This window comes from Salvia splendens, chromosome 16 (assembly GCF_004379255.2).
Source record: "Salvia splendens isolate huo1 chromosome 16, SspV2, whole genome shotgun sequence".
Taxonomy (NCBI): domain Eukaryota; kingdom Viridiplantae; phylum Streptophyta; class Magnoliopsida; order Lamiales; family Lamiaceae; genus Salvia; species Salvia splendens.
Genome location: NC_056047.1, coordinates 13186204 through 13327243, shown reverse-complemented (window position 1 = coordinate 13327243; position 141040 = coordinate 13186204). Strand labels below are relative to the sequence as shown.

The 141040-nt window shown below is 39.2% G+C and overlaps 13 protein-coding genes and 1 long non-coding RNA gene across 25 annotated transcripts; 5 read left to right on the top strand and 9 right to left on the bottom strand.

Annotated features, from left to right (window-relative positions):
* Positions 1-2043: 2043 nt before the first annotated feature.
* LOC121769932 (transcription factor bHLH71-like) lies at positions 2044-4303 on the bottom strand. The gene is made up of 3 exons (XM_042166716.1): positions 3801-4303; positions 2764-3177; positions 2044-2251 (listed from the first exon to the last, which is right to left on the bottom strand). Exons 1-3 carry the CDS (start codon positions 4101-4103, stop codon positions 2147-2149), a joined length of 822 nt encoding a protein of 273 aa, XP_042022650.1. The 5' UTR covers positions 4104-4303; the 3' UTR covers positions 2044-2146.
* A 21908-nt stretch (positions 4304-26211) lies between these two features.
* On the bottom strand, positions 26212-26752 carry LOC121771122. Its single transcript, XR_006043938.1, has 2 exons — positions 26605-26752; positions 26212-26488 (listed from the first exon to the last, which is right to left on the bottom strand). It is a non-coding gene; the product is annotated as an uncharacterized LOC121771122 (long non-coding RNA).
* A 9731-nt stretch (positions 26753-36483) lies between these two features.
* Positions 36484-39857, top strand: LOC121771476 (uncharacterized membrane protein At4g09580-like). 2 transcript variants are annotated; one of them, XM_042168264.1, is made up of 5 exons: positions 36484-36700; positions 36772-37007; positions 38491-38761; positions 38837-39007; positions 39421-39857. In XM_042168264.1, exons 2-5 carry the CDS (start codon positions 36796-36798, stop codon positions 39544-39546), a joined length of 780 nt encoding a protein of 259 aa, XP_042024198.1. In that variant the 5' UTR covers positions 36484-36700; positions 36772-36795; the 3' UTR covers positions 39547-39857. The 2 variants fall into 2 exon arrangements, with proteins under 2 accessions (XP_042024198.1, XP_042024197.1); XM_042168263.1 differs by having other exon boundaries at positions 36485-36676.
* Positions 39858-40207: 350 nt separating this feature from the next.
* Positions 40208-43378, bottom strand: LOC121771475 (RNA-binding protein 34-like). Its single transcript, XM_042168262.1, has 6 exons — positions 42525-43378; positions 42373-42431; positions 41857-41926; positions 41620-41745; positions 41407-41535; positions 40208-40893 (listed from the first exon to the last, which is right to left on the bottom strand). Exons 1-6 carry the CDS (start codon positions 43272-43274, stop codon positions 40447-40449), a joined length of 1581 nt encoding a protein of 526 aa, XP_042024196.1. The 5' UTR covers positions 43275-43378; the 3' UTR covers positions 40208-40446.
* A 1368-nt stretch (positions 43379-44746) lies between these two features.
* Positions 44747-52698, bottom strand: LOC121771436 (alpha,alpha-trehalose-phosphate synthase [UDP-forming] 5-like). Of its 7 annotated transcripts, none has more exons than XM_042168219.1 (5): positions 52374-52697; positions 52038-52196; positions 49848-51906; positions 48684-48957; positions 44747-45284 (listed from the first exon to the last, which is right to left on the bottom strand). In XM_042168219.1, the coding sequence occupies exons 3-5, from the start codon at positions 51842-51844 to the stop codon at positions 44958-44960; spliced, it is 2598 nt and encodes an 865-aa protein (XP_042024153.1). In that variant the 5' UTR covers positions 51845-51906; positions 52038-52196; positions 52374-52697; the 3' UTR covers positions 44747-44957. The 7 variants fall into 7 exon arrangements, 6 of the variants coding, with proteins under 6 accessions (XP_042024153.1, XP_042024152.1, XP_042024151.1 ...); XM_042168218.1 differs by having other exon boundaries at positions 52038-52191; XR_006044041.1 differs by lacking the exons at positions 44747-45284; positions 52038-52196 and adding exons at positions 45594-45850; positions 48177-48562 and having other exon boundaries at positions 52374-52698.
* A 4741-nt stretch (positions 52699-57439) lies between these two features.
* Positions 57440-61933, top strand: LOC121771439 (heat shock factor protein HSF8-like). Of its 2 annotated transcripts, XM_042168224.1 has the most exons (3): positions 57440-57486; positions 57796-58079; positions 60456-61933. In XM_042168224.1, the coding sequence occupies exons 2-3, from the start codon at positions 57807-57809 to the stop codon at positions 61737-61739; spliced, it is 1557 nt and encodes a 518-aa protein (XP_042024158.1). In that variant the 5' UTR covers positions 57440-57486; positions 57796-57806; the 3' UTR covers positions 61740-61933. The 2 variants fall into 2 exon arrangements, with proteins under 2 accessions (XP_042024158.1, XP_042024157.1); XM_042168223.1 differs by lacking the exon at positions 57440-57486 and having other exon boundaries at positions 57737-58079.
* A 613-nt stretch (positions 61934-62546) lies between these two features.
* On the bottom strand, positions 62547-65099 carry LOC121769999. Its single transcript, XM_042166792.1, has 3 exons — positions 64831-65099; positions 63537-63647; positions 62547-62927 (listed from the first exon to the last, which is right to left on the bottom strand). Exons 1-3 carry the CDS (start codon positions 64970-64972, stop codon positions 62866-62868), a joined length of 315 nt encoding a protein of 104 aa, XP_042022726.1. The 5' UTR covers positions 64973-65099; the 3' UTR covers positions 62547-62865.
* A 456-nt stretch (positions 65100-65555) lies between these two features.
* LOC121770063 (syntaxin-22-like) lies at positions 65556-69654 on the bottom strand. Its single transcript, XM_042166859.1, has 7 exons — positions 69064-69654; positions 68230-68323; positions 67975-68114; positions 67386-67460; positions 66485-66642; positions 66309-66409; positions 65556-65891 (listed from the first exon to the last, which is right to left on the bottom strand). Exons 1-7 carry the CDS (start codon positions 69249-69251, stop codon positions 65826-65828), a joined length of 822 nt encoding a protein of 273 aa, XP_042022793.1. The 5' UTR covers positions 69252-69654; the 3' UTR covers positions 65556-65825.
* Positions 69655-78190: 8536 nt separating this feature from the next.
* Positions 78191-88849, top strand: LOC121772628 (binding partner of ACD11 1-like). Of its 2 annotated transcripts, XM_042169810.1 has the most exons (5): positions 78191-78355; positions 87434-87537; positions 87641-87716; positions 87894-87974; positions 88045-88849. In XM_042169810.1, the coding sequence occupies exons 1-5, from the start codon at positions 78350-78352 to the stop codon at positions 88621-88623; spliced, it is 846 nt and encodes a 281-aa protein (XP_042025744.1). In that variant the 5' UTR covers positions 78191-78349; the 3' UTR covers positions 88624-88849. The 2 variants fall into 2 exon arrangements, with proteins under 2 accessions (XP_042025744.1, XP_042025743.1); XM_042169809.1 differs by lacking the exon at positions 78191-78355 and having other exon boundaries at positions 87425-87537.
* A 3159-nt stretch (positions 88850-92008) lies between these two features.
* Positions 92009-92949, bottom strand: LOC121770875. The gene is made up of 3 exons (XM_042167659.1): positions 92581-92949; positions 92464-92499; positions 92009-92383 (listed from the first exon to the last, which is right to left on the bottom strand). Exons 1-3 carry the CDS (start codon positions 92810-92812, stop codon positions 92253-92255), a joined length of 399 nt encoding a protein of 132 aa, XP_042023593.1. The 5' UTR covers positions 92813-92949; the 3' UTR covers positions 92009-92252.
* A 3701-nt stretch (positions 92950-96650) lies between these two features.
* Positions 96651-98448, top strand: LOC121772747. Of its 2 annotated transcripts, XM_042169957.1 has the most exons (3): positions 96651-96756; positions 96921-97070; positions 97782-98448. In XM_042169957.1, the coding sequence occupies exons 2-3, from the start codon at positions 96940-96942 to the stop codon at positions 98215-98217; spliced, it is 567 nt and encodes a 188-aa protein (XP_042025891.1). In that variant the 5' UTR covers positions 96651-96756; positions 96921-96939; the 3' UTR covers positions 98218-98448. The 2 variants fall into 2 exon arrangements, with proteins under 2 accessions (XP_042025891.1, XP_042025890.1); XM_042169956.1 differs by having other exon boundaries at positions 96653-97070.
* Positions 98449-100030: 1582 nt separating this feature from the next.
* On the top strand, positions 100031-103236 carry LOC121772642 (probable methyltransferase PMT17). Of its 2 annotated transcripts, XM_042169828.1 has the most exons (7): positions 100031-100282; positions 100512-100563; positions 100680-101394; positions 101466-101676; positions 101754-102030; positions 102140-102610; positions 102720-103236. In XM_042169828.1, the coding sequence occupies exons 3-7, from the start codon at positions 100696-100698 to the stop codon at positions 102946-102948; spliced, it is 1887 nt and encodes a 628-aa protein (XP_042025762.1). In that variant the 5' UTR covers positions 100031-100282; positions 100512-100563; positions 100680-100695; the 3' UTR covers positions 102949-103236. The 2 variants fall into 2 exon arrangements, with proteins under 2 accessions (XP_042025762.1, XP_042025763.1); XM_042169829.1 differs by having other exon boundaries at positions 100512-101394.
* Positions 103237-103681: 445 nt separating this feature from the next.
* LOC121770015 (probable calcium-binding protein CML18) lies at positions 103682-105965 on the bottom strand. Its single transcript, XM_042166805.1, has 2 exons — positions 105117-105965; positions 103682-104013 (listed from the first exon to the last, which is right to left on the bottom strand). The coding sequence occupies exon 1, from the start codon at positions 105629-105631 to the stop codon at positions 105137-105139; it is 495 nt and encodes a 164-aa protein (XP_042022739.1). The 5' UTR covers positions 105632-105965; the 3' UTR covers positions 103682-104013; positions 105117-105136.
* Positions 105966-110320: 4355 nt separating this feature from the next.
* On the bottom strand, positions 110321-117695 carry LOC121772750 (lysine-specific demethylase JMJ706-like). The gene is made up of 11 exons (XM_042169960.1): positions 117447-117695; positions 115237-115615; positions 114793-114949; positions 114490-114709; positions 114066-114119; positions 113909-113988; positions 113551-113828; positions 112423-112821; positions 111982-112340; positions 111635-111877; positions 110321-111076 (listed from the first exon to the last, which is right to left on the bottom strand). The coding sequence occupies exons 1-11, from the start codon at positions 117447-117449 to the stop codon at positions 110789-110791; spliced, it is 2460 nt and encodes an 819-aa protein (XP_042025894.1). The 5' UTR covers positions 117450-117695; the 3' UTR covers positions 110321-110788.
* Between the last annotated feature and the right edge of the window lie 23345 nt (positions 117696-141040).

Sequence of the window (141040 nt, the reverse complement as noted above, 5' to 3'; positions counted from 1 at the left end):
TCTTATTCGTCCCATCATCTTATCAATAATTTTATTATTTTATTAATATTTATTACAATAAAAATTAATATAATAAAATATGATTAACATTTCTCACAAGAAAATAAAATCTAAAAATACTACATATATCACTCGATTGAGGAACCATTATATCGCCAAAAAAATCTTAGACTGAACACATGCCATTACATCCAAGCTCCTAGAAACACTATTTAAATGATTCCACATGTTTGTCTCTCTATCCCAGTGGAAAGGTAATTAAACCTAAGTTCCAAAAGACACCTTATTGATTCATTAGACACGTCGTATTATGGTAAAGTCTTGAATCTACGGGTTAATCCACATAACATGGTGGAGTTACTTGGGCCATCCGCAATGGGCGGACGATGGAACGCCCGATGGCGCGCATCGTTCGCGCCCGCCATCGTCCGCCCCATTGCGGGTGCATGACATAGGACGCGGACGATCGTCGCGCCCTATACTAAGGGCGCGGAGTATAGCGCGGACGATGTCCATCGTCCGAGCCATCGTCCGCCCCATTGCTGCCTACGCGGACGATGGCCGCGGACGATAGGCCATCGGCCGCCCCACTGTGGGCTACGCGGACAATGGTCGCGGACGATGGCACGCGTTTTTGATTTTCTATTTAAATCTTGTTTCTCATTCATTTGTACATACGAACATATCGACTATCTCTTTACATATTCTCTCTCAACATCCAACCAAAATGAATCTCGGCGACGACACCAATAGTTCTAATTCGTCTGAGTCCGGTAGTTCGACGTCAGAAGCATTAGATGCAGCCGTTGAAGAGGCCATGGCGGCATGCTATGCGGCAATGCAGCGCGAGGAGGAGGCGGCGGCAGCGGCGGCTGAGCAAGTCCATAGGCCTATTCGACATAGGACGTATGTCCGACGCGACCACCCGAAAGCTCACAGACGTCTGGTTGAAGACTATTTTGCCGATCAACCACGATGGAGCCCGACTGTTTTCCGCCGCCGGTTTAGAAGTGTGGGCTCGTAACCGCCGTCGCTGAGTTTGCTTTTTTTTTTATTCGCATTGTAATGTATTAATTTTTATTAAATGAAATGAAGTTTTTGAAATTCGTATTTTAATTTATTAGTTTTTTTAAATTCGTATGGATTTTGTAAATATTAAAAAAATGATGATGTGACGCGTCTTAGGGCGCTCCACTGCAGGTGGGGAGATAGGAGGATAAAACTGATGACGTGGCGCGCCATAGGGCGCCCCACTGCTGATGCCTTTAACACTTCCTAAAATCTCATGTCACTAAAAAAATGTGGTCATCTTAAGTGGGACAGATGGAGTAGTTAATTTCCCTTGCACTTTAAGCCTATTGTATTTCAAGTCAATACACATTCCACAAACATATCGAACAATATGCGATCATGCAACATTAAATCCAAATTCTTGATTGTCTATATGTATTGACTTGAAATCTCTTCAGGATTAACTCCTTTTCCTCTGCCAACATAAACTCTTTTTTTGCTTGAACAAGTTCAGACATTTCCTTTCCACCATTAAAAATAATTACTAAAACCAGTAGCCATTCACTACATACAATTTGATATGATCTTAAAGGGGAGTGATATGGTTTGCTGATGTTAAAGGGGAGTGATATGGTTTGCATTGTAAATTGATATGATCATTTGATTTTAATAATATCGCTTTTAATTTTCAGGCGTAAACAGACATCAATATTATGCTAATAATATCCTTTTAGAATAAAATAAAAGCAAACTTGAAAATACTTCAGCAACATCTAACATAAGCAAAATTCGTTAATTGAATGTTGATATCCAAATGATAATACAGATTCTTAGTTGTTATTTTAGATAAAATTCTCATTTAATCACATTCCTCTGTGTATATATACAATCATTCAAATTTAAAAGTTGTTTTTCTATTTATTAAAAAGTATAACAATATTGCAACATAATACCATGTACCATCAAATTGCAAATATGGAAAAGTTGGATGAAAATTGGTAAAATTAAAATAAAAGAATGAAATTGCTAAAATGAGCAAAAGGGGGTGATTATTTTGAAATGAAATCCTAAATTACACACAATCGATGTGACAAGGTTCAATAAGATTTACTGATATTTATATATATAGAGGAGACTAGTTGTGACAACCTAGGATGGCTTCCTCCTCAATTATTCTCAGCATGTGGTGCACTGCCCCGGCTATGTCGTCTGCTGAATTGAGTTGGCATCCCTCTTCCACCTATAAACAAACAACCAAAACAATAGTATTTCATTATCATTTTCATTTATTCACCCCAAATAAAGTTGCACTAAATTTTTAAGGATAAAGACAACAACAATGTACTCATATATAGAAAAACACCCATTAAAGTAATAAGGAAAAAATTCCGTTTTCTGCTATCACAGCACATGGACATTTCAAATCATCAATTCCCAAAACACCCTCATGGAAAAGCAGTAATTACAGGCAGTAGAATCTTTTGAACAGTGGTGCAGAAAAAAAGTAGATTCCTTTGCATGGTGAGGTCATTTTGGACAGTCCCAATTTTGTTAATGCAATGGCATAATAAGAACAAAAATGGTGAAATGTGAGGATAGGTTAGGGACCAAGTTAATTTTGAATAATTGGCGTGGTGTGTGAGGGCATGATGGCCTAATTAACGAATCGAGACAAGAACATTATTTTGTTGGATGGTAGAGACAAATAAAATGCATCCACACCACACATTATAATTATTATAGTTATTATACCTTAGCGCTGATGGAGTATAGCACGAGTGATTCGAGTGTGGTGATGTTGAGGTGGAGGATTGTGAGGAAGATTGATTGGAATGAGGCCACTAATTTGGAGAGCTGCCGGAGACGCCTCCGCGATAAAACTCGAATGCTGGCGTGTGTCTCGATTAAGGTTACTTCTATGTCCGCGATGGCGGCAGAGGTTTGAGATGTGTATTTGTTGCTTAGTTGGCTGAATTGTGGGTATGCAAAGAATTGTGTAAAAGGGCTATTGTTTTGGGTTTGGGTTTGGGTTTGGTTTTCATTTTCATCATTTGTGGCATTCTTCTTATCCAATAATGCATACTTCTTGGCTTCTAGTGACTGCACAATGTGCTCTAGCTCCTTCACAAATTCAATTGCACCACCAACAATTGAGGCTTGGTCACCCTGCATATACCAAAAAACAAAATTCAAATTAAATAGTAACTAAAATAGTACTACTACTAATTGTACTTGAATTATTAAAAGTTGAGGAGATGAGAATGGGATTTTAGTAGGACAGAGACAATAAGAGGACATGGGGCTGGGGGAGGTTGAGGGCGTTACGTCACTATATTCTGTTCTTTCAGAAACATCAGCAAGAAGAGCTAAATTAAATGCATCACATTACTAAATTATTTTCAAGAGATGCATTGCTACAACACAACACCTGCTGTAATAGAGCAGCATCTCATATAGGTGCCTAATTTTTCAATTATATATATATATATATAGGTGAAGAAATAATTTGTCACATCTGCTTGGCTTATACTCGGAGGAGAACAAAGACAGCAACATATGTCCAAAACAGACAGAGGTGAATTAATGAAGAAGATGAGTGCAAGAACTATTTTAGAATCAAATTGTAAAATCTTGTGAGTTTTTTTTTTTCCTTTTTCTTTTTGATAGAAAATTAAACAGTGGAAATCAAAATCACATCATTATCATGAAGTAATTAAAAAGGAATTTGGGCTCTTCTCTGAAATAATTAATTTTGAATTAAAAAGATAAGTGTAAAATAAAATTCTTACTCGTTGAACATAAGATTCGGGCATGAGAGAGCGCAAGACGGCGAGATGCTCATTCATTTGCTTTCGGCGGTTTCTTTCAACGGCAATGTGAGTCATTCTCTGATTTTCGGCTTCCTCTTTGTTCTTGCAAACCTTTGGCCTCCTCCGCCGCTTCTTGCGCCACTGCGCCGCCGTCTCCGGCGGCTGCGGCGGCGACATGGAGGAGCAGCTGCCGAGCTCGGGAGGGCTGGCTTCATTGAATGGGGTTGTGTCAAACATGATGAAGTTGAGAAGCTCATTTGAAGAGAGTGCTTCAAGAGCCATTCTCTCTCTCTCTCTCTCTCTCTCTCTCTCTCTCACACACACACACACACACACTCAATTTCTCTTAATTTGCTAGTAATATTTGAGGTGTTGCTTTCATCTTTATACCACAGATTTGAGAGCCCCAATACTATTGACTCTTGTTATATTATAAAGGCTTCAATCATTTTATTGTCTTCTTCAACTTTTGAGAAAGAGAGAGGGAGAAGGGGTTCTTTCCTTTTTCACCAACTTTTTGATGCAGAAAGGCACAACATCTATAGTGTCATCTCACGTGCATGATATCCTAAAGCTTATTCTAATTTTTTAATTAATGTTGGAGATAGAGATTTTAGTGCATTCCGAAATTCATAGGCCGATTTCAATAACCAACTAAATTTGGCGAAGGGTTAGAATTGAAAATTTATAGACCAATAAAATTATGCACCGATTAGTATGCAATTCGAGTATGCCAACTCGGAATCCAATAGCTAGTCCCATGTGCAACTATTGCATGGTGTTCTATCTTATTTTGTAACGGATTTATCAAAAATCATTCATGTAAATTGTCATATTCCCTCTAACACAAATAAATCGTAATATTTCTTTTGGACATACATAATTTAAAAATTAATTTTAGTAAATTATGTTGAGATATGGTAAGATAAGAAGATAATAAAGTAGACAAGTTAAGAGAAAATGATTATGTAAGAGAATAAAGTAATTGAGGTTAGAATAGTTGATTTTAGGGTAAAATATAAATGATTTATTTAACTTAGGATGTCTTAAAAAGATATATAAATCGGTTAATTTGAAACTGATGTGGTATCTTTTAAAAAAATACTATACTACTAATATTACTTGATTTTGTTTGGTTTATGTTTGTCTGAAAATATCTTTAGTTTTTTTATATGCTTTTATATTATATACAATAGGCTATTCATGAATAGAAAATACACAGACTATTTTAATTAATATTTAGGTTTTACTTAATAAAACTCGAATATTTAGGACTAAGGTTGAAAATCTATAATTTAATAAAATTCTTAATCAATTAACACGCATATGATTAATTGGTAACCTGAGTAGGATTACATGTAAAATGATTACATTTTTTAATAGCAAAAGCAGAATTATCCTTAGTAGGATTAAATATTAAAAAGCGACACTTGACCTAGATTTAAATTTTAACCTTATCTGAACATATAAAGATATAAAATAGAAAAGTTTGGTGTATCTTAATTGAACTATCCTTAGTAGGATTAAAAATTAACGGTATCATGTCAATTTTGCAGAGAGTTTTTAAGGAAAACATGTATTTATAAAGATAATTTCTATTATAAGGCTTTTCCATAAATAAATGTAAACATGATTTTTTAAATCATATTGGCGAAGTCTTATTTCAGTTAGAAAATCCCCCATTGATATGTGTTTCGGGCAAGATATATTGCACTAGTATACTATAGTACATATAGTATAAATGAAAATAATATGCATATTAATATACAGTAAATTTGTTGTATAGAGTTTTTTTGGATTACTATTGCTCCACATGACTGTACTCATAATTCACAGAAAGGGTTAATTGACTTATTTACCCCTATGTATCAATGTCTCTTCTTCCCATGCACCAAAACCAAAACCCCAAAAATCTCAATTTCCACAACAGTTGTAATGTTGTATAGTGCAATCCTCATAAACATAAAGAATAAGGGAGTACATCTTCTTTTTTTTATTATTATTTAAAGGACTTCGTATTTTGTAGTATAAACATAAATAGGTCTACACTTCTTTTTAAGGAATTCCAGACTAGTACTGTATCATTAGGATTCTGCAATTATATATTTACAAAAGAATAATTTCACTTGTATTCGAGCATAATTTCTATGTATATAGATTATCAACATAGTACTTGTTAATAATGAAAACTTGGAGTCCTTCTAGTCTTCATGATTCGAAGGAGGGTCAATTTGTGGTGTCCTAATTATATACTACTACTATCAATTATCATTATCCGAGTATACATTTTATTAGAAGACGAGAACTTTTTTGGATAGTGATATTGATACGAGCTTTTTTTCTATTAAGTATTAATTAGTTTAGATATATTAGAGATTTGCATATCCTTTCTTATATTTGTTTCTTGTTCCCTAAGCTAGTATTCTAGTATTATAAATAGGAGAGCTTGTTATCATATTTAGGCATCCAACAATGATTCAATGAAATACAATATTATTTTGGCCAAGTCCACGTGTGATTCTTTGAATCCCTAATTCCTTACGCTACCTGCTGCCCGACGGAAGGTCTCCGCGCACAGCCGGAACGTATATCTGATCTGTAGCCGTTGCCCGACGGGTTGGAACCCGCGCACAGCCGCCAAGATCTTTATCTCCGTCGACCCTCACGGGCGCCGGATTATCTTTATCTCGTTATTGTCCGTTTTATCGGATCGTTAGGGATTTAGGTCCTTAACAACTGGTGCTTTCATCGTGATCTCACCCTCCCACCATCTCGAACCGAAGCAACACAGCTGCCCGACGGAAACATTCCGCGCACAGCAACTGCTTTGGTTGTCGAGTCCCGCCTGTCCGCCGAGCTCTAGCCGCCGGACAACTCTACTTCTTCAACGCCCGACGGGAAGGATTCCCGCGTGCCGCGTCGAAGTCAGCCGATCATCATCCACCACAGCCACGCCTCAATCCGTCAACATGTCATACGAGTATCACCGTCGTCAATACAACCCTCCTCAGGTCGTTCAGCAGTTACATCCTTACCAGCCGATCCGACCACGACGTGCAACCTGCTGGGACCCTCCGGACAGCCGCGATCCACCGGGTATTCCGCCCTATGATCAGCGGCCACCCAAGTACATGCGTGAACCCTACGGTCCGCCGCAACCTCACCAAATGGGGTCTATTCAGACACGCCGCCCCACTTGTTGGGATCTTCCCGGTACCCGACCACTGCGGAGTTTCCAACCTTATGACCCACCGCAGTCAAGGCAGCCTTCGTGTTGGGAACCACCGCCCCTCCGTGCATCGCAAGGATACTCGGATTATGAACCCGTTTCCAGTAAACTAGATCGCGTTTTGGACAGATTGGACAAATTTGATGCTTGGAGAGACGCCACAGATCGTCGCTTCGAGATGCTTGAGAAGTATCCGAGGCGACACCAACATCTTCATAATGGCCGCGCCGAGCAGCCTACATACCAGTCACCGCAGTCCGACCGATTTTTTAGTCACGGCACAGCTCCATTGACTGCCGTTGCCCCGCCACGGTCCAGCTTCACGCATCGGCCACAACAGTCCAGCAAGTTTATTGATTCGGGGAAGCAGCGTGGTCTACCCAATACTCCCACGATAGTATTCGGTGATGATGTTCCCAATGACACTACCGATGTTCACAATGATGGCGCTTCTCTTGATGTTCCAAATAACGAGTCCCCTGAAGAGTTCGTCAGGAACGAAGGGATTGTCAAGAACGACAATGAGTCACCGCACGTGCTCACCGTGGCATATGATGATAAGATTGGTGATCTTGTTGTTTCATCACACAAGGAATTGGTGATAAAGGATGACGTTGGGATTTTGCTTCAGGAAACGTTGCTAGAAGATAAAGAGGAGAATGGTTCTATTGGTGAAGTGGAGAAGATAATCGCCTCACTCAATGTTGTTCAAGTGTCATCCAAAAATATTGTTGGAAATTGTTGGGGCAAGAAAGGAGATGGTGCTTACACCGATTTGCAAGTAATTGCTTGTGTCTATGTGGATTTGAATGTCGGTGATGTTCCAAGTATGAATCATCGATCAACATCGCTCGACAAAGATGCAAGGTTGATCCCTCCGAGTAATGACATGCCATGCTTGGGCATTCTGGGAGGCGTGGACAAGCTTTTCGATTTGGCAAGGAATTTTTCCGACAAAGTTGGGTCTCCTTTGTTGATTTTTTATGGAGGTGATAAAGGGAGACACTCAGCTGTTCGATATGTGTTTGATCCAGGAGGAGACGTCTAGCTAAAGCTTTTGCTTTCAACTCTCGTCCTTGGTTCGTGGTTCCCACCTTGAGGACAAGGTGGATTTTAACCGTGGGGGAGTTGATACGAGCCTTTTTTCTATTAAGTATTAATTAGTTTAGATATATTAGAGATTTGCATATCCTTTCTTATATTTGTTTCTTGTTCCCTAAGCTAGTATTCTAGTATTATAAATAGGAGAGCTTGTTATCATATTTAGGCATCCAACAATGATTCAATGAAATACAATATTATTTTGGCCAAGTCCACGTGTGATTCTTTGAATCCCTAATTCCTTACGCTACCTGCTGCCCGACGGAAGGTCTCCGCGCACAGCCGGAACGTATATCTGATCTGTAGCCGTTGCCCGACGGGTTGGAACCCGCGCACAGCGGCCAAGATCTTTATCTCCGCCGACCCTCACGGGCGCCGGATTATCTTTATCTCGTTATTGTCCGTTTTATCGGATCGTTAGGGATTTAGGTCCTTAACAGATATTCATCCTTATAAATATGGCAGCCGCCTATTTATGTTTTCACCTTGGATTTCACCAAACAATAAATTTAAGCACGGTTATTTATGAGAATTATAGTAGTATTGGGTAGAAAATGTGAAAGGGCCACATTTTCAGATCAAATCATAAAAATTAGGAGTTTTTCAAACTTTCAGAATGGAGACTCTTCTGATGAAAGGAGGCATATCCCGTCGACACCAACAATGATACCACAAACTGCTCGACACCCTGCAGTTGAATAGAACATGCTACATAGTCTCTGGCTCCAACATATCGATTATTCCCGATTCCACTCACACTGATTCTTGAAAGTCTGTCCGTTTTGTAGAACAAACCACAAAAGAAGTTATGCTAGGAGTGGTTTCTTCAGGCCATACATCATTTGATTGTGTTGGGCGTTCTCAATTCTCACTATATAATCCATGATTGACCTGAAAAACAAAATTTTGAGATAGAAAAAAATGTAAGATTTGTCAAGAGACCATTACATCTATCATATTTTCTCACAAAATAGTGTGATTCACAGCTAGTAGCAAATCTAGTATAGTTTCATTTATTGTTTTACTCTGTGCTAAAGTGACTTTTTAGATTTATAGTAATAATTCTACCATAAAACACAAAAGGAACTATATTTGTAGTTAAAAATGTAACCTCTCATTAAGAGGAGTGACCGGTTTATTTTTATTTTATTTTTTTGTACTTTTTTAGTATTTTTTAAGAACAAGACATATAATAAATAATGGCTGATAATATTTTTTATTCTCAATATTGCAACATATTCTAGAAAAAGATCCGGGATAATTAACCAGCTTATAACGAATTGAAGATAAAGATTAAAATTGTTTCAATTTACCAAATTATCTAAAATTGTGAATGCTTCATTTTGTGTTCAATGAAAGTTTTGCACAATAAAACTATCTTAGCATTTTGCGAGATAAATTAGCATTTTGTCGAGGGGAGAGTTAATGAAAAATAATGAAATTTTAATTATTTTAAAATTTTAATTAAAAGATGAAAGTGTTAGAGGATTTCTAGCTAGAATATGCTAAAATTTGACAACATTTTCTAGAATATTCTAAAAGTTCGCGATATAAAACACTATACTCTGAACGAGATGAATCAACTTTTATCACTGAAATTTGTATAGTGAGACATTTTATGGACACTAACTGTTATATTCCATTTACTCTAAATTGAATATAAAGGCATTCACTCTATAAATCAATAAACGTGTGACTTATTATTATAAATTAAAGCGAATGGATTAAATTCCCACTGTCATGACATGTGTGCCAGGTTGCAAAGGATTATTTCGCCTGTGAAGTATATTTAGGAAGTGAACGAATGAAATGTGTATTGTCATCTAATTTTGTCCAAATCTTTGTCCATAAAGTTATTGGGGTTACTGTCCTAATTTTTAATTATTTTAATCAATCACAAACCAGGTACATATTTTAGCTATTCATTTACATTATTGTCACGTGAAAGTGTCTAATTACATGACAATTGTTGCGGGTTGTTAAGATTTTGGTCTAGAATGATTGAATATTTGAATTATTAGGTCTTTTACTAATTTATGTCGTTTGATTTACCTTGCAATAATTAGTTCTTAATTAATATTTAAAAATAAATTCAGGAAAAATATAAATCACAATTGGATCAATGAACCCTAATCAATAATTTAATACTAGTATAAATGTTAGTACAATATAAGGAAAAAGAAAAAATAGTAATGAAATACCAGAGAGAATCTGCAGGGATGCATTACAAAGAAACAACACATTCCACTAGATGGGATATGCACGAACATAATATTCAATAGTCACTTTCTAAAATTCGATGAGAATAAACTATAATGAATGCTAAATTACATGAGATGTGAATAGAATTTGAACAATGATTAAAGAAAAGATGAACTTTTTCTAAAAACATAAAATATTGAAGGAATTTAAGTGTATGATTGGTCAAATATTCCACAACAGTCCCACGGATAGTAAAAGCCAGATGAGGAACGGATGAGTTCTTTTTCATGGTGATAATTATGAGTAAAAAAGAAAGGATTCTCGTGATATTATTATGTTTTAATCCCCACATATCTCATCATGCAATTTGATTTGAAATGTTGTTCTCTACTGAATTTGATTCCCTACACCCAACTTTAATCCATAATTTTTCCTTTCAAACAATAACATCCTTCCTTTCATGTCTGTCCATTGCATTTAGCAACCAAAATCTATTACTTCATTTTCCCACTGATACGATCCTATATCTCATTATTTAGTTATATCTTTTGATTCACCAAATCCTTCCATATATTTGTTATCTTGGTCAATAAGTTAGGGTATAGTATTTGAGTATTATAAATAGGGATAGATGGTTATTATTTGCATTCATTCAGTAAATCAATAAAATCGTTACGTGTCCAACAAATTGTTGAGAAATTCTCTTTTACTAAGATCTCGCGCTGCCCGACGGAGAGGAATTCCCGCGCACAGCCGGTTCTTGCTACCGCCGATCCTTCGTTAGGACGCCGGTAAAACGGGATACGACGTAGGGTCGTATCATCTGGTGCTTTCATCTTGTGTGCTCATGAGACGTGTTTACTACAACAGCAGAGCCGGCTGGGGCTCTTCACGCCCTGACTCATTCACGAGTGGGGGGCAGCGTCGTCAACAGCCCGTTGATCGTCGCAATTTTGGGGTCCCTCATCGACCGCAATTAGATGATGGGGATTTGGAAGTTCGTCAATCGGAAGAGATAAATCACGACGACTCGGTGAGTGGTAAGTTGGATCGCTTATTGGATCGTCTCGACAGATTTGATGCGTGGAGGGACGAGACCGAGCGACATTCCCAGTATCTGGAGCCGCCGGTGGCGCGCGAGGCAGAACCGCCCTCGTGTTTCGAGGCCGGAGAGGATTGGGGGGATGATGGTTTCAGGTATACACGGTATGGTGACAGAGGGTATAATTCACGGTACACTGACGGGGGGCTGCGAGACGGCCAGCAGCCGGGTCGGGGTCGCCGCGGAGGCAGGGGCCAACTAGGTTCATGCTGGGACCCGCCAGGGTATATGCAGGCCCGTACCCGTGCGGGAGGCTTCGACCAGTCGCAGGAAAGGCCATCAACGTGTTGGGATCCCCCACAACGTTTCCAGGCCAACATGTCGGGTTATGATCAACCCAAAAGGGTGCACATGGAGGCCCCACGTTTCGATGGGACAAATGCATCAATTTGGATCTCGTGGGTCCATTCTTACTTCAATCATTTGATGATTCCCGATGCCCAACGATTGCACTACGCGGTCATGTTATTTGATCAACCAGCGGCGGATTGGGTATTCAACTATTTGGCGACTAACGATTTCGTGACGTGGCAGAATTTCTTGGAGGATGTGCGTGGTTGTTTTGATCGTCAAGGCCCTAAACCAGTTATGAAGGCACGACTACAGTTGCACAGACCGCTGTCCTCAGCGGCTGCTATGGCACGCGTACTGGGGCTAACGGATACTCATGTAGATCGCACCCTCCAGCCACCGTCGTCGACGACTTCTCGTCGCCCCTGGCAGAACAGAGAGGGTAGGGGTCAGGTGGAGAGTACTCCGGCGCAGCAGTCATCGCAACCTTTACCGACGCCGTTTCAGACCCAGGGAGATCCGGGACGTGCGGTTGATCAGGCAAGGCCGCCGAGGGTCCGGGTTTCGCAGGCAGAAAAGGCCGAACGAGCTCGGTTGGGTCTGTGTTATTACTGCCCAGATAAATGGGTGGTGGGTCATGGGTGCAAACAACGTTTATTGTGTTACGCTGACGAGGATGATGAAGATGAATATGATGAGAATGATTTAGATGAAAATGGTGAGAATGATTTAGATGGATCAAATTTATCCTCGACTACTACTGACAGTACGTCCAGTGAGGAACACTTGATTGTTTTAGATGAATCGGATACATCGTCATCTACTGACAGTGCTTCCCGTGGGAAAAACATAAGCAATTCCTCCATGTGTAGTCAAAATTGTACTATTATTGATCACTTGGAGGAAATCATCGCCGATGCAATAAATAATAAGAAAACATTGTTCATGGAAATGGAGTCTGTCATCAACTTGAGGAAGCAAGTGGAGGTGAATGAGCATGCTGCAGAACAAGCCAAAACGGAAGCTGCAAGAGTGGAGATGGATAACGCAGAACTAGAGCATGCTACGTATGAGTGTATGTTTATGGCGCTGCTGTGTGAGGGAAGTTATAAAGGAAGACATTCAACTGTTCGATATGTGTTTGATCCCGGAGGATACGCATCGCCAAAGCTTTCAACTATCATCGTTGCTTCGTGGTTTCCACCTTGAGGACAAGGTGGATTTTAACCGGGGGGGAGTTGATACGATCCTATATCTCATTATTTAGTTATATCTTTTGATTCACCAAATCCTTCCATATATTTGTTATCTTGGTCAATAAGTTAGGGTATAGTATTTGAGTATTATAAATAGGGATAGATGGTTATTATTTGCATTCATTCAGTAAATCAATAAAATCGTTACGTGTCCAACAAATTGTTGAGAAATTCTCTTTTACTAAGATCTCGCGCTGCCCGACGGAGAGGAATTCCCGCGCACAGCCGGTTCTTGCTATCGCCGATCCTTCGTTAGGACGCCGGTAAAACGGGATACGACGTAGGGTCGTATCACCCACCCAAACATGTTTCGCTGTTATTAGCAACTTGTAGAAATTGTTTATGTATATTTATGGTAGGTTATTATCAATGTCGATTTTATTAAGAAGAGATTGATTTTTATGTATGATTCTCATATAAAATTTGAAAATACACACAAAGAATAGTATTATTGTAATATGCCTAATATTTTATCTATAATTGGTTAAATTTTGAATTAAAATAATATTTTTTTTGTTTTGTTAAAGAAAAGTGAAATTAGGAAGTCCACTCATGAGGGGACTTCACACGGGCCACAGCTCTGTGGTTGGGGAAGGATGGGTGTGCGCGTGGAGGGACGGTCCCTTCACCCCTCCGATCCTCGGCCAAGCAACAAGGAGGAGGAAGGGACACTTTCAAATGCGTCCCTCCCCCATCTCGTCCTTCCCCCAGGCCCCATGGTGCAGATGCCCGTTAGGTTGTTGGGCCGTTATACATGGCCACAAAACACCAAAAGTTTGTTTGGCATGGATGTTACTCTTTTCCTCCCACTTTAGTTAGCAGTCTCAGTTTATTATTTTTGGGTATCTCACTTTAGGAGTCCAGATTGAAATATTCCATAAATGTTAATAGGCTTCACATTTCACTAATATCTTTTCACTCACATTTTATTATAAAACTAATATAAAAAAGTAGGAATCATATTTCACTATCTTTTTTCATCAACTTTCCTTTATTTTTCTTAAACTCCATACCAAACTCAAATGAGACTCCTAGAGTGGGACAAATAGAGTATTATAATTCTAGACTCATTTTGTAACTGAACTTATGGGACTACAAGAGTGTGCCAATATTGTGCATAATTACTCTAGACTAACAAAGATAGTTCTACACATGTCAGAAACGGTGTATTCCAGACTCATCCACTAAAATATATTACTAATATTTATTAATGGTTGATTAGTTTTAGGAGTATTATTTTATGATGGTTGTCAATTTGATAAAGGGCAGCCAGGAAAATGGATCGATATGGGCTGATCGTACCCAGGCCTAAGTTGGATTAGTACTAGGCTATCATTTGGGCCTCAGATTGCGAGCGTTTGGGTGGGCTTAATTTTATTTTGTTAAGAAACGCGCTCTCTCGGTCTCTCCTTTGAAATCAATTTATTTGTATTTTATTTTTAAAATTATTAAAAGGTTTTTTTAAGCAACATTTGGACAACTGTCATTCGAGAGGCATATGCTATATTTTCACTGATAATAATAAGAATCAGGTGAAGTTCGATCTATTGCTTCATATTTTATTTTAACATGTCCCGTTTATCGGAAAACTACATTTGAATATTTGTATACTGAAAATCGAGGATATATTATAATACAATCCAGACATCCAGTATTCAATTAAAACTTAATTACGTGATACGAATCATACATTTGCTGCACAGTAATTAATCAAATTAGCATTAAATTCTAGTTCGTAATATTAGAGCATCCCCATCCATGCTCTTGCTAATAATGAGGGCCCGGACCCACATTTATTAACATTTTTTACTCCATATTCTTTCACAAGAGTACAACACCCATATCCATACTCTTCAGCAAGAACATGTTCAAGGGTCCCAGTATTCTATTATTCAATTTAAATAAAAACATTTTCACAATATTAAAATGTATTGAAAATATCTAAAAAAATATGAATGAGAGATAATTTGATGTGAAAAATGGATAATGAATGTGTGTATTTATAGATGATTTTGGGATTAAAAAAATTTAAAAAATGGTAATGAAATGACTATATTTTTGGGAATCTGATTTTTTTTTATTTATGGTATTATTTTCAAATTTAAGAAAATTAGAAAATGCCAACGGCTAAGTCGTTGGCAAATAGAAACGCGCTACGTCGACGTGCTCGACACATCGAGCTGCGCCGTGCCGTCGGCAAAAGTACAGCGGCGAACAAGGGATGCAGCGCCAACGGCACGGACATCGTTCTTCCCCGTAAACACAGACGGGGATGCTCTTAATATACATATAGACGTCACCAAACCGAACCGAACCGGCTGAACCGGCCAGGAACCGTCACCGGCAGTTCCGAACCGGAACCGTCGGCGGCGGTTCGAACTGTGTCCGGAACCGCCGGTTCCGCCGGGCCGGTTCAGGTTTCAATTCTAGGCAAACCGTAACCGGCGGTTCCGAACCGCCGGTTCGGCGGTTCCCGACAACTTTTCAGGCCTATTCCGACCTAACCATAGGCTTTTCAGAAACCGGTCAGAAACCGCCAGTTTTTATCAGAAAACCGTTGACGAAACCGGCGGTTTCCACCGAAAAACCGGTGGTTTACGCGTGAAACCGGCGGTTCCGGTGGCAAACCGGTAGTTCCGGCGGTTCCGCCGGATTTTCAAAATTTCAAAATTTGAATTTTTTTTTAAAATTTAATCACAATTTTCCCCTATAAATACCCCCTCCTCTTCATTTCTACTCACCTCATTCTTTCATTCTTGTATTAATAAGAATTTCTCTCTCAATCTCAATTTCTCTATTCTTCATCCTCGTTCTCTCAAGTTGTTTACGTTATTTGCGCTCATAATTTACTCACGTTGTTCACGTTATCATCTTCACACAATCACACTACTCTCTATTCTCCACTTTCAATTTCCATAAATATTTATATCATGTCTTCTAATAGCCGAGACTTAGATTTCTCGGGAATTATGAAATAAAATACTAGAACTTTTATTGACGAATGAAATAGTATTTTTATTTCTTGAATAAGGGTACAAGTACAACTTCAGAAATTTCAAAGCCACCAAATTTCAAGTGTTTGGAATTAAATACACACCAATAAACTTTTACATGTTAAGAAAAAGAGAGAATTTCAAATAGAAACCCTATCTCTTTACAAATGAAACTACTAGCTTCGGGCCCTTCTTCTAGCATGGTTTCGGCCCAGTTTCCGATGGCCCGTTGGGCTGAACAGACGAGACAGCAACCGAGAAGAGTCAGCCTCTTGTCCCTGCCAGAAAACAACAAGATAAACAAGAGGTTACATAAGACACTAAAGCTTTTAGTTGGCAAAGTAAGCAAGGATAAGGAACAAACCTACTTTGAGCTTTGAAGACCAAAACTTACCGAAAAAAAAGAAAGGTAAGAGGTTGCTTTATCCCTGCACTCCACGGCTCACACCAGCCAAACGAGCAGCCACCAAGCACGGCAGTTCGGCACCGAGTTCGGCAGTTCGCCACCAAGCACGGCAGTTCGGCACCGAGCTCGGCAGTTCGCCACCAAACACGGCAGTTCGGCACCGAGTTCGGCAGTTCGCCACCAAGCACGGCAGTTCGGCACCGAGCTCGGCAGTTCGGCACCAAGCTCGGCAACTCCGTGATCTGGAGAGAAAGATCAAAACATGAAGAAGAGCTCGGCTGTTATGACAACTCGTTTCAACAGCCGTTAGATCTCCTCAATCGTTTACAGAGACAACAAGAGAAGTGTATTAAGAAAGGGAAGGGGAAACAATACCTTGCAGAAATGTGAGTGAGTGTTGGACCGAAAGAAGCAAACTCCAGCCAGCAGGCTCCCCTCCAGCTAATACTCTGCAAAGCTGCAGGTAACAGCCCTTGCTTTCCCTACCCAAACCGGTTATAGTCCGGAAATCAGCCCCCACAGTGCCACCTCTAGTGTGCACCTGCAAAAGAAGACAAATTCATGAATGAATCAGAGTACAAGGCAGCACAAAACACCAAAATCAGTTAAAGAATGCTGCAAGGTCAGCCAAGTACCTCAGTCATTGTGCAGCTTTCAGTTACAAGCTGTGCATAAATATGCCAATCTCCTCCTCAGTTCCATCCCCCACCACACAACAAACTAGTTACTAAACGGAGCAGCAAGCGGAGGAGCAAGAGAGGTCAAGACCAAGGAAGGGAGTAGCTTAGCAAGTTCAGCGGAGTTACAAGGGAAAGGTAACACCCATCAGCTTAAATCTCAAGTTTAATGGCATCATTCGAGCATGATAGAAACAAAATATGGAAACGATTTATGATAACATGAGAATCTGAGAAATCAGTAAACCTCCCTTGCACATACCCCAGCCTCATTAGGATGCATGTCTAGGGTAGTGTAGCACTTTTGAGACTGGAGGAAAGGAACCATGGAATGGTGTCTTCCACACAGAATCAGTCACATAGAAGCACAACCACATTGCTTTTCAAACGCGAACTAGGACTAGACTATGACAAGAGAAAGAAGATAACTAGTAGGAACTTAGCTTCGGCGAGGCGACTGCCTGATTAAACGGCGCACTGCTACGAGGGTCTCCGCAGCGGCAGAACCGCCGTCTGCGTGTCACCCCTAAGCCGAGGGGTCCAGCGTCGCCGAAGGGAGGAAGATGGAGGCGACGGCAGCGTGGACCGAGGGATGCCGCTGAAGGACGGAGAATACGACGTCTTCCCTCCACGGGTGACCCCTCCGCGAACAAAACGTCGTCAAGATTGCCCGTACAAGGTTATGCCTCAAAGGGGGAAGAGATGGTGGGTAGTGGGTCGCCGGTTAGACAGCGACGAGTCCTCCACCTCCCCAGGTTTCCGAATTTTAGACCCCTTCTTGCCGAGTAGGAGACAGAGGGTGGGAGCGGTCGTGCGATGCGGAGAGGAACGGAATAGAAATGGGCTGACTCCGGTTCCTCACACGCCGGCGAGGAGCGCTGAAGGTGGCGGGGTGCGAAATCGCCGAGAGGAAGGAGAGAAAGGGGGCTAGGGTTCCTCATTTTCAATTTGGGGATTTTTGAGAAATGAGAGAGAGATAGTGACGATGGTTGGTGAAGGGGGTATTTGGGCCTTTTCCACTATTCATCACTTGGGCCTGGAATTAATTAAGCTGGGCCAGATTAAATGAGAAGAAGAAAAGAATTGGGCCAATTAGTTAAGCTGGACCGAAAATGCTTAATGAAATAATACCTTGGCCCAGATTAAGTAAACTCCTTGCTGAACTTAAGAAATTAGTTCTCGGTTTAATACTTTTAGTGAAGAGCCTCTTTTCAAGTATAATGGAAATTATTTCCTAAGCCACGGAAGAAAAGAACTTATAAGCCGTGAGTGAAATAAAGGCCAATGAATAATTAAGGCGGACTATAATAGTCACAGAAAGTATTTCTTAAATACTTAAGATAATCCGAGAATTCTAATACCGAACGGGTCAGCCGGTTACAGAACAAATTAAATCACCGATTTAAAGATTTAAGACTTCTAATTTTAGAAGGCAGAAATTAAAATAATAAGCACACGCTTAGGCATGCATTCATGCAAGATTTTTGAGGTCTAATTTAAATATATTAATTTTGTAAAGGAACGTCGTCGTTCGACGCATAATCTCAGAACAGGGGAAAGCACCTATTTTGCAAGAGTTAAGCAATTGAGGTGTGGGCTTCTTTCCTTTTTATTTACAGAACTCTATGAGAATAAGTGTGAACGTTTGAATGAATTGTCATGCCATGTTTTATTTTGTGATTGCCATTCATGGTTAAAACGAATTCGGGTCCCAGTAGGTCAGTAAATCCTACTCGGACTAGTGTACACATAGGGACCGTGAGCTAGCGCAAGGTTGGCCGGTTCGTGGGTCGTGAGCTAGCGCCAGGTTGGCCGACCCAGTGATCGTGGAATGTGGCCACATTCCCGATTCACACAGCTTGACATGGTATATCATCAGAAAGTTAAAAGACTGCAGTCTATTTCAGAAAGAAATAACAGATTTTAGTGACCGGGACTTGTTTTCAGAAAAACCCCGCGTTCACTCAGCTTGGCAGACAATTAAAAGAAAAACAGTTTTCGGCATAAGCCACTGAGTATATCAAGTACTCAGCCCTGCATATTGTTTTCCTAAATGTGCAGGTTGATCGATCGAGGCAGAGGAGGTGTTGGGACTGAAGATGAAATAAAAGAAGGGTAGCTAGTGTAGTATGTCTCCATACATGTTATACTTGTCTTGGAACTCTTCCGCTGCATAGACCTAGCTTTGTCTCAGTAAAGACAATGTCCCCCTTTTCACTCTGATGTAATAATTTGCTATTTTGATGACTTTTAGACAGTATTTCCTTAATTTCAGTAATTATGATGATGTGTTGAGACCGTTTAGAATTTTTAGTCGCGAAATAGCTGCGCTTTCTTTGACTAGGAAGTTGTGGTCGTGACAGAGTGGTATCAGAGCACTTTTCTTTCGCTCTGACCCAAGAACCTTCTTTCTAAGCCTCAGTCCAGAACAGTAGCACTAGGCTAGAAAGTGAACAGAATGATCAGTACAAGATCCCAACACCTCAGCTCGACACGATCAACTGCACCAGAAACAGGGGTCGACGCCCGCTCGTCCAGAAAAGAGAATTCTGAAGAAAGAAAATATTTTTTTTCATTTTGAGAAAGAAAATGAAATTTTCTAAGTTTTTCCAGAAAAAGAAAATAATTTTCACAGCCCTCATGGGAACGAAAATGTTTATTTGAAATGCTTGCAAGATGCAACGTGATAGCTGATACTTTGCATGAGATATGCTTACTGTATCTGTGTTTTATGAGCTTGACATGAATGTATAGATGTCATGGGGACTATGTATGTGAACCTAGAGTGCTTTAGAGAAGTACCTTAGGTGAGACATGCAGAATCAAGTATTAGCAGAATGAGAACTTGTTACCGCCTTCCACGGCGACGAGACCAACTGAACTCATCAGTTAGGGAGAACCCCTAATTCCACAGAATTTCAAAAAAAAAAAAAAAAAATCAATCAACAACGAACCAGAAAGTATCGTTGCAATATCAATAGACAGCAAAGAAAGGAAGTCCATTCCTTTGAGCATACAGATAGTACATATATAGATATATGTGTATACCAGCCGGTTATGAGACATAGCCACAGACAAATCTAGTACGACCTCTTCGAGAGACAACGACTCAGTTCATACCATCTTTTACAGCTTTTCGCATACTTGTATATGCATACTTTCAGTTACGAGCCGTTTTGAGGGCTTTTCTTCTTTTATGTAGAGATGGCACGACAGCGTTTTACCCACCGACGCCCACTCCGGACAGGTGCTGATCCAGATGCGGTGGTACGTTACTACAGGACGTACCGGCGTTGCCACGGGGACACTCTCGCCGAATTCGTCGCCCATTATGGTAAGCTATGGGAGGAGGCGAATTGGCATGGGGTGAAACCCTACGAGGGCATCATGAGACTGGTGGGGTTGTTCCCACCGGAGTGGCAGGGGTGGATGGCAACCACAGCCCAGTTGTACACTTCTTCGCGGCCTCCGACCTATGAGCCGATAGGAGACATGCCGGGCTTCTTGAGTGCAGTCTCGGCAGGGTGTTTCCACTTTGGGAACGGGCCCCCGCCAGACATGCAGGCCCCGGGGAGTGAGCAGTTCCGTAGCCTGCCACCTTTGGCCCTGATGCGGGCGGCAGACGGGGTATTTGAGGAGGGACAGTCGTCCCGAGTTCCCGGCCGTCGCAGGAGTAGGGCGGAGATAGGAGATGTGTCGGAGTCCGGCGACGAGTTTGAGCCGATGGAGAGTGGCACAGGAGGTGGAGAGAGCAACGAGGATCCCGAGGAGGATCCGGAAGAGGAGAATCCAGAGGAAGAGGATCCCGAGGAGGATATGGTGGGGGATGATGACGACGACGAGGAGCCACAGACTGGCGGCCTCACGGACCTGATGACAGATACCAGACCACCACAGCCTCTTGAGCCTCCACTAGAGATTCCTCCGCCCCCTGTGGAGCCTTATCCTGAGGAGCCGCAGCTGCCGCTCCATCCGGTAGACCAGGCTTTCTACGGGAGCCTATATCTATACGCGAAGTACGTGGATCCCAACTTTGCCGCCGATCCCAACATACCAGTGGCGCCTTATGTGACCCCAGTAGTTCCACAGCCTGTCGCCATTCCCAAGGACGAGGAGGAGCTGTGGTCACCACTTGAGATGCCCTTCCCAGGGACGAGCCACGGCGACCCGGTATGGATCAGCAGCGACTCGGAGTAGGGCTCGGTCAGACGGGTCATAGCCGTGCTAGCGTAGTAGATTAGTTTCCTTTCTTTTGTAGAACTTCGATGATGTCATATGTAAAAGATATTAAGACCTCGCGAGAGGCAATCTTCCACTCTATGATGAATGCATATGACGTTGCACAAATTATGGCTCCTATTGATTTATTTTAAGTATATGCATGAAAGAAAATGCATAAGATATGAAATGAATCCTAAAGAGATACACACTTTGTTATTGAAGAAAGTGAATAACTAGTACTAACATCACTTTATAAACAGAATGCCTCCCAGAAGACAAGCAGGCAGGCCGAGAAGGTACGCGCAAGTACCAGAGCAGATACCTAGGAGAGACCAGGCTGGGGGAGCAGGAGCACAACCGCCACCTCCTCCACCACCGCCTCCTGCAGTGCCGGAGAGGCGAGTGGAAGAAACATTTCTCAAACAGAACCCACCTGTGTTCAATGGTCTGGGGAATCCTGCTGCAGCAGAGACCTGGGTGCGTGCGATCGAGCGCATCTTTGATTTTCTTCGGTGCACCGACAGAGAGCGACTCTCATGTGTGAAGTTTCAGCTGGTTGAGTCCGCCGACTTCTGGTGGGAAGCTAGGCGAAAGGTTATGACTCGCGAACAGTTGGAGCACCTGACCTGGGAGGAGTTTAAGAATGAGCTGTACGGCAAGTACATCCCCAAGAGCTACCGCAAGGCCAAAGAGGTGGAGTTTTACAGTTTGAAACAGGGAAAGATGACAGTGACCGAGTACGATAGGTTATTCTGTGACATGTCACGCTATGCGCCTGAACTAGTAGACACGGACGAGAAAATGGCCGAAAAGTTTTGTACTGGCCTGAGATCGGAAATAAGAATGGCTCTGGCCAGTCATGGAGGTCTGTCTTATGTCGAGTCATTGGGCCGGGCCCTGGACATTGAGGCAGCTATGCCCAAAGAGAGGCCGACGACACATGTCACCACTGCTCCACCGCCGCCACAGCAGCGGTTCCCTCGAGAAAAGAGGAAATGGGAAGGAGACCGAGTCCCGACTGATGCTGAGCAACCACAGTTTGCCCCTAAGCCACAGCAGAACCGTTGGTACCAAACTGCCCCGACTCCAGCTGCGGAGCGCGGAGCCCAGGCACCTCTATGTGCGAGATGCTCGAAGAGACATGACGGCGAGTGTAAGGCCGGGACTGGTGGATGTTTCCACTGCGGGCAGAAGGGACATTTTGCCAGAAACTGCCCGAGCAAGGCGACTGGAACGGGAGGACAGCGTCCGCAACTGCGGGCACTCCAGGTTGAACCAAGGAGAGAGAAGGCGATGCTCCCTGCACCACGTCCTCAGCGACAGCTACGCCCGAGACTTCCCCCACAGGCAAGAGCCTTCGCACTGCAGCAGAAGCAGGCCAGGGCCGAGGAAGGGAAACGGGAGCAAGGCAATTTGGCAGGTATGGGAACTCTCCTCAACGTACCAATCGCCCTTTTGTTTGATACCGGTGCATCACACTCCTTTATATCAACATCTTGTGTGGATACTTTGAACTTGCCTACGGACGTGATGGAACATAGTATGAGGGTGTCCTCACCCGTAGGAGGCCTGATAGATATCACACGAACGTGCTCAAACATAAAATTTTCCATGGGAAACCTGAACCTAGTAGCTCATAACTTACATGTGATGTTGATGTGGAGCGTCGACATTATACTAGGAATGGATTGGTTAGCCGAGAACTACGCCACAATCCGTTGTAAGGAGAGACAGATAGCGCTACAATACCCTGGGACAGAACCCGTAATGTTTCATGGGATCTCCATGAGGAAACGAAAATCGATTATTTCTGCCCTGCAAGCAACAACCATGATGAGGAAAGGATGCCCTGCATACCTCGTCTTTTTGAACGAAGAAGAGAAAAAGGACAAGAAAATTTAGGACGTGGCAATAGTACGAGAATATCCTGATGTATTCCCAGAAAAGCTACCAGGCTTGCCACCAAACAGGCAATTGGAGTTCAGCATCGATCTGGAACCAGGATCAGCTCCAATATCAAAGGCGCCTTACAGAATGGCACCAAGGGAGTTAGAGGAACTCAAAATGCAATTACAGGAACTACTAGACCTGGGCTTCATTCGACCCAGTGTGTCGCCGTGGGGCGCACCAGTACTTTTTGTAAAGAAGAAAGATGGCACCTTAAGGATGTGTATCGACTATCGAGAGCTGAACAAAATAACCCTCAAGAACAAGTATCCTTTACCGAGAATCGACGACCTCTTCGATCAGCTGCAAGGAGCTGGAGTGTTCTCGAAGATGGATTTGAGATCGGGTTATCACCAGTTGAGAGTTCGACAAGACGATATACCAAAGACTGCGTTCCGCACCAGATATGGCCATTATGAATTTACGGTAATGCCTTTTGGGCTTACCAATGCTCCAGCTGTGTTCATGGACCTAATGAACCGCGTGTTCCACCCGTACCTGGACAAGTTCGTTCTGGTCTTCATAGATGATGTGCTCATCTAATCGAAGAACGAAAAGGAACACGAGGAACATTTGAGAGCCACCTTGAAAACGTTAAGAGCCGAGAAACTCTATGCTAAGTTCAGCAAGTGTGAGTTCTGGCTCAATGAAGTGAATTTCCTTGGACACATAGTGACAGCAGAAGGGATCCGAGTAGACCCCGCTAAAGTTGAAGCCGTGCAACGTTGGCAGTCACCAGCAACGCCCAATGAAATTCGAAGTTTCCTAGGACTGGCAGGATACTACCGAAGATTCATTGAGGGGTTTTCTAAAATAGCAAGGCCGATGACTCAACAACTCAAGAAAGGAGTTAAAGTCAACTGGACCCCAGAATGTGAAGCAAGTTTCCAATTGCTTAAGGAAAAGTTGACCACAGCGCCGGTGCTAGCCGTACCAGAGGCGGGAGTCGACTATGTGGTGTATACAGATGCATCGAAGGTCGGACTCGGGTGCGTGCTGATGCAGAGGGGTAAGGTGATAGCATATGCGTCACGCCAATCGAGGCCGCACGAGTTGAACTATCCGACGCACGATCTGGAATTAGCAGCAGTGGTCCATGCGCTGAAGATTTGGAGACATCACCTCTACGGAGTTCGGTGTGAGATCTTCACAGATCATAAGAGTCTCAAATACTTTTTCGAACAGAAAGATCTGAATATGAGACAGCGCAGATGGCTGGAACTAGTCAAGGACTACGACTGTGGTATAAACTACCACCCAGGCAAAGCCAATATAGTAGCAGATGCTTTGAGCAGAAAGACAGCGCCTCAAGCAGCTGTTTTCCTCACACAAGAGGAAGAGCTTATCCGGGAATTCGCCAAGATGCGGCTGGAAATAGTAAGAGCCCCGGAGACAGTGGACAGCAGAATATCCACCTTGGTCATAGAACCAGATTTAAGAGCCAGAATTGTGGAAGCCCAGAGAGACGATGACGCTCTAGAAAAGATCCGTCTCAGAGTAAGGACGGGAAAAGGGGAATACTACCACGAAGAGGCGGATAATGCTCTCACTTTCAAAGGGAGATTATGCGTACCCAATAAGGAGACACTCAGAAATGAGATCATGAGTGAAGCTCATGAGACACCCTATACTGCCCATCCTGGAAGTACGAAGATGTATCAGGACTTGAAGAAGCAATTTTGGTGGGATGGCATGAAGAGAAGCATAGCGTCATTTGTGGAAAAATGCCTGGCTTGTCAGCAAGTGAAAGCTTTGCATCAACGACCCTATGGAAAGTTGCAGCCTCTCGAGATTCCAGAATGGAAATGGGAGCATATAGCAATGGATTTTGTGACAGGATTGCCAAAATCACAACGGGGAAACACGGCCATCTGGGTTGTAATCGATCGCCTCACCAAAAGTGCTCATTTCATACCAATTCGTATCACATACGGTTCAGACAAGTTGGCACAGATTTACGTGCGAGAGATCGTACGTTTACATGGTGTCCCAGTAACGATCACCTCAGATCGAGATTCAAAATTTACTTCTAGATTTTGGATAAGCCTACAGCGAGAGTTAGGCACTCAGCTGAATTTCAGCACAGCGTTCCATCCACAGACGGACGGACAGTCCGAAAGGACGATCCAGACATTGGAAGATATGTTAAGAGCTGTAGTGCTCGACCGTGGAGTGAGCTGGGAGTCAGTACTTCCACTTATAGAGTTCGCCTACAATAACAGTTACCAGGCAACTATTGACATGGCTCCATACGAGGCATTATATGGGAAAGAGTGCAGATCACCACTTTACTGGGATGAAGTTGGTGAGAGAAGGATTCTCGGACCGGACTCGGTAGAGGAAATGATAGAAATTGTCCGACAAATCCGAGGGAGAATCAAGGAAGCTCAAGATAGACAGAAATCCTATGCAGATGCTCGCAGAACGGATTTACAGTTCAAGACAGGAGACAAGGTCTTTCTGAAAATATCCCCATCGAAAGGGATAACCAGATTTGGCGTCAAGGGCAAGCTGAAACCGCGTTTTATCGGACCTTATGAGATCCTAGAAACAGTCGGCCCTGTGGCGTACAGATTAGCGCTCCCGCCAAGTTTCGGGAATGTTCACAATGTGTTTCATGTATCACAGTTGAGAAAGTACGTGTTTGACCCCAAACACATAGTGCACCAAGAAGAAATGGTGTTAGAACCAGATTTGAGCTATGAAGAAAAGCCAGAAGCAATTCTGGACAGAAAAGTTAAAGAGTTGAGAAATAAGAATATTGTAACAGTGAAAGTCCTATGGAAGCATCACGGCCGCGAGGAGGCGACGTGGGAGCTCGAGGACCAGATGAAAGAGAAGTACCCACAGCTTTTTACCTAACTGAGACAAAATTTCGGGGCGAAATTTTTGTTAAGGGGGGTAGAATGTAATAGCCGAGACTTAGATTTCTCGGGAATTATGAAATAAAATACTAGAACTTTTATTGACGAATGAAAGAGTATTTTTATTTCTTGAATAAGGGTACAAGTACAACTTCAGAAATTTCAAAGCCACCAAATTTCAAGTGTTTGGAATTAAATACACACCAATAAACTTTTACATGTTAAGAAAAAGAGAGAATTTCAAATAGAAACCCTATCTCTTTACAAATGAAACTACTAGCTTCGGGCCCTTCTTCTAGCATGGTTTCGGCCCAGTTTCCGATGGCCCGTTGGGCTGAACAGACGAGACAGCAACCGAGAAGAGTCAGCCTCTTGTCCCTGCCAGAAAACAACAAGATAAACAAGAGGTTACATAAGACACTAAAGCTTTTAGTTGGCAAAGTAAGCAAGGATAAGGAACAAACCTACTTTGAGCTTTGAAGACCAAAACTTACCGAAAAAAAAGAAAGGTAAGAGGTTGCTTTATCCCTGCACTCCACGGCTCACACCAGCCAAACGAGCAGCCACCAAGCACGGCAGTTCGGCACCGAGTTCGGCAGTTCGCCACCAAGCACGGCAGTTCGGCACCGAGCTCGGCAGTTCGCCACCAAACACGGCAGTTCGGCACCGAGTTCGGCAGTTCGCCACCAAGCACGGCAGTTCGGCACCGAGCTCGGCAGTTCGGCACCAAGCTCGGCAACTCCGTGATCTGGAGAGAAAGATCAAAACATGAAGAAGAGCTCGGCTGTTATGACAACTCGTTTCAACAGCCGTTAGATCTCCTCAATCGTTTACAGAGACAACAAGAGAAGTGTATTAAGAAATGGAAGGGGAAACAATACCTTGCAGAAATGTGAGTGAGTGTTGGACCGAAAGAAGCAAACTCCAGCCAGCAGGCTCCCCTCCAGCTAATACTCTGCAAAGCTGCAGGTAACAGCCCTTGCTTTCCCTACCCAAACCGGTTATAGTCCGGAAATCAGCCCCCACAGTGCCACCTCTAGTGTGCACCTGCAAAAGAAGACAAATTCATGAATGAATCAGAGTACAAGGCAGCACAAAACACCAAAATCAGTTAAAGAATGCTGCAAGGTCAGCCAAGTACCTCAGTCATTGTGCAGCTTTCAGTTACAAGCTGTGCATAAATATGCCAATCTCCTCCTCAGTTCCATCCCACACCACACAACAAACTAGTTACTAAACGGAGCAGCAAGCGGAGGAGCAAGAGAGGTCAAGACCAAGGAAGGGAGTAGCTTAGCAAGTTCAGCGGAGTTACAAGGGAAAGGTAACACCCATCAGCTTAAATCTCAAGTTTAATGGCATCATTCGAGCATGATAGAAACAAAACATGGAAACGATTTATGATAACATGAGAATCTGAGAAATCAGTAAACCTCCCTTGCACATACCCCAGCCTCATTAGGATGCATGTCTAGGGTAGTGTAGCACTTTTGAGACTGGAGGAAAGGAACCATGGAATGGTGTCTTCCACACAGAATCAGTCACATAGAAGCACAACCACATTGCTTTTCAAACGCGAACTAGGACTAGACTATGACAAGAGAAAGAAGATAACTAGTAGGAACTTAGCTTCGGCGAGGCGACTGCCTGATTAAACGGCGCACTGCTACGAGGGTCTCCGCAGCGGCAGAACCGCCGTCTGCGTGTCACCCCTAAGCCGAGGGGTCCAGCGTCGCCGAAGGGAGGAAGATGGAGGCGACGGCAGCGTGGACCGAGGGATGCCGCTGAAGGACGGAGAATACGACGTCTTCCCTCCACGGGTGACCCCTCTGCGAACAAAACGTCGTCAAGATTGCCCGTACAAGGTTATGCCTCAAAGGGGGAAGAGATGGTGGGTAGTGGGTCGCCGGTTAGACAGCGACGAGTCCTCCACCTCCCCAGGTTTCCAAATTTTAGACCCCTTCTTGCCGAGTAGAAGACAGAGGGTGGGAGCGGTCGTGCGATGCGGAGAGGAACGGAATAGAAATGGGCTGACTCCGGTTCCTCACACGCCGGCGAGGAGCGCTGAAGGTGGCGGGGTGCGAAATCGCCGAGAGGAAGGAGAGAAAGGGGGCTAGGGTTCCTCATTTTCAATTTGGGGATTTTTGAGAAATGAGAGAGAGATAGTGACAATGGTTGGTGAAGGGGGTATTTGGGCCTTTTCCACTATTCATCACTTGGGCCTGGAATTAATTAAGCTGGGCCAGATTAAATGAGAAGAAGAAAAGAATTGGGCCAATTAGTTAAGCTGGACCGAAAATGCTTAATGAAATAATACCTTGGCCCAGATTAAGTAAACTCCTTGCTGAACTTAAGAAATTAGTTCTCGGTTTAATACTTTTAGTGAAGAGCCTCTTTTCAAGTATAATGGAAATTATTTCCTAAGCCACGGAAGAAAAGAACTTATAAGCCGTGAGTGAAATAAAGGCCAGTGAATAATTAAGGCGGACTATAATAGTCACAGAAAGTATTTCTTAAATACTTAAGATAATCCGAGAATTCTAATACCGAACGGGTCAGCCGGTTACAGAACAAATTAAATCACCGATTTAAAGATTTAAGACTTCTAATTTTAGAAGGCAGAAATTAAAATAATAAGCACACGCTTAGGCATGCATTCATGCAAGATTTTTGAGGTCTAATTTAAATATATTAATTTTGTAAAGGAACGTCGTCGTTCGACGCATAATCTCAGAACAGGGGAAAGCACCTATTTTGCAAGAGTTAAGCAATTGAGGTGTGGGCTTCTTTCCTTTTTATTTACAGAACTCTATGAGAATAAGTGTGAACGTTTGAATGAATTGTCATGCCATGTTTTATTTTGTGATTGCCATTCATGGTTAAAACGAATTCGGGTCCCAGTAGGTCAGTAAATCCTACTCGGACTAGTGTACACATAGGGACCGTGAGCTAGCGCAAGGTTGGCCGGTTCGTGGGTCGTGAGCTAGCGCCAGGTTGGCCGACCCAGTGATCGTGGAATGTGGCCACATTCCCGATTCACACAGCTTGACATGGTATATCATCAGAAAGTTAAAAGACTGCAGTCTATTTCAGAAAGAAATAACAGATTTTAGTGACCGGGACTTGTTTTCAGAAAAACCCCGCGTTCACTCAGCTTGGCAGACAATTAAAAGAAAAACAGTTTTCGGCATAAGCCACTGAGTATATCAAGTACTCAGCCCTGCATATTGTTTTCCTAAATGTGCAGGTTGATCGATCGAGGCAGAGGAGGTGTTGGGACTGAAGATGAAATAAAGAAGGGTAGCTAGTGTAGTATGTCTCCATACATGTTATACTTGTCTTGGAACTCTTCCGCTGCATAGACCTAGCTTTGTCTCAGTAAAGACAATGTCCCCCTTTTCACTCTGATGTAATAATTTGCTATTTTGATGACTTTTAGACAGTATTTCCTTAATTTCAGTAATTATGATGATGTGTTGAGACCGTTTAGAATTTTTAGTCGCGAAATAGCTGCGCTTTCTTTGACTAGGAAGTTGTGGTCGTGACATGTCTTCATCTCGTCGTGGTGGTGATCGGGGCAAGGGAATTGCCCAAGATCAAAGTGATACTCGTCGTCGACGTGCCCCTTCTAGAGCACAAGTTGCGGAGGATGTGGGAAGGCTAGCCGCTCTTCGAGCTCAAGTAAGTTATAATATGTTTTAGTTTTTTTGTTAATTCATTTTTATTAAATTCATAATTTCATTTTTCAACATCTATGTGTCTATGTGTTTTTATTTTTGTGTTAGTATTTTTACTTAGTTGTATAATTTTCGTAGGAGGAAGAAGATCGAAATGCGGCCTTGTTACTTGCCCTCGCCGACGACGACCAACAAGGGGGGCATTCACATTCGGCTTCGCGTTTCGAGTACGATGTGAATCTATTGTCGGACGAAGGCGATGATGGATCGCATCAATTCCCCCTTCTAGCACCGCCCAAGTTGGCGACAATGATGAGGAGGAGGTCGATGCTCCTCTTCCCGCAGGACGACAAAAGAAAAAGATGTCTCCCAAGTTGAAATCCGAGATTTTCACCAAACATTTCAAGAAGGTCCCGGTGGTAATTTCAAATCCTAATGATCCGACCACTACCGTTGAGACAAGTGAGTTCAAAGCATATTGCAACTATTGCGATAAAGTCTATCCATTTGTTATCGGTGGGGGATATGGTACTCTCCATCGCCATTTGAAGGCAAAACACCACGTGGAATATGAGCATTCTAAGTCCCAAAGCCAAATAAACTTCCCCGCCGGCTCATCGTCTCAAATAGGTACGCCGCTATTTAAATATGATCCGAAAAATGTTACCGATACTATGGTAAGATGGGCGGCAATGAAACATTTGCCGTTCAATTTTTTTAATGACAAAAAATATGAAGTTACTATGCAAACCGCTTTTAATGTTGCTACAAAGAGAATTCCCCCCTCTACTGCTCAAAGATCTAACAACCGTCAGTTTTTTGACAAAAAAAGAGAGGTTGGAAAATTTCTATCCACCTTGGGGCACAAAGTTAATATTTGCTCCGATGTGTGGACGAATTCTTTCCAACGAAATTCTTACATGGGAATTTCATGTCATTTTATAGACAATAGTTGGTCTTTAAATAAACGTTTAATTGGTTTTAGACAATTTTCTTCCCCACACACCGCACAAGCAATTGCATCTTTAATTATTCAAGTTTTGAATGAGTATGAGTTATGCAACAAGACATTTTCGGTTGGTTTTGATAACGCAACCGCTAACACCACAAGTATATCCGATTTAATTGCGGCTTGCTCCCCGGCGATAAGTGGTAAATATTTTCACCAACGATGTATTTGTCATATTTTAAACTTATGTGTACGAGATGCTTTGTCTTTATGGCAAAGACATATTCAACCTATTACTACAGCTGTATCCTTGATCCACTAGAAGCCTCAAATTGGCAAGGCGTGGAAGAAGTATTGTCACACGAAGAAAATAAGGTACACAACTTTTACTTTAGACGTGTCTACTAGATGGAACTCTATATATAATATGTTGCATTCTACATTGGAGCATATAGAATATTTAGTTGATTTTTATAGAACTTACCCTGTTGATGATTTATATCTAACATCTTCTTGTTAGGATCAATGCATGAGCTTGTTTAAGTTATTCAAAGGTTTTCGAAATGCCACTATTGAGTTATTGGGTGTGTATTATTGCACATCCGTTCGTGTTTTAGAACATTGCATGATCATATCACTTGGTTTTAAAACTGCAATGAAAAATTCCACAAACAATCTTGAGTTAATGTGTGTTTTATATTACATGGTTGAAAAATGGCTCAAGTATTTCAACGAGATCCCCACGGTCTTTTTGTTTGCCAAAATTTTGGATCCAAAGTGGAAACTAGTTGGTACTTTCAAAATTTTAGAATTTTATTACAATAATTTGGCTTATATTGATCTTGAACCACCCCGAGCTTTGCAAACTGACGAGGACGACAACTACATAAACCTAGCCCAAACATTCCAAATAAACCTCCCCCACCTCCCAAGCCTCCAAAGAAGTTTTGAGTTCGACTTGCGGGCTCTCTTTCACGATTACGAAGCCAAGTACAACCGTACCCACCAAGTGAGACCTAGACCCCCCGTCAAACACATAACTTTGGCTTCTTCCAAGTTGATGACCCCGACGCCCAATCCCAATTGGCGGACCTATACGGCTTCAGCAGCGGAGGAAGGACGGCAAATTCGACAAGTGAGTTAGACTTATATTTTGACTCACACTTTTCATTCAATGAGGAAGAAGGAGGTCCCGTTCCCCAACAAATTGACGTCCTAGATTGGTGGGGATCACACGAGAAAGATTTTCTCATCCTTGCATCAATGGCCAAGGAGATCTTTTTAGTTCTGGCTTCCACTGTCACCGTCGAGTCCGCCTTTAGTGTTGGAGGCAACGTCTTGGACGACAGAAGAAGTAGACTCACCGGGCAAAACATGGAAGCCACCATGTTACTTGATGATTGGTGCTTTGCCGAAATTAGAGACCAAGAACCGGATTGGAACAATCAAGTAGTACAACCCGACCAAGACTACTTCCCCGACGAAGAAGAGTAGGCGCGCCGCCAATTCCTACGATCAAGCCAAATAGGTAAGCAAGGTAAGAGAACTACGTGGACTTTGATTCCAAAATGCAATTGAGCATTGAGGATACGTAGGCATCTCAACTTAAATTTTAAATTTAAGTTGAGCTCAAGTCCTTTTCCTTTATTTCTTTTTTCTCCCATTTGTTTCGAATATGTAATTTGTAAATTGTAATCAAGACTTTAAGTCTTTTGTAATTTATAATTTTTAAGTTGTAATTTGTAAATTTTAAGTTGTAATTTGTAGTTTTAAAGTTGTAATTTGTAAATTTTTAGTTGTAATTTGTAATTTTAAAGTTGTACTAATTTGCAATTTTAAAGTTGTAATTTGTATCAATAAAATTGCATATGTACATCGCTTTATTCTAATTTTATTTATACAAATATATTTACATTTTTTACTTGAATTACAAATTCACAATATATAAAAAAAAATTGAACCGCCGAACCGGACGAACCGGCCCGGAACCGGACATGCAACGGCGGTTCCGGCGATTTACGGTTCACGAACCGGAACCGCCGAACCTTGGCCGAGCCGGTTCAGGTTCACTTATTTTTTGAACTGGAACCGGTGGTTCCGAACCGTGAACCGCCTGTTCCTGAATCGTGGTGACGTCTATTAATACATAGAAAGTATGCACACACTTATAGGAGTACTAAAAACAATTGTAGATTCAGATAGATTTGAGCATGAGGTTAAATAAAAAGGTCGGTACCTCGGTTTAGGCAGTGGTGGGGTCGGGCATGTGCATAGCCGCCTATGATTGGCTGCAATTCACAATTTTGAATAGGTGGCCGGTGACGTGCAACACGTGGTCTGTCTGTCTCTATTGGTAATTATAGTAGTACTAATTTTTTCAATTATCTATTTTTATAATCATTTTTAGGCTCTCAATAATAATCACGTTTTCTATTTTTGTTCTTTTATGCACTTGGATATGCCTGTGATGTGACAAAATTAACGTATCACCGACCCAAAACATATTGGGTAATGTGTGGTTGAATATTATTTAACGTTTACATGATATCGAGTTTCAGGCCATCCACAACGCTGTCTCTATACCGTCTCTTAAACCGTCTCTTAACTACTATTTGAGCACTATTTGAGGGCCCCACTGTCCTTTTTGCCTTCATCTCTTAACTAAGAGACGGAACCTGCAACGCTCCGTCTCTTAACCGTCTCTATACCGCCTCTTAATTACTATTCATTCAATTTAATTTATAATTTTTTTTCAAAACCCAATTCAATTTAAACAAACACACTTTATTAAAATTAAAACAAAATAAAAAAACACACAAAATAAAAAAACACACAAAATAAAAAAAACACACAAAATAAAAAAACACACAAAATAAAAAAAAATTAATCGGAAGGGCTAATCATCCTCCGGAGGCGGTCGAGGTTGAGGGGGAGTCGGAAGGCCAAGTTGTGCTGCCATATGCACAATTCCGTTCCACCAGGCCGTGTATTGGGAGTGCGAGAAGCGGGAAGTGTCCGCCATTGTGGCGGTCATGTACGCCACCATAAGTGTGTCCGAGCCTCCTCGCGAGCCCGATCCTGAGGCCGGCTGGCTTGATTCGCCTCGGCCCTTCCTTGCTCTAGCCGCTTTCGCCGCCTTCGTCCCTTGCGGCCGACGGCGCCTACTCGCGGATCCTCCTGCATCGCCGACCGTACCCGCAAACTCCTGGAATTCAGCATCATGTTGGCTGATGCCTTCAGCAGTGTCACCACCAGACGCACCAGCACTAGACGAGTATTGGCCACTCGCCGTATGCTTCGTGCGCTTCGAGTTTGAGCCCGAGCTGGAGCGGAAACCGCCGGCCCATCGTTCCTCGTCCTTGACGGCGCGCCAAACATCAACAAATCTGAATTGATGTCCCTCGTCCTGGTAGTAGGCGCGCAAAGCGGACGTCAAAATGTCGGTGGCCGTGGCGCCGCTTTGGTAGCGCGCCTCTTCCGCCGAGTAGATGCCGCAGAATTTTTTGACCTGTCGGTCGACTCGGTCAAAGTGACAGCGGATCATTTTAACTGTGCGCTTGCGGGAGCGGTTCGGCTTTATTTGGTGGTAGACCTCGACAACCTTTTCCCAGAAACACTTCCGGGTTTGTTGATTCCCGACGATGGGATCGTACGAGACCGTGATCCAGGCGTTGTACACCGCCATCGTTTCGAGGTTGTTGTACGGATGTCGGCCAAGATCCTCTTCCTCTTCCTCTTCTTCCTCCTCGTCCTCGCCCGTCTGGGGTTGTACACTGCCTCGGCCACCTCCACCGCCTCGCCCACCTCCACTGCCTCGGCCTACTCCCGGCGTGGGATCAACTGGAAAATCCTCCCGGATCTGGGATAATCCCTGCGAAAACCGCGGGACGTTGGGACGAACATATGCATCAAGGTCAAAATTGGGTGGTTGGTACCCCCCCGGCGTCGCCGAACCCTGGGTCCCCGGCGTTGACGAACCTCCACCGCCCAATGTGTTGATCATGTTCTCCCAATCGCCGAATGAGTTGAGATCCCACCCGCCGGAGCCGGAGCCGCCATAGTTGCCCTCGCCGTCGCCGGACATCTTGAGTTGGGTTATGAAAATTTCAGCGAAAATTTGAGAGAAAATTTAGATGATATGAAGAATAGATGTGTAGTTGTGTGTAAATGAGGATGGGTTTAGGAGTATTTATAGAGTAAAAAATTTAATAAAAAACAAAAAAAATATAAAAAAAAAACAAAAAAACGGTAATAATACCGTTACAAAATTTTTTTTATTTATTTAAATTCGATTTTTTTTTAAAAAAAATATTTATTGCGTCAGCACGTGACGACGCCCACTCGCGGGCCGGCGAGTGGGCGTCACGCACGACGCCGGGCTGCGCCACGTCGCCTAGGCGCGTGGCGAGACAGCTCGTCTCGTGGCTCGGCGAGTCGAGACGCGCGACGAGACGCGGGACGAGACGGGACGAGATGGAGGCTGCAACGCGTCTCGCCGGGGTCTCGTCTCGCTGAGACGAGACGCGAGACGCCGGCGAGTCCCGTTGTGGATGGTCTCATATTTCAATCAAAGGCACTTTAATAACTTAAATTTATAACACTTACATGAAAATGATCTATATTATCGATGTTATCTAAGATGATCTAATTATCCAGTAGGAGTATTTGCTAATTTGTTACTTAGTGAACTATTAGAATTGACTCACTCAGCACATTCATGCGAAACAGGTGTAACATTTTATTAAGAGGAAAATGGAGTCAAATAGCCTATGAACTATATCGTGTAAATTGAATGACCCATACTATCGGGCATTAATAAGAATTTCCTAAACCACTAAGTTGAATTATGACTATATTTTTACTAACTAGAAATATCATATTGGATTCTACTTCTATATGTCAAAGTAGTAAATGTCAAATTAATCTGAAAACAGTAATTTCAACTCAATATTACTAGGCCAGCGAAAATATATTAAAGAGATTCCGTTTAGACTATGGGAATGAATTTGGGCAATAATCAACTTCAAAAGTACATGTCTTGCAAATTGCAATAACTCATCTTTTCTACTTTTTGGGCATGTATAGTTATTGATTCAAACATGTTGTAAGTATTCAGCTTTTGGTCTAAATCATGCTCCCCTTCCATAAAAAGTGGGTGCATTTATCATTTTTTTTTACGAAAAACATGACACATTCAAAAAATGAAAGTTTTTAATAACTTATCTATTACTTTTTTTTTTCTTTTTCTCTTACTAATAATATGGACCTCATATTCCACTAACACTACTTTTCTCTTACTTTTTTTTCTTCGTTCTTACTTTACCAATTCTATATTAAAATCCGTCTCATTCACAAAATATCCTATTTTTCATGGACGAGTGGAGTATTCAATAGTAAATAATGCATATGTTAATATAAAATTTATAAAGTAAGTGAAAAAACAATTTCAATATCATTAATAACATTAGAATTATAAAATTATCACAAATAGATAAAGACTACTAGTTTGAGAGCGTTTTTTTGTATACCTTTATATTGTTCATACTGTACATATTTATTCGCACATTATACTGTAATATATTTTCACCAAAAATATTTTCAAAATTTATGCTTAATTTATTGTGTAATTTAATATGTAGAAACAAATTAATCGTTTTGCATAAGTTGAGGGGCGAAAGTGCAATATTGGTGTATCTTTTTATAGAATGAAAAGAATATTCGTACAGTCACATCTCTCCCATCCAATATTTCAATCCTCGAATTGTCTCTTTTGCTCAAAATTTATCAAATAGAAATCGAGCGAGAGAGAGAGGAGTAGCCGTGAAGCGAAGAAGAAAGAAGAGTGGAAATCCTCCCAACCCCTCTTTCTCCGCCGTGAAATCGCCAACACCTTAAGCTATTCACATAATTAACACTCTACGTTATTTATTATAATACTATACCGTATGTTTTCGGAAATCATTATCAGTAAGTTATAAATAATCCGAGAAAATCGGGATAAGAACAAATTGAAGCTCATCATCTGCTGTCGTTGACAGATTGGAACATTTTTGGCTGAGAAGATGGACGCCAAGTGTGTGGCGAACGGCGGAGTGAAGCACAAGGCGGAATCGGGGTCGGGGAGGTTTCCATTGACGGCGTGGGAGGTGGCGACGGCCAGCGGCGTCGTTTTGAGCTTCCTCATTGGGCTGGTAGGGTTGTATCTCACCATGCCTGTCTCTGATTACACCTTCCTCAAGCTTCCACGCTCTCTGGAAGATCTCCAAATTCTCAGGTACTACTTTGTACTTTCGGCTGTTTTTTTTATTTCGATTGATTGATTGTGCTTTCATTATTCGGAGAACATAGCTCCAACTGTTAGTTCTTCCAATAAATTAGAGAGAAAGAGAGGCAATTATAAGAAATCAATAGATCGGATTTCATTAGGTTTTGAGATGCTCTGTTTCCGCATCTAATAAGCAGCTTAGTGACTAAACCTTAAATTCGATTTTGGATTGGTCATTTTACTTCTTGAGAGGAGAAAGGCCTTCTGAGTCTGATGCTGTAAATAAGTCTATTCTAAGTTCTAAGATCAAGTTAAAAATGGAAAATTGATATGTTGTGGAAGACATAGTTCCTGCATCATGGCTTTCCGATTTATCTACAGGTTTGATTATTTGTCCAAGTTTAGTGTTTATCCATGGAAAAAGCTTTACCAGATGGTTCAGCAGTCTAACATGCTCATGACTCATGATTAAATGTTTTATACTCCTATATGCCTACTAGTTCAGCTTTGTGCCCTATCAACTGATTTTTATACGAGCCACTTGTAATCCTCTACTTTTCAATTTCAGTTAGCTGTAAACTTGGAAATAACGAATCCTTGGGAAATCTTAAATTTTGGGTGAGCTGCATAAGTGTTCTGTTCTGTTGAGGTTTAGTTGAAAATTGAATTAATGACTAATTGATCATATCACTGGATGAAAATTTTCGTTTGAGCACATAAAATATACTACTATGTTCGACTCTTTAATTCCTTTGTGTACCGTAACATTATCATGCTTTTTCAATTTTGTTGCATATATTGTTTCATCTCCACATGTAATTATGTGTTTGGCTGTGGGTTGGTGCTATAAATTTGGCTGTGGGTCGGTCGTATAAATTTAACATTTTTATGATATTTCTAAGGTTGAAACCTTAAAATGTGTCTTGTAGTGAAAAAAGACTGCTATAAAATTTATCCTTACTCCATAGCTCAACTAAAACCTTGGAAGTAGAGTTCTCTCTTTCAAAACAATCTACATTCCTAAAGCTGAACTATAATTAATTTTAATAGGTGGTATTGTTTAAATATTTTTGCAGACTGGGATTAGACTCATGGAACTAACTTGTGACCACTCCCTGACAAGATAAGAACCCTGAATTAATACAACTCTAGTAGACTTATGCAAATGATGCTACAATGTCGCCAGTGGGCTGAATCTATTTATCATCACTGGGACTTAAATACTTTTTCACTCCCATATCTTGTTTCCATTTGATATTTTAGTCTCCTGCTGCACTGTATCCATTCTAGATGTTGTTCCTTGTGGTCCGGGCTGTCCCGCTTCTGCTTTCTATAGTACTTTGATCTGCTCCTGTCATTTGTCAATTTTATTCTCAATTCTATTTTTTTGTGAGTTTCACTTTTGTTTGCACTGTTTTTGTGCTTAGTTTCCGAATTCCTGTTTAAAGATATACACACTGATTCAGATTATAATTTTTTTTCCCATTTGAAGGGATAACCTAGAGAGCTATACAAGTGACTACACCATACAGGTTCTTGTGGGATATTGTCTGGTCTACGTTTTTATGCAGACTTTTATGATACCAGGAACTGTATTCATGTCATTACTTGCTGGAGCCCTTTTCGGGTTGTTCAAAGGTGTAGCTCTTGTTGTGTTCACTGCTACTGTGGGAGCATCTTCCTGCTTCTTCTTATCCAAATTAATTGGCCGACCACTCGTCTTCTCTCTGTGGCCTGACAAATTGACTTTCTTTCAGGGCCAGGTGATCATCACCCGATACAAGTTCATTTACTATCACTTCACCTTCTCATTGCTATGATCTCTCTTACTTTTCTAGGTGGTTAAAAGACGTGAAGGGCTGCTAAACTACATGCTGTTCTTAAGGGTGACTCCAACACTGCCAAATACATTCATAAATGTTGCTTCACCAATTGTAGATGTTCCTTACCATATATTCTTCCTGGCGACCTTCATTGGGATCATTCCTGCTGCTTTCGTGACTGTCAGGGTATCTCCTCCTACGTTATACTTGTTTAAATATTTTTGGTCTATCTTATATGGTAGTCATGGAATATTTGAATAACAAGTCTGGCCTGAGAATTTTCTATGCTTGGAGAATGGGGGCAAATGAATAGGTTGGAGTGTTCTGATTAATTACTAGGGATATGCCAATGAAAAGGTATTATCTTAGAGCATTACTTTACCTAACAGCAAAAAAAATATAAATCACTGTTGTGTGCCGTAGGCTCATAACTAATAGGCAAATTTACCAATCAATCACTAGTACAACAAAATATCATGCAGCTTGACTGTAATGGTAGTATTTAGCATACATTCACATTAGCAAGTGTCAATGACTCAATACATATACTGAAGAGATGAACCTGGAGAACGAGTTTTCTAATGCACGGTTTGGTGCAGGCTGGAATAGCTCTTGGCGATTTACAGTCAATGGGTGACCTGTATGACTTCCAGTCTTTGGCCACTCTGTTTCTGATAGGCATCGTTTCTGTCACACCCACATTGCTAGGCAACAAAAGGAAATGATGATGCAGTGCTATTATCCATGGCTCTGATGTAATATATAAACCTTTGGCGCCGTCTCTGATCCCGTTCGCCTTTGGCTCCATCACAGACACAGTTTGCATATCAACTGATCCGATGCTTAAAGCTCATCAAGCTTCCTCCAGTGGGAGTGGATTGTAAATTCTTAACAAGGTATCTGGGGCATGTCTTGAAATACCATAGATCCTTCATAATTGTTGTATTATTTAACCATTTATGATATTATTATAAGCATTAGACGAATCATCTGCAGATTACAGATTAATATCAATCTTTAATCTGCTTTCTCGTTAGTCAAGTATTTGTGGAGTACTTAAATAGTTAAAATTAGAGGTTTTCTTTGTTCAACATTGAAGTGAAGGGAAAAAAACAAATTGGTTCTTTAATTAGGCTATATTACCCTTAAACACTTTTATGCGGACGTAAGTTTTAATTATTGCTAGAAATAAATCTGAGTGTATTAATTTGCTCAACTATTTCCACATCGATTTTAGCTTTTTACCTATTCAGTTTCATTTAACAGTTTTGAGTATTTTAGCGTATGAAAATAAGTCTTCGCTGTAGCTTATAATAATTAGAGGGTATAACAAATTTTCAACTATAAGAAAATTACTTGCACATGATCACAAATTTCACAATAACATTAACAGGAAAAAGATTAAAATAATGAATTGATCATGGTTAATAGCATCGGCATTCAAAGTTAGCAAAAAGTCACCTCGGAGAAACCTTCAAATTGAGAGGCATAGTCATGAAGGCAAACTCATCAAATAATAAGAAAAAAAGGAAAATAAAAAAGGGCATAGCATGCCTTGTGTTGAAATTAAATCAACAGATCCTCCTAATTCTGTGGTCGCAAAGAACATCTCCTATATTATTCTTTTACCTGGATGCTCTTGCTTTCTTCTTTTGTCCACCACTACGGGCGCCTGGATTACCTAGCTTCCGCTTCGTTCCAGCTACGTTAGAAGCATTAGCAGCCCGCAGGGCCTTTTCTTTCCTTGCAGCCACTGCAGGCCGTTTCTTCGTACCAGAACTCTTCTCTCTAGCAGGTTGAGGCTTTGATTTGGCAGAAATGGTATTTACCTTTGTACGGACTTTCTTCTGTCCACCGGATTTGCTTGCGTGCAAGCCCTGGTAAGAGACGTTTGCCTTTGCTGGCGCCTTATAACCACCATCTGGAGTTCTGAACTTCTTAGCACTATTGCTTTGTGGTTCGGAAGTGTTCATCCTCTTCAAAGAAGAGTCGGCTGGTTTAACGTGACTGAGCCTAAGTTCACGACTCCGAACCCACAAGTTACGTCTCTTGAGGGCCATATTGGCAGCATCCTTCATAGAATCAAGTTAATGATCAGGCGCATAACATGTAAAAGAGTTGAGAGCCAAAAGATGGAAGGTCTTAGAACGGAATGGCAAAAGATGATTCTGTGAGCAGAAAAAGTTGGAAAGAGTGTCATATGCTAAAATAAACTACTCAGATTAGACTAAGACAGATATCACAGAAGTTCATAAGACATCCTTGGCAAAGCAAATGACTGGAAAAAGCTGCATAGTTTCAAGAACTTTCACCCCTAGTCACTACCTTGATAATGCATGAAAAAGAACAGAATATATGGAAATACATTTTAGCAACAAATTAAAAGGAATATCCCTGCTCAAGACATATCCATCACACCAATAAATGACAACATTCATTCTACTAATAAAACAAAATTCATAAATTGAGAAATGCTAGAAATATAATTGGTTAAACAAATGCATTTATAAGAAAGAAACATATATTAGAACTTAGATTAAGTTATAGATGGAAAATGCATCGTTGTTTAAATATACTGCTCTTACCACAGTTTTAAATAACACATATGCAATGCCTTTACCCAAGCTAGATCCAGGATCCCTGATAACCCGTACAGCTTCAACGCTTGTTTCAAGATTTTTTATATTAGAGAATAACTGATAGATCTCCTCATCCTGGAAAAGGCAGAAATGCATAACAATGTTACAAAGATATTATATCGTGTGGTGGGCATTCTATATTAAATATGAACATCTTGCCTTGACATCAAAAGGAAGATTTCCCAAGAAGACTGTCCTTTTGTTTTCGTACAATAGAGGATTATCTCCCTTCAATGTCTTGCGTGGTGGGCATGCCTTATCAATACGGATATGATTTCCACCAACCTGAATGAAAGCAAATTAACTACTGATGCCCACTATGTTGTACAAATTGAGTATGTACTTCTGTCTTAAAATGAAGTAGAAAGAATGTAAAAGATGGGAACATCAACATACCACGGCCATATTATGGGCCAATGATGATTGAGCAGACTCCTCAGTTTTAAAAACAACGTAAGCATTGACACTGCAAAAAAGTTATAGCCAATTTATGTTTGCTTGTTCAAATCTGCACCAAATACTACGTTTTTCCCTCATAAGCATGAGAGGCAATAACTTATGGAAGAAGAAAAGTAAGCTAACATTTTGAAAGAATTTGAACTACAATGTTTAAGATAGGATTAAAGTCACGTGCCAAAAACACCAATGTCAGCTGGACTGATGGACATAATGAATTAATGATACACCAATTTAAACAGGTGAACTCATTCAGAGTCTGGCATCTTGTTTCTACAATGTCAACTAAGATAACAAATATACGGATTTGGTAGACACAAAAGACCAAACCAAGACCTAATGCTATCAGAATCCACATTGAAAATATTCGAACTAAGTCTAATTTCATACCATGAAACTACTACCACAATGTCTCCGTTAAACATACAACCAATCAAATCCAATTTAGAAGCAAACCTGTTTCCATTCTCATTGATTTTCTTCAAAATTACAGCACCCTTCCTCGGCATTTTTCCCTGCAAACAAGAGAAGACCACCATCACTCTTACACACAAAAAACAATCCCATAAACAGAGCACAAGAAAGCCAAGGCAGCAGATCAGACTCACATCAACAATGGGAACAGATCGAATCCTCACAGACTCGACTTCACCAAACTGGCTAAACTCCTTGGCTATCTCCTTCTTCTTCAACTTTAGCGGCAAGTTCCCAACGAATATAGTCCTCAACAGCTTACCTTCATCATCAAAACCTTCCTTAGCCACCACCATATCCTCCGGATTTTCCATTTTCTTCTTCTCTCCCACCACCTCACTTTCATCAATCTCATCATTTACACCGTATCTCTTTGCCTCGTACTCCGCCTCAACCTTATCTCTCTTAACCTTCTTCCTTTTCTTCTTTTCGTTTTTATCACCATTTCCCTCATAATCTTTCCTAACAGTTTCTTCTGATTCAGAGCCTAAATTGTTTTTCTCACCATTATCGCCCTCCTTCAGTTTCCCTTTCTTCCCCTTTTTGCTCTTCTCAGCATCAAAACCGGAACTTTCTCTCTCGGCTTTTGATTTCTTCCTTTTCTTTTGCTTCTTCGCCTCAGAGAAATCCGAATTCTCGAAATTCGCCTCGTATTCGGCGTCTATCTTTTCTTTCCCTGCAAACCCTAATCTCGATTCTTCAATTGGCAGCGGCGCTTTCAGAAATTTCCGGTGGAACGGATTGTTATCGGAGAAGAGACAATTTGCAGCTGGAACTTCGCCGAACAAGGTCTTGAAAACTGTGGATGAATTAGAAGCGTAGTTAGATTCGGAAACGTTGTTTGCATCCCCATTTTTCAGAGGATTATTTTGTTTCTTTGCCATGGCAAGTAGGAATCGTCAATTCGATTTCGAGGTTTCAGAAAGAAATTAAATTTAGGAGTGCGATGCAACTTTAGCTAGGTTTCCGTTGTTTCTTACTTTTATGTATTGAATTTGCTTACACTTCTTTACATATGGTGTTAATTAATTTTATGCACATTTTGTAAGCATAAACCAAAATTTTAAAACAAACATTATCGCTTTATGTATAACACTATAATTTTTTTTTAAAAAAACTTGTATATAAAGGAGGGAATTACAAATAAAAATTACAACTAATGTGAACTCAGCATCTCATGCAATAATGTCTAACCTCTTTGCCGCTAGGACAAAGGCTCTGGATGTATAACACTATAAGGTTATATTAAGACTACTTGCACTTAATTGAAATCCAATTGGTCCATAAAAATATTGTTCGGTTGCTATAACTCATTATCATTCTATAATGGAGGGATGCAATAAAATTTATCAGGAGCTAACGAAGGAGGGGTAACGACGGAAGCTATCGGAGGGGGCGACGATAAAAGATTCATGTCCAGGTCCATGGTAGGGGGTCGCCGGAGAGGGGCAGTCGCCTCCTCCTAACCCTGGATCCGCCACTGATCATATGAAAATATTTATTTATGATTAAATTGTAAAATTATTTTAGTTGAAGTGGATGGTTATAACTTATTTACGTATAATTATTCATCTAGATATAAGTCGTGAAGGGTGTAGCCAAGATTTGATGTAAAGGAAAATTTAAAATAAATTTTTAAATTTGAAGAAAAATGTCATTGAAATAAATTTTTAAGGAGGGGCAAATGCCCCAGCCCCACCACCCCTCTATGTAGATCCGCCCAATACAATTTCATAAACCTAACATAATACATATTCAATCATGAAATATAATATTTCAAATAGAATGGGTTCTAAGTCTTCTATATCATCCGTTGTATTTTGTTTAATCAATATTAGGGTTCCCGATCTACTTGCTTCAATTTATAAGCATAGAATTCCATGTGGTAAGCGTTGATTGTGGCTTCAACTTAGCGAGTTGGGCGAGAAAGGCGATAGAACCATGTGTTTTCTATGAGAACACCAATTGATACATTCTCTCTCAATTAAAAATAGGAACTTTGGAAGTAGCACAAATTTTAATGTAAAATTAATAAAATAAGAGTGAATAAGATTTTCAAAAAATGGGTAATGTAATAGAGATGAAAAGAAAAAGTAGTGAAATTATTGTTAATGTCTCCTAAAAATAAAAATAAAAATAAAAAATTTAGGACACGAATCAAAAAGTATTGAGTTTCTATTTTCTTAAACAGAGAGTATTTATCAGAGATTAATACGTAATAGAACATGCAAAACAAGAACTCCTATTCCAAGAGGGAAGAAGCGTGAGTTGTTAAGATAGGAGAGAGACCATGACCCTTCATGCAAGAGAATAATAAATTAAGCCAAATCCTAATCATCTATGAAAATAAATACTATAAAGATAAAATTAAATACTAAAATTAGATGAAGTGGAATAATAGTATCCATACCATGTTGCAATACGTAACTAGACTACAACTCTAATTCTATAATCCAGAGGAATTGATAGCAATTTACATAAAACTATTAAAGCTAGTTATGAGAAACATCCATCATATTGGAACTTTTTGCATTAAACCAACACAAGCAAATAAATGCTGCTCTACTTCATACTTGATTGATGACTTGCTGCTGTGGAGAAAAGGAAACAGTTTTAGAGGTCTGCTCAGATGCATCTGCAAGGTTCTCGAACATTCTCAAGATCTCCGTGGTATCCTCTAAGTAGTACTTGGCCTTGCTCGGCTTCTGCCCAACTGTGCATGCAAACACTTCAGCTACCGGAGAGAGGGAACCATCGTCCTTGGCACTCATGATCACCTCAAACATGTCCTCATCAGACCGGTCATCACCTATGCACAGCACAAAATCGGGAAGCACTTCCTTTTTGCGCGTCATTGCTAGAATCCTCTCAGCTACAACGCCTTTGTTGACCCCCTAGTGGACACAAAACACGTTCAGGAATGCGTTCAACAAGATATCAGTCATGAGTCTGCCTACTTGCGCCATATTTCAGTCGCACGAGTAGATGCGGTGGAACTATTGAGAATCCAAGAATGCTAGAACGCATTCCAATTTTGACAACACTAACTTTAACAGCAATTTCACAATATTTAGCTTGTTTAAATCCGTACCACTTAACATACTACACTTCAACTATGCGGCACCGATACGGATACGCGTATCGGTATCCGAAGGATACGGATACGCGGATACGGCTCTTTCCCAAACAACCCGATACGCGGATACGTTTTAACTATTTTTTTTAATAAATAATAATAGTGCAAAATAAATTACAAAATAGATATTCTAATTCAACATAGAGACATTAAAGGTCTATTACACTCAAAATAACATGATAGCAGCAGGTTCTAAATTAGGAAATAATTAAAAGGTAGTAGCAAACTAGCATCAAGCCATCAACATCAAGCTTCTTCCTCATTCCCCGTCTCCTCCAGCTCCACACCTTCATCCTCGGCATCACCCAATCCAAATGATACAGCCTGCAACTCAGGTTCATCAATGGAGAGGTCAGCAACTTCAAGAAGACCAACACCACTAAGGGAATCAAAAGAATCTCCCCCAACATCCCACATCCTTGTCTCTCCTTTCTTGTATGCATCAGTTCTTCTTGACAAATGTCTCAGATTTGAGTGCACAAAGACCAAATCTTCAGCCCGCTCAGGAGTTAAGGCATTTCTCTTGACACTATGGATGAAGCTATATGTGCTCCAATTTCTTTCACAGCAAGAAGAAGAGGCCGGTTGGCTGAGCAGTTTCATGGCCAAACTCATCAAAAGAGGGATAGATTGTCCATGATTTGTCCACCATGTCATTGGGGAAACAGCCCATCTATCATGTATAGAATCAGGGTCATTGAATTCTTCTGAACAACTAGAAAACCTTGCATATTCTTCCTTCACTGCAGCCAACTCTTGCGGTATGCGAAAGAATTTCTTGAAGCAAGTCATCCTCATTTGTGATATTTCCTTGTCCTTGTGGGGGGGTAGTCGGCCAGCACCTTCTTGAAGCCACATGTTGCTGTAAAATCTGGAATTGGCAGCAATTTAGATCATGAAGTTAAAATGAAAAAATGAAGAGCAAAGAATCTGAATTTTAATTGCACAGTGCATATTACCTTGGATTGAGTGAATGAGCCAAACAATGAAGTGGATTATTGCCTTTTGTCCACCTAGCAATCAATATATCATGAATAACAGAGTAGAGGTCTGACTCCTCATTTGGTTCCTTCCCTTCATACAAATATATTTCTTTCTTCACTTTCTCAATCATTGAATCCCACATCTCATAGATTAAGTGAAGACACGGGGTGTCGGTGTCCGCAAAGCGTATCATATCATAGATAGGACTAGTGAACCTAAGAATGTATTCCACATTGCCCCACCAGACATCACTTAGTATTTTTTCCTTTACATGTTGGGCAGTTGAAGCATCCTCTTTGTAGATGCTCCATTTGTCACTAATCACCATGTGTTGGAGAGCTGCTTTTACCTCAACAAACCGTTTTAGCATACACACAACCGATGCAAATCTTGTTTCAGCAATAGAGAGCAACTTCAAATGGCTGAACTCATTAAACATGGAAAGACGCATGCCATGATTCATTATGAAATTCTTGATCATAGTAGCCTCAACTTTGACATTGTTTATAAATTCTAATCGACTCCAAACCTGCATATCCTCATCAGTAGGTGTCCTTGGCAGTTTAGGTTCACATATATTTTTCATAGCAAGGTTGAGAGTATGCACTACACAAGGTGTCCAAAATATGTGATCATTTTCAGCTTCAATTAAAAGACCCGCACCTTTGCAATTTGCAGCATTATCTGTGATGATTTGTACCACATTTTGTCGACCTACTTCATCAATGATAGCCCTCAACTTCTCAGCAATATATTCTTTTGACTTGTATTCTCCTTCACAATTGTCAGCCCTCAAAAACATTGGTGCTTTCTCAGAAACAGCGGTGAAGTTGATGATTGGCCTCCTCTGAGGATCTGACCAACCATCAGAGCAGATTGTGACCCCTTTCTCTGGCCATGTGCTCTTTGTACTCTCCAATAGAGTCTCTATGTGCCTTCTTTCTTGCTTGAGCAGTGATTCCCTTGCCCTGTTATACCCAGGTATTGTGTAACTTGGCAAATTGCGGCTGCAAGCAAATGCAAAAGCTTCTCTAAAATATGGGTTTCTCAGAAAGTTGAAAGAAATCCCTCCAGAAAACATTGCTCTAACAATTAAAGCATCCAAGTGCTTGCGGTCTTGCAATGCCCATGATTTTTCCAATTGAGAAACAGGCCCCCTCTTGGTCCTCTTGCTGTTGTCTGAAGGAGCTACAGGCAAAGAAACAGTGCATGCCTTTGATCTTTCCAATAGCTCCTTACACTTTTCCACTTCCCTCCTCATGTCACTCAGCATTTCAAATGAAACATTTGGACATGTCTTAATCCCCTGTCTTAATTTTTGCAGCAAATGAGCTTCAACTCTTGTATAGCTAGTGCTTTTTGAAAATGGACAATAGTTGCATCTCCATAATATATTTCCTCCACCAGGTTTAGGCTTCTCTAGAATGGTGACATGATCCCACAATGGAGCCCTGATATCAGTTATTTGTCTGGACCCAGATCCAACACTAGAACTAGCAGCAGAACTAGCACTAGAACTAGCAGCAGTAGCACTCAGATTTGGAGATGCCATACTGCTGAAATTATAATTGAATTGAATTGGGGGAGCAAAAAACTGAATTATAACATAGAAAAGCGATGGCAAAAATAGATACATAAAACGAAAAATCTAAAAAAAAAAGCATACCGAATCTATGGAGGCGGGGAGTTTTTGACCTAGCTGCGGCTTTCTCAATTGTGTGGAATCTTATATTGTATAGAGCATCATTATTTATAGAGCTAGATTTGTTCATCCAGCTGCAATGGGCTACATCACAAATGGGCTTTTTGGTCCAGCCCGTTAATTCTATCGGGCCGGCTCCTTTAGATGGGCTTTAAACTGGGCCGTATCCACCGAGATACGTATCGAATCTGAGGTTTCCCGGCCCAATACGGCCCATCCCGCGGATACGCCCAGGATACGTATCCGTCGCGTATCCGTCGCGTATCGGTATCGGATACGTATCCGATACGCGATACGGCAACAAAGTGAAGTATCCGTGTTATATAGCACTTCAATACTGTTCATGTCTCCTAGTTGAGACAATGAGAGGTCAGATACGGAATATATGTGTAAGTGAAAATAATTTCTTGGACAAGATGAAAAAGGTAGTAAAATATTAGCCGAAAACTAGATGCAGTCTTGTAGGCTAACCTGGGGCTTTACTTCAACAATGTGCTGGCCACTCTTGACAGAAACAGGTTCGTTTGCCAGAACACTCTCGAGGTGATCATGAAGTTCCTTAGCCTGACACGAGCCAAAATCTGGATCTGCAAGCTGGTAATTCCAGACAAGTGCACTCTCTTTTGCTTCTATGAAAGAACCATCTGTTGTTTCTGTGTATAGCTGCATTACAGGTTCGGCAATCTGCTTCCAGTAAAAATCTTGTGCAGGAAAACAAGTTTCCCAGTCCGGCTGGTTTTGTGCCCTGCAAACAAAATGTTATAATAATCAATAAGTGATAAAGATTATTAGAACAAAAAACCTAGTTTAAACTCAGCATGAATGCGGAAACCGAGTGAAGGTTTCTTGTCTAAGTCCTGTCAGGAGAGTAAAGTTTTGGGAAAAAATTGAATACCTGGTTAACCACAAAGCTAAATAAAATAGACCCTGAATAAGCGGCTGAGAGGCTAGAAGCTCGTGTATGGTACGTAGCAGGTAACAGCAATACACTAAGGTGGGGTTCGGTTTGCAAGATAAAATAATACCAAGATACAATCTAGGATTGAGTTGTAAGATTATTTTTGTCATAAGGGGTTAGCTATGACTAATTATCCCATGATTATCTATATATGATTGAGTTGTGGGGTTGAATCTCATGATCCAAACACACAACAAATTTAATGCCGAATACAATCTTGCAAACCGAACAACCCGTAAATGTATTACCAAATGCAGCCAAAAACAATTTCTGGAACAATTATCTTCTGTGACACGTATAAACTTATACATTCTATTTTAGCATACAGTACTATCACTTCACCATCATCAGTAAAATTGGGTTCTTCGAGATCCACACAATAAGATATTGCTGGTGTTGGTTGGGAACATATGATAATTAGCATAGATTTCACTGGAGCTTAAAGAAAACGGAAGCAAACCGTGGAAACAAGCTATTGTCTGATTGACTCTAATAGGTTGCACTTATTTTAACTTGACGTGGTTGATGTACTTACGTCTAAAGGCATGCTTGCAATGCAAAAGTAAGTAATTATATACTCCATCTGATAGCCTTAGGTGATAAGAAGAAGTATATATAAGCACTTTTTGCTACAAGAGAATGGACTAATTCATTAATCAAATGCAAGAGTGCCTTACCTCACAAAATACCCATGCTCTGCTCCAATTCCTAGGTTTTCACAGGAAGTAAACCATCGTGTTAAGATCTCTTTATTTTTCCCACTTACAACAAAGACTGTGTTCTTGGCATCTCTGCAGAGTTTATTCAGTATTTCAATAGCCTCAGCATCTGGAGCTGCACCCAGAGTACTCTGTGATGTCATTGTGCCATCATAGTCCAAAAGAATAGTGCGGTTCTTAGTCCTTTTGTATGCAGACACAAGGTGCTCGACTGACAGCTTTCTGAAACTCGGATCCAAGGCAATAACACGAAATCCTAACCCAAAACCAATACCCCAGCATCTTCTCCTTATGTGATCCCTACATGCTCTTTCGAGATCTTGAAAAAAGCTGTGAGCCCAATAGGCAACATCATGGGTACTTACATACTTGTAGTGCTTATCATGCCGCATTTGCTTCTCTGACTCCGGAACAATGAGAGCTGAATCCATAGCTTCCTCAACAGAATCAATGTTCCAAGGGTTAACCCTTATTGCACCACTAAGAGATGGTGAGCACCCAATGAATTCAGAAACAACCAACATACTCTTCTTTGGTGATGACGGATTTAAGTTCAATGTTTTGTCCAACTTATCCGTTCCTTGCCTGCACACAATGTACTCATAAGGTATCAAATTCATCCCGTCTCTTACAGCAGTGACTAGACAACACTCTGCAATTATATAGTATGCAATACGCTCATAGAAGTGAAGATAAGTATCAACCAAGACTACTGGCTCATATCCTGGTTTCCCAAAGGTGTGGTTGATTCTTGCAACAATGGTGTTAGTTTCTGAGCGAACCTCCTGAACATCTTTCCCCCGGCCTCTAGCAGGATTAGCTATCTGAACCATAACAACTTTACCTCGTTTATCAGAATGGCGAGTAAGCAACTGCTCGAAGGCTAGAAGCTTTAAGCTTATACCTTTGAAAATATCCATGTCATCCACCCCAAGCAAGACAGTCTGACCCTGAAACTTATCCCGTAACTGTGCCACCTTAAGCTCTGTATCTGGAAGATCCAGCACGGAGCAAAGCTGGCCCATGTGAATACCAACTGGAAGGATTTTAATGCTGACAGTACGACCATAGTACTCAAGCCCTATATAACCACGCTTAGATTGATACGATACCCCCAGCATTCTGCTACAACAAGACAGAAAATGTCTTGCATAGTCAAACGTATGGAAGCCAATAAGGTCCGAGTTCAAGAGTGCCCGTAGGAGTTCAGTCCTTACAGGTAGAGTTCGATATATCTCTGATGATGGAAATGGACTATGGAGGAAAAACCCAAGTTTCACCCTGTTAAATCTCTTTCTCAAAAATGTTGGTAACACCATCAAATGGTAATCATGAACCCACACAAAGTCATCATCGGGAGTGATCACTTCCATCACTTTATCAGCAAATATTTTGTTTACAGAGAGATAAGCTTGCCACAGCGTACGATCAAACCTGCCACCAAGATCTGGGGATAGAGGAAGCATATAGTGAAACAAAGGCCACAAGTACTGTTTACAAAAACCATGGTAGAATTTACTGAAGAGCTCTGGTTGAATGAAAGCAGGGACACAGTTGAACTTCTCGAGCAATGTTTGGGCTACATCATCTTGTTCACTTAATTCGATTTCCTCTTTAAGAGAACCAACATATATCACCTCCACATCTTCACCAAGTCCATCTTTCAGTTGTAAGAGAAGAGAATCCTCATCCCAACTGAAGCTCCACACTTTCTTACCATCTGACTCGTTCCTTTGAGCACGAAGTGGGAGCTGATTCCCAACAATAATCATACGCTCTTGTGCAATAGAGGAGGGCACATCAGACCCACCATTACTTCTACTTTCATCGTCTAGCTCAGATAACACCCCAGCTACAGTTGCAACACGAGATAGCTTCTTGAACCCACGGCTGAAGGTAGGTGATGATCCACCAGAAGTAAGATCCAATAAGTTGGAATAAGACCTCGAAACCATTATTTAAAGAATTGTATCTCGGCCAACACAGAACTCTTTGTAACTGATGAAGAAATCAAGCTCTGCAAATGAAGCAGAAAATCATGGTATGGAGCAAATGAACATATAAACTGTAACCAACAAAAACTCCACAAATAAGCCCTTTTCACCTTAACAAGCAAACAGTTGCTATTATCTATCATACATAAATTACCTGTAAGCATGGAAATTATAAGGGAACACTAGTTGTATTTAAAGAATGACCACACCACACAACAACCCTTATAAATGTGGTCAAGCTCATAAAACAAATCAGGTATGCCTCTGACAAGCTTATTCAATCCATCTTCCACCATCAAAGCCAGTTCCTATACTAGAAAAACCATCAATTTACAGAGAAAAATTACCACAGTAGCATTGCAGAAAGTGGGCAACAAATTTTTCAAAAAAATAAAAAGTGAAAAACAACTCAAAAAGCAACTCACACAAGGAAAGTGAAGTGTTGGAAGATAATAATAGCCAATGAGAAAGTTGAACAGTGAGCGATTACCTCGCAAGAAAGTGGCCTTAAAAAATCATCCAAGATTCCCACTGAAAGCAGCACAGATCAGATTCCCATCTTCTCCCACTGACTACAATGCCATCAAGAAAACATTTTTCCTCATCTACTTCTCCTGCAAATGCTAATTTCGTTAGTGAGCTAAAATCACAAAACGGCACTCAAAGTAATGGTGTAGGTAAAGATTCCCCTCTTCTCTCTCTCTCACACTAAAAAGACAGGAGGAGAATAGGTCTTGAAATGGTGCAAATGTGCCTGTGATGAAAGCAAGAAGGAAAAACAGTGAGCTGCAAATATTGTTTTTTGTCACATAGTGCTTAACCATGGTTTAATTAATGCCACTTAACTCTTAACTAAAACTTACCCCAATTTATAATCTACCAAACTATGGGACCACTGCCCTTGCTTTTAATTACAAATAATTCCTTAATTTTTCTTTATATTATAAAAAATATACTATTCATATTTTATGCTCATATGTCATATCAAATATTTATCAAATGGGAATTGATTAAAAAAATATCCTGCGTTTGCATCAAAGAAGTAATAATGATGGCCATATCAGCCAATGAGGAGATGAAGAGTGTTAAAGCAGCTGTTATTCGAAATCAATTAAACAATAATCATCTCCACTTTTTTCCCCTGGTTTAGTTAAAAGCACCAACATCTAGTAAATAGTTAGTTTAGTTAGGCCCCAATTTAATCTCCCACGCTCAATTAATTAGTACACGATTCCTTTTTTATCTGTTATACTAATATAGAAATACATATTCTTTTCTTCAAAAGATTGAGATATGTATTTTTATAACATTTGATGTGCCTGGCTATAATGTTCGCTGTTGTTTTATCTTTTGGGATAAGTTGATAATTAGGAAAAAAATATTTAAGATACGTCAAACTATTCGAGTGCATCCTAGAATGTCTTCTAAATAAATAAATAAGTATTCAAATAATGCCCAAGTTTTAAAATTTATTTCATAATCTAACACCCGTTAAATATTTACGTGACAAAATCATTAATTTTTAAAAACAAATTTGGGCTTGAATGTGTTTAATTATTTTATCACTTGAAGATTTTACACGTGCATGTAATTTGTAAAAACAAATTTGGGCTTGAATTTTGATGGTAATAGATATACAAATTGCACTTCTTTAATAACAAAAAAAACTTTGTGGATATTAGTACATTACCATAATTCATAAACTAAAGAAAATATTGATATGTTTGAACCGTAATTCATATTCAAGTGTCCAATCTTTTATTTATGAAATTCATTTTGATATAAAAACATAAATAGACGTGGATGTCATTTTAGATGGTGAGTGGAGTGATTTTGCCAACTAAACAAGAAATAATGGTTTTGTCAATGAATATCTAATCAATGTTAGAATATAATATTACAAGAACTTATCATGTAATTTTATGGTAATTTCAATATAGTTCAAAATTAAACTTCACCTAGGAGCCTACTAACATTGCTCTTATAATTTTGTTATAGAAATTTGAATGGAAAATAAAAAGTCATCTTATGGCTGTACCTAGCCGGAATAAAAGTTAGCATGTTGCACCACTCTAGGCACAAGAGAGCGATTGTGTCGGCTCTAGTCAAACTCATAGAGAGGCTCATAATTGTGCATTTCTTTCATGGAGTACTCAAGTTTTTTGTTAATAAAATGATATACATTTGGTGGACTATTGCTAAAAAAGGTTAGAATAAAACACTACAAACTTTTAACAATCGCTTCTACTGAAATGTTTCTTAATTCTTAGGAAGGAGTACTTAGCAATGTTCGGTTAAGAGTAAGGCAAATGTCATTACTGATCTTTCAATAACTGTAGTTTTGTATAAATTGATTCGGAAATCTCTTACAAAAAAATCGGATATTGAATTCTCTACTAATGGAGCAGGATCTCTATAGAAAAAGACGAGATGTATATGTTTAATTTGAAGAAGTATTAACAGTTGAACTGTCGTAGGTGAATGTTTGTGAGGGGCAGCAGGGCCCTGCTGTGATTTGTGCACAGCAGGGGATCCTCTCCCCCATTGAGAACGACCAACCCACATGCATAGAAAAAGCAGATTACTCTTTTGGGGAAAGAAAACAAGATGAGCTTGGCATTCCACCCAAAAATGTCATATATCCTATAGTTCAAAGTTCGCATGTGGTGAAAATAATGTACTAATCTTATACAAATACTATAGAAATGTGGGATAGTTTAGAAGGTCTCTTATACAAATACTATAGAAATGTGGGATAGTTTAGAAGGTCTCTTAGAGCATCCGCAGTGGCGGACGTCTCGGTGGACGTCAGACCGGCGTGCCGAACGTCCGCGCGGGACGTCCGCCATTGTGTGCATGTGATGCAGATACGGACATCCGCTGCGGACACCGCAGTTCCGCGGCCTTCCGCTGACGTCCGTGCGGACGTCCGCCATTGCGTTGACTCTCACGGATGTCAGCGCGGACCTCCCGATTATTGCATTAAAAGTTTTTTAAAAAATTTCTATAAATACGTCTCGTTGCACTTCATTTCATTCGCACTAATACAACCACTTGTATTAATGAGTATCTCTCTCTAAACTACTTTTCTTTCGAAGAACAATGGAGCATCACGATAGCGATTCCTCCGCTACGAGCGAGTCACAGTCGCCTTATTTTCCCGGCGGCGGGAGTACGCCGATGTCCGCCGCGATGCCCCAAATGCAGGGGATGATGCCCCAACCTCAAATGGTGGCGGGGATGATGCTCGGGTACTACAACATGTACTCACAGTTAGTATGATGCCCCAAATGTCCCAGATGCCCGGAGCGAGTGCCGGAATACCCCAAATGCCAGGGATGATGCCCGGAATGCCCGGTATGATGATGCTGGGATGATGCAGGGGTCGTCGGCGGCTGCGGGGGGAGTAGGCAGGGGGTCCCCAAATCACCGGTGGACAACGTCTATCGGCCCTATATGGATTTACTGTCGACGGACAACCCCTCGAGTACTCCTCTCGAGACTCAGTTCACTGGCATCGATACGTTTTTCGATGGAGGAGTTGGGGCTATCTCCGATCCGGGATTCTCCCACAGACGCACCAACGGCGATATGGAGGAGGGGGAGGACATGGAGAGTGAGGGGCAGGGGAAGGGGCAATACCTCGCCTGTCCCGATGTACAGTGGTGAGGCGGGGGAGGGGTCCAGCGGGAAGAAGAGGACCGTCTGGAGCATGGAGGAGTGCATTGTGCTGTCGAAGGCGTTGATCAGTGTAGTGGAGGATCCCTACGTCGGGGCGAACAAGCACATCGACAGGATGTGGTGGTGCATTAGCCAAAGCTACCTCCAGTTCAAACCGTCAGGGGGGAAGCCTCACAATGGAGAGCAATGCCGGAAACAGTGGGAGCGGCTGAGAAGGCAGCTCAACCAATTTGCTGGCATTTACACAAACAACCTTCGCTCGGCAACCATCGGCATGTCTTCCGAGGATGTGAAGCTTCTGTCGCACCAGCAGTTCCCCCGACAGTGAAAAGGGGTTCGGGGAATTCAAATATTGGGAGGTCTATCTTGTGGTGCAGTCTTCGCCCAAGTTCACTGCGGGCGTTGAATCTGGCTGACCGAAGCGGATGAAGATCAGCGCCTCCGGAGAGTACAGTAGCAGTGCTGGTTCCCACAAACTCCCCCCTCCCGCCGAGGCAGAATTCCCGACACCCATATCGTCGAACCGCTGCCGTCGCCCGGTTGGGCAAATGGCGGCGGCGCGGACTGCGAGGGGAAGCGCTAGCGGATCCGCCGAGGCCCAATCGGCAGCGCCCACCCAAAACAATCCTGAGAACCCCTCATTCGCCCGCATCGCAGCACATGAACCTTGTTACGTGCAATGGTTGAATGTCGCCAATCGACCGACCCCCATTACAAGCGGTCGCTTAAACCCCTCATCAACAGTATGCGGCGCGATTTGGGGTTCGGAGACATGTCGGGGAGTGACGACGAGGGGGGTGGCAGCGGCGGTGACTACGAGGGTACTGGCGGCGGGGAATCCGAGGAGTGAGCCGACGATTTTTTTTATCTATATAATTTTTTTTAATTAATATGTATGTTTTTTATAATTATGTATCTTTTTTTTAATAAAGTGGTTGTAAGATCTCCGTATTTGCGCCGAATTTTTAATTCCGTAAATTGTTTAATTTGTGAATTTGTGAATTTTTATTAATGTGGGAAGTCCGTCGGGATGTCCGCCACTGAGTAGTGGGATGTCCGTATGACGTGGCATCTGCAGTGGGAAGTCTGTCGGGATGTCCGCCACTGAGTAGTGGGATGTCCGTATGACGTGGCATCTGCAGTGGGAAGTCCGTATGACATGGCGGGATGTGTTTTTGAGATGTCCGTGGGGATGTCCGCCGGGACATTCGCACCACTGCAAATGCCCTTAGCTAACTATTGCTTATCAGAATTTGACAACTTCATTTGAAAGGAAAGGTGGTTTCCTAGATGAAATCAATGGTGGATCTAAAATCTAAAAATAGAGAGATCGTATATTTTACTAATACTTTTTTGATGGAGTAATAAAATTAGCACTAGCATTTGTTAACTACAATTGGATTACAATATAGATAACACAAATTTGGTCAAAGGTCAACTCCGCAACTTTTAAAAACAATCAATTGGTATAGAAGGTTATAAATTCTGAACCTAATAAAGTTTAAACCCGATTAGCCCCAACCGAGTAGAGTTGATTCAAAATCCGTTAGGCTGACTCGATTAACATTGTGGTTATAAATATGTTCTACTTTATTTTCTCTCTTCATTTAATACACAAAATGTTTTTGAAATCTCGTGTCATTATCTAAGTGTGTTATTATCTAAGTGTGTCATCTATTATGAGACTAAGAGAGTGGTAAAGGTAGAAATAATAAATTGAAAGATTAATAGATAGTAGTATAAGGTTTTTTGTTTTGTAGAAAATAAAATAGGGTAACGGTAGTAATTGAAATTAATATAAATATAATATATATTAATTATATTTATATTGTGCTTTTCGCGAAACACAGTGCGCCGCTCTCACTCTGTGTGATGTCAGATGTGTGTTTAAAATCCAACTTCAACTCCATTTCCCCGTGACCGTACAACCTCCCGGCTCTCCTTTTTTTGGAGTAATATTTGCACAGAATCGATACTGCTATTTCCTCTTTCTATACCTTTCACCTTCGAATATCCCAATTTTTACGCCCAATTACTAGGGTTTTGATTTCCCCTCTTTTCATACTGAAATACAACCCTAATTCAACGCAACTAGATTTCATTTCCCCAATTATATATATATATATATATATATATATATATATATATATATATATATATATATATATATTTTGCTATACTCTGCCATAGAATCAATCAATGATCTACTGTGTTTTCTCTAATTTATGTAGTGTTGTATGATATGGATGCCGCGCCTACTTCTTCTAGTAGTACCGCCGGCGGGGGAGATGGTGCTCCTCCGCCTGCTCCCATGCCGGCGCCCAACGCGCCGCCACCGTTCCTGGTCAAGACTTACGATATGGTGGATGACCCCGCCACCGACAAGGTAGTGTCGTGGAGCCCTACCAATAACAGCTTCATCGTTTGGGACTCGGCCGAGTTCGCTAGAGACTTGTTGCCTAAGTACTTCAAGCACAATAACTTCTCCAGCTTTGTGCGCCAGCTCAATACTTACGTATGTTCTTTACTCCTATATTGCTCATTTTCATGCTGTGATGATGTTTCGAATTATATGATTTATCTGTCGATTTTTTTAATTTGGTTACTGAGGTACTTGATGGTGTTATATTTGGTTTAATGTCATTTTCTTTTAATTTTTGGTTGGGTGCCGCTTTGTGAGTTGTGCCTGTTTCAGTTTAATTTTTTTGGAATGATGCGTGTTTTTACTTTAAATTCAGTTCATTCTGGACCATAATAGAATCTAAGAAGGTCATGCTGAGACAGTTTTCTCTGTGTTCAAGTTGGATGTGGCCAATCAGGATGGACTATAGGGGGATAGATCTGATTTAGGAAGGAGTTATTGAACTTTTGGTGTTGGGGAAATTTAAGGTTGAGTATTTTGCTGAGAAAGGGTTGCATGAGAAGGTTTAGAAAATTTTGTTTGAGAAATATCTCGAATACTTGTGCATCTATGATGAGAAGGCTTTAGCAGCCATTTGGACATCCCAATAGTGTGTTTGACAGGGAAAAATATGCTCATTGAGTTTGATAAATTTACAGATTTCTAGCCCTGATTTATACGATGTAAGTAAGATATGAACTTCAGTATCTTAAAATTACTTTTTATGTTTGGGCAGTAACAGATTACTAATATTGTTGCTGAGCAACTTAAACATATTGTGCAATGTATTAGAGATAGGAATGTCATGATCCTTTTGGGTTATTTTTCCTTTTCTTCTTTTTGAAATGGAATTTCAATAGCTTTCTCTCAACTTTTCCAAATCTGAGATGCCATTTTGTATATAACATTTTAAACTTGTAGAATTATCCTTTACAGTATAATGCTTGAAATTTTGTGAAATCACTGCTTGGGAAACCCTTTATCTACTACCTTTCCTTTAAGTTATAGTACCTTCACTAATAAGGAAGAGGCAGTTCTGGAGGATAGGAGAACTGTCTGTTAGCTGTGTCCTTTTCACCATCGAAGTACAAACTAAAAATTATAGTACTAAAGTTTTTCGGATACAAATTTTTTAAATTATGATTTGCCTATTGTGGGACTGAACTGTTTTTGCCTTTCGTTTTCCAGTTTTGTTGAAGAAAGGAAGTCCTGCACTGGCTTCCAAGGTTTATTTTCCCTTAAAATCCCTATACAAATTAAGAAAATAAAGCTCGATAAAGTCATTACTGAAACTAACCATGATACTCTTAATTCACTTACTGCATTACTTTCAGCGGGTGAAGTGGGTTCCATGCTTACCTAGGTGAATCCTGCCATCTGTTATTGAAAACTAGTAGTCTGATCACTCTTTGCATTTGGATTACAATACAGAACTGTAAGCAATACATCCAGGGATCTGTTACATGTGTTAACATATACTGCACTGGCTATGTTTTACTCCTAAAATCTGATGTTCTTAAATGCAATTTAACAATCAACTGCAAGTCCATTGTTCATGTATATATGTGTGTTTGTGTGTTTGTGTGTTTGTGTGTATGTGTTTCAAATACATTCTTTGCAATCCACTGAAACAGAAAGTAACATTTCGAGATAATTTATTACAAATCTTAGGACAGCTACTTGTAAAGTTAATCTCAAGCATAGAAGGATTGATCTGCTCTGGGCACAAAATACATTATGTTGTGGAAAGACAAGGTCTTTATATATGTCAAACAACCAGTCATCATGACCTCATTATGTATATTGCGTAAGATAATATCCTTTGTCATCGAGTTCTGCACCCTTCATTTTATTATTTAAGATTAGAGCCTCACATCCTTTATGCTTTTGTTGAGATGTTAATTATTGGCACATGCTCCATTGTAGTCATATGTTTCAGAGTATGGTGTTCCATTCCCATAGTTGTAACATGTAATTTAATTTATTTGTTAAAGAGATTGATTGACGGCATTTTCTTATGAAATGAATCTACTCAAGAAGAGCAATTAGCTGATATCAACTTGTGGCACTTGCTTTTTTTTGCTATTATTTGTGTTAGAATGCTGGTTGCTGGTTTTCCCAGATAATGTGGTCAAATATTGTAGTTATGTTATATGGCGAAATATTTCTGTTTCTGGCACCAGATCTTGGTGTTCCATATAAATCTGGTAGCCACTTAATATGGAAACATATAGCTGGAACTAAATTTCAATACAATTATTTTAGAGATTGCTGTTGTAATTTGTTTGAGGTCACAATCAGGTACTTTCATCCTTCCATATAAGATAGCTAGTTCAGTATTAGCTTTGTAAGAGAATGCGGTATGAATGATGAACTCCTCACAATCTTTTCTCTGTGTATCTCTTGCCTGTTGTACAATGTATTGCAGCACAATGATTGAGTGTTCTATACTTTTATTTTATCTCCTTTGTGGGGTTTTGTCTGGCACAGGGCTTTAGAAAGGTTGACCCAGACCGCTGGGAGTTTGCAAACGAGGGTTTCTTAAGAGGACAAAAGCATCTGCTGAAAAGTATCATTCGTCGAAAACCTGCTCATGGACATCCTCAGCAACAACAGCAGCCGAATGGTCAGACTCCTACCGTTGGAGCTTGTGTTGAGGTTGGGAAATTTGGGCTGGAGGAGGAAGTTGAGAGACTTAAAAGGGACAAGAATGTGCTGATGCAGGAGCTTGTCAGACTGAGACAGCAGCAACAAACTACTGATGGTCAGTTACAAGCGATGGTTCAGCGTCTTCAGGGTATGGAACAACGTCAACAGCAGATGATGTCCTTCCTTGCAAAGGCCATGAACAGCCCTGGATTTCTTGCTCAATTTATGCAACAACCTACGGATAGTACCCGGCGAATAAGCGAAGGCAACAAGAAACGGAGACTTAAACAAGATGGTGTGACTGATGAGTCTGGCAGCCCTTCTGACGGTCAGATTATTAAGTACCAACCTTTGATTAATGAAGCTGCACAAGCAATGCTTAGGCAGATTATGAAACTGGATTCTTCTCCTAGGCTAGAGAAGTTTGGAAATGCTCCTGAGAGTTTCTTGATTGGGAATGGTTCTTCATCGTCTGATGCATTGGCGTGCGGCAGTTCTTCCAATCATGTTTCAGGAGTGACTCTTCAGGAAGTACCTCCGACATCTGGGCCTGGATTTGTTCCATCTGGCTCTTCTATTATGGGTTCTTCACCTGCAGCAACTTCAGAGGTTCAGACGCCGTTGGCTGGAGCTTGTACTGAAGCTGCAAATATTCAATTTGCATGTCAAAGTCCGGCGATTGGAGCTGAAGTAGGGCCTTTGATAACCCTTCCACCAGCAGATGATATAACAACTGACCTGTCTCAAATGGTCCATGATAGCAATATCGATATAATGGGATCTGAAACAGGGGGTGACATTTTCGTTGATCCCACGTCATTATCAGGGAGTGATAGACTCCCATTTGAGATAGGTGGATTTTCACCTGAATCACCGGTAGAATGGGTTAACATGGATGACCCTGTTGGATTTTCAGCAGAACTTCCTTCAGTTAGCGACCCTTTCTGGGAAAAATTCTTCCAGAGCCCACCTCCAGTTGATACTGAGATGCACTCGACCCTAACAGAGGATCTTCCCGAGGGAAATGAAGCAAAGCCAGCAGAGAATGGATGGGACAAATCTCAGCACATGGCTCAACTAACAGAGAAGATGGAACATCTCACACAAGATGCCAAGAAAGCTTAATTTCTCTAATTAATGTACGTCTCCTGTCTCACATAAATCCAATAGTGTTGTCATTGCCATCGCCTATTAACTTGGCTTTTATAGAGTTAATATCCTTTTGGTTCTGTAAACTGTATTTTTTCATCTCGTCGTCTTTTTACAATTTATCTGAAGTGAACTTGATAAGTTTGCTATTGATTCCTCTCACTTTACTATCGTCTGACTATGCTATTGTGAGAAGTTTGCTTTCTCAATTTGGACTCGTTTGCCTGTATATATACATTGAAGGCTCGAATCATGTCTGGGAAAAAGATTTGCCCCATTTTTGAATCTCACTTCTATGGTAAGAGTCTCGTAAGGCTAGGGAAACTATTATCGATCATCCCATGCGCAAATGTACATTGTTACATAGAGTTGGACGATTTTCTTCTCCTTTGATTTTCTCCACTCAATTATTATGGAGTAGATTTTAAGAGCTGAACAAATGATGATGATGATGATGATGATGGTGGTGGTGGTGGGCATAATGCAAACTGTAAATCAATACATGGAGGATATAGATTCAGGTCTTGATCAGAAAAGGGAACAACGTACAGAAACAGTACTTAATTTCGTTTCTTAAAAAAGGTTCACATGGTTTGACGTGCATCATATCCATCCTCAACTCGTGAAAGTTGGTAGTATTAATATTCCATTTAGTTTTTTTTTTTTAATTTCGAATTTCTCCTCACAACTATACATTTTGTTATTTTCTTCAAACATGGATTTAAATATTGATTGACCCAAAATCCAACATCTCTAATAAAAATACATAAAAAAGACACCAAATTGCATAACACTAACTAGTAGTAGTAAATCATAAGCCCCAACTTACATGTTCTCACAAAGTATACAACTGGAAACTGAATCATGAATCATAACTCAAAGCCCTTAATACTGATCTTGAATCATAAAACATATTACGTACTGTATACCATAATATTACACTGGTTTTCCTAAGGTATATGCATTTCTTGAAAAATATCTTCAGTCGCATGAGAATCAGGTCAGATGAACAGAAAGAAGAACATGTCATAGTTTCGGTGTAGCTCACTTCCCAATCGAAAAGATATCAGCAACTTAAGTAGAAGCTTTGAGGGTATTTTCGTCATTTGAGTGGAGCTATGTCATGACTTGCTGACAATTTTTTGTGCCCGTGTCGAAGAACACCTGCAATTCGTTTTTAATACTCATAGAATAACAGTTGATGAAATATGAAAATTTGTGTAGCATAGGCTTATATGACATCAATATAAGAGGTTTTAGCTCAGAGCTTGATTAGTTTAATAAAGTGTAACTTCAATAGAACAGCAGGGCAATAGATGTCAATATAAAATTGCACAACTTATAGGAGTACCACATATGATAATCAGTTCAATATATTTAGGGAGTTTTACTAGGGAATTTCGAAATAGATATGCACTGAAAATTACAATCACTAGTATGTATTGCTTTAACAAATAAGGTTAACTAAGCATCATTATCATACAATATAAAGTAGCAAGAAACATAAACATGGGAATTGCACAGTTTCTCATTCTCCAATCCCTCATCCTTGTAGATGCATTTTCACTATAAAATTGGACCTAGTCAAAGTTATAATATACTATATTCTTAAATAAAACTGATGTAGCAGAGCTATTCTCTTTCTCTTAAATCAAGCTATAGACATATCAATTTTCTTATTTTTTTCGGGTTCCTGACAAAAAATGTAACAACAAATGCATGTGTGCTTCATCAAGAGCCATATTTTGTAAATGTGCCACTTTAGTGATTTACCTGGTCGGGAAATCAAATTAATACGTGATCGAGGTCCGTCGAACATCCAGCTATCATCATCTAGAGATTTCACCTCCTTATCGAGCTTCCCCATCAACTCAGTCTTGAGTGCTGCAGAAAAAAGGTAAATTTTCATACTTCCCTTTTTGGTTTAAAGTCAAAGACATGCAATAAAACTGAAGCATTACAATATACTCATCTGTTTTCTGAATATAAGTCCACAGTTTTATTTAACAGGACAAACAATACTCTTGCCTGAATATAGGTCCATATGCACTTTTTAAAATCCAATAACTCCAAAGGAAAGAAAAATATGAAGGCATTCAATTCAACTGAATTATTTGTAGCTACTTCCATGACTTTTTCCCTTTTATCACAAGAATAGCTAAACACATAATGTAACTGTCATAAGTAACAAGTAACATGTAACATGTTATAGTTATTTTGCCAACAGAAAACTAAATTTCAGCTTTCAAACAATCAACTTTAGACTTAAAACCTTCCTGCTGCCTCCATAATAAAAAGATCATGAGAAGTCTCTAGGAAGCCCAGTCACCTAATGACGTAAGTGGTGATATAAGTTGTTTTGATTTATACATAGAAATTCAAATTCACTGATTTATCTTCTGAATCTGAACAACCAACTCCATATCTTAGTTCAACATGTTTGCATAAAGCCAAAAATCTAAAACATCATAACATCGAATGCAACCAAGCATGAAATGCTACACATATGCCTTCGACTCGTATTAATTATGAAATGTATCCTTTCTCAATCTTTTGATTGAGGTTTTACGCTTTGCATCAAGAACACTATTCTTTTCTCCTTCTACTAAAACAAACTTCGATTGACCAGTCACCCCAAGATGAAAATAACTCTTGATTAAATACGTTAAGATGAGAAATACTGATTTACATCACTCAGAGAAGTGCCTAACTAATTTTACATCCTGTTTTCATGTTACAAATGGTGCGGCTCATTTCAAAAGGTACAAAATCAAGCAATAACAAGATACCATAAACCGATTGGATAAGAAATTCTGTAAGCAATATCTTTCAACAAGTTATGTTGAAATTAGTTTCATTATTAATCAATTTTACCTTTAAAAAGGTTTCTCCAATCAAGCAACCTAATGTAGATTACATATCATAATTTGATTTCCCTTCAACACTGCCAACAAAAACAACTACAGCCACACATATTTACTGAATTTTGACAACAATTCAAGTTATAGAAACAAACAACAGAGAATTAGAAGTTATTATTTAAGAAAAAGGAGAAAAAATAACTGACCAAGAAGGGTCTGATCCTTGCGGTCTTGAATGGAGATTGCAGTATCGTCGGCCACCACCAACGCCAATTCATGATGTAAAGGATGACCATCGTCCGTCGTTGATGAGAAAGCTGCCGTCGCCCCTGCCGCCGACAAACTCATGTTTTCACTTTTCCCAAATTCTCTCTATTTTCAAATTAATTGTGTGTGGACCTTCCTATATACTCCATACACTATTTTTATGTAAACTTAATTTAAAGGAGAAAGAAATGTAAAAAAGAATTAATTTTTATTAATAGGTTAAAATGGAAAAGGAAACTGTGGAGTAATTTTGAATGAAGAAACTATCATTTCTTATTATTATTTGTAACCCTAATTATGAATTTAGAGACCCTTAAAAATTGAAAACAAATGCTCAAAATGACGATTGAACACAATTTTCTTAGCCTAATCTTTATTTGATTAGTGCTCCAAACCGAGGCAAATGGAGAAATATAGCTTAGTCTTTATTGTTGAATTCAGTTCACATATGAATTTAATATTTATATTCAATCTCGCAACTTTTAATAATGTAGTTTGCATAATTTAAATGGTTATTTGCCCGTAAGTTACAATTTTCAATGATGTAGTACTTATTTTTGTAATTAAATTTTAATTTTTTTACTTAAATTTGATATTCAATTATAATATAGTAAAATCAATAAAAACAAAGAATTGACATGTCGAGGGTTAGAGCATATGACAATTGACAATAATGAATTTGAAGATTGTGATCAAATTCAACACAAGTACGTACAACTGTAGAACAAAAGAATTTACAAGAAGCTCAAGCAACAAAAAAGCAAAGCACAAACCAAATCGGTATTCAACCATGTGTGTAAACTTTGTCAAAAACCCACCTCGAGATGAGGCACACCACACCTTGCAGACATAGCAAAAATGCTTTAAACATAAACAATCAACAAACAATACTTCAACCATTTCTCTCGATTTTCATAATTTTAGGGGATCACAATCAAGCCATAAGTACTATCACCACTATGAGAAGCACGATGCCGAATATTACCAGCAGTAAGCAAGTCTGCAAAATGGAGAAGAGAATACTTCAAATATCATGACAGTACAATGAATAACAAAATAGCCTATAAAAAACAGAAAGACTATCAGGAACCTTTAAACTAACAGTGTAATTTAACCAGGCAATTTCATTTCTATCAGATTAATAGCATGTGACAATATTGTCACGGAAATATGGGAAATGGAAACAGTAGAATGTTAACTGAAATATAATCTAGTACGGAACAAAAACTATAGAATGTTCTAATTCATATGCAACTGTACATGGCAGAGCAAGTGGTGCACCCTTTGATCCATGACTATTCCATACCAAGGGGTGAAAATAAACACTAGAATGTTTTTAAAGCTCCAAATTTTTTTTGCACACAAGTTACTCAAAGTCAACTTTTGCGCACAATGGCTGTTTGTACACAAAACTCACCAGGGATGAATTTGATTTCTGCATCTTAGCTGCTTTGAGAAGTTGGGATTTTCCTTGTCCAGTGGCAGCGTGAGCACCCTCAATGTGGGAGCCAATATCATCTACATATAGAAAAAAATCTTAGGCTAGGTCTGTTAAATGAGAAAAGCAATGTTAATACCAAGCAAATTACTTGCCTATCATAGTTCCTTGTTCGTGAACAAGTACCGCAAGGTCTTTGAAAATCTCATTTACTTCACCAATTTGATGTTGTATTTCTTCTATTCCTTGTTCTCTTTCCTCTATGATGGCCTCATTGAATGAAATCTCGTTGTCCAATAGCACAACCTCCTGCCTGCCAGTTAACCAGTAACAAATGAGCAAACCAAACTCATGAAAAATGGGATCTGAGCACAATTTCCCACAAAAGGGGTGATGTGAGATGTTTGTCTGAAATTTTTTTACAGAAATTTCAAAATCTCCACTGCAAAAAATTATGGCAGGCAACAAATTTTAGAAGTGTAGAAAGATGGAAACAGGAAAAAGGATGAATGAAGCAGACTAAAGGATTGTGAGGGTGTTATGTGCAACCTTTAAACTCAACAAAAAATAGGTGTGGACAAGATACATGTGTCCTCAGCAGAGTTTTCAGATATATTAAGTGGGCTGCCTTTTGACAAAAGATGATGCTTTTTAGGAGACTAGAAAGGGAAAAGTAGCATTAAATTGGAGTAGAAGATAAATATTGGTTAAGAGAATCCAGGTTGGTTCACCAGGTAAATGTATTCATCAGCAATCACGTTAAGACATTACATAGTAGTAGTACTATACTACAAACTTTGTGCATGCCACACATTTTGCAGGATATACCTATCCCACAAGATTCTGGAAGGCAAAGACTAACTAAAAAAAGATGTAAATGTGATGTACATGCAATGAGTATAAAAAAGTTTAGTCTTAGTTGAACATTAAAAAGTAATAACATAAAATATAATATAAAAATAAGTAAACTTTATATTGCTTTCGTCGACCTTTTTTATGAATATTGTTTTCATCAACATAGAAAAGTGTCAAAATTAAAATATTTTTTCGACATACCTTCTAGATTCCAAAAGCTGAGATCGTTGTTTTGGGGACTTATCTGCTCCTATGCCCATATCACTAGCTGAGTAGCTGCAGGAGATGGTTATTTCAAAAGATAGGCCACAGAAACTGTTGAACTAACTACACCACAATGATACTTTCAACAAGTATAAGACACAAAGTATCTATGATATAATGAACTACTAACACAAACAAACTACAGTTACAAGCAATGGAAAGACAATGACAATTATCTACAAGAGGAATGACATACCCTGACTTCTGAAAAATGCCTATAATAGAGCACAGCAATCCTAGCTCTGATATAGACAGCAAAATACTGTACTATATGTTTAGACAAAGATAAATGTAACCAACGTAATGTTATAGGTCAGCTATGTTAGCTAACTAGCAATAGAAATAGGGTTTAATGCTTGTTACTTTATGAATTGTTATCCACAATTTTCTTGGTTTATTCGATATGGCTGGCAAGTTATAATGAATCTCCAACAGAAACATGCTTAATTATAGACAAATCATGTCTAACTTTAGAAAATCAACGCCAAAATAAGGACCAAGTTCTTATACAAGAATCATACATTACCTAGAAGGAAGATCTGATTGAGAAATAAAGGGAGTATAAGCAGTTTCTCTCTCAGCTGCAAGCCGCTGCGCCTTTTGAAACTCCTTCAGTACTGCTTGAAAGTCTTTTGCAAGTTTTGCATCCGTGATTTTCTTGCTTGCCTGCAGGGAGAAGAATTGAAATTGGCGATTATGAAGGTGACAAGTAACACAGGCGATGAGATACAAAGACCCAAAGTCTGCCAAATCGATAGTTAGGACAAAGGAAGAAGCTTACACTGGCTTCAACATGGTGGTCTAATTCACTAGCTTGTTTAAGTTTATCTGAGGTATCCTTCACCAGCTGCCCGATATGTAGCCGTGTTTTGCGCCTGCAAATGCAATTGAGCAAAAGCGTAAGAACACCCAAAAAACAGAATACGGAATCACGATGCAAGGATAGATAAAGGAAGTATGTGGTATCTTGAGGGTAAATAGCTTCCATACAGCATGACAACTGCTTAATGCTTGCACAACTTGTAACATTGGAATTAGGAAATTTTTGGAAGACCAGAAGATAAAGGATTCACCTAAATAAAGGGAGTCTTAAGTTCATTCATCTCATTTTCAAAAGAAAGAAAAATATATGCATCTCCCTCTTTTAGCGCATATCTACACCCCAAAATTAATTCCAACCATCACCAAAAGATAACCAAACATGCATCACATTCCCCAAATGTGTTTGACCGAAACAGCACCCAACAAAACAAAACATTCTCGGAGGCTTCAGAAGAAATTACTTGGACTGGAGGTAAAATCATATTGTTAGTTGAGAAATGATCAAGACCAACAGGCCAATTCACCTATCTAATTATCATGATAATTACAGCATAATCTTCCAATAGTCCATTACTTAGAATTTAGAAATTGAATTTATTGGCTCACTGTCAAACATGTTGAATCTACTTTTTCGCAATTTCATGATTGGATTTGCTACTAAATATGCCTAATTCTAACAGATAGTCAACCAACAACAACTCAATCTCAGAAATTCAAATACGAGCACTAATCACAATACAAACTTGTGTGAACTCTCCGAATTTCGATACAGAAAAAGAAAATAAAGACGAACAGCTTTTCACGGAGATCCGGTGTGTCCTTGGGGGTTCCGAGGGTATTAACCAGGCGCTGGAATGTGGAAACTGCCGTGTTGATCTGAAAAATTCCAGAAGCGACCGCCTGCGTGGGGTCCTGCTTGCCATTGGCGTACCCCCTTCGCAACCCGTTTCCACGACCCGCCTCCAGATCTTGAAAACTCATCTTCCCCCTCCCTTATTTATCTTTGTTGCAGCAATTGAAACTAAACGTCACTCCTGAACAGTATAATCAAACCCGCGTACTAGAATCCTGTCACTGCAGCCCTGGATAACAGAGGATTACGGATAACTTTTTTTCCAAAATTCAGGGCTTTTGAGGAACAAAACAAAACCCTAGGGAATTTCGCAGGGAAACTCTGCAATTCTTGGAGAAACGTAGAGAACCGGGATTTTGGGGGAGAATATGAACAGATTGCGGAAGGAAGAAAAGAGAAAGTTTGGTTGGCTCTCCTTCGCAATTATCCTTTTCACCCCAAGAGAGAAGAAAAAATGTTTTTTTGATCAAATTGCGGGAGAGGGAGAGGGAGAGGGAGAGAGAGAGAGAGAGAGAGAGGCAACGACAGAATGATTTGCAATTTGCGTTATGTGGTGGGACGCAGGCTTTCCTTTGTGGTTGACACGTGGATAATTGAAAATAGTTATTAGCAGCGGGTCACTCTCGCAAGAATAAAAAATTGAGAAAAGTACAGACTTCGATTTCAATTTCAAAAAACGCTACTCCCCCGCTCCAAAAAATTAAAAAATATGCATTTTAGATTCTGCACCGATTTTAATATAAAATTAAAAAATAAAAAAGTGGTTAAGATAAAAAGTAATGAAAATATTGATAATAGAAAGTGGATCTCACTAAAAAAATTCCAAAATTTGAAAGTGCATATTTTTGTGTAATGGACTAAAAATGAAAGAGTATATATTCTTATGGAACAATAGGGAGTATTAAATACCATAATTGTAGTAATATTATGTTTAAGTACTCCATTCAATACCGAAGAAGGGTTTTAAATTTTGACCCTTGACAAAAGGAAACATTATTTGAAGGTGATGACTTTTCGTTAATGTTGTGTGGTGGCCTGCACTAATTGGATTTTGTGTTAGCAAATTGGATTATGTCAATGCATTTTGTTTATTGTTTGGATTTGGTTATGTGGAATTTGGTTTTGTGAATTGGGTTACTGTCCATAAGAAAAAATTGGATTCCAACGACTCATTTGGTAAAAATTATAGCAAATTGGATTATGTCAATGCATTCAATTCACGACTAAACTTTGTTAATCTTCCGTCATAGGAGTAGTTTTCTAACCATTTGCTAAATGGGTAATAGCGGCTAATATCACCAAATTAAAGCACTTCTAAATTTTCTCTTTAAGAGCATTTCCAATGGAGGCGGCGTCACCGGCACGCCGATTTTTTGCGGACGCCGGTGCTGACGCCGAACCATTACGAGCGGCGTCGGTGAAATCGGCGTGCCCACGCCGATCCTCACAGCGCCATTGTAGGCCCCGGATCGGCGTCAGATTTTTAAATTTTTTTTAAATTTTTCGAAACACTATATATACGCGCTTTGGACATCATTTTCATTCACACCACTTGTTTTAACGAGTACTCTCTCTATCTTAATTTTTGTACAAGATCAACACCGAGAAATGGAGAACACCAACGAAGGTACTCCAGTGACGACCGGGTCTCGGACTCCCCCGACTCCCGGGGGAGGGTCTCAGACTCTCCCGGCTCCCGTGGGAGGTGGTTGGCCTCTGATGACCGGGTACTACAACATGTGCCCGTGGCAGCAGATGATGCCACCGATGGCCGCGGGGGGAAGTGTGCCGACTTGGGCAGGGGGTACCGCCGATGCAACCCCCTATGCAGATGATGCCGGGGTGGGCACCCGGGATGCAGCCACCGGCGCAGCAGATGATGCCACCGCCGCAGGGGACGCCCGGGGGGAAAACGTCTATCGGCCGGCTTTTGATTTTTCCACCGGTTCTTCGCACACATCGACCCCAACGGATGCACAGTACACGCAGTATGAGACCTTCTCCTTAGAGGAGTTGGGTTTTGATATTAACGAGGTTCCGGAAACTCCCATTCAAAGTCGGGGAGTAGGGCGGGGTCGGAGCGCCCCTAAGAAGAAGGGCAAGGCCAAGAAAGTTGGTGAGTCGTCGCAGCCGGGTGAAGATAGTCGGGTCCGGAGGAAGTGGACGGACGCGGAAAACGTTGCGGTGGCCAAGGCGTGGGTGAGTGTCTGCGATGATCCTCTCGTTTCGAACAACCAGAGGATCATCAACTTGTAGACCAAGATAGCCGCAGCCTAGAGGGCATTTTGCCCTGAAGGGAGACCGCGCACCGGGGAGTAGTGCCGGAAGTGCTGGGACCGAATCAGGTCTGCCGTCTCTCGATTTTCGGGTTTGTACGCCAACGCCCTCCTCATGCGGACCAGTGGCCAAACAGAGGAAGACTGCAGGAGGATTGCGGAGAGAGCCTACCCGGATCCCGGGAAGTACTATGAGTTCACCTACTGGAACTGCTACCTTGTGCTCAATGAGTCGGAGAAATTCCGGGCAGGTGTCGACGCTGGCTGGCCGAAGAAGCAGAAACTGAACTATACCGGTGATTATAGCGGCAGCAGCGGTGGTTCCCACGACCTCCCCGAGACGGCCCAGGAGGTCCCGACCCCTCATTCATTCGGTCGCCGACCTAGCCCGGTTGGCCAAAGGCAGGCGCAACGGGATGCGAGGGGGGCACCCCGAGTTCCCAGGAGGCCCAGTCAACATCCCCACTCGGCAGGTCCACGGAGGAGCTCAAATTCTTCGCGCGTCAACAAACGCACGCTCAAATGGTGAAGACGTTAGCCGACTTCCGGACGGCGGTGGACCCCGAGGAGAAGGCTTATCTTCGTGTATTGCTCCGGTGCATGCGTGAAGAATTGGAGGGGTTGCAGAGGGATACCGGCGGGAGTAGCCGCGGCGTTGGTGGCGACGGAGGCGGCGGCGGCGACGACGAATGGCTGGGCGACGACGGAGGCGAGGACGGCGGCGAGGAGTGATTTTTTATGTAATTTTTTTATTGTACTTTTTAATTTTTGTACTTTTTTTAAAATTAATCTACTTTTTTTTAAATTATTGTACTTTTTAAAATTTTAATAGTATTATTCAATTTTCCTGTATTTGTCTCGTAAATTAACTTTCGTATGTTGCTACGATTGTAAATAAATTATATAATTATTATTAGTGATGTGGATAGGCTATAGGAGGGCTATTGCATGTCCAGATGATGTGGCAGGAGGATTTTAGTGTTGATGATGTGACAGTGCCAAGACTATAGGAGGGCTATTGCATGTCCAGAACCACTGGAGATGCTCTAACTTCGAAAATAGTCACAATTTTTTGTGTTTCGTGTAATTTTCTCACGTGGATTTTTCTAGCCAAAAAACATTCATACTCCCTCCGTCTCGAGCTACTCGCTCATTTCCTTTTCGGCACGGAGATTAAGGAATGAGTGTATAGGAAAGTCAAAAATGAAGGCTGTAGGTGAAATTTTTTACTAAAAATGGAAAGAGTGCAAGTAACTTGGGACGCCCAAAAAAGGAAATACGTGCGAGTAGTGTGGGACGGAGGGAGTATGTGTCAATTTAATCTTTAGTGGCTTTTTTCATGTATTTTGAAAATATAATAGTACTAATAAATAATTAAAATGGAAATAAAGAAAAGGAATTAAGAGAATAATGTAAAAAAAAATCTTTAACATTAGCCGTGTTTTACTTTACTCTATCTCAACTGTGATTTTTTATTAATATTATTTATTCAGAACTAATTAAAAAAATTGAATTAACTACTTAGGACAAAGGAGTATAACTTTTAAGTTAAAGGGGTAATACCCACTAATATCATCAACTTATGACATTTTTCGATTTTCCCGCTAATTTCAAATTATTCAGTTATAATCACAAGCTATCTAGTTTTGTGTAAATTTTCCACAGAGGATTTTTCGGCCATGATATAATCTTACACATTTTTTTAATTGGATCTAAGATATTGCCAATATATATAAAATCTGTTGTGGACGTATGTGAATTTATGGTGGATATATATTGACGTCGTTAATAACTTAATCCATCATAATAAATGGCCAAAGGTTTGATTGATAGATAAAATGACATTTTTATGATTAATACATATAATAATATTATAATATTTTTATACTAATTTTTTATTTTTAAAAGTTTAAGAAAAAAAAGTAAAAAGCTGATTTAATATAAAAGTGATTGAAAAAGTGAAATGAAAAATATCATTTCAGATAATCAAACTATAAGAAAGTACCAAACTCAATAGTAAAAAGATAGAGAAAATATCATACACAATACTTATATGTCTCATTTTTATGAAAGACAAAATTGCATTCCAGCTATAAAATTGCTTTGGAGGGTATTTTCACCAAAAAATCACTATGAATAGTGAAATAGTACCTCTAGGTGATTATAGCAAAATCCAGGAACCATGAGTGATATTTTTAAAATTCAAGAACGGCTGATGATATAAACTCATGGACTATTTGTGTAATTCACTCTTATATGAATTCACTGGATGTTTAATTGGCACCAAAATGGAATATATTTATAGTCCTAAAATGTTGTTCATTTTGCAAAATCTTTTCAATTTCCTCAATAATTATATGAAGTGGGTATTTAATTTATCTTTCAAATTTTCCTCTTCCAAATTATTTTCAATTCCCACAATAAATATATTAAGTAAGTATTCAATTTATCTTTCACAACTTTTTCACTTCCACTTCTCTTAAGTATTACAAAAATAAAAAATAAATTTATTACTTAATTTATTAAAATATTTATAGTGGCATTTTTATTATTATCTCCATAATCCCCTTTTATATATGTATAGATAGATGCTAAAAATAAGAAAGGTATAAAATCTTATGTTAAAATACAAAATTAACATTTTTATTCAAATTCATTATTTTTATTTTGAGTCATTACATTTGGATTTTGAAATCATGTGACCCATATTAGTTTTTTGTTATTATTTTAAATATCTAAACTCGATTTTAAAATCTTTTTTCTTAAGTATTATCACTTTATCGTTTAACCAACTCACACATACTTCATATTATTTTTTATATGTGTCTATCTCAAGAGAGTATTATCACTTTATCGTTTAACCAACTCACCCATACTTCATAGTATTTCTTACATGTGTCTATATCAAGAGAGTATTCAATGGATAGTATACAAGTAATATGATCATATCACAACTAGTCTCCAAGGGAGATGGTAAATTGAGAGGTAAAGAGAAATACCTACCATATTTACCTCTTATTAATAAAATTTCATGCTCCAATGGAAAAGGGTATTTGAGGAGGTATTATACCTCTTTCATTTTGAGAAGATATCTTTACCTCTTCTTGATAGAAAAAATAAAAAAATAGTTTTTTTTGCCTTTTTAATTTACCTTCTTTCCTTGGAGTCCATTACTTTTTAAGAAAGTATAATAACCTTATGGAGCATCCCGACGGACATCCCGGCGGACCTCCCAAAAACACCTCATGTCACGTCATAAGGACATCCCACTGCACTGCCACGTCATAAGGACATCCCAAGGACACCCCACAATAATAAAAATTCTCCAAATTAAACAATTTACGGAATTAAAATTTCGACACGAGTACGGAAAAAATGCAACCATTTTATTTAAAACAAAAAACATACATAATTATTTAAAAAAATACATAGTTAAAAAAAAAACCTCAAGCTTCGACAAATGCGGCCCCCGTCTCACTCCTCGTCCTCGCCGCCTGTCCCGTCGTCACAATCGGGCACGGGTGGCATCCCCAAATCGCGCCGCATACTGTTGATGACATCCTTCAGCATCAACCTGTATAAGGGGTCAGTCGTTGCAAGCCACTTCTCCATGGTGATTAAAAGTGAATCATGCTGATGTATGCGGGCGAGTGAGGGGAGCTCGGGGATCGATCTGGGAAGGAGTTGCCAATTGGACCTCGGGTCCGGACCCGCTGGCGCTTCCCCTAGCCATCCGCATCGCGAACTTTTGCCCAACCGAGTGACGGCGACGGGATTGAGGGGTTGGGAACTCTGCCTCGGCATCAGGGAGTTCGTGGGAACCGGCACTGCTACTGTACTCCCTGGAGGCGTTGATCTTCGTCCGCTTCGGCCAGCCAGCTTCAACACCCGAACTAAACTTGGCGGAAGTCTGCACCACAAGATAGACCTCCCAATATTTGAATTCCCCGAAACCCAATTCACTGTCGTGGTACTGCTGGTGAGACAGAAGCTTCACATCATTGGCGGACATGCCGCTGGTTGCCGTGCGGAGGTTGTTTTGGTAGATGCCGACAAATCGGTTGAGCTGCCTCCTCAGCCGTTCCCACTGTTTCCGGCATTGCTCTCCATCGTGAGGCTTCGCCAGCGCAACACACTCCCCTATGCTCCAGATGGTCATCTTTCTCCCGCCAGCTTCCTCCCCCTCCCCCTCGACCCCCGCCCCACCTTCGTTCTCCGCACGCGCAGATGAGGTAGTGCCCTTGCCCTTCCCTCCCCTTGCCTTCGCGTCCTCCCTGTCGCCGATGGCATCTCAGTGGGAGACTCCTGACCGGAGATAGCCCTAACTCCTCAAAAGAGAAAGTCTCGATGCCGGTGAACTGAGTCTCCAGAGGAGTAATCTGGAGGGTATCACTCGACAATAGATCCATGTAGGGGCGATAGACATTGTCCCCAGGTGATTGGGGGACCCCCTGCCTGCTCCCCCCTTCCCCCCACAGCAGCAGACATGCCCTGCATCATCCCGGGCATCGCGGCACTCATCTCGGGCATTTGGGGTATCATCCCCGTCATCGCGGCACTCATCCCGGGCATTTGAGGCATCATCCCCGTCATCGCGGCCTCATCCCGGGCATTTGGGGCATCATCCCAGTCATCGCGACACTCATCCCGGGCATTTGGGGCATCATCCCACACCAAGGGGGTACATATTGTAGTACCCGAGCATCATCCCCGCCATTTGGGGTTGGGGCATCATCGGTGCCATTCCGGGCATCATCCCGGACATCGGTGCACTTCCGTTGGCGGGGGAATTACTATCGAAGTGCTCCATTTATCTTCAAAAGAAATGAAAGTAGAGAGAGAGAAACTCGTTAAAACAAGTGGTGTGAATGAAATGAAGTTCAACGAGTCGTATATATAGAGTTATTTTTTTAAAAAAAATGAAAAATCAAGACGTCCGTCGTGTCACCGCAATAGCGAACGTCACTACGGACATCCCCAGAATGCCGCGGAACTCCGGTGTCAGCAACGCACATCCGCGTCCGCCTCCCTGCTGCTGCCTAATAGCGGACGTCAGCTAAGATGGCCGCCATTGTGGATGCTCTAAATGAGAAATATACCTTCTCAATATACCCTTTACCCTTGGAAATGCTCTTATCAATGCCATTAAAATCGGCGAGTTTCATCGAATTGGCACTCCGCACTCCCATGTCTCATGTCTGAACCCGTGAAAAATTATTCCTCTTAACACTATGCTCCATACTATACTATATTTATAGAGTATGCAGTTATGTTTTTGTACTAGTACTAATTAAGGCACTAAATATTACAAAATCAACTAAATTAAACTAGTCATGTTTATTACCCCAAATGAATACTCCCTCCATCCCTCAAATATTGTCTCACTTTGACCCGACACGGGTTTTAAGAAATATAATGAAAAGTGAGTTGAAAAAGTTAGTGGAATGTAGATCCTACTTTTATATAGTATTAATTTTATTATAAAATATGAGTAGAAATAAGTTAGTAGAATATTGAGTCTTCTATAAAAAATATTAAAAAGTGAAATGAAATAAATTTTGGGAGACGGACAGAAATAAGAAATGGGACAAAAATATTAAAAAGTCCAATAACCGGCGTCACCACCGCGACGCCGATTTTTCGCCGACGCCGGTTTGACGCCGAACCATTGGAACCGGCGTCGGCGAAATCGGCGTCGCCATGCCGATTCCCGCGCTGACGCCGGTTCCGACGCCGATCCTCACGGGCGCCATTGTGCGTCCCGGATCGGCGCCAAACCGGCGTCGGATTTAAATTTTTTTTTGTTTTTCGAAAACACTATATATACGCGCGTTGAACCTCATTTTCATTCGCACCACTTGTTTTAAGGAGTATTCTCTCTACCTTACTTTCTGTTCAAGATCAATTTAAGAAATGAGTAATGCCGGTGGTAGTGGTGGGGATGCGGATGAGTACGAGCGTATGATGCAGTTAAGGGACCAACGCGTTTGTGGCATGTCGACTGCATTGCTGATATAATGTACGCCTGTATTATCATGCACAACATGATCGTCGAAGATGAAGGTGTACAACTGACTGATTGGGCCACCGACGATAATGAAGCAGGTCCAAGCCACGGCGTCACCACCGCCAACGTACGAGGTGGGGTACCGCACGATGAAGAAGCCCTCCTCCAAGCACATGCCGACATGCGTCAGACGGAGGCTCATATTCGACTGCAAAAGGATTTAGTTGAAGAGTTGTGGGCGCGGAGGATTGCAAGGCGTTAGTTTTTATGCAAATTTATGTAATTTTTTAAATGTAATTTTTTAAATTATTGTACCTTTTTTTAAAATTAATGTACTTTTTAAATTTTAATATTATTATTCGGATTTTCCGTATTTGTCTCGTAAATTAAATTCCGTATGTTGATACGAGTGTAAATTAAATTATATAATTGTTATTAGTGATGTGGATAGGTAGTGTGAAGGCTATGTGAGGGCTATTTGATGTCCAGTTGATGTGGCAAACTGATGTGGCAGGAGAATTGTAATGCTGATGATGTGGCAGTGTGAAGACTATTTGAGGGCTATTTGACGTCCTAACCTATTGGAGATGCTCTAATAGTCCTCCGTAAATATGAGAACAAATTAAACATGTAGAACGACGCATAACAATGTAGATGCAGACGTGCATGTAAATTCGCACATTTTCGCCAATTAAAAATAATATATTCGGATTTGACGATTTTTTATATTCAGATTTTATTTTAAATAATCCTATTGGCGTTCGAACCAATAATAAAAGGCAGCCCCACGCAAATGTAGAGAGAGAGCAAAGAAACAGCCAATTTTGTTTTCCAATTCAACTCAGCTTCCGTCGACTCAAACATTTCTACTCAACTTCCACGTTTTTCTTCTCATCACTTCTATCATCTATATCTCTCTTCCACCACCACCACCACCACCACTATGTCGGTGAGTTCGCTTTCTCTTGCTATTTTGTGGCTTTTTCTGTTTCTGAATAGTTGCTTGCATTTCGTGGTATGTGGTTATTTCTGCTGGATTGTTTGTAGAATCAGTTTATCTGTCCAATAAGTTGTTTCTGGTTTCGGTGCGATATGTAAATCGGGTGCTGATATTAGTGAGGTGTTCAGTGAAAGTCATTTTATGTTGTGGTTGGATTTGGATAAATTTGTTGTGATTGCGGTTGTAGTATTTTAGATTCATTTTAAAACACTTGATATGACTGGATCTGCTGATGGTAAATTCGATGCGGCCGTCATTTGATTAGATGTGCCCGCCCAAATTATTGTGGTGAATTGCCCTTTATTGGCTAGTGATGGAGTACGTACTAAACAAGCCCAACAGCAGTAAAGCCCAAGACAGAGTATCAGTTCGGCATGACTAAAGAGTATCAGTCCGGCGTGACTAAAGAGTTCAGTTCGGTACAACCAAAGAGTTCGGCCCCAGCCTACAGCTCGGTGAAAGCCAACTCATCAAGCTCTGCTCTCAGGTCGGCATCAAGCTCTACTCTCAGATCGGCAAAAGCTGCTCGGCAATAATTCAGCAGTTCGGTCTCAGTATTCGACCGAACTAGGAGATAGTGGACTCATACAAGATTTCCACCTCCGCTACACCGACGATCTATTTAGTGGTGTCAAGCAGTCATTAACTCATGCAGGATAGTGGACCCATGCAAGGTCGCCACGATCTCCACGACATCCACTACCTAATAAATGCTGCATGCCACGATCTTAGTTCACTGTATAAATAGAACCTAGGTCAGATAGATAAGGCCTTCTGCTTCTTCTTTAAAACTCTAAAAAAGCTCTCTAGAGAGAATATCATAAAGCAGGCCAGTATTGTAAGCTGTAATTCGCAGATCAAGCAATACAAACCTGCCCCCATTTTTCCCCGTGGACGTAGATTTACCTCAGTAAATCGAACCACGTAAAACCTCTGTGTCGTAATTTATTTTTACGTGCATTAATTACCATTGAAAATTCGCCGCATCATCACTGGCGCCGTCTGTGGGAAACAGAGAACCAAATTTGTGATAAAGCGAGTTTTTGATCCTCTTCTACCAAAAAAAAAAAAAAAAAAAAAAAATGCATACCAGATCACATAACACCCGTGCCTCCGTCCGTGATAACCATGAGGAAGCTAATCCAGCAGCCCATAGGCCTGGAAAGCAGCCTCGTGAAAAATCTACTTCCAGTTCTCACGGAGAAGGAGCAAGCCGCTCAAAAGGTCCACACACCGAGTCTTCCCAGCAGCCTGATTTGAACGAGGCTGTCAAGCTGTTCTTGGCCGAGAAGCAGGAGGAGTTCTTAACCTTCCTGCAGAAGAGCCAACAGTCGGAGAAGACAACGGCGGATTCTCCCTCCTCATCCAGACATGAAAGTCACTACCGCAGTAGTGACGTGTCTTCCAGGAGAAAGAATCCTCAACCCCGACATGTTCCTCCTCGGTACCGGAACCACAGGAGAACTCCATCTCCTCCGTACCGAAGAGATGTCGGGTTCGCCATGTACGGAGCATTAAAGACTCCATTCTCGGACGACATCACCCGGACTCCTTTGCCGCGGAACTACCGGACACCGTCAATGACTTATGACGGGCTAGAGGATCCTCATGACTTCTTGGGACGCTATCAATATAATATGGCGAACCAGGGTCTCAATGAGGTCCACATGTGCAAGCTGTTCCCCGAGTTGCTCATCGGGAACGCCAGAAGGTGGTTCGACAGCCTTCCTCAAAGCAGCATCAGATCCTACCGAGATCTCATGGATGCTTTTCACAGGAGGTTCTTTCAGAAAGCGGAAGCCCGAATCACTTCGGCTCAGCTGCTTTCTATACGTCAAGGTCGCGACGAAAAGATCAGCGACTTCCTGACGAGATTCCATAAGGAATGCCTACAAGTAGATAATCTCAATGATCTACTTGTCATCTCGGCATTCCAAAATGGAATCCTGCCCGGAGCTCTCTACAGAAAGCTCGTGGAGTGCGGTCCGCAAACAGCTCAAGAAATGTGGGACATTGCGGACCAGTTTTCTCGTGCGGATGAGGCAGACCGTCGAAAACGGTCGTTAGACAGCTCATCCCAAGGAGACAAAAGGAAGCCCGATCAAAGCGACCAGGTGCTTCCTCGCCGAACTCCTTTTGAAAGAATTCAAAGGGCACCAGTACAAGGCAGATTGGGACCACGTCTCAATCCTGAGAAGCCGCCCTCTCAGTTCGTACCATTAAACAAGTCAAGAGCGGAAATTTTCGAACTACATTCCGATATGTTCGAAAAACCAAAGCGGATGACGAAATCAGCCGCACGGCGACTTCAGGATCAATATTGCTCCTTCCATCAAACCCACGGTCACGATACCGAGGAGTGCCGAGATTTGGCTGCAGGTATTGACGTTCTTGTGAAAACAGGAACGTTAAAAAAATACCAAAGCAAGCAGCCGAAAAAGAACAAAAGGCAGAGAAGTGCGAACTGCAATCCTCAGGATCCGAAAAGACATGAGGATCCCGAAGACGATGACGAGCCGCAATACGATGGAGTAATCCTGACTATTGATGCTCTCCCAGCCGGGAAGACTAAGTCGTCCCTAAAAGCAGAACGCAGAGGTTCCAATCAAGAGGAACCAACACATAAAAGGCTGAAGAAAGACGAAGTGATTACATTTTCAGATGCCGATCCCGTCCCAGCCATCTCTCCTCACCAAGACGCTATTATCATCCAAGCCGGGGTGGCAAACAAACTGGTCCACAGAGTATTTGTGGATACAGGAGCGTCAGTCAGCATTCTTTTTAAAGAATGTTTCGATAAAATGGAAGTGGATCCAGCTCGGCTCAGTCCGGCTCCACTTCCTCTGAAAAGTTTCGCCCAGGAGGACACCCGCCCTGAAGGTATTATCAGCCTTCCGATCACGGTGGGAAAAGCGCCTACAAGCTCCAATACGATGATCGAGTTCTTTGTGGTGAAAGCTCGGTCTCCGTACAACATCATCCTGGGGAGGGACTGGCTCAACACAGTTCGGGCCGTTTGCTCTACTTATCACCTCACCATCAAGATTCCCACTAAAAATGGGATAGCGGTCATCCGAGGTGATCAAAAGAGAGCAAAAGAATGTCTGCAGATTGCGCTTAAAAGTGCCGAGCAATCAGTTCGGCACCATCAAGCATAGCAATCACAGCAACCGGAGTCGGAGGCAAGCGAGATGACCGAAGTCACTTCAGAGCCGAACTCAATGACCGTTCAGTTATACGAAGATGATCCATCCAGAACGGTCAACGTCGGCTTCGCAGGAACGCCTCTACTCCGGGAAAAGACCATTCAGCTCCTCAAGGAGTACAAAGATGTCTTTGCATGGTCTCCGTTGGACATGACCGGAGTGCCCCCCGAGGTAATCACTCATCGGTTAAATATTGATCCTTCAATCCGGCCAGTAAAACAGAAGCAAAGACTCTTTGCGGCAGAAAGAAGCCAAGTCATCCATGACGAAGTCCGCCAATTACTAAAAGCGGATGTACTATTCGAGGTGAAATATCCTTCTTGGGTGGCCAATCCTGTGATGATCAAGAAAAAAGGAGGAGGATGGCGGATGTGCATAGATTTTACCGATCTAAACAAGCACTGTCCAAAAGATTGCTATCCCCTTCCGAATATAGATAAAAAAGTAGAAGCTTTGATCGGTTTCGAAATTTTCTGTTTTCTTGATTTATACAAAGGATATCACCAAGTGTTGATGGATGAGAGTGACGCTCCGAAAACAGCTTTCATCACCGATTTCGGCATTTTCGCTTATAAAAAGATGCCATTCGGTTTAAAGAATGCCGGAGCCACTTATCAAAGGATGGTAGACAAGCTTTTTCGGCACCTAATCGGGAAACAGGTTGAGGTGTATGTCGACGACATAGTTGTCAAAAGCAAAAGCACTTCGGAGTACGAAGACAACCTCAAATCCACTCTCGACGTGCTCCGGAAAGCCAACCTCAAACTCAACCCCCAAAAATGTACCTTTTTGGTAGATTCAGGAAAATTTCTGGGTTGTTGGGTTTCAAAGGACGGACTCAAGGCAAACCCTTCAAAAGTTCAAGTCATTCAAAACATGGCAATGCCGAAGTCCATACATGACGTGCAAAGGCTAACCGGATGTCTAGCCGCACTGAATCGATTCCTTTCCCAAGCAGCCGAAAAGCAACTGCCGTTCTTCAAAGTGTTGAAAAAAGCACCAAAGTTCGAGTGGGGAGCCGAGCAGAAAAAGGCCTTTGACGAGCTCAAAAGTTATCTAGCCGAGCTTCCTATTCTCTCTGCTCCAACCGAAGCCGAAGTAATATTCTTATACTTAGCGGCATCAGATCAAACCATCAGCGCGGTGCTTGTACGAGAAGAAGGCCTAAAGCAGTTTCCCATCTACTTTACAAGCCGAGCATTAAGAGGTCCAGAAACAAGGTATCAACCTCTGGAAAAAATTGCTCTGGCGTTAGTAAATGCAGCAAGGAGACTGCGGCCATACTTCTATGCTCACAAGGTATGTGTCTTAACCGATCTGCCTCTTCGGCAAGTTTTGACCAAGCCAGAAGCATCAGGCAGAATCGCCAAATGGGCCATAGAGCTGGGAGAACACTCGATCGAGTACCTACCTCGGAAAGCCATCAAGGGACAAGCCTTGGCAGATTTTTTTACAGAGGCCAAGTTCGATCAAGCAATCCCTGTCATTGCCGAACAGAAAAAGTCTGCCAATGCCGAACTTGCACAGCCCTTGGAATCCGAAGTAGAGCCGCCAGACTGCTGGAGCGGATTCGTAGATGGAGCTTCAAACAAGATGGGAAGTGGAGCTGGTATTTTACTCGTCGCTCCCGACGGACACGAGGTAACCTACTCACTTCGGTTCCTATTCCCCACTACTAATAATGAAGCCGAGTACGAAGCCCTCCTGGCCGGACTTCAGTTAGCGCAAAGTCTGCTCGTCAAATCTCTCAAAGTCCATTGTGATTCACAAGTCATAGTAAATCACATGTTGGGTACCAGTGAAGCCCGTGACGAGAGAATGAAGAAGTATTTGGACAAAGCGCAAAGCATCAGCCGAAGTTTCTCCTATTTTCGGATAATCCGCGTTCCCAGAGCGGAAAATAGCCGAGCAGATACCTTAAGTAAGTTGGCCTCAGATCCGAGCTCAAAGGCGGAAGAATTAATGCATCGAAGCATTGATGAAGCCGAGGTACATTCAATATCCAGCTCGCCGAACTGGATGACGCCGATCTTGCAGTATCTGGATCAAGGACAATTGCCCGAAGATAAGAGAGAAGCTCGGAAGATCACGTGCCGAGCACTTCGGTACGAACTTCATGAAGGAGTCCTCTTTAGAAAGTCTTACCTCCAGCCGTTATTGCGGTGCGTAGGACCAGAAGAGACGGACTACATCCTCAGAGAAGTTCATGAAGGGTCGTGCGGTAGCCACATCGGAGCTAGAGCTTTAGCTAAAAAAGTTCTAAGATGGGGATATTATTGGCCAACCTTGGTACAAGAAGCAGTGCAGCTCGTCAAGACATGCCCGAAGTGCCAAATCCATGCAAATATCCCAAGAATGCCGCAGACCGATCTATCCACTATGCAAAGCCCTTGGCCTTTCATGCAATGGGGCATAGACATAGTGGGACCACTTCCTCAAGCTCCTCGGCAAATGAAATTCCTAGTCGTTGCCGTGGACTACTTTACGAAGTGGGTAGAAGCTGAACCATTAGCTACGATAACGAGCTCAAAGGCATTGGATTTCGTCTGGAAGAACATAGTGTGCCGATTTGGCATACCCCACATCCTCATCTCGGATAACGGGACTCAGTTCACCGACAAGACGTTCAAGAATTGGTGCCAAGAGCTGAATATTCAACAGCGGTTCACTTCGGTCTCTCATCCACAAGCAAACGGACAAACGGAGGTAACAAATCGTATCCTGGTGAAAGGGTTAAAAGCTCGGTTAGAACAAGCCAAAGGACAATGGGTAGAAAATCTCCCTCAAGTCCTATGGTCCTACCGAACTACACCCACAACCTCCAATGGTGAAACTCCATACAGTCTGGTGTACGGCACTGAAGCCGTAATTCCGGTGGAGATCGGCGTACCCAGTCCCCGAACTCTAAATTTCTCCTCAGAAATGAATGACGACGGACTGAGAGCCGAGCTAGATCTTGCCGAAGAAAGAAGAGAATTGGCATGCATAAAAGCAGCCAAGTACAAGGAGCAAGTAGCCCGGTATTACAACCAAAGGGTGAAGAAGCTGCAATTTCAAGTGGGAGATCTCGTCCTGAGAAACAATGAAGTAAGCCGAGCAGAAAAGCTGGGCAAGCTCGAACCCACATGGGAAGGTCCGTATCGGGTATCAGAAGTCCTCGGCAAAGGGTCTTACAAATTGGCTCACATGTCAGGAGAACAGGTACCCCGAACATGGCACATTTCCAACCTCAAAAAGTTCCATTTGTAAGAGACAGTCCGGTCAGTCAGTCTTGAGTCCTGTTTGCTCAATGTGCTTTATTTGGTTTACTTGGTCTTTATTTGTCTCTATGCGTTTTGTTTGTGTGTTTTGTCTGTCTCTGTGCGTGTCGTCTCTTACAAATGTTACTGAGGTATCTTGTTCTTCGAAGACTGATCCCCTTCTTAGAACATATACAAGCCCACGATTGTGCGTCAAAGCTTCTAAAGAGGATACAAGACCACAATTCAGCTTAAACAAGCAGTTCGTCTGAAACGAGCTGCAACAAGCCCACGATTGTGCGTCAAAGCTTCTAAAGAGGATACAAGACCACAATTCAGCTTAAACAAGCACTTCGTCTGAAACGAACTGCAACAAAAGTCCAATTCTCGCGATAAAACTTGCCTGAATTAGGACTAGGGAAAGTCCGATCCACGCGATAAAACTCGCCGAATTAGGACAAGGGAAAGTCCGATCCCCAAATTAGGACAAGGGAAAGTCCGATCCCCAAATTAGGACAACGGAAAGTCCGATCCGAGCGATAAAACTCGCCAAATTAGGACACAAACCAAGTCCGGTCAAAGAAGAGTTCACTTCATGAGACCGTGGACAAACATCAACTTACCCCATACTTTTTTCCAGAATGCCGAAGTGATTCACTTCGCTTTTCGGGGGGGGGTAGTGATGGAGTACGTACTAAACAAGCCCAACAGCAGTAAAGCCCAAGACAGAGTATCAGTTCGGCATGACTAAAGAGTATCAGTCCGGCGTGACTAAAGAGTTCAGTTCGGTACAACCAAAGAGTTCGGCCCCAGCCTACAGCTCGGTGAAAGCCAACTCATCAAGCTCTGCTCTCAGGTCGGCATCAAGCTCTACTCTCAGATCGGCAAAAGCTGCTCGGCAATAATTCAGCAGTTCGGTCTCAGTATTCGACCGAACTAGGAGATAGTGGACTCATACAAGATTTCCACCTCCGCTACACCGACGATCTATTTAGTGGTGTCAAGCAGTCATTAACTCATGCAGGATAGTGGACCCATGCAAGGTCGCCACGATCTCCACGACATCCACTACCTAATAAATGCTGCATGCCACGATCTTAGTTCACTGTATAAATAGAACCTAGGTCAGATAGATAAGGCCTTCTGCTTCTTCTTTAAAACTCTAAAAAAGCTCTCTAGAGAGAATATCATAAAGCAGGCCAGTATTGTAAGCTGTAATTCGCAGATCAAGCAATACAAACCTGCCCCCATTTTTCCCCGTGGACGTAGATTTACCTCAGTAAATCGAACCACGTAAAACCTCTGTGTCGTAATTTATTTTTACGTGCATTAATTACCATTGAAAATTCGCCGCATCATCAGCTAGGTTCCCTTTTCCATATCCTTTTTGACATCTGTACATAGCCATGGTTGTATAGGGGGGCAGCCAAGCTAGGAAAGCACTCTTTATTGGACGTCATAATCTGGGTTGTGATGCTCCTTTTAGGGTTTGATTAACATGATTACATGAATGTCCAATTATTTTTTTTCAGGGATGGATACTCTAGCAGAGAAATGTTTAGATTCTTAATTACATTTTGACACTGCTGCTCATTCTGGTCTTGCCTCCATACCAGCCTTGGTTAATGATTCATTTAGATTTTAGACAACTACTAAAGGCATGTTCTACTATTTTTTCTCGTACCTTGTGCTGTGAAGGACTATTGATAATCATCACTAATTATAATTTTGGTTTTAGTTGATAACCAACAGTTGAACATATCCTCTAATTTTATCTCCCAGTGTGTCAATTTTGGGTTGCTCACTTGAGCAAATGTAAGATTTGCTTCACAATAGCATTGATACTATTCATGACACCCAACAATTATGTTAATGTGATTGAAACAATCATGTAAGCTATATTAAAAGTAAGAACAATATATTGCACAAGATACATTAATGCATCCATTATAGGATACTTCAGATCTAGAGCAGGAGCTGAGCTAAGCATTTGGTGATTGACAAAAATGTATATGCAGAAAATACACTAATGTTTTGAACTACGTTTCCATGCTGTAGCTTTTGCTTTACACGAACTAGTGCTTCATCAGAATGTTCTGTACTTCTATAGACTATAGGGGGCCCAGGACGAAAATTTTACCGCTCTAGATTTTAAAAAACTGACAATAGCTCATAAATGTTTTTTGGGTTTTCAGTCAGTTCCATAGATGTAATGCATATACCTATTTTTGGTATTACTGCTCGTTACTGTTGTATTGTCATCAGCTGAAGATGGTTAGTAGTGTATAAAAACTATTGCTTCCTGTCATAAAGATACTGGGATTAAAGTACTCCATGAACTCTGAGTTGTAAACAGTTTTGTAAATGATTGTCCACATATTCATGTATATCCACAATGAACTGCACAATCTAACAATGTCAAAAGACCATGTTGTCTCTCGTTTATAAGCCATTGATGATAGATATTCATTAAACTGAATAGTTGGATGGTCAGCTCTTGGGTATTACTATCCTGCAGTTTGGAGATCACATGTATCTCTAAAACAATTTCACTAATATGGTTCACTTTTTTAATGTCCCAGATAAAAACCGTCAAGGTCAGCAATCTTTCTCTGGGAGCATCAGAGCGTGATGTTCACGAGTTCTTTTCATTTTCTGGTGATATTGAATATGTTGAGATGCGAAGGTTACGTTAATTTAATCTTGTGATTTCATATCCTTTATACACGCGTTGTTCAAATGTGGTAGACAAGTGCTCACATTGACTTAAATATCCTACTCTTATGTAGTGATACTGCACGATCTCAAATTGCATATGTTACCTTCACGGATGTGCAGGGAGCTGAGACTGCAATCCTTCTTTCGGTGATTTTCTCTCCTCCCTCTCCCTCTTTGTGATCTTTGTACTTTCTCTACATTTCCATAATGTTGTATCTAGATATTATAGACTAACCAGTAACCACAATCTTGGACTGCTTTATCCAATAGGTTCTTCCAGAATCATGCCATTTTTATTTATACATCTTATTTCTTTATTATCAGGGCGCAACAATTATAGACATGACTGTGGAAATCAATCCAGAGCCAGATTACAAGCTTCCTCCTGCTTGTGCACTACCTCAGGTAATGACTAATGCATTTGCAGGCTGTGTACTTTGCAACTACATTATATAACTAAACCTCCCATTAATAGGAGCAATCGGACAAAAAGACTGGAGGAGGTGCTGAATCCGCCTTGCAAAAGGCAGAGGACGTTGTGAGCAGCATGCTTGCAAAGGGTTTCATCTTAGGTAAGGATGCTGTTAACAAAGCAAAATCTTTTGATGAGAAGCACCAATTGACCTCGACAGCAAGTGCCAAAGTTTCGTCAATTGACAAAAAGATTGGGCTGACTGAGAAGATATCGATTGGAACTTCCATTGTGAATGATAAAGTACGTGAAGTCGATGAGAAACTACACGTTTCTGAGAAAGCAAAATCAGCATTAGCAGCTGCTGAGCAAACTGTCAGCAATGCTGGATCTGCTATTATGAAGAACAGATATGTTCTCACCGGCACTACATGGGTAACCGGGGCTTTCAACAAAGTCACCAAGGCGGCCGGGGAAGTTGGGCAAAAGACAAAGGAGAAAGTTGGGATTGTTGAAGATGAGCAGAGAAGGAAAATGGTGGATGACTTCGCTGAGGTTCATTTGTCAGAGTCTCCTAAAGCATCTGATTCAGCAGAGCATCCTTCCAAGCCTGCTCCTCCAGTACAAGGTTTGGTTCTCTGATTTATGGCCTCGTAAATACTTTCAAGATCCTTGGTTTCTGATTCTGATAATAGGTTAAAATGGTGATCTCCTTGAAGGATATTGCTTCCATTTTATATGTTGAAACTTGCAACTTTGTCAGTGTCTTGTTTGTTGCTTTGCATATTATACATCAAGCCAAAAACTGTAAACATTAATAGTTGGTGGATGGACTAGTTGTTGATTATTGAATTCATTTGTTGGTTTATTTTTTTCTTCTTGGAATTTATTTGTTGGTTGTGATTATTGGTGCAGTTTTAACCCTCTTTGTAAAGCTTTGTAAGGATGCCCCCTCTAGGACACAGTGTTTAATTTGTGCTTTAATTTGTTTGCTATTGCCTTGTACAGTATGTTTGTTCTAATGCGTCTATACGTCTAGACCACAGCTATTCGAGTGCTTTCATCTTATTGAAAAAATTTAAATACACTAATTTTTTTTCTTAAAATATCTGTAAAAACGACGCCCTCCGACTCATTTTTATGAAATAGTATACTAGAACGTTTTACGTTTATTTACTAAGTACTACTTTACTATGCATTTTCTGAAGGTGTTTCTAAAACTCGAGTCAAAAGCCTAGCCATATAAATGATTAGCACTGATAATTTAGAATTAAAATAGTACTATCAGATTAATGCGTGTTGGATGATTTAGTTACTTCTAGTTCTAGTACTATATGCTAATAATAATATTTTTGAATGAGAAATACATTTAATTTCGTTTCATCCACGACTCACGATTCACGAATGAACATATCTTACTTAATTAGGATGGTAGTTACATCTTACATGATATAAGAGGGTAATGAAATGAGATTTAACAATGAAAATAGCATGTATATGAGTCGTCACGTGTCAATTTTCTTTGCTCGTACATTCATCAATCGTTATAGAATGGTCCTAATCATGGCACAGTCACTTTTTTTCATTCTAGTAGTAGTATTCAATTTTCTGAATAAACCAACACGAATGTATATTTTATTGGGGACAATATAAAAGTTAAAAACACACTCCTTCCATCCATGATTTATAATCTCATTTTAAGTCATATATGTTTTAAAAAATGTGAGGTAAATAGGAGTTTTAAATTGTGGACGTTGCAAAATAGCAAAATGAGACATTATTCTATAGAAGAGTAGTATTTTATAAAAGGGCAATAGGTCACTTCTAATATCTTAGTATTTTGTCTGAATTTTTAAATTTTTCCACAAATTTTAAAATTGATTGTAAATCCAATTAAAGTTCATGATAGAAATACTATGTTTCCACAAACTTAAAAAGAGGAGATGTGTTTTATTGGCACAAGTTAACTGTGAGAAGCATCAAGTGAAGGAAAATACAGTTGAATGTGAAATTAGTGTATAACCTGTCAATTTCCGATGGTTTATATTGTACATTTATAGGTGAAATTATAAAAAAAAATGGTAGAGTTGTGACGCTTCAACCATGTGATATCGTTAATTGTAGTGGTTCACGCAGCAATCAATCAAAATGCTGAGGCTGTTCAATCGCCAAACCCATCTAAAAACTATAAACTCACACTTGTACTAATCTATATTACTCGTTGTAATCTCAATCAAGTACTACTGTAGTATTAGTTAAAGTCGTTAAGTACCTTATCTTTTTGCTGTTTAATTCACCTCAAACACAAATTAAGGGCAAAAGTTTTGGGTGTATTTATATTCCGCAAAGTTTAACCGCACTACGAGGCTCTCCTACGAGTAACGTTCCTATTCCAGCTGTTTTCCATTTTCAAACCTACTTTATTGTTATATCCTCGCCTCCCTCTCTATTTTTTCCTACCTATCTATAAACATCAAAATCATAGCCTACGCTTTTCCAAGACATACTAATTAAAATATTTCCCCAATTAATTAGAAAATCTATCTTTTGGGCCTAAGGGAATCATTAATCCTGGCCCAGATTCATGCTCAAGTCCCATTTATGTCATCATTCATCCAAATTTGAGTCTCAGACCACAACTCTTTTAATCCTGCAGCTCCATCTTAGGCCACAACTATTAAATTACACTATTCACGACTTCAACCTATTTTACTCGTAAAATAGAATACGTGGAACAATTCAAACCGGGAAAATTCATTGTTCAGTCGAAAAATAGAAAATTACAAATCCTAGAAAAAGAAAATTAAAAAGCCTATTCACGACAACATGTACCAATTGTTGGCGTTTGCGAACTCGTTCATCTGACGTACGTCGTTGTTAAACCAATCCATATAAGCCAAAAATATTGTAATACAAGATGATTGAAATGGGCAAAGTATGGAAGAATCGTGCACGGATGGAGTATATATAGGCAAATAAATGAAAAAAAAATAAATGGAGGGGACTTGTGGCCCGGAAGACATCCAACGCTGGGCTGGGACTCAGCGCTTGCGGCACGGGCATGCATAACACCAGGCCGGGATGGACCCCGGGACACGACTGCGTCACCGGGACCGTCCCAGGCCGCAAATGATGGCGGTTTAACGTGTGGGCCACGGGCCGGGGCCCAGGTGCGATCCGATCCACTCGCGTTAATGATGCTCTAAGAAAGCTAATAAAAAGGATTAAACAACACTTATGCCTAATGAATACTCCTATCAGACCTCACATCATTATTCACCAACCAATATGCAAAATAAAGATTCCAAGGATTAAACAACACATGCCTAATGAATACTCCTATGACACCTCACATCATTAATCACCAACCAATATGCAAAATAAAGATTCCAATATAAACATATGAATATTAGTAATCCCTCCATTCCACAGATACATTTCATTTGGAGCAGTCATTTTGAAAAAGAGTGATGCTAAATGGCCATAATGTGGCCGGCCATAAAGAGTTAATTTAGTCCATTTACATGTATAAAAAAATTAGAATTACCGATATAAACTTATATGTGTGTGAATGGACTTGTGAGTTGATACTTATCTTTGAATTCCATTACCTAAAACACATTAATATCACGAATTACTGTATATGTTGAGCAACAATCAAGAAATGACAGTAGTAATAAGTTGAGCAAAAACTACGAAAGAGCAACACTAACATATTTAGGAACATATAATGAAGATGATATAAAAGTAAAATCAAATAGTATTAAACCAAAAATTTGAAAAAAAAATCAATCTTTTTTGTTATTTAATTAATTTATAGCTGGCTATAATGTGGCCGCATAGCATTATTCTTTGAAAAAAATGATAATAAATGGTTAAAGTAGAAAAAGAGTAAAGTAAGCTAAAGAATAGTATTATCACCCTATTCTTTATCTTACTTTATTATTTCTCTACTTTAATAATTTATTATTATTTTTCTAAAACTGAGTGTTCAAAATGAAATTCATTTATTACTATGGAACGGAGGGAGTAGAATTAAACAACTACTATTGCACTCAAGCTATATACACCTGTACAGAAGAATCACAATTCATGAATTAGATATGCATATAAAAAAATTACACGTGTGCAAATAGTTAAAATCGCAATCAAATTCACATTAGAAATGGAGTAGAAAAAAAGAAAAATGAAAAAGAGAGAGGATTGAAAGATGCCACCGACAGAAGAAGGAAAACCAAATGTTGTAAATTTGTTAGGAGGAGAAAAAGGGGCTAAAAATGGGGGATTTTGCGGTGGAGGCGGCGGTGCTTGGCCTCCTGCAGCTTCAAGTTCTTCAAGCTCCGTATGGCCAAGATATCTCCTTTATCAATCTCCATTATTCCTTCCAATTCCGAAATGTTCTCTGTTCAAACAAATCAACAATTTCTTCAGCTTTAGAAAAATCAATCGACAATGGAAGAAGAAATCAGATATAATGGGTACCAGCAGGGTCAGAAATAGCATTGAAGTCAGCCAAATCTGAAGCAAATAAAAAGAAAAAGTTAGAAAAGAAGAAGGAGAAAATGGGATGGTGATTGAATGAGGAAGGGAGAAGTGTACCGTTTAGAGAGGGGTTGTGGGAAGAGAGGTAGAGAATGAGGAAACAGAGGAGGGTGAGAAGAGGAATGAGGTGAATGTAGGATTGAGGCATGGGGGTTTTGGGCTTGAGCTTCTTGAGCTGCTCTTCTTCTTCTTCTTGTTGCTGGCATTCCTCTCCAAGAAATGATGATGGAGATTGGGATTCATCCTTCACGAGCTTTGACGAGGGAGAACCCAGTGACTGCCTCTGCATGTTCTAGAGAGAGAGAGAGATGCTCTGCTTTTGTGTTTTTGGTGGTTCACAATTGTTATTCTCTGAATTTTTCATAGCTGGAATTCGGTCATTCATAATTGATCATCGGTTAGGTTAAATTTAATTCACCCACATACTAATTATAAATAATTTATACTAATCTTTTCTAAAGTTCTAATGTAAATTAGATTTAATTCATTAAAAAGGTTGTAAGATTAGTGTGTAAGTCTACCCCAATATGTAAAATTACTCGTAGTTAATTAGTGGAGGCGAGGCCCAACTAAATAAATTCTATCTTCATTTTTTATTCAAGCTTATTTATTTACTTAGCTTCTATTTTTAGTTTTCTACCCATTTGACTATTTGAGATCTTTATATTTTTTTACAAGAATTCTGATATACGAGTATTTGCTATCCCTATTTTCGTATACTAGCATTTATCACAAAAATATCAGAACACACACATAAATTAGAGATTAAATACCGAATTAGTATTAGCTAAACAATCAAGATGGATTAAAAACTTTGTAAAGTCAACTTCATTTTTATTTACTTTACCGAACCTCTTTCAACGAAATGAGCTTTTATTTGGCGTGCTCTAAATTACTGAAAATAGGTTGGGCTTATTCACAATATTTGTTGGTTCGGTATTCTTCAAATTTTACTTATTTTTTTCAATCAATATTTTTATACCGGATTTTCTTCAAAATGAGATATATAGTACTATAAGTGATGCTAATGAAGCACAAATACCATTGAGCATATATCTACAATAATATTATAATTTTGATATAATAAATTAAAGTTATACATTAATAATTATACTAGTATTGAGTACAATTATAACTGTTGCACCCTATGTTTGAGTGTATACAAAATTTTCACTTCAAAATATATTCTCCTATAATGTGTGATATCCGAGAATATGAACTGTTTTTTTTCTCTCACTCTCTCTTTTAAGAACAAGAACAAAAAGAGGCGTAAAATCAAGAAAAGTAAAACGAGGTCCCATGTATGAAGTTCCTTAGCTTATGATCGAAGCTAAATTAATTGACAATGGCACTACACTAGTGAATGCAATGCAGTAGAGTATAACTTACTTTTATTAGTGTGGGGATCAAATTAAATGACGCCATGTGACTCCACATAAAATGCGCCTAATTTTATTTATTTCATTTTATAATATGCACAAAGTGGAGTACAATTATTTGATTCGTTGCCTTCATTTTCCACTGATTTTTACCGGTTTAACATAGTACTCCTATAATAATTTCAGGTATACAAAATTAACATATTCTCGTTATAGATATTTTCGAACCAATATTCCATCAAACAATTGCGGTCTAAATAGTAAATAGTATTGTGTTTTATGAAAAATACACTAACATTAAATTTACTTCTGTATGATATTGAATTTATGCAAATTCTTTGAATTAAGCCAAATATTGTGAGAATCAAGCCATTATTGTGATTGGATTATGTATTTGATTGATTTATGTATTACTAATTGATATAAGTACCTTTTTACTATTCTTATTAACTAAATTCGTTATGTGTCATCAATTCTAGGTGTTTGATATTAAAATCCTAAAATTTATACTCCACCCGTCCACGAAAAATAGGGCACTTTCATTTTCTGCACTCGTTTTGATAAAATGATAATAAATAGTTAGAGTGAGGAGAAAATAAAGTACGAGAGAGAATAATGTAGAGAAGTCTCTTGTCTATATTATTCTCTTTCTTACTTTTCTTTCTCTCCACTTTAACTATTTATTATCATTTTTTTAAAACGAGTGCAGAAAATGAAAGTGCCATATTTTTCGTGAACGGAGAGAGTAATTGATTATGCATTAAGGTTTTGATTATATTCAAGTACAACTAGACATATAATAGGTTACAAATCAATTTTAAAATAGAAATCCAGAATTATATATGAATATATCATGAATTCTGTGTGAAACATGATAAATTCATTATGAAAGATGATGAATAATGAATATATTTCCATGAGATTCAAGGTATAAACCACGAATTCATGATGTAAGAACTAAAAATAACTTCTTTAACTATATGAAATTGATAATTTCCTTAAATATATGTACATGTGTGCGAGTAAATAACAAATTAATAAGTACTACCTCTTGGCTTAACGTTGCTTTCATTGTCAAATTATATGCATCAGACTTTAGTACTGGTGGCCGATGATGAGCATGAAAAATTTGTGGTGATTTTATCACCATATCGGTCTACATTATTCTGAGCGGTTCAATTGACAAAATTACATCTTAAAATTAAATATGTACTGATTGGTTTAGGAACGGTTCAATTGACAAAATTACATCTCAAAATTAAATATGTACTGATTGGTTTAGGAGCGGTTCAATTGACAATATTATATCTTAAAATCAGATATGTACTATTATTGTTAGGTTTATGAGATTGAATCTCAAAATTTAATCTTATATGGATAATTAGTGATAATTAGTCATAACTAGTACCCACCTTCATATAACTAAAATAATATTACAATTTAATCCTAAATAGATAATCATAGATAATTACTCATGTCAATGGAACGATAACTTAATGAAGTAAACCAACATCAAAGCGTATCTAAGAAAACGTTGGATAATATAAGTTATCAACTCGACCTACCCAATCAAACCCAACATAGTACACACTCTCTAGTTTTAACATAATTTTAATTATATTTATTCTAAATTTTTTATATTAATATATATTCAGTATGTTTTTAAAATTCTTACCACTTTATATTTTATTAAAAATAAGGGAAATTGGTCTCTAAAATCATAAACTCTGCCTAAAATTTGGTATTTTCCATGAACTTTGAAATTGGTATATAATATCACAAATTTTGCACTTTGTTTGGTTTTTCCCACGACATGTCTATTACTCCCTCCGTCCCGCTTTAGCTGTCTCAATTACTTTTGAGCACTCTTTTTATAAAAATAATAATAAATAGTTAAAGAGGAGAAATGGTAAAGTAAAAGAGAGGATAGTGTAGATAAAACTCTTCTGTACATTATCCTCTCCCTTACTTTACCATTTATCCACTTTAACTATTTATTATCATTTTTACAAAACAAGTGCTCAAAAGCAACTGGGACTGCTAAAACGTGACTGAGGGAGTACTATATTTGACTAAATTATGAGTTTTTTTATATCATATTTGACACAATCAAATCAACGTGATTTTCAACACAACTTTTTAACCTACATGTCATGAATTAAAAAGTGATTTAGAATATCATAAAACGCATCACGATTGCCTATATAAAATAAGATTTTGACGTATATATCTTATTTGAGTGAGTCTGGGAAATACCAAATAAAATACAAAGTTTGTGATATTATAGATCAATTTCAAAGTTCATAGGAAATACCAATTTTTAGGCAAAATTCATGGTTGTAGAGACCAATATCCCTAAAAATAATTTTACTTAAATAAATTTAAATTTATTTAATAAATAATGATAGTACTAATATTTTATGTGATTCAGAAATCATTCAAATCAATGAACTATAACTAAAAGTACAAAATCTTATAAATAATTTGATTATTGTAAGTGTAACTATTTTTTAGTTTATCAAAGATTATAAATTAAAACATAATCTTTTGAGCAATTCAGCCCAGCTTATTTATCAAATAGGTTTACATTCGAAATTACAGAAATATGCCCAATCTACTTTGATGATGGACTTGGGTTGGGCTCCAAGCTCGGGCTTATATGAGGCCAAGATCAGCCCAATTTGGTGAAATGATCAAAATTAGTATGATTAATCAATGTCCCAATTTAATAAGGGTGGGTGTATTAGAAGTTGATGGATGTCAAATTGGGGGTGCTATTCTTCTACATCTTCAAATTTCTTGCGCTAAACGATACACAAATTCTTCGCCCATTGCTGTCAATCGAGATGCAGAGGTAGATCGATTCAAATTTCTTGCGCAGAACGAATCATTTTCGATTTCTATATAACTTACTCGCCTATCTATTTGAAGAGAGAGAGAGAGAGAGGAGCTTCAAATTTGTTGCGCAAAACAACAATTTTTTTTAAAAAAAACTTCCTTTTCGTTTTGAATCAATAGAGGGGAGTGGTGAGGCAAAATGGTGCTATGGGAAATTACTTTGGGAACGGCCTACTTTTTAGGTCTTAAACGAACCTACAGGCTTGCTCTCAAAATCCAGCGGAAGCTCATCAGCCCTAAACGCCCTAGGATTAGGCAGTTTGTTCATAGGTAATTTTGTTGTTTATTTATTAATTTATTTTATTAATGTATTGTTTGGCGTCTCATTTTGTTTTTTCATTGTTATGGAATCCAAATTTGTTGTGGATATGTGTGCTGGAAGGCAAGAAATTCGAATTCAGATGTTAAGGAAAGTAGGGAACGTTGTTTTGATGCTTCATTCTTTCTGTTCTAGCTCCAATATCGCACTGACATCTTTGTTTGAAGTTAATCATTTATGGAGTATCACAATTAAATTCCAAACTTGCTTTCTTAGAAAAATATAGCTAAATCATACATGCATCCCAAATGTTAAAGCCAATGTTAAATGTGACCTTTGCTTTTTTGCTTTATCCTTCACTGGATCATGGATATTAGGGAATTATTGAAATGTAAATTGCAGATGCGTCTGGATCAAATTATGATTGTTGGATCCGAAGATATGAAACTAAAGAATCAGGAATAAAATTAACTGGTAACTGCATATAGATTGAAGAAATATTGAAGATGACATTTTAATGATTGTTTTCTGTGGCTGATGACTAAATCTAAAATGACAGTATTTTCTTCATCCATACTCTATTTTATGTGTTATGTTTTAGTTCTTTGATGTTGAACTTATGGAACTAGCAGTCATATGTGTTATACACAGATGATGTGGCATTTTAACCTGTTATCTGGTTTATGGACTGATGATTTTTCTTCTGTTTACTTGCATTGTAGACGAACTCGTAATGTGTTTGATGCAGCACTTAGTGTTCATCGCAAGGTACAAGAGAGGGATATTGAAGTTGGTAGGAACCTTGGCAACTGGATTCTCCGGTGGCTTGATAAAATGAAGCCTGCAGCCCAGATCAGAGGACAATCTCCACCAGCCCCTAAAACAAACAGCAACATGCCAAAGCAGTTGAATAAACAAGGACTCCCAAAATCTACACATGAGAAATCAGACAGACAACTATTTGTTGCTTCTCGATCGATCTTATCTAAAACCCCTACCATTGAGATGATTATGAAGCCAAAAACGCCTATTGGACACAATACCCAGTATAGGCAATATGGTGCTGGTGGCTTGGAGTTTTTCACCGTGGACCGCACGAGATTTGGCCCTGGGGAAGTGCTTAGGAATGACATAAGGCACTGGAGTATGCATCACTAATATGTTGTTACTTTTACTGTTTGTTTTTTAACTTGACAAAATACTGGCAAGACGAAATTCTTGAAAATGGTAACCATGTAGATAAAATAAGGTAGGACTTGATAGTTCAGGATTTCGCTTTGCTCTAGCTGGAATTGTTTGTTCTTCTTGGTGAACAAGTTTGCATTTGTTAGACAATCCTGTTTGAATCATACTGGCAAGCATGTTGTGCTTGGCCCTCATTTTGCACTATTCTATATCTCATTTTTCAGTATGGTTGTGAACGAACTGAGCTGAATGTTGGCTAGCTCTGAGCTTAGTTCGTTAAAGATATATGAGAACCAATCCTAACCTCACTATTCTTTTTAATCGATAAATGATCAGAATTTTAAGACCGTATCACGGTAGACTCGAACTCGATACCTTTGGCATTAACTAATTTCTCTAAATAAAAAAATAATAAGAGAGAGAATAATTAAAATAAGCTAAATTAATTTCACATTTGTTAGCAAAACACTAGATACATCTACTATAGACATCTATCATAAAACTTTCCTCATTTAAGCCTCTTAACTTTTTATCTACCAAATCCAGTTTATCCTTTTTTATTGAACCCTTTTGTCTTTTTCCCTTTACTCCAATACTGTATTGCAGAATTCGAACACCTTTTTTGGTGGCAATTGCTGAATTCCAGCTATTTTGCTTTCAGTATCATATTTAAGACACATTCATCTCCAGATTGAATTCAGATTTCGTTTGAAAATTTATAACTTCATTCATTTTTATTTTCAATTTGAATTGAAAGTAAAAAACGTTTGGCTGAGCATAGTTTATTTAAAAATATTATGCTAGTACTGAAAACAAAATATTAGGAGCTCATAATGAACTTACAAAGACTCAGAATATTAAAAGGTGAAGATTCCTTTTAAGTCTTAGAGCATGCGCAGCGGTGGCGTCCGTCGCCACCGCCGTCCGCGCCGCTGGCACGGCGCTGCCTGATGTATCGAGCACGTCCGTGCCAGCGGACGCACACGTGGCGGCACGGGATTGGTAATTATAAATAATGCTAAAAAATAAAAAAAATATTTTCCAAATCCCAAAAATATGGCCGTTTTTTCCTGTTTTTTCTGAATTTTTTTTATTATTTTTTATTTTTTCCCAAAATCATCTATAAATACACACATTCATCACTCATTTATCACATCAATTCATCTCTCATTCTTAATTCTTATACAAACTATCAACACATTCAACCTTCACTCAAAACATCAAATGGATATGTAATGTTTAATTTTACTACGAACAACATCGTGCCGCTTACGAAGCATATGTCGCGGCGAATACCCCCGCTCATTTTTAGAATTTTAATTATGTAATGTTTAATTTTATTTGTCATTTGTAATATTTATTGTGGTTTTTAAATGAATTTTAATATTATGGAAATGTTATTGTTTAATTGAATTTTAAATTAATTGTGCTCGTCCTTGCGGAAGAGCACAGTTGTGGGTGTTGTGCTCTGCCAGAGAGCAGACATGAATAGTACCGCCCGGGCCCATAACCGTGCCGCTGGCAAGAGCACGGTGTTGGATGCTCTTAAGATGATGAAAGGGAAAGCGCTCCTGACCTTTTTTTCTTTATCTATTGACCTATGTAGAAACAAAAGTTGTGTAATTGAATTCTGAAGATATTATTCAAATATTATCTAAAGTTGAATGATGAAGTAGACAAAAGATAAATGCAATTATTATTTTTAAGTTGAAGAAATTATAGATTAAATATCTCATAAAGTAACAAACTAGAAATAGAGTAGTATATAATGTAAAAAAATCCAATCTGCAAAAGAGAATCATTGAATAATGTTATAGAGGTGGAAGTGGGAGACCCGCAATCAAAGGGGTTAAAGAGAAAACAACATAGGGCGGGGAGATGATTTAGGATATTGTGTCTGAAACAGCATCTCTCATTGCTCTATTAATCCTCCTCATTCATCATTCTTCTTTTTTTCTTTTTTCGTCCATGATATTTCTGTTTGTTTTATTGATGGATGATGTTGGTTTGCGCCTCGGTGATCCATTTTAATTTCTTGGTATGTCCTACTTATTTTATATGTCGTTGAAACACACACAACACACACACACACACACTGTGAGGCATTGCATTTGTACCTTCATTTCCTGCTTCTTTCTTGTTTTGAATTCAAGCTGCTAGCTTTTCTGTTTTTTTTGCTTCTGTTGTGAATAAAACTTCATTTTCTCAATAATGTTAGTAAATTTATAAATGTGGCTGATGGAATTTCACTTTTTGTTCATGCATAGGCAATAAGGGCTGCAATAGCTCATCAATAACACCGTGGAAGGAGACCAAACGGTATGTCTATTTCCAGATCCATTCAATTAACAAATTGAAGCAAACAAATCGATGTCTTGATTGCTAAAATGGAGCATAATTTGTTGAACAAGAAGAATATGGCCTTTGTTGTGTAGAGTTAGATTGGTATAAATGGGGAAGGAGTATAACGGATCCCCAAAGCCTCATCAGCTGAACATGAGGCGAAAACGCATCACTTACATCTTAGGCGTCAGTTGTCTCTGTGTCATCTTCTACGCTTTAGGCGCCTGGCAGGGCCGCAGCGTCCCCCCGTCCGGTACCCAGTTCTCGTCCCGTGTCGGCTGCGACGACACCCCGGCCTCCAAGGGGGACTCCGACTCCCCCTCCTCGTCAGACTCCCCCTTGGTCTCCGACACCCTCGACTTCGAGAGCCACCACCAGCTGGTCATTAACACGTCCGAGCAGGCCGAGACGTTCCCCCCCTGCGACATGAAGTACAGTGAGTACACCCCGTGCAACGACCGCCAGAGGGGGAGGCAGTTTGATCGCGACATGCTCAAGTACCGGGAGAGGCATTGCCCCACCAAGGACGAGCTCCTTCGCTGCCTCATCCCTGCTCCGGACCATTACAAGGCGCCTTTCAAGTGGCCGCAGAGCAGGGACTACGTGTGGATTGGCAACATCCCTCACAAGGAGCTCAGCATTGAGAAGGCTAACCAGAATTGGATCCAAGTCGAGGGTGATCGCTTCAGATTCCCCGGTGGAGGGACTATGTTCCCGCGTGGCGCTGATGCTTACATTGACGACATTGCTGCCCTCATCCCCCTCAAGGACGGATCCATCAGGACCGCCCTTGATACAGGCTGTGGCGTAAGGGGTCGTTTATTTATAGGATCGGTCATCATACATATGAAAAAGTACTGAATGTACATTGGTTTCAGGTTGCTAGTTGGGGGGCTTACCTGTTGAAGAGGGATATAATCGCAATGTCCTTTGCTCCGAGAGACACGCATGAAGCACAGGTGTGGTTTGCACTGGAGCGAGGCGTCCCTGCAATGATCAATGTTCTTGGCTCACAGCGGCTCCCTTATCCAGCTAGGGCTTTCGACATGGCTCATTGCTCCCGTTGCTTGATCCCGTGGTCTAAATATGGTAACATATGATATGAGTATGGACCATTCTTAACATTTAGGAATGTGCATCTTTGTTCTTACATTGTGTTGTTGTAGATGGAATGTATCTGATGGAAGTGGATAGGGTGCTAAGGCCCGGTGGCTACTGGATCCTCTCCGGTCCTCCCATTAACTGGAAGAAATACTGGAGAGGTTGGGAGAGAACTCAAGAAGATTTGAAGCAAGAGCAAGACTCGATAGAGGATGTAGCCGCACAGCTCTGTTGGAAGAAAGTTGTGGAGAAAGGCGATCTCGCTATCTGGCAGAAGCCTCTCAATCATAATAACTGCGTTGATCGCAACATTTGCAGCTCCGGCAACGCTGATGCAGGCTGGTAAATGCTTCTATGCCTTCAAATGTGATCTGTTTTGCTAACACTACTCTTTGATGAGTAGTAGGCATTTTGCTTTAGTGATGGTTCATTTGATGTGTATGAATATAAGGTACAAGGACATGGAAACTTGCGTGACGCCGCTTCCCGAGACGCGCGACGCAGAGGAAGTGGCAGGGGGAGCGCTGAAGAAGTGGCCCGAGCGCGCATTCTCGGTCCCACCAAGGATCAGCAGCGGATCAGTCCCGGGCGTGACGGCCAAGACGTTCGAGGAGGACAACAAGATGTGGAAGGGCAGGGTGGACTACTACAAGCGCCTCGTCGGAAAGCTGTCGCAGGGGATGTACCGGAACGTGATGGACATGAACGCCCACCTGGGGGGGTTCGCGGCAGCGGTGGTGAAGTACCCGGTGTGGGTGATGAATGTTGTTCCCATGGGGACGGAGCTCCCGGACACGCTGGGGGTGATCAAGGAGCGGGGGTTCATCGGGACGTACCAGGACTGGTGTGAGGCGTTCTCGACGTATCCGAGGACGTACGACCTCATCCACGCTGGGGGCGTGTTCAGCGCTTATCAGGACAAGTAAGGAATCATCATCCTCCCTAGATAGATAGATAGATAGATAGATAGATAGATATACCAATGTTATGTGTGTTCTAATAATGTGTTGGGAATGGTGTTGGTGTTGAAGGTGCGATATAAGGTACATATTGCTGGAGATGGATAGGATATTGAGGCCGGAGGGGACGGTGATATTCAGGGATGTGGTGGAGGTGTTGGTGAAGGTGAAGAGCATAGCTGATGGAATGAGATGGCAGAGCAAGATTGTCGATCATGAAACCGGGCCCTTTTATACCGAGAAGATTCTTGTTGCCACCAAGAATTATTGGACTGCTGATTCCAACCAAAAAGCTCTATGATTTCGGAACTAAATTCTGTTTTGTTTTTTTGGGATGGGATGGGAGTTTTCTACTCAAAATGCTGTAGTTGGATGTTGACAAGTTGTGTTCGTGGAGTCAATAATTTGTGTAGTCACAAGTTTTGGCAGTTAGCTACATTTTGAAGTATGCTACCACTAATCATATAGTAGTAAATAGTTTTCAGTGTAATGACAGATTATTGCTTCAAATGCCCATCTTTTGAAGCTATGTAGTACTGTGATTCATCTAATATTTTAATTTTAAAATGGACTTCCGAAGATTCATAAATTCATATTTTCTGACTGGCAAGAATTCTGTGATTTTCAATTATCGACCAGCGTCTAAATAATCATAGTAACTTGCTACTTACAATTTCATAACCATTTCAGGTTATTATTTTAGTCTCTGTGTGTGTCAAAATTGTTTGCTGTCAACTCACCTTGTGTTAAGAATAATATAATACTAGTAGTATCTGCTATTTTGGAATTAAAATGCAGGTATAGCTTTGGAATTGTTTTGTACCGGAAATAAGCAGTAGCTGACATAACTTTGCAAGACTTTTAACGTGAGTAGTATCATTTAATTCATAACATCTGATAAATAATCCTCATTTTGTATTCATTCTTATTAGTAATAACCAATTTAGCTTTGTCCATTAATGGTGGATCTTTGTTTACGTATTGTTCATAATTGCAAAATAAGCCATAACCCTCGATTACATATATGCCCAAAGTAGATAGGAAGCAATCACATTTGTCATTTCTAGTAAAGAAAAATCAAAGTATGGAAACAAGAGTGGTAGTGGTTTGTGTGTGGGTTCTTGTTCTTCAACAAACAAGAGCTCCTCGATTTGAGCTAAAACACCAGATAGATACTAGTGCAGCAAAAATCAAACCAAAATCATACATAAGCTACATGAAACCAACGATGAGACCTGCTGCACGTTGTCGTTTACCGACAACTCAGACGAGATATGTATGTATATATGTATGTCTGAACATTTAATCATGTACCTAGTCACATATCCAGGATAAACCTACTCTTCTACCACAAATTCCTCCGAACCTGTTGCACAACACAAATTGAACAAAAAAAAATCAGTATAGCTCGAGCAAAACCAGAGGGAAAACAAAGCTTAATTAAAGATTGTGAAGGCATAATTTCATGCATCACATTAGTTACTAGAAATGAGATGCATATGGACAGTACTATATTTTTCCAATATTCTGAACTGCAACGGCTGTAGTATTCACACTTAGTTTTACTACGTGAAGCATTTCCCTCGTCCCATCCCCTTCCACTCCCTACCACGGCAAGCTAGGGTACTCTCAGCAGATGCCTTTGTATGAAAATATTTTACACGTCACAACTCACAACTGTGCTATCATATTTCATCTTTTTAACATAATATAGCTAGAGGCGTGAAGGGGAAGAATCATAGATCACACCTACAGACTTTTTGGACATTCATGGTAAATTACAACATATACTAAAGCCAAACAATCTAATGAGAGTGAGGTATAAGATTTATACAAATCAGTTTTAGCAAAGGTAATGCTAGATTCAGCAATACATGAATGCAAAGGACTAACTAGAATTGGTTGATCTTCATTATTCCATGCACTGTCCAGTCCAGATGGACAACCAGGCCATTCATTTTCTACTTTTTTGCTTATCTCATCACCCATTATGTATCCACATTGGACCCTTGGCCCATTGTTCTGCAAGATTTTCCTACTAAACTTTAAGGGAAAACCAATACTACTCACTATTACTGTCTGAAATCAGTTTCCCCCTCCCCCCATCTCTGTCACCCAAATTGAACACAAACGATGATCACAGACAAGAATATTCCAAGGGCTCTCTGGTTAGAATTTCTGCAACATAAAACAGTACTCCAGCAACTAAAGCAGTCCTATCGATTTTTCAAAAATTTGAATCTCCTTTTTTCAACACAAGATTGTTAAAAAAGATCAGAATGCACATACACAGTGACATGCCATTCACAAACGCAGAATCTCCACTTATAAAATTTGAAGATGCCATTAATTTCCCCCAAAATAAACACTCTTACCTAGATCACTATCTTCCAACCCTAAGGCTATGTACAAGAAATTGATGGTATCTCAAAATAAGATTACTTATACAGAGGTTTCTGCGATTCATACCTGAACGAGACAAAATCGAATCAAGCCCAAGAATTATCAAATGCGGCGGATGTGATCGCCTGCGAGAACTCCTGAAAACTGATCCTGCCGTCGCCGTCGGTGTCAGCCTCGCTGATCATCCCGGTGAGCTCCTCCGCCGTGAGGGCGTGGCCGAGCTTGGCCATGGAGTGCGCGAGCTCCGCCGCGGTGATGTACCCGTTCCCGTCGCGATCAAACATCTTGAAGAGGTGGCTGAGCTGCTCCTCCGTGTAAGGCGACTTGGCCGGAAGGAGCTCCGGCGCTACCAGCGCCACGAACTCCGAGAACTCCACTAATCCGTTGTTGTTCGTGTCAGCCTTCTGAATCAGCGCGTCGATCTGATCGGGGCTCGGCTTCAATCCGAGCGAGCGCAGCAGCGAGCCGAGCTCGAGCTCCGTGAGGCTGCCGTCGTTGTTCCGGTCGAAGGAGCGGAATATCTCCCGCAGCTCCGCCAGCTGCTCATCGTCCAATTTGACGGCCGGGGCTTTAGCGTTCATCTCCACAATTTTCCCTCCAAAAACGAAAAAAAAGAGAGGAAATGTTGGTTGATTAAAGAGGCGAATTAGGGTTGGGGAAAATGACGGGTGAGATGGTGCGTGAATTGTCGATCTCCGCTGGTGTTGATGCAGCAGCTGATCTAACAAATTCGCAACACTCAATTATCTTCTTCCACAACGCATAATTTTTCCTTTTCCTCTCCCTTTCGCTTCTGTTAATGATCCAACACTTTCCGAATTGCTGGCAACCAAGCTCATAAATCGGATCTAATTTCAACTTTTATTTATTTATTTGCAAATGTCGTTTTGTTTTGTCTATAGCATCACAACACGTAGTATACTCACGTATTTATTTCATCTAGATGTTGTTGTAACTATTTAATTCGGTGTGGTTGTACGCAGGATATCAATCGGATCAACCCGTTCGGGTTGTCGGGCCATTCAGGTACGGACTATTTGAGTTATGATTTTTTTCGGGTTATAAAAGTTCAATCCTAATCTTAACCCTTCGGGTTTCGGGCTAATCTATCGGGTCAACCCGAATAACCCGATTTCAAATTCGGGCTGCGAAATTGCAACCCTAATCCTGTATTTTTATCGGGTTGTTCGGGCTGCCCACGGGTTCCGAATTACATTGACATCCCTAATTGTACGTTTGCTAATAAAAAAATAAGCTCTTACTATTGTTACTAATAATTTATCTAGATTTTGAAGAAGTCAATTGCGGCAACAAGATTGACCAAGTTTGATTTTGGATGGTCCTTGATTCTAATAATTTGATCAATTAGTAATATCTATTAATTACTATTTACTTCTGGATTCATTCAATCACATATGGATATGGGATTTGAATATCACAAATGGATTTGTAATTGTTGTTAAATGGCCAATGAGTTTGTTAAAGGTAATTGAACACATAAAGTGAAAAGGTAGAAAAGGCGTTAATTTAATTTCAAATGGCGGGAATTGCGTGAAGGAGGGCACGTCATATTCATATACTTTTTCAAATTTAATTTTCGATCCAGCCAATCCCCACCTTCTAATCATGAAATGGGTACCCACTTTTTTCTTTGTTCAATATTTATTCTACTTCATATCTATAACGACTAGCCGTATCAATCCAACTACAAAATTAAATAAATCCAACAAAAAGGAAAGAATTAAGGTAGTATTCTGTTATCAAGATAAAATAATAATAAGATATAATCTAGTATTGAGTGATGAAATTATTTTAGTCATAGGGGGTTAGTTATGACTAATTATCTCATGTTATCCATCTAGAATTGAGTTGAGAGATTGAATCTCATGAACCGAACACACTAAAAATTTAATCTCAGATACAATTTTGCAAATCGAACCATCCCTAAAAAGATATACTTTAATGAGTTAATCAGAAACTGTATGACTGAGGCTGATTAAACAAACCTTATATAGTTACATTACATGATCGTCAAACTTTAATACTCCACATTGTTTCTGAAAGTTACGATAACTAGCACTTAGTATAAAACATTTTGATTTTTTATCTTTCATCTTTGTCTCAAATTCATGGTTTCATCTTTGGATATGAACATTGCTTTCTGGGAAAACAAAATTGAAAATTGAGAAGGAATAAATTGATTTGAGCAATATTAGATGGTTTCATCAGTAATCCATGAATAAATATTAAGTGTTAGTAAATTGCATTATACAAAAATTGCTTAATGTTAATATTTGCAATATTGGTCGCACAATCTTATACTCCCTCCGTCCCCGAATAAGAGTCGCTAATTTTCATTTTGAGCCGTCCCCCATTAAGAGTCACTCTTCATTTTTACCATAAATGGTAGTAGGCTCCACTTTCCACTAACTCACTCCACTCACATTTTATTATAAAACCAATATAAAAATGTGGTTCTCACATTTCATTAACTTTTTCAATCAACTTTTCTCTACATTTCTTAAAACTCGTGCCCGGTCAAAGAGCTACCCCAATTAGAAGATGGTGGGAGTAATTAATTTGTGGAGTGCTCGACAATCGGTTTGAAGTTTGAACGACGATTGGGGAGACTAGCAATAAATAATCATATTTTTCAGTCATCCAAATCTCTCTAAATTTGACCATCATTTATTTTATTTAATCATTCTACTTATTCACGCTACCATAACTAAAAAATATCAATAATTCTTCTTTTTATTTTTATTCATAAATTTGTAAGTAATACCTAATTCTTATCTTGATAAACTGTGCAAGTAATATTTCTTAAGATGTTTCTATTGGTTAAATCATAAATGAGTCATCTCCAACCAATAAATTTAGAGTTCGAGTCATCTAACTAATGTGCTTAATAATGCTGTTTACTTGTATGTATATAAGTTGTAACTCAAAAAATTAATAAAATATTATTACTATCAAATTGAATTTTATATTTTTTCCTTAAAATAATGTTCCAATATATATGGGTCTTCTTTTCCTTTTGACTTTGTGGAGAGCTCATATATATAGTTCCAATCTTAGAGTAAATTTACAAGAATGTTCCGAAGTTAAAAAAATTGCATTCTTGTTCCTAAAAATATAGAAAACATTTGAACGTTTAAATGTTTGCATTTTGTAGTCTAATTAATGTTTAGCAAAAGTCTCGAAAGTTTCTTGAATCTGATTTTTCAGGATAGAAAAACCAACGTGAATCATTTTTCACTCTCTATGTATTTATATAAAATCGTGACTAGGTTTTTATATACTGCTAGTATTACTATATCTACCATTGACTCTTTTATTTTTCACTAAACAAAATGAATATTTTTCATTATTTACTTTAAAGTTATATTTATATTTCTCAGCATATGATTCGTCCACCTTATAATACAATTAAACTGTTGAGTAGACTTCTCCATTGACCTAATGACTTGGATACATTTCCCAAGTCAACAAGTGATCTAATTCAATATTTTGATTAGGTCGTTTTTGTCCATAAAGTCAAGTCTGCAAATTATACTCAAGGAAAGTTCTTTGAATTTTACCGTAAATTTGTTCATACAACAACCCACATTTTAGCTCAGATAACACTAAAATAGAATAATTATCTATTTTATCAAACGGACACTAAGTATATATGAGTTGCATCACTAAAACAAAAATCGAGTATTAACATCTTTTTGCGAATCTGCATATATCTGATGAGATCCTTTCTGATTTATGTGTTTATTAATATCAACAATTTCTTATTGGAAAATAGCTAACATCATGTCTAATCTATGACATAGTGTCCTTAATTTTTTTTCATAATTACATTTATATTATGACTAATATAGTCTAATGATATTTTAATTAGATAAAGATAACAAAATAATTTTCGTCCAACATATTAAGATTTCAATGTTTCTATCTAAGATATTGATCGTTCAATCCTCGAATAACAGATCGAATTATTTTAAATATCAAAATAACACATTGCCATTAACAAATTATTTTTAAAATGCAATTTACACACGTTAATTACCATTACTATTACTTATTATTTTTTTGTTTTTTATATTCATGCTCATTTTTCTAAACTGGGGGAAATCAAGCTCAAAATCGGTGTTAAGAATATGGTATCCGTAAACTTCAGTCTTTAATTTGATTCTATATATATGCTATAATATAATCTCGAATAATATACATCTTAATCATCAAAATTATGAAAATTGATGCTTAATTAGCAACTTTGAATTTGTAAAATCTTCCAACTCTGAAACTGTAATGGTTACACATAAAATGCCAAGATTAAATTTCATACATTTTTAACCAACAAATTAACATAAAATTAAGGTGGTGCACTAATTAAATAACCAAAGCTGTAATTTTAAATGAGGGTCACCACCGTCTCTACACTCTCCTCGCACGTCCACGCCACCTCCCCCCGCACGGCTCCAGTCGTTGCCCACAAACGGTCAGACTGCCGCGCGTATTCTGTGTGAAACAACGATTTGGCTACAGTTTATGTAAATTACACGGTATGCAATTGTATGATTGCAAATGGATGTTGGGATCGATTTTTGTAGTTTCTGTAAAATGCTATGAACAGCCCCTGTATGTGTATGAAAGAAGTGAGGAAAAGTGGCTACCTTTGGGGAACTAATGAAACTGTGAAGAAGATGGGAAAACTCCTTGTTGGTTTCTGATAAAGAAAACTTCATGGGTCTATTTATAAAACTAGTAATTTAGAGAGTGTAGATTTTTGTTTGGTTGAGCTACCTTTATAGTGTCAACCGATTAATCCTTCAACATTTTTTCAGTGTGTGCTACTTCTTCAAACAGGTGTATCATATCAACATGTAAATATTAGTACTTTCGCAGATGTGTGTGTGTGTGTGTGTTTTTTTTTTTGGTTTTTTGGAATTTGTAATGTATGTTTCCATTAACTTTTAACGGGTTCGATGTATTTCAATGTGTCTAAGTCGTATGGTTTGGATGTAATTCAATCCATCTTAGTCGTTAATAATTTTTGAACTTTGGTATCTTGAGCATCAGCTTCAGCCACGGAGGAAAGAATATGAGTTTTTGAACTTGTGTGGATTAATGCAAGCTCTGTTCTTTGTTTGTTTCTTGTTGGTAAAGCTTGTCTTCATGAATGAACCTAAACGAAATCGAGAGAGTATTATCGAGTCCACCTCGACTCTTGCAAATGAAACAAGCGATACTGAGCATAAAATGGTGGAAACACAGAATGAAACAAGGAGTTTCTCAGATTTTATCAATATAGTTGACTGTCAATAGCTACAAGAAAGAATATCAGAGCCCTATAAGAGAAGCAGCAGAAATGAGAACATCAATGGGAATTGCCTACACTAGCAAATGTACATGCTAAAGAACAATTGACCTAAAATCCTACCTGTTGTATGTACGTATGACTTATGAGAGAGTTCTCCTGCCAAAGATTAAATCCCCAGCCGAGAACCGCAAAAGAATCACTGTGCAATTTGTCCCCATTTTGGAGCTTGCACAAAAGAATAACTTCACTTGTAATATGTAGTTAACTTCCATGTCACTGCTTCATCAAAATGTATTTCTAACCTCCCTCTGTTGTTAGATCCCCTGGAAAAGAATGTCACTAGCCAAGTTAGCTAGGTTGAAGATTCTTCAGCTGCAGACCAGTCAAATTCAGCCACTATCACCTAATCCAGTTTCAATTTCTATCACCACCTAAAACAGTCACTCGTCTTAGCTTTCTGTCCCTTGTGCTTTAGATTTTCTGTCGACTCATGGGGATGCCTCTGATCTCTGTGCAGTTCTGCACCAAGAACTTTAGGCATATGTTTGAACTTAATGGAAGGAAAAGTGCTTCTTATGGCTAACTTGGATTCTTTAGATTCAGTAGAGCTCATAACATAATGATGACTTTGATCATCAAGGATAGGACAGCCTGATGATGTTAAGATTCCACACCGCACTTCCAGATGTTGCCGTTTGAGTCGCTTGAAACCCTAACAAAAAACGAAGTCCAAAAATTTAGTGTAAGATATTACTCCAGTCTCCAGTATTTCGGAAAGAAACACTCTTATCAAAGAAAAGCGTCACATTACTGCAATAAGTAAAACCATTGAGTGAAAATTAACCATGAGATATCAGTGTGGATGGTAAAGAAAAACAAACTATGTCAGAAGACAAGTTGGAACGACTTACTAACATGATTTCATTATCTTAGCATATTTTTAGAGTTACGGTATTAGCTCAAAATAATAGGAGTAAGTGGTATTAACAGTACTATAATTGTCATTGACTATTTTCTGCAAAATATTTCGATCAGCACATATTAAGTATGTGGTTGTCTTCTATTCCTGTTCATTTACACCCTTCTTTATATCTTTCCTTCTTTTGTGTGTAGGTGGGCAGCGGGAGAGATGGGAGCTTGAGGGTAGGGGTGGGGTAACCGTAACTTTAATGTTGCTAAAGTTGAATAAGTTTTCCATATAGTTTACAAATACGGCCTAATAAATGCTAAAATCTTAACCAAACAACCCAGACATGAAATGTAATAATACCTGCTGGTCAGTGTTTAAAGATGTCAAATCACGTGCAGTTTTCCTTCCCACTTTGTTAGACGATCTTCGCTTAACCCTGAATATTTCTGAATCTGACTCATCTTCATAAATAGCACTTCTAGTGTTCACCTCCTGAACTACCTTCCTTTCGGATCTAGGTTTTCTGCTCAGGGGTTTGGAATATTCAAAAGGCATTGCATGTATGCTATCCTCCAAGTTAGAGTTTCCATTATCCTGCCCAGCCTGCCAAAGTAAACATGTAAGTTTAACATTTCATTATATATTAATGATTCTTCAGTAAAAGAATAAAATTTAACAAAAACTTCAAAAGGATATTCAATCATTACGTTGGCTGTCATTTTGAGACTTTCAGATGATTTCAACGGTAACATACAAGGATCAGACGCATCTGTAATTTCAGTCTTAGTAATTTTGTGGCAACTGGTTAAAACAGAGAGGCATCCCGATACTTCTTCGTCTGATACAAGAGAAATCTTTCCATAAGGGATGTAGCTATCATTTTCAGCTCCTGAGAACAAGCAAAATAGTGAACCAAAGTCATCGATGTTCCCATACTTCCGTTCAAATTCCTGTAATATATCCTTTTCGTCCTCAAAGTGTCTGGCTGCTGCTTCCATTTCTACAATGTTTTCTCTTACAGCAAGTGTTGGAGTCCCTCCACAAGGCCAATCAAGTGATCTTGTATCTGTTAAAGAACAGAAAAATGCATAAATATTCGGGCAAAAGATATTATGAGAAAAATCAAAGCTATAGGAACTCTGTAATACCATGGTGAAGGCATACAGGGTGCGAGTAACACTGGCAGTTCAGATATGCTACATAACAATCACGTTTGCACTGGCTGCAGAGAATTGTTCCATGGGAGAAAGAAGAGATGGCTGTGCATGCTCTTGATTTCATCAGACACCATCTGGCATAATGCTGAAGCCGGATCAAATTAACAAAGGAGACCTTTATGCTTCTCTGTGATAGCAAATCTCCATGTATGTGCTCTGACTCGTCAAATTCAGGTCTTGCATAACGAAGTAGCATTGCTTCTTTACAGAGAAGCTCTTCGTAGGGAAGAAGAGGCATCCTGTTAAGCAGAGCATAGCGCCTACTTGCAATTGATCCCAGGTGAAACCAATCGCCCATTGCAAAATTAACAGCTTCACCACAATTGAAACCTGAACGATACAGGAAATTCTTTCATATTTATAAGATTATGTCCACCAGTAACCCCCACTCAACCCAACCCCAATCAACTTTTTAGTAAAATATTCATTTCTCTCTCATCCACATACACAACCCCCAACTTATATAAATTTTACTCCCATTAGTGACCTTCACCCACACCTAATTAAATATTTTCTTTTTTAACATATTCTTAATAAACATAAAAAATAACACAAATTATTATATTTAAAATTTATAGTATATAAGGAGGAGTACTAAATATTCATATAATTAAAGTATAGCATAATATTACATAAAATGAAAGAAATGTTGTACGGTAATACCAAAATTAGAAATTAATTAAATTACAAATTAAAAGTTAAAATAAAAAGTTAGAAATTTAAAATTTAAAAATAAAAAGACAATTAATCCAATACAGAAAAATAAAAAAAATAATATCAAATCAAAATAATAAAAGAAAAGTAAAAATATTTAACCTAACAGCCACTAATATGGCACCACATGTTTAAGCCCCTCACTTTTCATGGGGTTGGCTGACACACTCTTTTGGAAGAGGGTCACCTAAAATATTTAAATTTTCAATTTTTTTTTTGCCAAATGTTGTTTGTCTTTTGCGTATGACCCTCTGTGAGGGTACAGAGGGTCACCGCTGGTGATAGTCTAAGGTACAACTTCAGAACCACCCAATTTCAACCTGAAGCAGCATATTTATCACGTACCGTGACTAAATCCTGAGTGATAAGCTCTAGGGAAAGTGATTACAAATTCCCCAGGGTTCTGGACAGCTCTATAAACAGGGACATCATGTTCTAACAATATGTTTGGTGGGAAAAGAGTCGTCTTCCCCAAAAGAACATCAAAAGCTCCATCCTCCCCGTCACCAGGTAAGATATCATGAGCATAGACATGGTCCTTTACCACATTTTCAAAATCAATAGCTGCATGACCTGGAATGCCATACCAAGTTTTTGCAGCCCCGCAATGGTGATAATTGATGCTGTACGTATAAGAAACTATGATCAACCATTGTTAAGAATCATATCAGACACCAAACCTCTTAACTAGAAAAACACATACCTATACAGGTAATGATCTTCCACATGCCAGGCAAAAACACTAAACAGCATGCCTATGTAAAGCATAGGTTCAGTGACACCCTAAGATAAACCACATATCAGTCTGGAAAGTGACAAAAAAAAAATAAAGCCATTTTGAAGAAATAAGTAGCACATACCGGAATTTCCGTCTCAAGAAGACGCAAAGTAGACATCGGCAGCCGAGGGATTTTCTGAAAATAAGTACAATAAGATACTCCCTACTAATAAAGTACCCACAGAAGATCAAGACATCAATTTATACATAAAAGACAGTGAAAGTGGAAATAATATTTTATAGAGGCTAGACATAAAATTGAAATGTTTAGATAAAAGGTGGAGGAGAGAGAAAAAATCATTGCTGAACACTCCATGGAAGAGCCCTCCACAAGGAAGAAATGGAACCATGAGAGGTTTTAGATATTAACAAAGATAAACATACAGGGGGGAAATGTGGAAAAGATGGGGAGTATAACATCGTACTACCAAAAATGGATTAGTTTCTGTCATACAAATTCCATTTAAACATAAAAAAGATTAAAACCTTTATTATGAGAAGAACACCTTAAAATTCCAGTTGCTTTTTCCAAGTGGATCATTCGGAGAAGATGAAAATGCACTCCCATCAACATCACATGCATATTCAACACTTTCAGTCTTTCCAAATGCTATCTCATTCCAAAATTCTTTTTCCATGAATGCAGCAGGAAGGCCCCCAACACTACCATATCTACGAGCAAAAATCTTGTTTGCCATCCTCTCAAAATCACGAACAGTATAGTTTCTGAAAAACAACAATCAAGTTTAAAGCCTGGAAGGACAATGAAAATAGGATGGAGCAATGCAGATAATAAAGGGAAAACTCACATCCCATTCATGAAAAAGGTGACTTTGTCGTCACTATCCCATTCAGCGAAACGAAGTGGTTGTACCCTAGTTGTAAAACTGAAACCAGCCTTCTCTTTTGTAAGAACTACACCAGCAGGAACAGAAGCACTTACAGGGGATACGATCTTGCAAATACCTGACGATTGAAGCATAACTTTAGCTGTTTCTCTTCCGAAATAAAATTAAAGATAGGCATATTATGGAGGACAAAAGCCGGGATCTTAATGAACGAAGCGATTGCAAAAGCAAATAGTTAACGTTGGCCATTTACTATTATTTAAACAACTGCTAACTACTAAAATACAGAAGTCACTGAACAGGAACTTTATCAGCAACAAAGGCACAGCATCACAGAATTCTTAATGCTACAAAATAGTAACTCAATAAAATTCAAAAGTTATACTAATTAGGTGTTGAACATACCATATTTCGAGGCTTCTGGAGCAATCTTTTGGATATAAACTAAGGGATTCTGGAATTCCTCTTTAGTTGGACGATAAACCGGGCACTCTGGAACTTTCTTTGTCCATTCGAGGTCCGAAATATCAAACTTAGCCACTTTCCTCTTCGAGAAAGCATCTTCCTTAATGGAAGAACTGTTACCAAATCTTGGTAGGTCAGCATGATTGTGCAAACTAACACCGTAGGAAGCAGAAGTTCTTAAAGCATCACCACCACTCCTATTCAGTGTCTTGCTGACAACATAAGGTTCATTCTCTGTTTCTGTTTTCCTCCGTTTTAACATTTTATGCTTTAAAAATTCCAGTTTTGCTTGTCTAGAAGAACAAACTCTTCCCTCCACCTGCAAAATATAGCATAAGCATTAATGTAAAACATGCACAAAGCAAATTTTAAGTAAAGCATTTGATCAAAGCAATAAAGTATGAAACAAAGTACACCCCGTTTCAGGAACAGGAAATGAAAAGGACTTAAAAAAAACAATCAACAATCAAATAACTATGTTCACATATTTATGTAAAATTAGAAGGAAAAAAAGTGCTTACAGCATCTATAATAGTTCAAAATTTGAAAATATAACTACTTGACGCACACTTTTGTGCATTTATCATCATATAAAACATGCTATACCTGGACCCATGAAGGAGAAAAATTCATTGGTAAAACATACTGTAAGAAATAACAATTCTCTTTTGTCATTTTGATGTCCGATTCTATTTTCTCTAAACATCGTATGATATCATCAACTGGGTAAGCGTTGTTTCATCTGTACTCACTGTAGAGACAAATATTTACGTGAAACATAGTTTCAACTTTCAAGAATGATCAACTAAAACATATTCCGATGACTCCACTAGAACTACTATTATCTAAGAGCATCTCCAGTGGGCGGACATCCCACTAGGACATCCACTAGGACATCCCAAAAACACCTCCTGCCACGTCACTAGGACTTCCCATCCCACTGCCACGTCACTAGGACATCCCCTCCTATGTCCGCCCTTCCCACTAGGACATCCCGCAATAAAAAAAATCACAATAATTTAATTACGTAAAAACGGAAATATAATTTTGACACGGAATACGGGAAAGCAAAATACGGGCAAAAATACATATTCATAAAACATAAAAAAAACATAGTTAGAAACTTGTAGTAAAAGAAGAGAGAAACTTGTTAACAACAAGTGGTGCAAATGAAATGAAGTTCAACGAGCCGTATATATAGGGTTTAAAAAAAATAAAAAAATTTCGGACGTCCGAGCGGGACGTCCGACTCTTGCCACAGTGGCGGACGTCCGCCCGCCCGTCGCAGGGACGTCCGAGGACACCCGACGTCCTCACGGGACGTCCGTATCCGACCCCAAACGCCACAATGGCGGACGTCCGGGTCGCCCGTCGCGACGTCCGACCGGATGTCCGACCGGACGTCCGCCACTGGAGATGCTCTAAGATTAAGAATATATTAAATGCCTCCACACCAATTAAATCTTCAACCTTTGTTATAGAGTGAGAAAAAAAGTCAAACGTGAAAAAATGGAATAGAAAAATAAAATTTCCAGAAAAAATAGACATCCTAAAAGTTCACCAATTAAGTCAGAAAGGTAGGCTGGTAAAATCTATAAATGGCACAGAAACCAGACAAATTAAAATGCAAAAACTCCTGGATTTGTACGTAGAGTTTCACATATAAATAAAAAAGCAAATAAAGTACAGAAAAATGAAAACTCCCAAAAAAAACAAATAGAGAAATTGAGAATAAGAATAATTAAAAATGAACAAATCAAAAAAGAACGCTCATCCCCAAAATCGAAGAAGTAACAACTTAACAAAATCCGCATTCCATGTATCCATACATACACATTACAGCGAGAAATAATCACCGATCCAAATGAGTACATGAAAAAGAGAAATAATTCCATAATTTAGAAGAGGCGCCCGCGCCAACAGAGAATCAATGCCTGATCTTCATGGCCACAACAGCCACTCGTCCAATGCAAAATTGCAGATAAAAAACTACTACTAATTCATGAAGCACCAATCAACAGGCCGCAATTTCAAAATAAGCTGTTTTAATTTTTTGGCACATAAGAAATTGTTCCTGATGAGTCCATAATTCAACCAGAAATGCACATCAAGCACAAACAATTAAATATAACTAAAATAAAAAAAATTACCATCTCATCCACCAAATGTTTATCTCAAGCTTCCGTCTTCTCGGAAGAATAAAAAACAACCAAACGGAACTATACTATCCGCATTCTGACAATAACTCCGGGATCGACGCGAGTCAGGTTCACTAAGCAGAATTGCGCGATTGACACAATAAACAAAATGCAACTGACGGCGCCGGCAGTCCGAATTCGCTGCGTGGAGAGAGAGAGAGAGGGAGGGAGGTGTAGAGAGAGAAAGTAGGAAGTTGCAAGGAGTTGGGAAAAAACTGAAAATTGTAAAAGAAGGGATGAGTCATCGTTTATAGTTTCAACGTGAGGTGTCTCATCAAATTTGTTAATTAATTATTAATTTCCATTAAATAAAGCAATTAAGTGCCAATTTGGAAAGGAATAAACGGAGATTAATAATTACGTAAAATAAAATATTTTTTAGCAAAAGTTAAAAAGGGGGAAAGAAGTGTGAACTACGAAGGAAAGTGGTAGTTGAGACGGCTGCCGGCATTTAACGCGCCGTTAACAGAGTGAAATACCGAATGTGCCCCGCAACAAGACTTTGTAACGACCGGGAAAAGCGGTGGTTTGGAGGGTAAAAACTGAAAAGCAGATAATGATGTGATCGACGACACGAATTGTTCGTTGGTTTGATAGGATCACGTGCGGAGGGGAGCAGGGATAGGTGTTGGTGGGCCGTTGGATGTTGGCGGAATGGACGGTCATGAAAGGCTTCGAAAAACGGCTCACATTAAGTTTGCGCATTTGACACGTATCCATAATCCACAGACCTAATCTGAATGTTGATTAAGTCCGCCGCTCCACACCACACACCTTTTTCTTTTAAAAAAATTCCTGCATTTAGTTGAATGTCATCAAATCATGTCAAACCCATTTATTCTGGGGTTGTAAATTTTAAAAGATGTGTGGAGTATCACGCCTTTATTTAATTCCACCTCATATTTATTAGGTTGAGATAGAAATGAAGTATTCTCAGAAAAAATGCAATTTCAAGGAAAGAATACTTTAAAAGTGGGCAAATGTTGGGCACGCAGTTGTCTTGTAGTACTTATTTTTTTAGGTAAGATTTGGTTCATTAATTCGATCCGAATCATTTGACCCAATCATTTGGCGTTTAAGCTTTACAATCACCCCAATCGAAGATTTTCCTAACCTTATTTCAATTTTCTCAGCTCTATGGCTGATCGCATTTTTATTAATATCTTTAATCAATTTAACACGTTGATGCTAATTAATTAGTATATGTATTGAATTGAATTGAATGGTATTGGTATAGTACTTCTCAAAGAATTACTACTACACAGTGCAGTTTCAGTTTACACTATGATGACAGCCTATGAAATTTCTCTCTTGGATATTTTCCAATAATAAAATATTATTCTTATCAATTAAACATATAAAAAGTTATTCATCTTTTTATTTTTAAGATACATGTATTTTGTGTGAGTCTAGGATTATGATTTCTGAATATTATGATTACAGGAACATGATTTATGAGAATATTGTATTTGGAAACATTTCAGAATTGTGAAACTATAATTATCAGATATTTATAATAATCTAATAAATTATAAATATAAAAAGATTAATAGAGTAACTGCTTTCAAATAACTCTGCTCTCCTTTTATTTTCCTTCTTTTTTAATAATCAAACCAAACACATGAATTTAATATTTAGGAATAAAATTACATTTCATGTTTCTCCAAACAAAAAATTTAAACAGAGAATCAGATTACTTTCCCAAAGTAAACAAACATGGCCTAAAAGTATGCTGGTGGTTGGTAACATGAAATTAGAAATTTACATTGGAAATAGAGCTTCAAATTTTGTATTTATTAAATGATGCCACAAAATCCAATTCTAATCTATGCACTTCCAGTTAAACAAAATGGACTTTATACCCAAAATTTTCGAAAATCCAATTTTTTGGGGAGACATGTTTCTCCCTTTAGCATTTTTTTCATCGTGTTTTAGTTATTGTGATTGATTTAATTTACACTTTCTAAATTTAAAATTACATTTTTATATTAACAAAAATATTGAAATTGAATTAGAATATTATAATTTCAAATTCAGCTGCATAAAATTACAGTTATAACATAATTAAAAAAGTATTTGTTATACACTCTATTATGGAGTAATTTTTAATGACTTATCGTATTTATCGACATTAGTAGGCTTACTGTGACAAAAAAAAACATAAGTGGAGGTGGCGAGACAGTCGTTGAAATGTAGTTGCCGATTGTTAGTTTGCATAAAAATATTGACTTTCTATAGTAAAGTATATAATACTCCATATATGTACCAAGTGAAATTTCAAAATCTCACCAAAAATGCTGTTATACTTATCTGCAATTTGTCTTTGGAAATTCTAATACTGGTCAACAATATCTAGCAATATGAATTGGTCATCAACAACATCCACTGTCTCTATTTATTATTAGTAGAAAATTCAACCAAATAAACTGTTTCTACGTTAATTATTAGAGTCAATCATAATACTAATAAGAACAGTTACGTGTGTCCACATCCAATGCATGTCTTTCCCACCCACCACATTTATTAAAAATCTAATTTTATTATAAGAATGAAGAATCATTATCGGCTCTTAAACTCATCATGTCTAATTAGTCTCATAATAAATAGGTAGATACTTGAAAGGACATAATCACTGATAAATTTCATTGTAGCAAATATATGACCTGTGACATTAAACAATGACAAATTGATCATTTTTTATTGAGTTCCACTCAATAATGAGTGGGGTTTAGATGATTAATTATAAGTTATATATGACCTGGCCCAAATAAATAATATTGCACCCAATGAAAAATATAAATCATGAAATATAATTTAAAGTGGGCATCAAGATGCACTACTCGAAACTTTACCCTACAAAATAATGAAATTTTAATTTATGTCTCAGACATTTCCACTAAAACCAAAACATTTGTCACCCTTTGAAGCTAACATTTTTGTTCAACAACTTTTGCAGCATTCATCCCATAATTATGCAGGGGTTCGCACCGCTCAAATTTTGGTCAACATTTATCACTTTTTAGGTGACTATAGATGGAGTGGATGATAGAATAATATTAAAAGTTATTACATTTAAATGTATCAATTAATAATACCAAAAGTTATTACATTTAAATGTATCAATTAATAATACTCCATATGTATGTAATGAATAATGAGACAAGACATGACACTATAATTGCAATTGAATTGCAACGAGACGGGATTTGACCCTAGTTATAATTGACCCTTTTCCATAAACAAAATTTAAATTTTAATGATGTTTCTCAAAATTGCCACTTGCAACACTATATAATATATCGAATCAGGTGAAGTTTTCGTTCTATATGTATAGAAAATTAAAAAATATGCAAACCACTTAATAGATGGACTTCTTTTTGTAAACCTACTAACCATAGATTTTATGTACTAACACACATTACTAATGGTCTATTATATCTCAACATTTTTAACCCATTTTTGGATGTACTGAATAAACACCAAAGATTAACAAAGTAAAGGCCCAAGATTAATAAATGGGTTGACCCAAGTAAGTTTATTTATCACATGACTATCTTTTAGCTATTGGGCTTTAAATCAGATATGGTATATTACAATACTATGGGCATATTTTTAACCTCTCGAAGTGATTAACAAATTAACTAACTTACTAGTACTTCAATTTTGATTTGAAATTCAATATGAATTGATAAATTAATTCTAGGCTATATAAAGTTTTGTAAGTTTTAGTTTAGGATCATGACCAAATTTTGATTTAATTAATTCCTAACTGAAATTTACTTTCGGTTTATACATGTTCAGTTAATTAGTAGTATTTTCAATCATAGTTAGATTCTAGAATATAGTTAAGAACAAGTACATGGTGTAGCCAGATGTATAATAAGGATTCTTTAAATTTAAAATGATTGAACCTATATAATGCTATAATCGTATTCACTCCATGAATTAAATTAATCAGTTGGAGGCAGAAGTGGATGGGAAATAGTGGTGGATGTTTAAATCGGATCGATAGTTAATCTTCGGTTAACAACCGCCGAGTCCGGGTTTGAATTGAAACCCGAACTGAGCACAAACAGTTCAATCTTGATCGTGTTATCGGGTTACCAAATCTAGTTACGGTTCATAATAACTATGAACTGAAACCGACGATTAACCTCCGATTTCTCAGTTTATAGGGGCAGATGCAACCTGCAAAAATTGACGATTTTATGACAAGATATGTTGCAATGAAATATTTACCTTTCAATGCTTTTTCATGGTGACGAAACTGAATATAGTGTCCAACAAAGTGTATAATCAAAGTTCAAAAAAAATAAGTAAAAATTATGTGACTCGATCTATTTTTCGTGAATACCTCCAGAAAAATGTTTAATTAGGAGCTTATATCCTTAACTTAGGTCACATAGTTGCCATGTATGGACTTACTGTTATACAATAAATTCTTAAATGGACATTACCGTGCATTTTTTTACAATAGTTGGACAATGCACAAACTATTAATTGCATTTAGGGAGTGTCTGACAAAACACATTGCACAAGCACATATTTTGGATAAATACACAAAATTAAGTATTTAAGTTTTAAATAAATTTCAATTATATAATCGATAAAATATTTTATGTTGGTTTTTATAATACGAGTGCTAATAAATGCTTGTTTAGAAGAACTAATGAATGTATGTTCCTTTGTTATTGATGAAAAGTATTCACATGTTAGATATATAACTCATATTCTAAATTTATGTGCTTAACATGCAATCAGTGGGTTTGGATCCTTGCTGTGCATTCAGCCACAGTATGGGATATTGTTACATACATAACATTACTCCCTCCGTCCCCCAATTTGAGTCACTCTTTTCCATTTTGGGCCGTCCCCCAATAAGAGTCACTCTTCCCACTTACCATTTTTGGACATCAAAATTACCCTTCATTACACCAAAAGTCAAAGGGGCCCCACATTTCACTACCTAACTCCATTTATTACACCACACATTCAAACTTTTCCTTAAAACTCGTGCCGAGTCAAAGAGTGACTCAAATTGGGGGACGGAGGGAGTATTTTATAAAAAGAATTAATATTTTAATATTATAATTAAATTTATGAATATATTCTTAGTGTGTATCTAATAGCACCCCTTATTGTCTGAGTGCACAGTAGGGGATCCAAACCCGCAATCAAGTAGGGGATCCAAACCCGCAATCAATTTTTGGCAAAAGCATATAGATTCCATTAGACTAGCGGTTAAGTAAATTCATAATAAGCTTTCTATAGGTAAAACTTGGAAAAAATATTGTCATGGTAAGAATATTAGGTATACAAATTTTCATATGGATAAATCAACTCACTTGAACTCGACTTACGACATGTTGGAATCTACTTTAGAAACATAAGGAGTATTTATATGATTTTTTAAGAAGTCCAACGTGCTGAATCGTATTTTCTTTTAATATCTTCGTGTTGGGATCAAAGCATTGATATATTTAAATTATTTGAAGCTTTAGAAATCCAACTGTATCCGGCCGGTATTTGTCCATGTACTTTTGTGCATGTTTTAGAGCATTGGACACGTACGTAGCTATTGATTATAAGACATGTATAAGAAATACCGAGAACAATTGATTATAAGACATGTATCAGAAATATCGAGAACATGAGACTCAAAGATAATTTGTAGTATACGATTAATAAAATGGTGTAAACATTTTACTAATTATATTCTACTAGTGTTTTTAATTGCGACAATGTTAAGATCCGAAATGGAAATCGACCAATGTTAACCGTACTAAGAAATTTATTATAAAATTTTTGCGATTGTAATGTAAGTACACTTAGAGATTTAGATTTGAAAAGTGGCGAGGTGTTTGAGATAAGACTCCTAAAAATTAACAATAAATTACAAGACTTATTTATGGTATATTTAAGGAATATAACAAGTACTATAACAATTATTGCCAAGGACAATATTCTTATTTTTGAACATATGATTTCGGATTTCAAACATATAATACTCCCTCCGTCTCGCTTAAAATGACACGTTTTCTTTTTTAGTTTGTCCCAATAAAGATGATACGTTTACTTTTTTGGAAACTTTCTCCCTCCAATTAATACACCCTGCCACTTTTTCTCACTCCTATTAAAATATTTATCTTTTCTTTCTCTCTCTATTTTAATACTTACACATACTTTTTCTCTCTCCAATTAAACATTTTAATCAATAACTCCTAAAATTCCGTGCAGACCAAGAAATGTGTCATCTTAGCCGGGACAGAGGGAGTAGTAGTTTTGCCAATCTAGACATAGATGAAAAATACAAGATCTAGTATTACTATGACTAGAGCTACTAGTGAATTAGATATTAATTGAAATTTATTTTCAATAATGCAAGTCCTCCAAACCAACAAATCGATGCCCTCTCGTATTGGTTAACGCATGATGAATAGTTTTCCATGCTCACAATAGTGGTCAAGGATTTCATCGCACCTGCTTCCATCGTCGTCGTTGAGCAAACTTTCAGGGTTGGCGGCTATTTTCTTTAGCTTGATTAGATCTTCGGCTCTGTTTTGTTTTGTGGTTTGGTTTGGTCCCCGATTCTCTTTTTTTGTTTTTTGTTTGGGTTTTGGTAGTTTTTTCCCTTTTTTTTCTTGATTTTAAAACTCCTATATGAAGGAAGAAATTACAAATAAGCTCTTAGACCATCCACAACGGGACTCGCCGGCGTCTCGCGTCTCGTCTCAGCGAGACGAGACCCCGGCGAGACGCGTTGCAGCCTCCATCTCGTCCCGTCTCGTCGCGCGTCTCGTCGCGCGACTCGACTCGCCGAGCCAGGAGACGAGCTGGCTCGCCACGCGCCTCGGCGACGTGGCGCAGCCCGGCGTCGTGCGTGACGCCCACTCGCCGGCCCGCGAGTGGGCGTCGTCACGTGCTGACGCAATAAATATTTTTTTTTAAAAAAAATTCGAATTTAAATAAAAAAAAAAATTTTGTAACGGTATTATTACCGTTTTTTTGTTTTTTTTTTATATTTTTTTTGTTTTTTATTAAATTTTTTACTCTATAAATACTCCTAAACTCATCCTCATTTACACACAACTACACATCTATTCTTCATATCATCTAAATTTTCTCTCAAATTTTCGCTGAAATTTTCATAACCCAACTCAAGATGTCCGGCGACGGCGAGGGCAACTATGGCGGCTCCGGCTCCGGCGGGTGGGATCTCAACTCATTCGGCGATTGGGAGAACATGATCAACACATTGGGCGGTGGAGGTTCGTCAACGCCGGGGACCCAGGGTTCGGCGACGCCGGGGGGGTACCAACCACCCAATTTTGACCTTGATGCATATGTTCGTCCCAACGTCCCGCGGTTTTCGCAGGGATTATCCCAGATCCGGGAGGATTTTCCAGTTGATCCCACGCCGGGAGTAGGCCGAGGCGGTGGAGGTGGGCGAGGCGGTGGAGGTGGCCGAGGCAGTGTACAACCCCAGACGGGCGAGGACGAGGAGGAAGAAGAGGAAGAGGAAGAGGATCTTGGCCGACATCCGTACAACAACCTCGAAACGATGGCGGTGTACAACGCCTGGATCACGGTCTCGTACGATCCCATCGTCGGGAATCAACAAACCCGGAAGTGTTTCTGGGAAAAGGTTGTCGAGGTCTACCACCAAATAAAGCCGAACCGCTCCCGCAAGCGCACAGTTAAAATGATCCGCTGTCACTTTGACCGAGTCGACCGACAGGTCAAAAAATTCTGCGGCATCTACTCGGCGGAAGAGGCGCGCTACCAAAGCGGCGCCACGGCCACCGACATTTTGACGTCCGCTTTGCGCGCCTACTACCAGGACGAGGGACATCAATTCAGATTTGTTGATGTTTGGCGCGCCGTCAAGGATGAGGAACGATGGGCCGGCGGTTTCCGCTCCAGCTCGGGCTCAAACTCGAAGCGCACGAAGCATACGGCGAGTGGCCAATACTCGTCTAGTGCTGGTGCGTCTGGTGGTGACACTGCTGAAGGCATCAGCCAACATGATGCTGAATCCCAGGAGTTTGCGGGTACGGTCAGCGATGCAGGAGGATCCGCGAGTAGGCGCCGTCGGCCGCAAGGGACGAAGGCGGCGAAAGCGGCTAGAGCAAGGAAGGGCCGAGGCGAATCAAGCCAGCCGGCCTCAGGATCGGGCTCGCGAGGAGGCTCGGACACACTTATGGTGGCGTACATGACCGCCACAATGGCGGACACTTCCCGCTTCTCGCACTCCCAATACGCGGCCTGGTGGAACGGAATTGTGCATATGGCAGCACAACTTGGCCTTCCGACTCCCCCTCAACCTCGACCGCCTCCGGAGGATGATTAGCCCTTCCGATTAATTTTTTTTATTTTGTGTGTTTTTTTATTTTGTGTGTTTTTTTATTTTGTGTGTTTTTTTTATTTTGTGTGTTTTTTTATTTTGTGTGTTTTTTAATTTTGTTTTAATTTTAATAAAGTGTGTTTGTTTAAATTGAATTGGGTTTTAAAAAAATTATAAATTAAATTGAATGAATAGTAATTAAGAGACGGTATAGAGACGGTTAAGAGACGGAGCGTTGCAGCCTCCGTCTCTTAGTTAAGAGATGGAGGAAAAAAGGACAGTGGGGCCCTCAAATAGTGCTCAAATAGTAGTTAAGAGACGGTTTAAGAGACGGTATAGAGACAGCGTTGTGGATGACCTTATAGAAAGGAGAAAATTACAATTGATGTCAAGAAGGCTCGAACTCGTCACCTCATACAATAATGTCTAAACTCCTTGCCGCTAGGAATATGGCTCTGGACTTGGGTTAGTATGACTCTTGACCGTTTGTCACAAACTTTTGCTTGTTGTCTCCGGATCCAAATGTTTTTTCTCTTATTAAAAAATTCACTGTAAATTGAACCAAAAATAGTTGGGAGTCTAAATTTAAAATTAGTTAATATATCTATGATTATATGAATGATACTATTGTGTAGTTAGAATTTAGGAAGGGTAGAAGAAAACTAGGGTTTGAAAATTGAAATAAACAAGAGGCGGAAGCAAACAAGTATAAAATCCAATCACTTGAAAAACAGAGAGGGAATAGAAATCCCTCAATGATTTTGCAATCCATTGAGCCTCCTTCACCTGCCCCACTCACATTCTATATTATGCCCCTTTATTTTTTTCTCTCTATTCTTTATTCCTTTGTCTATATTATACTACTCCTAATACTAAATGTTTCTTCAAAAAAACTATTATCTCCCAACTCATATATATATATATATATATATATATATATATATATATATATATATGGTAGTGATCAATGTATAACTAATCTTAAGTGTATAACTAGAGAACAAATCTCAGCCACACATCTTAATGGAACAAATATTATTTATTTTAATTATAGAAAATATGCTGAGGGTAATTTTGGAAATTACAATATGAAATTTAAATCTGCGTACAATTACACTGTTTCCTTAATTTGAACTACAGGGAATTGCTTCAAAACCTATACAAAGTGAACGCGAACAATTAAACGAAGAGAAATCGAAGAAGCAGAACCTCAGATATGGTATTGACGTAGCTAACATCAGCGGCTACACCAGGCGTTCCGGCGATATCATAGTGTGAGAGGTGTGAAACCATCGGATTCAGCTTCATTAAAAGAGATGGCGTCTGTCCGATCCCTCCGGCGGCGCCCAAAATCGCTACCTTCCATTGTTGCCCCGGCGGCGAAGCGAAGGCACGGATCGACATGTACGACGCTGCCGCGCTCCTCCGGAGAGCCCATCTCAACAAAACGGTCGTCATTGTTAATTTTCGTTTATGTAAATATGAGCTTGAAAGTGTGTGCGTAGTGTTTGTATGATTATGAGAAGCGGTCAGTGTATGATTGCCTTTCTCGATACCACCTCGCCCCTCAACATGCTCCATTTGATGTTTTCCTTGTCGCATTGCAGTCGCAGAGAGAGAGAGAGAGTCCTCCTTATCATCTCCTTTTAATAAACTTTTGCCATCAATATTCAATTAATCTCATATTGCATTCTAAAAAGAAAAGATGAAGAAGATAAAGATTGGAGATGATAATCCACAAATCCGAATCGGTGAAAAAAAAGAAATATTAGCATGATTTTACTTCACTCTTGTTCACAAAACACTTCACTCTTGTTCAGAAAACACTTCACTCTTGTTCACAAAATACATCACTCTTATTCTGATTTTACTTCACTCTTGTTCACAAAACACATCACTCTTATTCTGATTTTACTTCACTCTTGTTCACAAAACACTTCACTCTTGTTCAGAAAACACTTCACTCTTGTTCACAAAACACATCACTCTTATTCTGATTTTACTTCACTCTTGTTCACAAAACACATCACTCTTATTCTGATTTTACTTCACTCTTGTTCACAAAACACATCACTCTTATTCTGATTTTACTTCACTCTTGTTCACAAAACACTTCACTCTTGTTCAGAAAACACTTCACTCTTGTTCACAAAACACATCACTCTTATTCTGATTTTACTTCACTCTTGTTCACAAAACACATCACTCTTATTCTGATTTTACTTCACTCTTGTTCACAAAACACATCACTCTTATTCTGATTTTACTTCACTCTTGTTCACAAAACACATCACTCTTATTCTGATTTTACTTCACTCTTGTTCACAAAACACTTCACTCTTGTTCAGAAAACACTTCACTCTTGTTCACAAAACACATCACTCTTATTCTGATTTTACTTCACTCTTGTTCACAAAACACATCACTCTTATTCTGATTTTACTTCACTCTTGTTCACAAAACACATCACTCTTATTCTGATTTTACTTCACTCTTGTTCACAAAACACATCACTCTTATTATGATTTTACTTCACTCTTGCTCACAAAATACATCACTCTTATTATGATTTTACTTCACTGTTATTCACAAAACACATCACTCTTATTATGATTTTACTTCACTCTTGTTCACAAAACACATCACTCTTATAAGATTGATGGTAATATGATTCCGAATGCAAGAAGGTTCGTTTGACTATCTCCAAACCTCCGAACACGCACTTCTCATATTACAATATAATGATTAAAACACTAATTGGCCAAGTTCATTGAAAAGGATATTAGAAAAAGTCAACGTACAATCATGATTGCGAGCTGCATACACCTCCGACTCCTATAAATACTCATCAAATCCTTTCACTACTAAAATCATCACTCAAAACTAACACAATTGAAACAATTGTAATTGTAATATCCCCCCAAATTAACATCGTAAACACAATGGTTTGCTTCTGCTTCGTGGTTGATCAGACGAGAAAGGTGAGGCAGCAGAATCCGGCGGCTGGAATATGCTCGCGATGAGGCGGCGGAGCGAGTGTGGCGGACATGCCACCAGATTCTGCTACGTCCCCTTCTACTGGAAGACCTGAAGAGCTATTAGCATGATTTTATTTCCGAGCTCAACTCCATTTGTCAGTTTAATTTCCAGAACAGAGAAGAGAAGAAGAGAGAAGAAGAATCGCGAGTTCCTTTTCAAATGAATTCAATTTGCCAACCTAACCTGACGTTGGAGTAAATTCAATTGGCTATGCAATGACCATAATACCCGTGCATTGTTATTATGGAGTAAATTTGTGATTGAGGGAACTAATTTCTCCTTAAATTCAAAAATTAATACTAGCCCTTGATTTTTTTGATCTTGTGGCTATGATTTGTTCTCTAGTTATGTGTTTAATGGGCTCTTGCCCTAGATCACTACTCTATATATATATATATATATATATATATATATATATATATATATATATATATATATCACAATATATATATGGGTTGTGTTAAAGATAGAACCATTCTTAAGTGTAGAACCTAGAACTCTACATATTTTATTCATCGGATGAGGAAAAAATGACGGTCAAGATTAAAAATCATACATATTAGACTATGTTTTCACGACATTCCGGACTCAACATGTGAAAAAACTCACATGTTGATGGAAGAATGAATGAAACGAAGAAGAGTCCATGCATGCTTTATTTTTTCACTTCTCTGCATTCACCCATTAATAATAGTTTTGGTTGTAATGGGAAGTTGCTGTGCAAATCAACACCATTGGATTAAAAGATCTAACGGCCTCCGTTTGGCATTTGTTCTACGTTTAAGAATGATTCTATCTTGATCACAATATATATATATATAATATTTATATATATAGGGTTGTGATCAATTGAGATTTTTTATTAAATGAGTGGTCCAGAATTTGCCACATGGAAAATATTTTTACATTAATTAATTGTGAAAGGGCATATTTGTAATTTCATCATATATTTTATTTAATAAATATTTTTTTTATTTTTTGTAAAAAAATTATTTTTTTTTCGATTTTTTATTTTTTTATTTATTTTATTTATTTTTATTTTTTGTCAACTACATATACAATTCATGTCAACTACACACATGTAATGTCAACTACATATACAATTCATGTCAACTACACACATATAATGTCAACTACATATACAATTCATGTCAACTACACATATATAATGTCAATTATAAGTTGTTGACATTTGATGTGCAGAGCTATTGACATTTGATGTGCAGACTACACATCGTAGTTGACATAATGTCTCAGTAGTTGACATCGTGCGAAAATTTAAAAAAAATTTAAAAAAAATTAAAAAAATTAATTTTTTTTAGTTGTTGACATTTTAATACGAGTTGTTGACATTTGATATTCTGGCTATTGAAATGAAATGACGATAATACCCCTTAGTTGACATAATCTACTTGCAGTTGACATTTCAAAATGAGTGGCTGAAAATGCATCTCAATTCTCAATTAAGCTAAAAAATCTCAACCTAACAAGACCCTATATATATATATATATAGGGATGCATTCATATCATTTTTCTATTTTTTTTCTATTATCCAACTGAATCTCAGCCCTTCATTTTCAAGATCTGATGGCCGAAAATAATGCCTCTTGAATTTAATTTAAATGATTAAAAAATTTGAAAAGGTCAAAATTGGGATACACAAATTAGTTTGTTATGGTAACTTCCTTGATTATCTCTATCAAAGATCTCAGCGGTTATTCTCCACGATTTCACGTTGCAATCTGTCTTCTCTCCTTAAACTTTAAACGTCTCTTCTCCATTGAAGAAGACATGTTTGTCTGTTTTTCTAAATCGAAGAAGACCAGGTATATTTCGTTCACTAAGTATACCGATTGGTGGGAGGTCTCGGTCATTGCTTTCGTATTTACTGAACAATGGAAGGAGGTAATCAATTTTTTGCCTTCATTGATTATTAATTCGAGTTGTTAAATGAAATTCCGATTTGTTGGAGTAATCGATCGTTGTAGAATCTGACAGCATGTATTGTTTTGTTGTGTTACCACTCTATATATTATACATTCATCTACATGCAAAATGATGAGGAGGAGAAGGTTGCCAAAATGCGTCAGCCGCCGAACCTGATAACACGTGGAGTTCCTATGACCCACGTCAGTCAAAACTTTACTGCTATCTTATTCCTGAAAAATTTAGTGGTTTATATGAGCCACAACTCAGTATATATATATTTCCACCTTTAATCTCACATGATACAAACATCAAGCATATTCTTTTATCAATCCATATAATCAGAAACAATATATAACATAATTTAAAAACAAACCATTTCATATTCATATGCATATGCCACTCTATTCAGTTTATTATTCTGTAACAGTCAAGCCTGGTATCTGCCCGGGATTCCTCTATGACCCGAAGGTCTCTCTGTAATTAGACTCATATGTCCCTCTGTATTTGACCCGAAGGTCCCTCTGTATTTGGACTCATAGGTCCCTCTAAAATTTCAGATCCAGTACAAGGCTGTCACAGATCCTCTTTAATCCAACGATTCACATAATCAGTATCATAAACATATCCTTTGCACCAATAACATATCCATATCATATTCCACGATCTATATCAAATAACACATAATCATATTAGATCCCATCATATAATCAAATCATTCATTTTGTTTAACACCTAGCAAAGAAGCAAATAAAACATGTAAAATTAAAAGTGTGATTTATACATACCTAATTAAAACAGATAATCTAACCGAGTTTTTTTTATTCCATCTCCGGTTCCATAGCCATCAATCTCGAAACTGAAAATATACGTGAATTTCTTCTCAATTATAACCCTCTCGTTTTTTTCTTTTTTTCTCCCAAAAGTTCCTTTCGGTTTTATTCTCCGACTCCCCCTAGCTAAACTCATCTCCTCCCTATGATTATTATTTTTATTATTTTATATCCTCCATAAACCGACTCCCCTTTATATTAAATAAAGAAGTGTACTTCCTATATTATTTCCACCACTTAACTCTATTCCATTTATAATTATATACTTACACGTGTGACTCCATAGTGAGTCCTTATCCTTTTTGAAAGGTTTGTGCCCGCGAGTACTCGCTAAGATATGACTCGGAGCGGAGTGAGCAAGTGTGCACAGATAAAGTTAATGCAGATGCTCGGTCAAGACTCCGCGCTTCTTAAATCTACTGGATCACTAGGTCCAGGAACTCAAAGAACACAGAGTGTTTCTGTCGTTGGACACACTCGACTCCCCTTCAACAATTAAATCCCTCAACCCCAAATACTATGGATTAGTATAGGGAAGCGGGGTCGATCCCACGAAGATGGATTCGTGAAGTAGTGCTAGAGACTCTGGAAACAAGCGGCTGCTGCCACGCAAAGGGTTGAGAATTTTACCTAACTCTAGTCCTTGGCACGAAATGTAAATGCTAGACCTAGGAAACTGTAAACACACTGACAGCAAACATCGTCATGATCGCGAGGTATTAAAATCACTTCCTAGACCGTGTAAACGATTCACAAATTAAGACTAGACAGAGAGAATAAAAGCAGTGGGGACCACGACTCCAAATATAGCAAGTACGGTAAAAGCTGCAAACAAACAACTCATGCCCGGACTAACAACGACATACATTTCCCTAACCAACTCAAGTACGTAAATGGAGAAAACAGAGCATGTACCTAGATTCAAACAGAATATAGAAATCAGGACGCCGGAAACTTGCTACGAATCGGAAATACATCAGATCGACATAAAGTAGGCGAAGCGAAATGAAAACACGTAAACTAGGCATGAAATTAAATCAACACTGCTCAGATTCACGTTGAGTGCTCAATCCACTCCGGATCCAAGCCACCCGAACTCAACAACCATCAAAATCAACTCCATAACTCCGATTCTTACAGATCTGCTCCGATCAACTCCGAATTCCAACAATCACAGACAATCCTACAATATCAGCAAGACAAAACCCCGATTCATCCACAAACAAACTCCATTCTCCCAGATCCAACCACGAACCTGGAATAATCCGCGAAAACAACCAACTCCAACAATTCCAACTCCAGAATTCAAGTAAACACAATCAACAAACAGATATCAACACAATCAACATAAGCGAAAACGAAACTTGCATTAAGATAAGAGAAATATTCAGCAAAGTACGAAATGGAAATTAAATTGTTTCTTCGCCCCACAGAAGGACGGTGTTACAACCCAATCGAGAACATGAGAAAGCTAGATGTTAACTAAGAGGCAACACATGCATCCCTCCATCTCTTAACCATCTCATCCCTTAACTATTCATTCAATTTCATTTTTTTATTTCCAACAAATTCAATTAATAAAAACACACTTCATTAAATAAAATAAAATTATAATTTAAAATCCTAAAAAAGCAAAAAAACACATAATTAAAAAAACACATAATTAAAATCTAAAAAAATAAACAAATAAGACATAATTTAAAATACTAGAAATTAAAAAGTACACACTTAAAAACTACTCCGCTGGCGAATCATCCTCCGAAGGCGGTGGCGGTGCACTGAAGCCACCTGTAGGCGGAATATCAATTTGTCTTGCCATATACTCAATTCCGGCAAGATGAGCTTGATATTGGGGAGGCGTCATGCGGGAAGTGTCAGCCATCGTGGCGGTCAAGTACATGGACAATAGGGTGTTCGAGCCCGAGACCCAGCCCACCTGGCTTGATTCACCTCGGCCCCTCCTCCCTCTAGCCGCCTTCGCCGCCTTGGTCCCTTGCGGCCGACGCAACTGGAGGAGCCCCCTGCATTGGTGGCACTGCCCTCAACCTCTTGTGAGGCGTTGCCTGACCAGCCCTCACTAGACGAGTATTGGCCACCCGCCGTGTGCTTCGTGCGTTTTGAGCTCGAGCCCGTGCTGGACTGGACACCGCCAGCCCACCTTTCAACGTCTTTGACCGCCTCCCTAACATCGACATGTTTGAATTCTTTGCTGTTGTCGTAAAAAAAGACTCGCATAACGGCTCTTAGAATGTCGGCTCCACTAGCTCCGCTTTGGTAATTCGCCGCTTCATTCTTGTAGATCCCACAAAATTTTTTGCCATCTCTGTCGACTCGGTAAAAATGACTGCAGAGCATCTTCATAATGCGGTGGCGGGACCCCTTTAGCTTGTTCTCGTTGTAGGCGTCGGTGACCTTTTTCCAAAAACACTTGTGGGTTTGTTGATTCCCGACGATGGGATCGTACGAGACGCTGACCCAAGCGTTGAACAGAGTCATCGTGTCCTTGCGGCTGTATGGATGACGGCCTACATCCTCCTCCTTCTCGGCCGCCTCCTCTTCCTCCACGACGTCGAATGCGCGACCCCCGGAGCTTCCACCGCCTTGTCCTCCTTCCGGATTAGGTTCATCCGGAAAATCCTCCCTAATTTGGGATAATCCCTGCGATTGCCCATACCTCGGGGCGGAGGGACGAGAGTATGCATCCACATCAAAATAGGGTGGTTGGTACGCCGCCGGGGTGGGTCGACGAACCGGAACCGGAAGCACCCAAGACATTGTACACGCCCCCCAGTCGCCAAACGTGTTCAAGTCATAGCCGCCGGAGCCACCAGAGTTTTTGTCCCCAGAATTTTGAGATGAAAATTAGAGAGGTTAGATGAAAATTGGAGAGAAAAGAGAGATGAATTGAGAAGAATAGATGTGTGTTTGTGTGTATAATGAGAATGAAAGAGGAGTATTTATAGAATAAAAAAAGAAAAAATTAAAATATTACCGTTTAACGGTAATATTACCGTTTTTAAATTTTTATTTATATTTTTTTTATTAAAATCAAATTTTAAAAAAAAAATTATTTATTATGTCAGCAAGACGACGCCCACTCGCGGGCCGGCGAGTGGGCGTCACGCCTAGCACCAGCCCTCGCCACGTGGCGCTGGCGCGTGGCGAGACGTCTCGCCAACCCACCCTCCGGGCCGAGACGACCGCCGAGACGAGACCGAGATGGATGGCTGCATCGCCGTCTCGCTACCGTCTTGTCTCTCCGAGACGAGACCGAGACGGGGCGAGACGTGTTGCGGATGCCCTAAGTATATACTTATTACAAGTCCTATAAATTATCAAAAACAAATTTAATCATAAATTTAGACTTGAAAATAAAATAAGAAAAACAGTGTGATCACTAGTAAAAGACAGACAGTGTTTATGATCAGTAGTAAAAAGACAGTGTTTTTACATTTGTGTTTGAATTTGGAATGAAGAGAGGGCCTCACTCTGATTGAGACCATTCTCTCTCTCTCTCAATGCAGTCATGTCCCTGTCTGCCCAGCATTCAAGGCGGGCTATCCATTCCATTCCATTCTATTCTATACATTAAAATTATGTATATGTATTCTTACTAAACAAAAAACAATCCAATGACAAAAATATAATAAGGTTAAGTTTGGATGATAGTCTCCCACCACTCATATTTCTCTTTCTTCTGATTCAGGATGGGGATGGGCGCCAGTTTTCTATAAAAAAAAGTTAATTATTAATTTGGGGGAATAGTAACATTATTATCACATAATTGTTTCACTACAATGATAGTAAATTAATGAAAAAATGGCAAACATGTATAGTACATATAACTGGGTACAATCACAGCAAAAGGAATCTCACCAGTTGTTCATAAATAGCAAAGACAAAATAGATATAGAAAATTTAATTATAAGTAAAAGATAAATACGGGGGCAATACAGAAAATAGCGAATACTACTGTGGTGTATCCGGTAAATACGAAACAAGGAAAGGACCACAGCTTGAAAAATAGAGACTGCAAAAAGTAGCATAGTTTTCAAGTATGAGAAAAGGGTGGGGCCCACTAGCTTTCTCTCCATGCAAAAGCGCCTCGAGCTACTCAACCAAACCCTCTGCCTGCCAAAATGTATTTATGGCAAAATATTAAATCGGGACTCATAAGTCATTGTCCCCAAACAGGCCCTTCACATCCTACGGCCTAGACCCTTCTTCAAGCCATCTGCGATCCTGACACGTGTCAGGGGTGTGGGTCCCATGCTTAATGATAGTGTAATGATGGTTAAATAATTTGACATTCTTGGCACTCTCCTGCACACCTACCCTTCTCTCTCTCTACTGTTTTCCCTCTGCATTTCAGTCTAATTTTTTCTTTTCGTCCGGAGCCACATGCATTTGCCTTTTTCATCTTATCAAATGTGTTTGATGCATATATATGATATGAGTATGGAAAAATCCATCTCCAACGGAATTTTTTTTTATTTTTGCATACCAAAATTTTCTGGTCAAAATCTGAAAAAGTAGTTCTAGTTTATTGATTCGAGGATGGTAAATAAGTTTTGACTAGGGATATAGTAACATCTACATTATTTTATTTATTTTTCGCGTCTTTCTATAGCTTCCAAGAAGCGCACGGTTCAATCCTACATGTGCTACAAAGAGGGAACTAATTTTGACCACATTATTATTAGTATTATTTTAAAATAAAAGTGTAACTGTATTCTAGCAAACACAATGACAGGTAGAATTGTACGAAAAATAGAAGGCTTTATAGAATATTTAATGGAAATACCTCGTGATTAAGTCAACCAATCCACTTTTATTTCATCATATCCTTCTAAACTGAACAAAATTAAAAAAGAATTAGTAATCAAGAGATTGAGTACTTAAATTTCTTATACGTGCTATTGGTAGTGTATAAAATTAGTAACGAGAGAATAGTGATTAGTAAAATAAAAATTATGACAGTGTATACATTTGAGTTAGAAGAACTAGTAATGAGGTATTAGTAATAGAAAAAATAAAGAGAATTGGCAATGGGCTATTCGTAGTAGCTAATAATAAACATTTGGATGTTCCTACTCGAAATTTTGAACTTTGACCATGTTAATTAATTAGATTTTGGCAAATGTATATAGATGAAATTTGTCCTATATTGGAATAAGTTGAGTGACTGCTGTATTTAATATAGTCGAATTTCCATAGCCAAGTTATAGAAGCAAATTTAAGTAAAAAAATAATCCTTAGTTTGACAAAGTGCACTAAATTTATGGTATATATATAAAAATCAATTCCAATGCTATACCACTTGACCACCCCCGTAGTGTTTAGGTGTGCCTAGGGCATATTGAATATGAGTAAAGAGTAAGACTTCAACTAATACACAATTAATTGTAGAGAACCATGATAGGTGGGAATTGCTTTTATTTATATTTAAAATAAAATCAGTTGTTAATTAATTATGCATGGTTGTAATAGGCAAAGGTGTTGCCTCGTACACTCTTTCCAGTTCCTTTAATTTCACTGCCTTTGTTGGTATTCAGTAAAGCGTAAATCATTTCATTTTTGGGCTAAAACAAAGTGTAAAGGACTCTCCAGCACGTGACACTGCCACCACTTAAGGATAAAGATTTAATACCTCTTTCAATTAATTCTATATTAATTCTTTACTTTTTACGTCTGTATGTCTTGAAATGACCCATCTTATGTATTACTACTACTAAAGAACCACTCAATTATGTAATTATTCATAAAAAGATGTCCCTTTATTCAAATTTGCCTAAACACGCAATACATGTAGACTAAAGGAATTCATAGCGGTGATCTTGACTAGTAAAACATGAAAACACTTGTCATTTCTTGTGAAATGGTGATCCAAACTTCAACTTCAATGATCGACACCAGAATGAAGATCACAGTTGAATAACAATAGTCAGTAGAAAGAAAGCAATAGCAAGAAGAACACAGGGGTTACGTGGTTCGGCGTTTGATGCCTACGTCCACGGGAGAGAAAGAACGGAGTTTATTGATCAACACTTGTACAACGCACACACTCAATGACAATCACAGCATTGAGCTACAACATGAATCTAATCTCAAGACTCACAAGAACACACAGCTTCAGAAACTCGACTATGAACTATGTGTATGATTATAGAAGAAGCTCGACTTCTAATTTGTGTTGGTGTTGAATAATAATCTGAATAATGCACGCTCTACTGCCTCTTTATACTTCAAGTATTGCATCACAACGGCTTCTAGATGCTAACTGAATTCATAATAGAATCTTGAAATCTTGAGACTTAAGCAACGGTCATCAACTGCTTTAAATGAAATAACCGCAGCTTTGCTTCCATGCATCATTTTTCAACCTTTAATCCCAACAAATCTCCACCTAGGTTGAACAATAATTATCAATTCTCTGTCCTCCTTCCTCTCCATCTCTCCCTTCTTACCTCTGCATCACAGCCACCAAGTCCAAACAATGAGAATGTTTGGACACTGGCAATACTTTGGTTAACATGTCAGCCGGGTTGTCATCAGTCCCTATCTTCTGGATCTTCACTTCCCCTTTGTTCACTTCATCTCTAACAAAATGCAACCTCACATCAATGTGTTTACTTCGTTCATGAAATACTTGATGTTTTGACAGACTGATGGCACTGCTGCTATCACAATGCACTGTAATGGCCCTTTGTTGCACTCCAAAATCATTTAATATTCCTTTTATCCAGAAGCTTTCTTTAACCGCTTCAGCTAATGCAATGTACTCGGCCTCTGTAGTGGATAATGCCACAACTGATTGCAATCCAGACTTCCATGAGATTGTAGATCCATAGAGTGTAAAAACATACCCTGTCTGCGATTTCCTATTGTCATAATTTGTGGCAAAATCCGAATCACAAAATCCCAAAGCTGCTGGCCTTGATGAGTCATAACCTTTCTTATATAATATCCCCATACTCTCAGTTCCTTTCAGATACCTCATTATCCACTTAAGAGCTTGCCAATGAGTCTTACCAGGATCTGACATATATCTACTAACACAGCTGATTGCATAGGCTATATCAGGTCTTGTGCACACCATAGTGTACATTACGCTCCCCACAATGTTAGCAAATGGCAGGCTATTCATATATCTTCTTTCTGCTTCAGACTTAGGCTTCTGATCTGTACTCAATTTGAAATGTGGACCCAGAGGAGTCATGACTGATCTTGAATCAGCCATCTGGAATTTCTTTAGGATCTTACTGATATAATCTTGCTGTGTAAGCCATAGAGTCCCCCTCTTTCTGTCCCTGATTATATCCATCCCTAACATCCTCTTGGCATCACCCAAATCTTTCATCTCAAAACGTGCACTCAAGTCTGATTTAACCTCATCAATCTCACACATATCTGAGCCTGCAATGAGTATATCATCCACATAGAGAAGCAGGTATGCTAGAGTTCTCCCATCCTTTCTCTTCATGTAGACACAACTATCAAATTCTGATTTACAGAACCCAATATTCATCATATGTTCATCAAACTTCTTGTTCCATTGCCGGCTGCTTTGTTTCAATCCATAGAGGCTTCTCTTCAATAGGCAGACTTTGTTCTCATTCCCCGGATCAATGAAACCCTCCGGCTGCTCCATGTAAATGCTCTCTTCCAACTCTCCATGAAGAAAGGCTGTCTTCACATCCATTTGTTGGAGTTCCCAATCATTTTGACATACAACAGCCATTAAGATCCGGATTGAGCTGTGTTTCACCACAGGGGAAAATACCTCATTATAGTCTATACCCTCCTTCTGATTATAACCCTTAGCCACAAGCCGAGCCTTATGTCTGATCTTATTTCCAAAAGCAGCTTCAACCTTCCTCTTGAAAATCCATTTGCAACCTATCAATTTCTGGAACTTGGTCCTATCCACCAGAATCCATGTCTTATTCTTGATCAGTGACTCCATTTCCTCTCTCATTGCCTTTAACCATCTTGCCCTTTCTTTACTTTGCATTGCTTCCTTGTAGTTCTGTGGTTCTGAGCATTCTATCTCTTCTGCCACACATAAAGCATAGTAGACCAGACTGGAGTTGCTGTATCTTGCTGGTGGAGTAATGACTCTTCTTTCCCTGTCTCTTGCAAGTTGATAATCCCTAAGCTCTTGTGCTTGCTGATCTTGTGGAGGTTCTGATCTCATCTGAGTCCCTGCATTCTGATCAGACTCATCACTATCAGAATCTGAACCAACTTCCTCAAGAAGCTCCACCTCCACTGAGTTGTCATTCTTTCCAGACTTGCTCTGATTATTCAGCTCTATATATGGCATTTCTCTTTCCCTAAATGTCACATCTCTACTGATTATAACTCTGTTGTTCCCAGGTTCCATAGACCATAGTCTATAACCCTTTACACCCTTTTGATAACCAAGCATAGCACACTTCATGGCTCTTGCTTCAAGCTTGTTTCTTCTGACATGGGAGTAAGCTTTGCATCCGAATGGTCTTAACCTTGCATAATCACCATGTGAGCCATACCATCTGAAGTCCGGAGTGTCCATGTCAATTGCAGCAGAGGGGCATTTATTCAATAAGTGCACTGCAGTTGCAGCAGCCTCTCCCCAGAACCTTTTCTGCATTCCAGAGCTTGCTAACATACATCTTACTCTCTCCAATATTGTGCGATTGGCCCTCTCTGAGACTCCATTTTGTTGTGGATTGTTAGGCACCGTCCTATGCCTTTTAATTCCCTTCAACTTGCAGAAATTATCAAAATCATGGGACAAATACTCGAGTCCATTATCTGTCCTTAAACATTTCAGAGATGTATTCTTCTCAACTTCAACCTCGGTGCACCACTCTCTGAATTTGTGAAATGCTTCTGACTTCTCCTTCATGAAATAAATCCATATCTTTCTAGAAAAGTCATCTATGAAAGTCAAGAAGTACCTGCATCCTCCTATTGTTGCAACTGGAGAGGGACCCCATATATCGCTGTGTGAGTAATCCAGAGGATGCTCTGATGTGTGTTTCCCAACACCATAAGGAAGCTTCTTGCTCTTGCCCATGATGCACTCCTCACAATGCCTCAAACCAGTGGATACTTCAGAGCTTATTACACCCTTCTTGACAAGAGCCTTTAAACCACCCTCTGATACATGTCCAAGTCTCATGTGCCATAAGTCAAGATCTGTACTAGTAACTGCATTAGCTGCTCCACTTATTACTTGAGCTTGCATGTAGTATAGGTTCCTTTTCCTCAAAGCAGTGATAACAACTTTTGAGTCCTTGATGACCTTCATTACTCCATTCGAAGACACAAAAGAATACCCTCTTTGTTCAAGCACTCCCAGAGAAATCAAATTTCTTTTGATGTTAGGAATGAATCTAACCTCTGATAACACCCT

What these genes read in the sequence shown, in the direction of transcription:
- LOC121772747 (XM_042169957.1), top strand. Translation starts at nt 96,940, where the DNA reads ATGGTGCTATGGGAAATTACTTTGGGAACGGCCTACTTTTTAGGTCTT. An exon ending in ATTAGGCAGTTTGTTCATAG is followed by an intron (nt 97,071 to 97,781) that starts GTAATTTTGTTG and finishes CTTGCATTGTAG; the next exon opens with ACGAACTCGTAATGTGTTTG.
- LOC121771475 (XM_042168262.1), bottom strand. Translation starts at nt 43,274, where the DNA reads ATGGCAAAGAAACAAAATAATCCTCTGAAAAATGGGGATGCAAACAAC. An exon ending in TGGCCCATAATATGGCCGTG is followed by an intron (nt 41,746 to 41,856) that starts GTATGTTGATGT and finishes GCTTTCATTCAG; the next exon opens with GTTGGTGGAAATCATATCCG. An exon ending in ATGTGTTATTTAAAACTGTG is followed by an intron (nt 40,894 to 41,406) that starts GTAAGAGCAGTA and finishes GATTCTATGAAG; the next exon opens with GATGCTGCCAATATGGCCCT.
- LOC121769932 (XM_042166716.1), bottom strand. Translation starts at nt 4,103, where the DNA reads ATGGCTCTTGAAGCACTCTCTTCAAATGAGCTTCTCAACTTCATCATG. An exon ending in CCGAATCTTATGTTCAACGA is followed by an intron (nt 3,178 to 3,800) that starts GTAAGAATTTTA and finishes TGGTATATGCAG; the next exon opens with GGTGACCAAGCCTCAATTGT. An exon ending in TATACTCCATCAGCGCTAAG is followed by an intron (nt 2,252 to 2,763) that starts GTATAATAACTA and finishes GTTTGTTTATAG; the next exon opens with GTGGAAGAGGGATGCCAACT.
- LOC121772642 (XM_042169828.1), top strand. Translation starts at nt 100,696, where the DNA reads ATGGGGAAGGAGTATAACGGATCCCCAAAGCCTCATCAGCTGAACATG. An exon ending in GATCCCGTGGTCTAAATATG is followed by an intron (nt 101,677 to 101,753) that starts GTAACATATGAT and finishes GTGTTGTTGTAG; the next exon opens with ATGGAATGTATCTGATGGAA. An exon ending in TTCAGCGCTTATCAGGACAA is followed by an intron (nt 102,611 to 102,719) that starts GTAAGGAATCAT and finishes TTGGTGTTGAAG; the next exon opens with GTGCGATATAAGGTACATAT.
- LOC121771476 (XM_042168264.1), top strand. Translation starts at nt 36,796, where the DNA reads ATGGACGCCAAGTGTGTGGCGAACGGCGGAGTGAAGCACAAGGCGGAA. An exon ending in TGACTTTCTTTCAGGGCCAG is followed by an intron (nt 38,762 to 38,836) that starts GTGATCATCACC and finishes TTACTTTTCTAG; the next exon opens with GTGGTTAAAAGACGTGAAGG. An exon ending in CTGCTTTCGTGACTGTCAGG is followed by an intron (nt 39,008 to 39,420) that starts GTATCTCCTCCT and finishes GGTTTGGTGCAG; the next exon opens with GCTGGAATAGCTCTTGGCGA.
- LOC121772628 (XM_042169809.1), top strand. Translation starts at nt 87,425, where the DNA reads ATGTCCCAGATAAAAACCGTCAAGGTCAGCAATCTTTCTCTGGGAGCA. An exon ending in GAATATGTTGAGATGCGAAG is followed by an intron (nt 87,538 to 87,640) that starts GTTACGTTAATT and finishes ACTCTTATGTAG; the next exon opens with TGATACTGCACGATCTCAAA. An exon ending in AGACTGCAATCCTTCTTTCG is followed by an intron (nt 87,717 to 87,893) that starts GTGATTTTCTCT and finishes CTTTATTATCAG; the next exon opens with GGCGCAACAATTATAGACAT.
- LOC121770063 (XM_042166859.1), bottom strand. Translation starts at nt 69,251, where the DNA reads ATGAGTTTTCAAGATCTGGAGGCGGGTCGTGGAAACGGGTTGCGAAGG. An exon ending in ACCACCATGTTGAAGCCAGT is followed by an intron (nt 68,115 to 68,229) that starts GTAAGCTTCTTC and finishes TTCTCCCTGCAG; the next exon opens with GCAAGCAAGAAAATCACGGA. An exon ending in AGAAATCAAATTCATCCCTG is followed by an intron (nt 65,892 to 66,308) that starts GTGAGTTTTGTG and finishes TCCATTTTGCAG; the next exon opens with ACTTGCTTACTGCTGGTAAT.
- LOC121770015 (XM_042166805.1), bottom strand. Translation starts at nt 105,631, where the DNA reads ATGAACGCTAAAGCCCCGGCCGTCAAATTGGACGATGAGCAGCTGGCG.
- LOC121771436 (XM_042168219.1), bottom strand. Translation starts at nt 51,844, where the DNA reads ATGGTTTCGAGGTCTTATTCCAACTTATTGGATCTTACTTCTGGTGGA. An exon ending in GAGCATGGGTATTTTGTGAG is followed by an intron (nt 48,958 to 49,847) that starts GTAAGGCACTCT and finishes TTTTGTTTGCAG; the next exon opens with GGCACAAAACCAGCCGGACT. An exon ending in TTGTTGAAGTAAAGCCCCAG is followed by an intron (nt 45,285 to 48,683) that starts GTTAGCCTACAA and finishes TGTGTCCACTAG; the next exon opens with GGGGTCAACAAAGGCGTTGT.
- LOC121770875 (XM_042167659.1), bottom strand. Translation starts at nt 92,812, where the DNA reads ATGCAGAGGCAGTCACTGGGTTCTCCCTCGTCAAAGCTCGTGAAGGAT. An exon ending in CCACAACCCCTCTCTAAACG is followed by an intron (nt 92,500 to 92,580) that starts GTACACTTCTCC and finishes TATTTGCTTCAG; the next exon opens with ATTTGGCTGACTTCAATGCT. An exon ending in TGCTATTTCTGACCCTGCTG is followed by an intron (nt 92,384 to 92,463) that starts GTACCCATTATA and finishes TTGTTTGAACAG; the next exon opens with AGAACATTTCGGAATTGGAA.
- LOC121769999 (XM_042166792.1), bottom strand. Translation starts at nt 64,972, where the DNA reads ATGAGTTTGTCGGCGGCAGGGGCGACGGCAGCTTTCTCATCAACGACG. An exon ending in CAAGGATCAGACCCTTCTTG is followed by an intron (nt 63,648 to 64,830) that starts GTCAGTTATTTT and finishes TTTTTTCTGCAG; the next exon opens with CACTCAAGACTGAGTTGATG. An exon ending in TAATTTGATTTCCCGACCAG is followed by an intron (nt 62,928 to 63,536) that starts GTAAATCACTAA and finishes AACGAATTGCAG; the next exon opens with GTGTTCTTCGACACGGGCAC.
- LOC121771439 (XM_042168224.1), top strand. Translation starts at nt 57,807, where the DNA reads ATGGATGCCGCGCCTACTTCTTCTAGTAGTACCGCCGGCGGGGGAGAT. An exon ending in TGCGCCAGCTCAATACTTAC is followed by an intron (nt 58,080 to 60,455) that starts GTATGTTCTTTA and finishes TGTCTGGCACAG; the next exon opens with GGCTTTAGAAAGGTTGACCC.
- LOC121772750 (XM_042169960.1), bottom strand. An exon ending in TTCTTGAGACGGAAATTCCG is followed by an intron (nt 113,989 to 114,065) that starts GTATGTGCTACT and finishes GGTTTATCTTAG; the next exon opens with GGTGTCACTGAACCTATGCT. An exon ending in CTTTAAACACTGACCAGCAG is followed by an intron (nt 111,077 to 111,634) that starts GTATTATTACAT and finishes GTTTTTTGTTAG; the next exon opens with GGTTTCAAGCGACTCAAACG.